This window comes from Nyctibius grandis, chromosome 4 (genome assembly GCF_013368605.1).
Source record: "Nyctibius grandis isolate bNycGra1 chromosome 4, bNycGra1.pri, whole genome shotgun sequence".
Classification (NCBI taxonomy): Eukaryota; Metazoa; Chordata; class Aves; order Nyctibiiformes; family Nyctibiidae; genus Nyctibius; species Nyctibius grandis.
The window spans coordinates 85,891,828-86,036,006 of record NC_090661.1 but is presented as its reverse complement, the minus strand read 5'-3'; the positions used below and the strand labels follow the sequence as shown (position 1 = coordinate 86,036,006).

At 39.3% G+C, this 144,179-nt stretch overlaps 2 protein-coding genes across 11 annotated transcripts; one reads left to right on the top strand and one right to left on the bottom strand.

Moving 5' to 3' along the window:
• Nucleotides 1-28,449: 28,449 nt before the first annotated feature.
• Nucleotides 28,450-70,315, bottom strand: KIF20B (kinesin family member 20B). Its single transcript, XM_068398815.1, has 35 exons — nt 70,234-70,315; nt 69,244-69,313; nt 67,633-67,789; nt 67,011-67,097; nt 66,782-66,898; nt 66,447-66,585; nt 64,021-64,205; nt 61,922-61,970; nt 61,060-61,251; nt 59,473-59,584; nt 58,947-59,018; nt 58,312-58,458; nt 56,319-56,481; nt 55,096-55,356; nt 54,182-54,321; nt 53,450-53,600; nt 52,213-52,480; nt 51,606-51,667; nt 51,291-51,410; nt 49,485-49,650; nt 44,452-45,664; nt 42,983-43,121; nt 41,806-41,928; nt 41,260-41,320; nt 40,503-40,628; nt 40,098-40,234; nt 38,927-39,082; nt 37,710-37,886; nt 36,950-37,108; nt 35,966-36,085; nt 34,188-34,391; nt 31,358-31,435; nt 30,443-30,590; nt 29,842-29,984; nt 28,450-28,527 (listed from the first exon to the last, which is right to left on the bottom strand). Exons 3-35 carry the CDS (start codon nt 67,786-67,788, stop codon nt 28,450-28,452), a joined length of 5,649 nt encoding a protein of 1,882 aa, XP_068254916.1. The 5' UTR covers nt 67,789; nt 69,244-69,313; nt 70,234-70,315.
• Nucleotides 70,316-70,499: 184 nt separating this feature from the next.
• On the top strand, nt 70,500-118,010 carry PANK1 (pantothenate kinase 1). 10 transcript variants are annotated; one of them, XM_068398191.1, is made up of 12 exons: nt 70,500-70,756; nt 75,532-75,709; nt 79,772-79,866; nt 80,126-80,244; nt 82,363-83,518; nt 84,212-84,324; nt 98,716-99,068; nt 108,230-108,483; nt 110,282-110,458; nt 110,856-110,979; nt 115,728-115,853; nt 116,494-118,010. In XM_068398191.1, exons 7-12 carry the CDS (start codon nt 98,733-98,735, stop codon nt 116,551-116,553), a joined length of 1,077 nt encoding a protein of 358 aa, XP_068254292.1. In that variant the 5' UTR covers nt 70,500-70,756; nt 75,532-75,709; nt 79,772-79,866; nt 80,126-80,244; nt 82,363-83,518; nt 84,212-84,324; nt 98,716-98,732; the 3' UTR covers nt 116,554-118,010. The 10 variants fall into 10 exon arrangements, 8 of the variants coding, with proteins under 8 accessions (XP_068254292.1, XP_068254287.1, XP_068254289.1 ...); XM_068398186.1 differs by having other exon boundaries at nt 80,126-81,164; nt 81,901-83,518; XM_068398188.1 differs by having other exon boundaries at nt 80,126-82,095.
• The last annotated feature ends 26,169 nt before the right edge of the window (nt 118,011-144,179 follow it).

Sequence of the window (144,179 nt, the reverse complement as noted above, 5' to 3'; positions counted from 1 at the left end):
AGTATTAGCTATGACATACATGGATACAATATAGGCGATGGGAAGCTCTTTAAACAGTGACAGAGCAGAGCTGAGTGGTTCTAAACAGGCAATTTACTTACAGGATATAATCAAAAGAATCACATAGAAAAATCAGTGCACTTCAATCAGCAATATTCAGGGAATACGATTATAAAAATACACACTATCAGCATTTCAAGCACAAATAACAGCTTCTGCCGAGTGATTTATATATTCATATTATAAAATTTGAGCACATGATTGGTATTAAAAATATATGTACACGCTCTATATTAGCAGGCTGTCCTTCTCTTTGCATTTAAGCAGTTAAAATACTATAAAAGCACAGTAGCACTTATTTACTTTCACCTCAGTGAAACTCTCCCCCAAACGTGTTTCCTTGCTCACTTTCAATGTGAGATTTTTGCTAAGGAGATAAAGTTCAGCTGAAATAGCTCAAGTAAACAAAACCTGAGCAGCAGCATGGGCAGAGCTTTTCCTCCTCATCCTAGACCCAGCAGCCTGTTGCACCTACTCACCCGACTGGAGCACCAAGCCCTTCCTAGGAGCACTGACTTCTCTTGACTCATACTCCTACACAGTCTTCAACAGGCTAATGCACATATGCCATCTTTCGTGATGTGGCAAAGGACCAGGAAATACTTGCAAGACACAAGCAGGAGAAACAAGGTGATCCTCTATGCTCCAGTGACTACGCATTAAGCGTTTTTTCTCATTTGGGAAGTTTCAGACTTGCTCTGTTTCAGGTCTTTGCTGCCTGGCTATTACCAGCCACTCGGCTTTCTTCTAGCTCCCTGTACGTCACACAGCTGATAAACTTCATACATTTTTTTCCAGCTATATTGCAAATGGTGCAAGTGCTTGAGATGAAAAATCAGTGCTCTTGTATAGTACTGATTTGAAGACAGAAAGAGTCAAAGAAGGGGTTACTGATATGGCTCTGAGCAACTTCATCCCCAGAGGAAATGCAATCAATATAATTCCATTTCCTAAACTTAATTAGATCGATTTTGTGTTTAGTAAGAATATTCTTAAAAATAAAGCACCTGTTTAATTCTCTCACTAACAATCCCCAGCAAAACCTATGTATAATAAATGCATACATTAATATGTGATAACCAGAAAGTTAAAACAATGATGTGTCTAATTGTACCTCACTTGAAGACCCCTTTCTTTAGCCTGTCAGTCATATTAGCACTCGTGTCATGCAAAGTTAGATGCATATGCATATGGGCATCCAGGTGAAGAGGAGAGCACATAGTCAGAGAGATCAGGCTAACTTTAATATTAAAAAGAAAAAGATATAAATGCTAATTTTAAGAGTCAATTAGAAGTATAAATAAATATGTAGCAACAGTAAGGTCAAGTATCATTTAGAATCAGAGCTGTGAATACTGCAGTTACCTAGGCAATGCCTGCTTCTTTTTCTATTTAGGTTTTCAACCATGTAAAGTGACAGAAAAAGTAACAGGATTTTCAGAAATTATTCAGGTCTCTTTAATGGAAGCCGTAATACATATATGTGTGTATAAAGTATTGTCTTAAGGGGAAAGTGTCCGATTTTATACACAAAAATGTATATTTAAAACCCACAAAAATATTATTTAATGAATTAAGAATGACAAAATCTTTAAGCATTTCAAGTTAAAGCCTAGGCCAAAAATAGTCACCAAAATTATTTCAATACAGTGAAAAACATTTGAATGATTTATGTCTTGGATAACTAAAGAAAGTTCATGAATGAGTTTTATTTATCTCAGCATTTTAAATTTCCCTGAAAACAAAGAAAACCCAAACCAAGAAATAAGATTACTGCATCATGAAAATCTTTTAAGAGCATCCAAGAGCATGTCAGATTGGCAAGACATATTCAGATTCAAAATCCAATGGGGAAATATTTCAGAGTTAATGGAATGGCCAAATCAACCACCTCTTGTAACTTGTGTAATGGAGTACTGTAGGCAGGGAAGTGATATGACTGACTTTGGTTTCCTTCAGCTGTAAAATTAACTACTGTTAAAATCTTTCAGCTTAAAAAGAAAGTGCTCAAAGGCAAATTTGTATCCAGGAAGACAGATTACTGCATTAACTGAAATTCATTAATTTGCTCTTGCTGCAAAATGAACAGTTATCAGATTGGAGCAAAGAACAAAATGACATTTCTGAGGCATTAATCTTTACAAGATGTTAAATTACTTGTAAAAATCTCAAGAAAAACAAGGGAATTAGACTACCATTTTCTCAGGAAATGAGAGTGAGCTAATTGGATCATGCAACACACTGAGGAAATAATTCTTCAGTAACTTTGGTGAATTAGTCAGTGAGGTTCAGTAAGGACAGCTGTCTTGTCATGGACAAGCAAAAAAACCAAAAATCAGTATTTTTGTCTGTCACCTGTTCATTTTGCCTGTTTCATTTACAACCTGGTCCTGAGCAACCCTTGTGGTCATGAAGAGCATATGAACAGGAGAGTGTGCAGGCTTTTGGACAAGGTAAGAGAAAGGATTTGACTGCATACATTTATAGAAAAATCTCCCTAATTATGTGGAAACTAGAGGCATCTAATTCCATCTGTCATTAAAAATGGATAAAGACTTGGCTCATAGCTATACTGGTGATATCAACCCATTTGGATGATCACTGTACATACCCTAAATCCAGGATAGTAAATTTCATTGGCTGTACTTTTAAACCTTAATTATTCATAACATTCAAATTAGAGACTATTAAGATCTTCACCCAATCCCTTTGAATTGGTTTTATTTTGCCATTATGAAGAGATGATACACCTGTTCTTTTTATCCCTTTGAAAAAATACCTTGCTTGTTGTTACCCAAGTGCAAACTATGGTTTTGAAATCAGCTTGTAATCATTTTCCAGTAGTCCTGCTCCATGGTTTACTGGCTGTTGACCAATGACTTTTCCAGACTTTTTTTTTTTTTTTCTTAAATAGTAAGAGTTTAAGAAGCCTTTCTTCACCAGGTCTGTTCGCTTTCTTGAGAGCTTTCATTAAGCATTTTCCTCTCATAATGGTGTCAACTGTTAAAACACCATTAGCCACAACAGTAAGGGTTCTGTTTAGGGAGAAACTGGTGGCTTTAACATTTACTTTCATAGCGTATCAGAGGGAAAAGGAGACTTGAGGAAGGGTGGAGAGGGAAGGTAGGGAGGAGCAACTCTCCCTAGTTCTATGACCAAAAGCCTATAACGCAAGGAAGCATGAGCCAGGTGGGAAGGGTACCCATCTGCCCTCTTCCTCCTACCCTGCTCTCCAACAGCAGGTGCACTGCAGCAGATGACAAGACAGCAATGTCTAAAGACAGACACTTAGTGCCTTTCCTCATCTTCATTTGCTCAGCTCCATCCTCCAGCCAAAAGCTAAGCCACAGCTGCCTTGAAGAGCTCTGTCAAACCACCAGGCTCCACAGTTACTTCCAAAGAAAACGCAGTGCTTCAACTTGGAAATCTGATAACATTTCAGAGACACAAATTATGCCTATACAGACCAAACATCCAGCTCCTGAATTGCAGCTGCACCTAAAATGCTTTGTGCTTGCATATAAAATTCTCCAGCCCTTGAGAATGAGCAGGCAGCGCTCAGGACCAGCCAGGCATAGCCCAGACAATTATGGTTCCATGTAGCCATTGTATTAGACTGTGTTATTGTCAGAACAACACAGAGGAGCGATGGTGTCAGTCACTTCTGTTAAAGGTGGGAGAGTGAATGAGCAAGGTGGGGTATTGAAGAATCACATAAAAATCACAACATTGTCACAGTTGCATTTCAATGTCATACACAGCAATGATTTACTGGATGTATTTTCTTATAAGTGTGTAAGATCTTCCCTTTTAAAGCACTTTTTTCACTGAAAAGTTTGAATAAACAGCTTTATTAACTAAAAATTAGGGCTACCAAGTGATGTTTAGTACCCTTCCAGGATGCCAAACAGTACTCAAGTAGAAAAATTGCATTTCTCTCTCAACTCCAGTCTCTTTAAGCAATGTCCAAGAGCATTTCTATTGCCCACCTTCCTCTAGCCATGGAAATAAGCCGCTGTACAATAAGCTTCATAGTCATGTTGATTCCCACAATGCCACCAGCTCACTTTACACTACTGGTTCCCAATTACCCTTCATTACATCCGAGCTTCTACTGATCTCCACCTTAACCACTGAAGAGCATCTATGGGAGGCTCACCTTCACATCTCAGCAGTGACGACTTGCAACTGGTGCTTAAGCAAGGCATACTGGGTCTTCTCAGATGCAAAGCACACAAGCACAAAAACATTGAGAACCTGAAGTATGTCATTTTATCCAAGTCTCGCAGCACTGCCATACAACCCTAACCAACCTGGCAGCACAGTTACACACAATGCAAACAGAATTGCCGGCATGCACCACCAGCTTCAGAGGGTGCAGGTAAAGTTGGGCAAATCCCTGTATACTTCAGAATTTTCAGATGTTTGATTCTTGCTGAAACTGATATCATGAATAAGTACAAGCTTTTACCAAACAACCTTTACTACATTTAATGACAGGGTTAGGGCAGATCTACTCAAAGAACAAAGCCTTTTGCACACACACGTAAGATAGAAACAACCTGCATGCAAAAACATCCTTCTGTCAGATCCAGCTCTGTCCCTCCACAGAGAAGCAGGTATTGCAGGAAATCCATGCTACAGCTCTTGGCTGTATTTCTTTCTTTTTGTACCACTTAACATCTCAGGCAGGTTTTGCTTTAACCATCTGCTGAAAGTACCATCCACAGATGTCACAACAGAAACACAGCTAATGAAGTTCAGAGTCTGAATAGAAACACCTAATCCTGTATTGGCAGAGCTCATGCTGACAGAAACCAGACCTACAGAAAGCAATTGTGGCTTATTGAATGTAGCTGACTCACAGGTAGAGCTGTCCTTCCTCCTCACCTGCCCAAAGTTATAATTCCAGCTGTTAGTACTTTTGCAATTAAGTTATGATGACACTTAATGAGACAGGTGGCAAAGGAGTCATACCCTTTGTGCAAACCTCATGTGTTTCTACTAACATCTTGGTATTTCAGGCTGTCACATTTCAAGGAAAATTGTTGTTACCCCCCTCTTGGGCTGCTTGCAGCAAGAGTCAAAAGAATTACAAAATTAAACAGGTTTGACAAAACCTTAACAGAAAATCACACTTAAAGTCACTTCTGGATCCTCCAATTCCCCAAGTAATTTACACTTCATGCAATTGTTTCAAGTACATTTCTCCCAGAGCAAAGCATTCGTTTCAACTGTGTCCCTACATTTTATTGTTTTAAGCCAGTCTTTATACAAGCGAACACATAAAGTAATTTGTCTGCTCAAACTCACCACAGGCATCTTCAGTAAACCTCAAGGTCACCTTTGAGGTAGGCAGGCCCATCACTTGGCCTTTTCTGGTCCACCTGTGTGACATCAGGCCAGCCTACTAGCCTCTACCCTCTCCTTCTGGCTTCTACATTTGTGCCCTTAGGAGCACAGGCACAACAAGCTAAAAAAAAAAAAAAAAAATATTATTTCTTGCCACCTTCACCAGCAGTATTAACGATAAAAGCAAAAATCTGTGCAGCATACCAAAAAAATAATAGGCAGTACACCTACATCAAACTCACCATCACACACACAGAGTGACCTCCCAGCCCTGCACATCGATCTGGTCATGGCTGAGCCTCAGAATTCTACAGCAGAGCATTGCTGTGCTAGAAGACAGCTTTGATCGTTTGTGGTTCAAGATTGAACTTTGAAACCTTTGGTGGTCACTTGAAGCCATAAGGCTTGATTTTTGCCTTTATAGTCAAGACTTAGAGATTTTGAGTAATATAGAATTAATCCTTTAAGTTGCTTACTGTTCTGAATAGTAAACATTGCAAAGGGGACAACTGTACAACTTAATAGTGAACCTGCAAAAACATCACATTTTTCACATTAAAATACAACATGCCTGCATTTTAATTGGAGTGACCACACAATTGGTTTCCACTTACAATTATGTGAGAAAAGCAAAGAAAAGAGTTCTGTTTAATATTTGGTTAAATTCATATCCTCTTATATCTTAATAGTACCATAACATTTACCTACACATTTATTGAAAAATCTGCTTACTGAAATACAGACAAAACGAACATATTGCTCTTGTGAAAGCCCAAAGATTAACACAAACTTAACATAGATCTTAGTCAAGTATCCACTTTCATAGCACTGAACATGCAGCCCAACACACTAGGAAAAGCCCTAAGTCTTTTCACCTGTTGCAGAAATAACTGTTCTTTAAAATCAGTCACTTCAGTTCTTATGTAAGCAAAGCACTCTTTGAAGTGAAATAAAGTTTTACAAAACACAGGCTAGATAAAGATCAGAAAATCTGAACAATCTTTGGTATTTTTATCTCTTTCTTCACCACAGAAGGTAAAGCCTACATCAGAAGTCACTTCAGTAACCTCCCAGACAAAGAGCAGAAACACTTTATAGATGAGGAAAAACATTAACCTTCTTGAAAAGAAGAAGATTTAATAAAAGATGTAAAGGAGAAAATAAGCACCAAACACTTACCTAGCAGAGGACTGAAGCTGCACTGGTTCGTTCAATGCCTTCAGCAGGCAGAGCTCCAAACTTGTGATGTAGAACTTCACCAGCACCTCCTCCTTAAAGTCTTTCTCTTCCACGCTCCATGGCACAGAGCAGACACCACAACATGCTTCCACACCACACATCCCTCCTGTCCAGTCCCAGAAGACCTATCTAGCTACTGACTTCCGCTGTCCTTAATACCTCTCAGATCAGACATCATCACCAGTGCCTGAGCAACTCCTCAGGCATCAAATTACCCCTGCAGAGACACCTGTGAACTCACAACTCTAATGAATTTACCTCAGTAAATAATTCTGCTGAGTTCATGAGTAGCAGTAGAGCCTAGCTCACTCCCTGTGTGCTAGAAGACCCTATGTTTGCCTCCAGAAATTTGTGAGATTTTTTTTTTTTGTCTAGAGAGAAAAAGGGACTTTTTCAAATTTTATATAGTTTTCCACTTTAAAACATGTAAGCAGAAAGACTCCAAAGTCACACCTTAACCTCTAAATAAGCTACACTTCAAGGCAGTTGAGCTGTTTTTGTCAAAGCTAAATCGTTTCGTTCCTGTTTTGAACCAGCGTTTTACCGAACAAATTAAACAAAAAGAATTTTTGAAACAAAAAAAAAGAAAACCTTGAAGTATTTCTTCCCCAAAAGATCAATTGAACAAATCACATCTACCATCAGTTTTCCATCCCCTCAGCTGGTCCCATGTGTGAAGGTTTTGCCAGTTCCACACAGTTCAGAAGGGAAGCCAATGCAGGTCCCAGCACCATACAGCTCACACCACTAGGTTTCATTAAACATTTTGAGAAGATGTTTTCTCTGAAGAGCGAAAAAGCCCATAGGTCTCAGCCTGTAATGCTTACATCCTTATCTCATCCCAGTCTTTTTGGCACACTAGCCAAAGCCACTATGTTTGAATGCAGATTGCAAATGCACAGACTGCATGGCAGAAAAGATGCATTTAGAAGAAAGAAATAAGATTTCTGGGGGAATTCATATCACCTAGTTTCTCTACTTGAACTTTGGCAAAGTTCAGCTTTAGAGCTGAGGCTTGGAATTGTTTATATTAGTAATAACATATTTATTGTTACAGTTAACCCTTAACAATAATAAGTTCTGTGCCACACCTTGCCACTAATGAATTGCCAGAAGCAATGACAAAAGATATGTCAGTTCATGATGTTGATTCAAAACAGTTGTTTTACTGAAAAAGCTAAAAGCAAAACTAAAACTAGAAAATAATTCAATTTATATTACTCTGTGCTTTCCAAGCCATGGGACAGAAGAGGGAGAATCTGTCTTTAGCAGAGATATGGCACTTGCTTCATTTAGTGTTTCAAACATATTTCACATAACACAAACCTCCCTAAAGTACAATTTCCTACTTCTCTGTGAGCAAACAAACAATATTTTTGTAATTCAAACACCTTTAACCAATCACCTATTCTTACTAATCACCAAATCACTGTTTGGTCTTAAAGGTTTCCTAAAGTTACTGGCGTCACTGGCAGAAGTTGGTAAATCCTTTCGTTCTGACATGAGACTTAATAATAATTTTATTTGTGGCTGCTGCTTGTTTGAGATCCTCTAAAGTAATCTGCATATCCCACATCCTTACTCAGTCTATTGATCTGCTATGGAACCTTTTTCCTGATATACTAATTAATTTTCACTTACCAAAACTCATAATCTACCTCACCCTAGAGATGTTCTAAGTAGTTATTTTGAATTGAAGGTTTTTCATTATCAGTTTTCAGCAAGAGACTGATATTTAAAATTTTAAAAATGGCTCATCTGTGTCTAATTGCCATTAAATTACACCTTGTCCACATAAACTCGTCAATGAGAAAGACTGATAGGTCTTTCAGGAAAGCAAGCTCTGAACGTGGCACATCAGCAGCTCTAAGAAGGAAAATCATCTAGCATGATACTAGGGACTTCAGCTGTGGCAAAACCACATTGCACTTTCCTGAATTAAATAATCTTTAAATATTCTCACAAACTTGCTGAAGCATTTAATTCACGATGGCAAGATTGCTATAGATACATATAACAAGATTTTGTAGTTACTTTTCATGTCATTATTTCTAACGCAAGCCATTGTTTGAGCTAACGTATGGTCTAATGTGCTTGAAGTTCATTTACTTCATTAAAAAAAAGCTGTATATATCTTATTACCAATATACTGCTTATTCAAGTATTGTAAACTGCAGTGATAAGTTTCATATGATTTACTGCATGGTGACTTTCATTAGTGTGGATTACCTGTTAAGGAATGAGTCATTCTGCAGTCTTGCCTCTCTGCCCTGTCTGGCATGCCTACTTTCATGACACCTGTGGAGATATAAAAATTTTTACATGTCTGCCTATCTCTTTGTTGTTTTGTTTGTGGGGGGTTTTTTTGTTGTTTTTGTTTTGTGACACAGTGAAGCCCCTGGATACTTTGAAATTGCTGGGATGCCTTTGAGAAACATTACTGAATAGCATCTCTAGCTCTGTTACAGTCCATAAGAGGAAAGCCTCCTTCTCAGGATGTTCTCTAATATAAAGTATGTGGGTGTATTATGAGGTTGTGAAATAGCATAAATGAGGGGCACCTATAAACTCCCTCACTAAGACATTCAGCAAACTAAGTGCTTCTGCCACTTAGGACTGAAATTACACTGTGAGTCCTACAGGCACTTTAACAGAAGACTTTTTCACCTGAGGATGATTTAAGTTTCACGACCAAAGGAAAACTAGTCAGTGCACCAGGATACAGTGGAATTTCTGTGCCTAACACATTGGCACAAAAATCAGAAGTTAACCACCCTGGTCAGTAAGGATTACACAAGCACGGAGAGATGAGGCTGGCTTGTGAGAGGTTAGACTTTAACACAATCAGACACCGAGCGTGGGAACCCAGGGCTGGAGCATGGCTGTAGGAGTGACATCATGCTGCTCTGTAAACAAGCTAGGGTAGCTTCACCTGATATGATCAGGTGCTCTGACATCCATGTTTGAGACACAGTTTGGGACACTTTCTCTCAACTGTAAAGAAAAACTTAGGCTGAGCAGAGACTGAATTCAGATGTCTTCAAAAAGGGCAAGAAGGAGCACCCGGGTAACTATAGACCGGTCAGCCTCACCCTCCATCCCCGGAAGGTAATGGAACCACTTGTCCTTGGTGCTGTCTCTAGGCACATCAAGGATAGGGGGATCATTAGGGGCAGTCAACATGGCTTCACCAAGGGGAAGTCATGCTTAACCAACTTGATAGCCTTTTATGAGGACATAACCCAGTGGATAGATGATGGTAAAGCTGTGGATGTGGTCTATCTCGATTTCAGTAAAGCGTTTGACACGGTCTCCCACAGCATCCTCGCAGCTAAACTGAGGAAGTGTGGTCTGGATGATCGGGTAGTGAGGTGGATTGTGAACTGGCTGAAGGAAAGAAGCCAGAGAGTGGTGGTCAATGGGACAGAGTCCAGTTGGAGGCCTGTGTCTAGCGGAGTCCCTCAAGGGTTGGTACTGGGACCAGTTCTATTCAATATATTCATTAATGACTTGGATGAGGGAATAGAGTGCACTGTCAGCAAGTTCGCTGATGACACCAAACTGGGAGGAGTGGCTGACACACGGGAAGGCTGCGCAGCCATTCAGAGAGACCTGGACAGGCTGGAGAGTTGGGCGGGGAGAAACTTAATGAATAACAAGGGCAGTGTAGAGTCCTGCATCTGGGCAAGAACAACCCCATGTACCAGTACAAGCTGGGGACAGACCTGTTGGAGAGCAGCATAGGGAAAAGGGACCTGGGGGTCCTAGTGGACAGCAGGATGACCATGAGCCAGCAATGTGCCCTTGTGGCCAAGAAGGCCAATGGCATCCTGGGATGTATTAGAAGGGGTGTGGTTAGCAGGTCAAGAGAGGTTCTCCTCCCCATCTACTCTGCCCTGGTGAGGCCGCATCTGGAATATTGTGTCCAGTTCTGGGCCCCTCAGTTCAAGAAGGACAGGGAACTGCTAGAGAGAGTCCAGTGCAGAGCCACAAAGATGATTAAGGGGGTGGAACATCTCCCTTAGGAGGAGAGGCTGAGGGAGCTGGGTCTCTTTAGCTTGGAGGAGACTGAGGGGTGACCTCATTAATGTTTATAAATATGTAAAGGACAAGTGTCATGAGGATGGAGCCAGGCTCTTCTCAGTGACATCCCTTGACAGGACAAGGGGCAATGGGTGCAAGCTGGAACACAGGAGGTTCCACTTAAATATGAGGAAAAACTTCTTTACGGTGAGGGTAACCGAACACTGGAACAGGCTGCCCAGAGAGGTTGTGGAGTCTCCTTCTCTGGAGACATTCAAAACCCACCTGGACGCGTTCCTGTGTGATATGATCTAGGTATTCCTGCTCCGGCAGGGGGATTGGACTAGATGATCTTTCGAGGTCCCTTCCAATCCCTAACATTCTGTGATTCTGTGATTCTGTGTAACTTTTACTCTATTAGGAGAACCTGCCTTGCAATCATGTATCAGATGACATCAGATATAAGGTGCAGACTGCTTCTGTAAATTGATGTGTTTCCCCCATATTTGATAGATTGCAATGTTAATGAGTATAATGCTAATTGGTTTAAGTTACAGATGCTCCCCCAAAAGCGTTGGTAATTCCTCAGTGTTCACGATGGAGCCAGAATGTAACAGCCCTCTGCACCCTCAGCCCCACTCAAGCTTCAGTGGAAGAAGGCACGTCCCCTCCCCACATGGAAAGGTGTAAGAAGCACACAAGACGACAGCCATTTTGGACATTTACTCATTGGCAGGAGTCATTGTACAGACTTTCTGCGCCCTTCAGAGAAAGATACACAGCAACAGGCTAAAATCCTTAAGGGATCAGTGCAGAAAATACAGAACAAAACCAATAGAATATGTCTTCTGCAAATCCAAAAGCACTCAAGGGACTGGTTGAAGAAGAGGCAAGAAAACCATTTTCACACTATGGAGAAAAATCATGCACTATTTGTGCCTTCAAACAGCCATCCTTCTTCATTAAAAGTGTGTCTACACTTCCTTGCATTTTTTTTTGTTATGGATTGTACTTTTCCTGTTTAAATTGCACATGAGGGGAATTTCACCGAATTCTCTAATCTCCTTCTCCACCATCACCGAGACCCTGTCAGAGGTAGAAACAACACTGGCAAGAAAAATACAATTTGCAATGGGGCAGCTTGGAATGAATGAAAGAAGTTTTTTTCCTTTCCCTGCACATGTACATGTATGTGTATCAAGACGTTCAAGACTCCTTCATAATCAGCTTTGGCCAATTGGTAGTACATACATTCCATAGGGCAGTGTCTGTAGTTCTGACATTAAGGCCAGCAGAAGTCTGCATGAGGAATGTCATACCAGCATTCACCTTCTCTCTCCCACAGGGGACTCACTTCTTCTGTGACAGGTTCAAATCTAATTGTTTTCCAGAAAAAAAATCAGTTGTAACTGGAATTGTTGACATAAGGGCAACCCAGTTGCAGGATTCTCAAATTCAATAGTAAACAGTGAAATACCGTAAAATGGAATTCTAGCTGTTACCAAAAAAAAAAAAAAAAAAAGAACATTAAGTTTGGAAAGAATCTATAATTTTCAAACTCTTTAAATAAATTATAACACATAGTTACAGTCTCTGTCTAAACATTTACATCTGGTTTTGAGTTCAGGTTACTTCTTCCTATCCTCTATGACACAGATGAAAATTCTCCTGAAGATCCAATTATACCATATAGTGTAGTAGCTATAATTAAATGAGAGGAAGTTTGATCTGTGCACCATGACACTGGGTTGTTTAAAAGATTTGTGAGTAATTAGCATAACTGAGGACAGCTGTAAAATTATGCTAACAAATCAGACAGAGTAAAGATTTAGCTACTGTAATGGAATTTGGAGTTTAAAAGTCTCTTTCTGCACACATGTTTAGTTTGTTTACCTTTTTTTAATGCTGAAACATCCTGAAAGATAAAAAGGATTTCCATAAAATATGAATTTAAAGAAAATTCCAAGAAATCTTACCCATAAACTGCCTCAGATTAGCTCCTTTTGAGACATCAACATTTTCCAAGAATCCTTTCTTCTACTCAATGGAAATCAGGACACTGAACTCTGTGAAGGAGAAAGTTTAGCTGAGAGTTGGGACTCTCACAGATATTTCAAAGATAGCCTCAAGTATTTTTTCTAGGAGTTTTAATTAACACAGTTAAAATAAATCCAAATACTGTCAAAGATAACAAATAATGCTATACTACATCACACTTTTTATCTATTTTTTGAATAAAAAATAGATTTTTCTCCTATGTTTTTTATAAGTTTTCTAAGAGAAAGATGTTTACCAAAGTGTACACCTCAGCACACATCAGATTGTAAGGGAATTCAAGCCAAAAAAAATGCTTGGTGCATAAATTGTGTGAAGACAGAGATAAAGCAAGCTACAAACTTTACCAGTGCAAGACTTTGCATCATAATTTTATTTGTATATCAGTTTATTTGTATATCAATTTATGCAAGCTTCTAAAAGGAAGCTCAAATGGGCTGAGATGAAGGCAGAGCAGTATGATCTCTTCTGGTGTATTTTTGCTTGCAGAGTAAAGACAAGTGACCAAGGCCCACATTAGGGACAGTTGTTAGATCCATGTGAACCCTTAATTAAACATTGTTCCATAAGCATTCATATATTTGCCTTTTAAGTCCTCAGCTCAAGTAAACAAGCAAACATCAGTATCCGGGTAGAGTGGACAGACCTTGGCTTAACACAATCACATACAATGGCATTTAAGGACTGGTTTTGGCACACTGTAGTTAACATATCAGACAGTCAGTGCAGCTTGAATAATATAGCAGCTAATACAGGCATTTTATTTGTCACACAGGTAATTTGTTCCAATTCAATTTACAACTTAAATCACATTCCAAGCTGGGATAGAATGCTCTAACAAAAAGATATGTACATTACCAACATAGTGACGTCGTCTCCTCTTTCTGCTTTAGTCCTGTCCTGGTTTGGCCTAAACCAGGCCAATTTTCCTTTCAGTGATTTTTACTTTCAGCTAAGTCTCCTCTAAGTAACTGCACTTTCTGAAACTAACTGTATGTTTTGCAGACAGTGTCTGCTTCCAGGACTGATAACTCTCAAAGTTTATAGTTATCACTGAGGCACCGATAGGGATGTTATGCAGAAAGGCTCTTGCTGTACTTAGTCTTAGAGAAACCAAGGTCACTGCTAAATTCCTCACTGCTTACGCGTGAAGAGCCAAAGGGGGGTCGCACCTGGAGGGAGGAGTGGACAGGGCAGGTGACCCAAAATGGACCAACGAAGGTATTCCATCCCATACACGTCATTCTCAGTATAAAGTGGGGGGATCACGAGGTTCTCACTCTCTTTCTGCTATGGCCGGTGTCCAAAGAGGACTCTGTCCATTTTTCTGCTGCCCCCGATCATGATCCGTGCATCCCTGAATCCAGCTCTCGACCGTCACTGGGCCCAGCCTGGGCCTTCCCGGAGCCTGCCCTGCAGTGCCGGGGGTGACCTGGCGGACTTCAGGGGAGCTCGATCTTGGTTTTGTATATATATTTATATATATTTGATTATTATTATTATTATACTCTTTTTCATTATTATAGTTTATTAAAACTGTTTTAACTTTCCAACCCGGAAGTCTCTCTCCCTTTTCCCTTTCCCTTCGGGGGGCGGGGTGAAGGGTTAACAGAGAGCGTCTGCCACAGGTTTAATAGCCGGCCCAGCTTTAAACCGTGACAGTCCTTAGTGTACATATCTTTGAATTGCAGCATTGGAAAGTAAAGCTGTGAGGTATGAAAAAATAATTCCATTATCTAAAATTTTAAAATTGGTACATTCTCATAGCAGTGTTTTCTGCAATTCCAGTTTGTTATCCAAGTATCTGATGTTCTGCAGTGTCTCAGTTCTGAATGTATTTTTGGGGTTTTGGTCATCAGCTGCATCTATCACAAGCTCTTTCAAATCATCCGCAATTAGTCTTACTATGACATGGGCTCATGTTTCAAGTGCCTTCAGTTAATGCAAGAAAAACTGACAGCAACCAAGAAAAAAATATGTCCAGAGAAAGATAAAGTAAAAGGTAGTTTTGAAGTACTCTGCTCACAGTTTTAATTTAATCCACTGTTGTCCATGTGGTAAATTAATTCATTTTCAGTCATTTGAATGTTGACATGAAAAAAAATACTATTTAGTGACTCATTGCGTCTGGAACTCAGTTTTTGATTTAAACAATATGGCTTTGTTAACTAATAGAGTTTACAAAATCTGAAAAATTATATGTTAAAAAGATGTGAGAAGTGTTATTGTGCTTTTTTCCTAGCAATAAGATCTGTCAGTAAAGTTAAAAACAAAACCAAAATTGATATTTTGATTCTCCATGTGGGCTGGAAGAAAGAGAGTGAAAGGAATTAATGTTACATAAAAAGGGAACTGAGAGTCATCAGCCCATTCCAACTGTAGCAAACAGGACCCTCAAGTACAGTTTTACTGTAGAAGATATTTTATTGAACTACGAAACTAAAATACTGATGAAGAGTATAAATCTTTACAAGACAACAGAATGATCCATGGAATAACGCTGCCCCGATTTTGAAAGCTGTGGCACATTAGGGAAAAAAAAGCAAGGGGGCAGAAGAAGGAAGGGTAGAGAAGGAAGATATCTACCAGGACACTTATTTCCTCTCAAGATAGTGTGACTTCAGTACTTTATAGGCATCTTCCCTTCTCTCTGCCTACAAGAGCAGAACAGCTGCAACACTGTGGAGTTCATTAGCCTCTCTGCAATTACAGATGCTAGTCAAAAAACATTAGCCCTGGCTGGGAGCTGTGTTTGGTGAGATGCTGACTCCTTAAGCCACAGGACAGATCTAAAGAGGGGAGGCTCAGTGAATGTAGTTATTCAGACCAGATAAGTACATGGATCTAGGGGCACCGCTGCAGCTCGGAGCAGGCAGTAAGTACCGCTTAGAGGCATAAATTCATCGGTACAGCTATAGCCTAGTTGAACACAGGCTGACGCCTTTGGTGGTCCGAAACCAGTCCTGCAAACTCATGAACCAAATATTCAGCTAGCAAAAATTCAGGTACTGACCATGCTGTAGCTATTTTAGGTTATGTAAGATGAACTTCCATGCCCAGGAAAGAGTATAAGTAAAAAGCTGAGATTCAAGGCTAATTCTGGACATTCTTCCCAATGGCTTAAAAGAGAGATGCCTAAATGCCTTTACCTGGGATTTGCATACACCAAACTATTCTGCTCCAAGTCAGTGTCACCACTGAGTAGCATTCACAGCTTGTAGTGTACTTACTTTAGCAGCTCATAGCATCCCTCTCCCTAAAGCTTTCTCTCTCCCTCTCAGCAAGTGATTTGGATGACTCCTCATCCTTTTTACTACCCTCCTCCCTGCTCCTCTAAGTCCTGGTTTAACAGGACTCATGTTTGATTGACTTCTGCCATGATGCTCTTTTGGCCTCTTCGCCATGGAGAGACAGGTCTATTACTTCCTTTGCCATCTAATTTACAGAGGAAGGCAGAAAAATAGATCAGGCCGTCTTCAGCTTTAGATACTTGGGATAAACTTTCCCACCTTTGAAAGAGAGAGTTCTTTGTCCGTGCCCATAGAGGCACCCTCCCTGCAGTTTTCCAGTGTTAGTGGAAAAAGCTAGCGTGAGAGGGCTGCTATTTAAACTACATTGGGCAGTAAACTCTTAACAACTCAGGAGCATTTACCAGATCATTTATCTGCCCCTGTTGCCAAGGAAACATGCAACGACGCACAACCAGAACTGGTTTCTGTGTCACCTGTCCTAGTTTAACTTGCCATGGACTAATTTTTCAGCAGTCAAACAAGTGGTGTCCCCATGGGAAAAATCTTAACAAGGGAGGAAATATTCCAGTCTCTTCCACTAACAGTTCAGATGAGCTTGGTGATGCTTCTGTTCAAAAACTATGCCAGCCAGCAAAGGTGGATACAGCACAACCCTGGAACCAGCTGTAAATCCAAGACTAGTCCAGATGAGCAATTAGCAGACAGTGTATTCAGCAATGCTGACAGGCAAATCGGTCCACATATGGAAATGGGCTGCTTAGTGCTGTTCCATCAGCATTTTGGAATGTGTCATTTATGAATTTCCCTAAATAATGCCACTACTGCTCATTTCTTTAAAATTTTAATGCAAGAAACAGGACCTTAACTGTCAACACTAAAATAAAGTAACATTCAATAGGAGAAGCTGTCTGAAGATCCAGCTTCTGCTCCCAGTATCAGATTGGCTTCAATCTCCCTTCAAATTCCTGCTGGTAGAAGCACAATTGCTATTACAAACTCAAGATGCACTAACACAGTCAAAACCAGAGCAGTTGCATGCTCCTATCAAGCTATAAAGCAGCACAAGGTATCACCTTATGATTAGATTATGCATCATATCCTTGAATTCTACACAGAAGTTGCTCAGATGGTCTGAATTATGAGGAAGAATGTGTGAGCAAAGCTGCATAAAAACAGTGCACAGCACAACACGTTAAACATCCATAATTCCATTTATTCTCCCTTTCCTAGAGATTAAAAAAATATGTGTAACATCAAGGCTTAAAAGGTACCTGTGAAAATGACATGAGAGGCAAAAGAAAAGTCAGAATAATGAAAGGCAGTGAGACAGAGGTAGATATCAATACTTCTAAAAGGCATTCAAGAGATACATGCAGATATTATTTGATGCAAAATTTAAGCTTTAATATAATATTCTTGGCAAGATTGTCATACTTAATAATTAAAGAGCCCTATTCTTCCCCTAACTTCATCTTGTTTGCTGGAGAGGTTAGGGAGTCCGTAACCACACCAGTTAGTGTTCATCTTGCTTTTTATCTGTAGAGCTTTGACCAATAAACAAAATATTTTCCCTAGCAACTATAGCATCAAAGCAATGCAGAGATGAGAAAGGTCACTTTACACATGTTTTCGAACTTTTTTCCCCTAAAGTAGAAACGAAATAGCAAAATTCTTTGGGAATTAAATATTATAAATATGTTTGAGTCAAGCAGAATATTTCAATTCTGTAAATCACAAATAATAAGAAATTATGGCTTATTCAGTGTGTGTGTGTGTGTGTGTGTATATATATAACCTTGTACTGGGACATAGGTTTCTACCTTCCACCACACTGAAATTTTTAAGTTATTAAGTACTTGGTATTTTAGCAATATCTGTATAATAGAAATTTCTTCTTTCATCAGTTATGTTTATCACATTAACAAACAGGAGTCACTTCTCAAATGAAATTCAACTTCAGGGTTCTTCTTTGAAAAGCTGTCATGAGAGTTGAAGAGACTGACTGTACTTGCTATGTAAATTTTTATTACTCATTTGCATCACTAGAGTCTGACTATATTTATGAAGTTTAATTTACTAGGAAGAGAAAACTGTCTTTGTGTGAGATTGTCCAAGAGATTTCCTGCTGGGAACTCGGTGTTCCAGCTTTGTTTAAGCAGTGTCTGCAGGAGTAAGCACTTCACCAGGACTTTTTTGATAAGCAAGAAGTTTAACAGTCAATACTAGTGATGAGAGGATCTAATAATCTTAACATTATTAATAGATGCGAGAGGAAATTAATGCCATGTATCATTTCGCATATTGATGTCATATGCTTAAAAGAGGACCTAAATTAAGCTCAAAGCATTTTCTCCAGAACTCATTTCAAAATGTTCTAAATCCTTGTTTGAAAAACAAATTTATTATTTGGATAATATGTTTTAGCTGGCTAAACTGCTTGGAGAGACATCCAGAGCATCTTGCACACAGACTTTCCGCAAAGCAATCACTTCCCTAATTTCAGAATTACTCATTGAATCACTGAAAGCAAACAACCAAGACTGTTTCTCAGTGGCTGTGGAGCGCGTACCAGGTGATTTACACTTCATAAGTTAAACAGGTGACTGAAAAGCAGACTCTTTCTCCTGACCTCCCATCATAGTTCAGGAAAGACAGAAACACTTTAATGACAGAGAAGGTGGAATGTGTCTGAGCGAAGCATTTCCTGGGACATTCCTGTTGGTTTTTCCAAAGAGGAATGCATCATATTTAAGTACTCACATGAATCTCACTTTTAATGATATCAAGTCAGGGCTAGTGAGATTCCTCCCTGCCAAAAGAGGAATAAGTGACTTTTTCAAATACCTGTGAGCACAGAGATGTCTCTGTGAAACCACTTTCCTCAGGAATTCAGTCATTGCCTTTACTTCAACATCTGGCTATGCTCAAAGAATAAGATTGCTTCAAAGCCACTTTTCAAAGACTTCCCTATTACAGCAGCAGTGTGCTCCTTCTGTGGGGACTAGAGGAACAGGCTTTTTCATCTTTTCTCCAAATGCCTCTTCCTCATTAACATCTTAAATCGCAAATATAAAGATACAGATAAAACATGTCCAAATTGGCATAGATCATAAAGCCAGAGTTTCTCATGGGAGAAAGGGAGGATGTCAGCCGTGTGCAGCAGCATCTCAGCTGTCACTGAAAACTAGCTGTTGCCACAGATGATCATAAAACTTACTTCCACTAAGGAAACACTTGGATCTGTGATCGTAATATCGATTTCAGAAGAGGAGGTTGTGACTCATGTGTGTGCAGCAAAGTCCAAGATCTTCAAACATCTCTTGCATCAAATCCCAGTTCTACTGAAGTCAGTGACACAGCCTAAATAAATCATCAAAAACATGAAAATTAACATGATGTTAAACGCTGAGGGGCTGGTGTAGCTGGTAGTAAGTGCAGGTAATTTCATTTCACCTTATCACGGGGCTATAGGGAGCTCAGAGACTTTGCAGAAATGACAAGACAGTAAGTTTATCTGTTTCTTAGCCAAGTGCTACGCAGTGCCATGGCCCAGCTTTGGATAACAACACTGTAGCATCCCAGACGGCTGCAGAGAGAGAGAAGTCAGTGCTGCCTAATTGGCAAGGAACGTCTAGTAGTAATAGAGCAGTACTGAAAAGAAGTTGTGTAGTAATAACATCTGTCTTGCCCTCATCACCTCGCAAAGCCTCTGACAACACCGTGTCTTAAAAAATTGTCAATATCTTTGTAAGACGCCCTATTAAGTCAGAGCCGTTAAGTGGCAGATGTTGTCAAACTGATAAAACTGCTCTGTTAAGTGTTTCAATTAGAAAAAAAGTGAAGCAACTTATCAAAGACTAAGTGACATTTCATAAAAGGTCAGTTTTGTAGCAGCAAAGCGCAAGATCAGTATAGTAAATGTGCTGCTGCCTTTTTTTTTTGTACAGTGGAAGCTAACAATTAGGCTGTTCTCATGATAAAATGCTATATTTTTAAGAAAATATTGCTTCTGCGGTGTAATTGCATATTATGAAGTGTTTGGTGTGGATGAAAGTTCTGTCAACATCTCTTGTTCCAAGTTGTTCACTCTCACCCTTAGGATACCTTTACCTCTAATGTCACATAGACAATAACTTGCAGATTTCTGGAATGGAAATACTTCCCTCAAGCAATTTGCAGATTGCAGTTAGAGTCAGCTTCAGTGGCCTGACCAGATCATTTCCAGCTACAGTGTTTCATTTTGCAATCTGGTCCTGAGGCATTCTGCTGTCTACTGGAAGCATTTGCCCAGGTCTCATTAATACTGGAAGGAGATAACAGTTTTTATCTGACTGGATTTCTTTTTTCTAGGTACTTTTGCTTCCCATGTTAATAATATTTTTTCCCCTTTTCAAGGCTATCCTAAAATCCAACCCAAAACAAGTATTATGGGATAGATGCAACAAACACATTTCCCTGTGGAGTAAGACATTACATGCATCCCCTTAGAGCAAGTCAAATAAAACTTTTAAAACTGTTTTCTGCCAAAGTTCATACAGTGTTATCTTGCAACTGTTTGTCATGGTTTAACCCCAGCCAGAAGCCAAGCCCCACACAGCTGCTCACATCTACCCCCAGTGGGATGGGGGAGAAAATCAAAGGGTAAAAGTGAGAAAACTCATTGGTTGAGATAAAGACAGTTTAACCGGTAAAGCAAAAGCCACGTGCACAAGCAAAGCAAAACAAGGAATTCATTCACCGGTTCCCATGGGCAGGTAGGTGTTCAGCCATCCCCAGGACAGCAGGGCTTCATCGTGCGTAATGGTTACTTGGGAAGACAAACGCCATCATCATTCCGCATGTCCCCTCCTTCCTTCTTCTTCCCCCAGCTTTATATCCTGGGAACGATGCCATATGGTGTGGGATATCCCTTTGGTCAGTTGGAGTCAGCTATCCCAGCTGCGTCCCCTCCCAACCTCTTGTGCACCTCCAGCCTGCTTACTGGTGGGGTGGTGTGAGAAGCAGAAAAGGCCTTGACTCTGTGTAAGCGCTGCTCAGTGATAACAAACATCTCTGCATTACCAACACTCTTTTCAGCACAAATCCAAAACACAGCCCCATACTGGCTACTATGAAGAAAATTAACGCTATCATCCCAGTCAAACCCAGCACACTGTTATATGTGAAACAGGTTAAAAATTGGTAAGGACAATGATTTCAAACTTACATATTTCTATAAATTCCTTGTTTAGGTACTTGTATAGGAGCTGCCCGTCTCCCCTGGGTGTCACGAATGTTGCATTCCTCTAGAGATCGATACTAACCTTCACATGCAGATGTGTCTGGCCAACACCAAGCAGTTAAGCTTCCAAAGTTCAAGTTTTTAATGAGGTAATTAAGCACATAATTTCTGTGATTTTTTTCACCAATCATTTTCTCCAGAACACAAACCTGGATATTACAAGTTTACAAGCAAGGAAAAAGCTTATTTGTACAGCAACAAATATTGTGATTGTTTTCTTCAGAAAATAAAAACATATCAGGCTATTGCCAGCTGCTTTTAAGGCAATTCACTGCTGTCAAACACACTCAAATACTCACTCGTCAGCTTCTTTCCATGCTTCTATCCTTTGAGCAGTTGAATCCATAGGAGATTGCATGGGGACATATGGCCAGCCAAGAACATTTCAACTGGCTCATCTGACTACACCCATAGTTTTAAAGGTCACTACGAGGAGGATTAGTGTTTGGAGACTCACACAGAACCTGTGCAATCAGTTTTATTGTTGCTTTGAGGCATTAACACATGTCAGAGCAAAGATACTATGTTTAAGGGTGATTGACCACAGATGACAAGGAAAGAACACCTAAATCTTCCTTGGTTAGTCATGCACACAGAAGCATAGCTAGACAGCTTTCCCTGAACACACGCAGACAGAATTATCCACTTCATATGAGGTCTTCAAAATGATGATGTATACCTGCTCATAAGGTACAATAGTTTAAGGAGATCTAAAACAGTCATGCTGTTTAATATACTGAGGTATTTTACCTACACATGCTGCCTGTCCTTCATCCGCAAGGCTTTTTTTTAGCCAGAATTTTCTGTTCTCTCCAATCTGACATGCAATAGCACTGATGTCTGACATTAGCAATTCATCTGTGATTAAAACAACTCCCTTTTAAAAGCAAAACACACTTCAAAGAGTGGGAAATGAACTGAAAGAGGTACAAGCTCATTTTACCCAAATCTTACAGTTATTTAATGAATTGAAAAAGCTAGTCTTTCAGTTAAACTCCAAAAAACTGTCTTTGTTCCCAGATAAGCGTTTCAGAACTCATCTTTCAACAGCAACCTGAGCACACATGGAGGCTTCAGCGCACAGCAGAAAAGGTCCAATTTGGCATTTTTATATTATAAAATAAGCCAAAGCTTGCTTCAAGATTCCTTATTCTCATAGATCATTCAAAAATAAAACAATGTTATAGCACTTGCACAAAATGCATTCTAAGTCCGTACAGCAGAATCATGTTTTATTTTTAGTGTCAACATCTCTGGAAAAAAAAAAAGTCTGACTTTATCCATCAATTCAAATATCTATAAATATTAAATCCAACAACTGTGGAAACAAATTTTTCCTTAATGAATCTGATCTCATACTTTTTCTTAAGCCTTGGAGGACCTCTAGTTCTACTTAATGAATTAAAAAAATTTAAATGGAAGTATCATTTATCTTCGTTAAAAGAGAAAAGTATGTAAACTCCTCTGAAATGTTAGTGTACAGCAATGGATGAACAGATTACAGTAGACATCAGTGCATATAAACGAATACTTCAGCTCAGAATCCTGACCCTGAGAAACAAAATCCTATATAACAGGGCTATATGCTGATTGCTTGTGTGCATGGGTAGTGTCATTGTAGCAGGGAAAAAAAAAAAAAAAAAAAAGATCTGGAGGACTAGGACTTTGCCAAGAGAATATAGTCCAGCAAGGCCCCGTTCTGAATTTATGAAGCTTGGCTAAATGGCATGAAAAGTGGGTTAGTTTAAAACAGAGACAGACATTTCTGCCCACCCTGCACCTTCCAGCTGAAACTGTGTGGAGGCTCACGATCTCAAGCAGTATCCCATCACAATCTCCTGGGCATTTTGCTGTCGTACACAAGACACTCAATGGGTTTTGTAGAGACCCAAGTAGGCATGTTTTATTAAAGTATTTTTATTTTTCTTCTCTCACAGCACTAATCAAGTTTCAAGAACATTCAAGTACTTGCATTATCTACGGAAAGCTATCCTATAGCTGAAAAGTCACCCCAAAAATATTCTGCTCCCCTTTATCACTTCAACTCCAGAAATACCCTCACTTCATGACCTGTCTGATCAAATGGTGCCACTGTTCCTCCTTGTTTTCTTTCGCCAAAGAGAAAAGCTTGACCTATACGAAGTTGTGTCCTCATATTTGCCTCCCAGAAGCCTTCATTATGTCTAATTGAAGTGCCATGAGGATGGCAAGAGGAAAAAAAAGTGTTCACCTCAAATGAGCTGAATAGTCTTTTCAAGATGAGGCTTAACCATTGGAGAAGTTGGGGCAGCTTGATACAAGTATAGCATAGGCTATTTTCTAAGAATTATCCCTCACAGCATGACATGCTCTAAAGGAACTATTCAAAGACAATGTTGTTGGTGTACAAGGCACCTTGCAGAATTCAGGTGTTGCACTAGAAATAGCACCGTTTCATACTGTGGAAGGGTTTCCTTCCTTGTGTGGGAAAACAAAACACCAAAGAAATGAGGCCAAGTATTAAAAGTCTGTTATTGAAGTTATAAGGATCTAAGCTTATTCTCTTGGGACAAGGAAACCTCATTTTAAGTATCAGAAGTTTTCAATGCATAGAAGAGTGATAATGAACTAGGTTGTCCTATTTCAGACAGTTTAAGAAACCAGATTTACTCAAATTTGGGGGGTGGGTGGGGTGGAAGCAAAACAGTGGTAGTCACTGTTGTTACCCCAGGAGACTTTCCTTTGTGGGATTTGAGTTCTCTCAGGATCTCAGCTCTGCATGACCTAATTTCATATGAAGAAGCTCTTATTCCCCTCTTTAGCCAGTGGTGCACAATGATACATGCATCACACAACATTGTTGGGGTAAAACCTTCCTACATCCAAGGAAGTTCTGAGGAGAACAAAGAAAATTTAAGCATTACCAGATGTCTTCTCCATGTCAAAATATAGACCAAATTTCCATTAAAAGGTGCTTTTCTTAGTCTTTGCTAAGTAAAGAATTGAGCTCTCCTCCATTAATGGACTAAAACAGTTTTCTTTGCTCTGCAAGGTAATTGATGAACCTTACACTAAGATAAGAATAAAATAAAGATGAGACATATTTGTGCTCAGCTTTTAATTAGCTACAGTACTTATCAGGAAGAGTCAGAAGGCAAAAAAATAAAACATGTTTTTGCTTCATTCTCCACCAGAAGAGGTGAAAGGACAACACTGAGCTAACCTCAGCCTTGACCAGGAAAAAAAGTATTTCCCATTACTTCCAAAGAACTGAAAGTGACCATCTTTATATGTGACAGTATCAAAACACATGCTTTCTTGGAATATTCTTTTTCCCCTTCATATCACACCCATGTTCTTCCTGCTTAGGAAATAATTGGTAATCCTAACATAGACAAAGGAGGTACATGAAGTATGACCCATTTTCTAGGCTACCAACATATAAGTTCAAACTCTAAGAGCTGTAGGAAGTACAGAAATCACAATCCCTTGATAAAAGCAAAGGAAGCATGATTTCAGTATGTATTAAAAGTCTGTAATCATGCAGTTCAATAACCAAGCCTACACCTGTGAAGGAAGTTAATTCAGTGCAGTTCTTGCAATTGCAAAGGCTAAAAACTAGAATAACTGAAATATATATGCATAAGAATTTTGGTTATATAGCTACTCTAATGCTCAGATTATATTGAACACACCCATTCAAATGACTTCCAGAAAAAACAAGTTTTCATGTAGCCTCCAGATAGCTCGGCAACACTGCTTAGATTTCAGTACATATAAGAACTTAGAAAAATCGGCAATACAGATAGAACTATGGTAGCATTCCTGAGTGTCATAGTGGCTTGACTAAGCTGATTGATTCTACTTCCTAGGTAGTTGCACAGATAACTAAATTGCAATTTAGCAGAGTAATTGAAATAAACTGTTAAATTTTTTGTCACTTTTTATTTACCCACAGAGTCAGAAAGAAGTGTAAGTTATTTGAAAATATGAAATTTTATATTTGATAGGGAGAACACACACTGTCAATCTGCAATTTCAGAGACGTCAAATGGCTGAAGATATTTCTATTAATTTCCACACATTGAATCAATAAAGACATATGTGCAACAATCAAGTAATTCAGCATCCATCCAATCCTGCATTTACCTTGTGAATGTTTTTCAGTTAAATAAGAGCTATAAAGCCATTTGATGATTTAATAATAAGCAATCAAACTGTCATTCAAGGCAACATGATAGCATATGAATTTCACTGCAGGCAAGTGCAAGCTTATACACAATGCAAGGAACAATCCAGCTAAACAGGCACATGCTGATGGGTTCTAAAATTAACTGAAACTACTCAGAAAAAACAAGTTAAGGGTCAGAAAGAACAGCTGACTAACAACATTGCTAAAAATGGCAAAAAAAAAAACAGAAAAAATGTTAAAAGAAGAAGTATTCCAAGTGCCATCCCATTGTTTAAGACTGTTATATGACTTCACCTTGTACATTTACTGTCTTCAGCTATGAGATTTCTCTAAAAGGAGCAGCTTGCACCTCCATGAGGTAAGAGTCTTCACCACTGTACTCTTCTATAGCCCTGAAAGATATCAGTCCAGATATCTGGACCACAGAAAACAGAAGATCTGGGGAAGGACAAAGCAGCTCAAAGTATAAAATCCTACCTGTGAACAGACATTGACTTTGCATTTATTTTTATTTAGAATTATCTGACCATCACCTGGATTTTACATTTTCCTATTAGAGGGTAAAGAAGGAAGAAAGAAGATGGTAAAGAGAAAGAAAGAAGCATAAGCTAATGAAAAGGAAATCTAAGTTCTCATTCACACAGACATAAGATGAAGACAAAGTTGAAGCAATAGAAGAGTTCAATGATTTGTGAATCAGGCTCACTTTGCCACTTTCAAGTTAGAAAGAACAAACCATCCATCTTTCTTTGTTAAGTCAAGATATGCAAGAGTATAGCGGTACAACTCCATTTTACAGTCAGGAAACTAGAGAAGTAAGATCAGATTCTTATACTATGTTGCAAGTCAGAATCTACAGAACCGAACTATGCATTATCCTTATGAAGAGACATTTCATGCTCAGAAAAATCTACCGGAGAACAGTAGAGAAAAACAGATCTTAGTTTTTTGCCACTAAACTGACTCACAGCATTGTTGTCCACATTTAAGCTACAGTTATCACAAAAATTAAAGGAAAACCACTTCTACTAAAGAAATTACTAATGACCATTCTTACATTAATTTGCATTTTTGAAGGCATCATATTTGTTATTAAAGCTAAACTGCAACAGGCATTTAAAGTTTCAGAGAGCTGAAAAGAAGCCATGGACTCTGCTGCTCAAGGAAGCAAAGACATTTATTATTATTCTACTACCCTATTTAAATGCTACAAGCAGGAGCCGGACTATGCAGTTCAAGATAACATCAACATTCACACGTGAAGCACCCATCACCCATTCTGGCAGGAGCCACAGTGTTCTGGGCTCAAACCATCAACAATCATTCTTTGTTGTCAGTTCTGTGTTCAGAACTGACCTTAAAGCCCACGTTTACTTGTTTCATGCCTCAAAGGGCCCTGTGAACTGGTCATGGTTCCTTTATCTTTAAAGCAAGCAAGAACTATTCTCTGTGCAGTGTTCTTAAGCGAATCCTTTGCTCTTTAAGTAAAGCACAGCTGTTCGAAGGCTGATGGTCTTCCTCAAAAGTCACTATTTTCTTTCAAGAAAAACAATTTTAATCTCATCCTTGTGTCAATGAGTCAATCTGATTTTTTTTCTTCAATCAAACAAAAGACAATACAGAGCAACAGTCCAAGAAAACAAACAAAAAACCCCCACTTATAACTGTTAAATCATGGAATAATTTCTGAAGGACAGTAAGGTTGCAGCTGTACTATCAGAAATGAGTAGCACTTATCTGGCTGTATGAGGAAACTGTCACTGCCTCTTACAGACCTATTGGTTGTTGCTGGTGAACCAGTATGGCTTGGAGACAGGGGAAAAAACAAACAAACAAAAAAATCTCAGACTGGATGCTAACAGAGAGCTTCTGAAAAATTTTTGTGGTCAGGCCAATACCAAAACTCAAAAGGCAATCTTGTAAACAAGATACTCTTCCTATGGTGCTAAACACTATGGATATGCAAAACAGATTGTTAAGGAAGTCTTTAAACAGAAAGATGTGATAGAATCAGAGATTATGGGTGAAACAGACCAAAATGCAATAATAATAATCCAATAGTTCAAGTAAAAAACATGTTTTTGGCACCAACAATGGCTGACACTAATTCAAAAAAAGTAAGAAAGCTGCATGAACGAGAAGTTAGGGCAGATGATCACTTACTGGGATTGTCTTGCTTCATCCATGTCAAGAGCAGGTAATTGTCAGTCATTTCACCTCTTTCTGAAAGATGACCAGTACTGTTCTTCAAACAATGCAAAATCCTATGACATACAGTCACTGCCTGTGACTTAAGTAAATGCTACATTGATGAAACCAAAAGTGTTTTAAATGTTTACTCAGTCACTGTTTATAAGCTGAAGCCTTACTATATAAAAAGTAGCTGTTCTAGTTGAGCAGAACTGGATGGTTAGAACAAAATGTCAAACGTCTATCTGAGAGTGGGTCACTTCTAATAGCAGGTTATAATTATTTATGGATATTATAGTCCCCATAGAAAGAATATTATGCTTATAAATGACTTAATTTAGAAGAGTAAATAGAAGACAGTTAAAACCACACAAGTGATGAAAACAGTCATATTTCCCCACATAATGCCAATTCCTTAATTTTGTCCCATCACAGATTTTTTTTTTAAATCTTTTTAAAGAACTGAAGGATATAGAAGTTTTGATGTGTTTTTCCACTCAAAGTTATGGTAGGTATACTGGCCATCTGAAAAAAGCAACTTAAACCATTCACCACAGTCATGGTTCTTACTGTACAATCGGTAAATTATGAACACTTCCAAAGACATCATTCCTAAAAAAAAAAGACAAACCACATGACACAAGCTGTCTTGAACAGTATTTCAGCTTTAATGGAAGTCAGAACTGAAAATTATCAGAACAATTCTATACATCTATATACAAACTTCAGAGAATGACTAAGTATCTATTACTTCTTATATACAATCAGCTGAAATAATACAATGGAAATACACCCTAACTAGGAAATACAAACATGCTTTTGCAAGGTTATTTAGCTGGTTTTGATCGTAGCCGTCGCTTGATGATTAGATGATCACTTTCCTTCTCTTTTTGTTCTATAAAGAACTGGAAAAAAAAAAAAAAGATATTTCAAGAGGTACTCAGCATTTCTTTGGAGACAAATTACATGCACTTCTCGATCCATGTAACCAACAACATGGTTTTTCCCAGAAGCTATTTTCAGAATGAAATTTGCCTACTCTCTTTTAGTCATAGGTCTCCAGGATAGAGAGACCATTTTAGTGCATCATAATAAACAGCAAATACGGGAATATAAAAAATTCCAGTCTTGCTGAAACAAATACCAAAGTCCAAAGAAAAATGTGATCTGAAAGCAGTTCTCATTTCTAATCTCTAATAGACATTTAGTGAAATAGTGCTCAGAAAACACATTTCTTAAATTCCTTTAGCTTTCACTGATTTTCCTGGGATTCAGTCTTTCACTTTCCCTTTCACTTCCAAGATTCTTAGCTTCTTTTGCTCTGCATTTCTGTCATTTTCTTCATCCTGCTATGGATAGCATTTTGGTTTCTGCTGCATACATTCATACAATTCACACAAAATTCAGTAGGATATCTCAGCACAGGCAAACACTCACCATAGTGAAGGGAAGAAAGGATTGAATGGAATGAGATGTACTTCCAACAAAGCCAGAGTACGCTTAGCACTATAGTTACTGTCAAAATCATGAAGTTGGATTTCAGAAACAATACATCAAGCCCTGGCCTATAAGTCTATAGGCTGGCCTAGACAGGGAAACACAATTAAGCACACCCAGAAGGGCTGTCTAAACTGTGCTTTGGAAAAGCATGGATGTATCCACATCCTAAAGTAACCCAAATACCAGCTGGGCATAAACAGAATCAGAAATTACCCTAGGTGCTCACTTGCCCTACAAATTCAGTTGTACATGCAGACCTTTATCTTTAGCGTTTCAATCATGCTATTCCAAATCTATAGATCCCTTAATGGTCTCTATTTCTGTTCTCCCTTTATGCTACACTTAATTTGTTTTTCCAGTAGGTGGTATTCATTTAAGACTCAATTGCTGTAGTAGAGGGAAAAAGTAATCCTCCACATACCACAGCTAAGATACCTGTGAATCCAAATTTAAAGATATCTCTGTGACTGCTGTATCATCTATACAGTAAGTCAGCAGTCAAACATAGAGAAGATGGTGAGAAAACGTAGAAAATTAAGTAAAGCAGCAGGAAGAAAAGACCAAAAGGAATAGTTAGGTAGAATAAACAAATAATTCAGTACTTTCAAACCTCTTCTGCAATTTGAACAGACCTTTAGGTTTGTTCTGTCCCCCTAATAGTTTATTTTAAGTCAAGATTACAGAAATACATTACAGTGGACAGAACAGTAACCACTTACTGAAGAAGCAGGGACATCTAGAGGGCAAGAAATGTCAGCTGAATACAGCTTTCTCTTAGCTCGTTTTGGCTTGAGCTCATTTGCTTTGACACTTTCTGGTTCTGCAGACTTGGAAGAACTTATTGTTGTAATCATCTTCTTTGCTAGAAGGAAAATTTTATTGTAAATCAATGTCTTACTGGTTTTGTGAGCCTCAAAATTCATGAATAAAGCAAGACTTATTAAAAACAGTTTAAAAATGAAACAGATTAGTCTGAAGTTTTAATATAAAAATTCAGAAGTCTTATTTGACTACCACAGTTTTCTATAGCTGGAAACAGTTTTCTATAGCTTCAGATGCAAAAAGCTTAAAGGACACATTTAAATAGCACATTAAAATCAATTAGGATTCTGATTTCACTGGAAGTTAAACACTTCAGGAGCTGAACAACAAGCTTGACTTCTTTGTGCTGACAGAAGCACAGGGTAGAGTCAATTTTCTCTATATACTCATATAGTTTTATCAAACGACTACTAGATCTATAGAGATGAGTGTATGCATAAAAAACCATTCTACAATGCCCAGAGAACATGGAATGAACCTTATTTATTCCATACAAACCTTTAGAGTGAATAATGGTAGGAGAACTTTGGAAAAAATCTCCAATTTTTTGTAGTGTTCCATCTTTCTTTTTAGCTGACTTTTTACCTGAAGTAGATTCTTGATTTCTTAATGAGTATTCTTTTCTAAATGACTGTGTAGTAGACATCTGTACAGAAATACAAAGATAATTGTTTAAGTTGAAAATTGACTTATCTTCAAGTTTAATTCTATTTTATTTGACTTCAGTGTTGTTTTCAAGCTGACATTTTGAGCTTTGCTACTGACACCTCTATTCATTATACTAACGATACTATCAGAGCAAGCGGTGTAGGCAATCTCATTTTATACTCAGAAGAAAAAGAATTGTCAAAGTTTCACAGAAAATATTTCAGGGCATAAGTAATATAGGAAACAAATAGTTTCTTTCACAAAAAAGTAGATTCAAAGTTGTAGAGTATTTCATTACACAAGCTGTTCTAGTTACAAATAAAACAGGAGGAAAGTGATGGGGAAAATGAATGTACCTTCCACCCTCTGAACCTGCCCAGGTTACTACTAAGGCCTAAAATCATCATCTTATAATTGTCATGCATATAGATGACATGAACCTTAGTTTTACTTCAAAAAGCAAACTGCCTATAACATCACATATACTAATAGTATATTCAAACTAGTCTTCATAACTATTCAATATGCAACATCCTTCCCTTTGAATCCTTGTAAACTGCAGCTAGGACAATTTCTTGACAAATACAGACTTATGCTCTTTGGTTAGCTTATAGAGTTTAGTAGGAAGCAACACAAGTGTTTAAGAAACCTATTCAAGTACATAGGTAAGGGTAAGACACTGCTACATAAGAATGTTTGCTCCCTTCACAAGTCCACCTTTACAGAAGAGGCCAAACTAACTTCAAAAATAGAACAAAACCTAACCATTTTCTTGTCGCTTGTAGAAGGTGAATCAGTAATAGCAGGTCTTGCATTTTTCTTGTTCTCACTTTTCACAAAATCCTAAGGAAATAAATATGACAAATTTTAACTAGGATTCTTCTGGAAAGAATAACAATATTACAGAAGCAGCCAGTGATTAAATACTATGACTAACAGTAGGGGAGCATTGGCTCTACTCTGCCCTGGTGAGGCCGCATCTGGAATATTGTGTCCAGTTCTGGGCCCCTCAGTTCAAGAAGGACAGGGAACTGCTAGAGAGAGTCCAGCGCAGAGCCACAAAGATGATTAAGGGGGTGGAACATCTCCCTTAGGAGGAGAGGCTGAGGGAGCTGGGTCTCTTTAGCTTGGAGAAGAGGAGACTGAGGGGTGACCTCATTAATGTTTATAAATATGTAAAGGGCAAGTGTCATGAGGATGGAGCCAGGCTCTTCTCAGTGACATCCCTTGACAGGACAAGGGGCAATGGGTGCAAGCTGGAACACAGGAGGTTCCACATAAATATATGAGGAAAAACTTCTTTACGGTGAGGGTGACCGAACACTGGAACAGGCTGCCCAGAGAGGTTGTGGAGTCTCCTTCTCTGCAGACATTCAAAACCCGCCTGGACGCATTCCTGTGTGATATGGTCTAGGTAATCCTGCTCCGGCAGGGGGATTGGACTAGATGATCTTTCGAGGTCCCTTCCAATCCCTAACATTCTGTGATTCTGTGGATAGAGGTAACTATTCAAATATGAATTAAACACTAAACAAACTTGTGGAAGGGAACTAGAAATACCTGTAGTCAAACCATTCTGACATTTACTATTTTCTTCTCTCCGTTATTTCCTATACTTTTGGCTTTAAGATATTTGACAAGCAAACACACAAACTGAAGTTAACTCAATAAATCTAAATGTAAATTCAGATTTACAGTGACAACTACAAAAATAGGTTGGTAGCATGGTACCATTGTTAAGCTGTCATTAAAAGACTTCTTGTATCTTGTGAAGTGGGGCCAAGAGATTTCAGATAACTCACAGCCATAACTGATAACAGTGCCAGAAAAGGGAAAGAGGATTTTATTCTTTGTTTAATTAGAAGGGAGTATCTAATTAGAAGGGAGTATCTACAAAAGATTTGGTTTTGCTTTTCTAAAAAAAGATGTTTTTTGTTTTATTTTTTAAAAATTTGAGATGAGCAGTACATGGTTATTTTAGCACCACAGGTTTCTCCTCAGTCCTTAGTTTTAGTGCTGACAACGTGCTTTTCAGTTTTAGGAAATTTAAAAAACAAATTGTGTCTTCAGTAGACTTGTGACAGTTAAAGTTACTGAATCATTTTATAATCTATTTCTGTTTGGCATATGTAACATGAAAATAATATTTAAGAGTAACATTCAGGTGAATAGAACAACTATAAAGATACTTTTTAATTTAGTTCTATGTTATTGAAAAGTTACTTAGCTAAATGTTATCCCATAAGGGTATGAACATGGACTACTAAAATATGAAAGGTTTTAAATGGATTGGTAAGAGAGTCTTCTCTAAAAACATGGATGTTCTTCATCTGTAGATAAGGTTTTGCACTTTTCCAGTGCCTTCAGAACGGTGGTTATTTTTACACCTACTTTTCCAGCAGTCCAAGAGAATACTACTCTTGAAGAAAAATGGTTCAAGACACAAGAAGTTTAAATCAACTCCGGACATTATTCCGGAATGAAGTGTTGAATTACAGATGAGTTAACTTACACAGCTTTTAACAGTTACTTTTGCAATCCAGGTTTATCAAAATGAGTTTATTGAAGTACTGTTGAACACTGATCACTGAAGTGATTATTTCCCTTAACTATTTTACTAATAGACTAAAAAAATATATCACATGGGAATGCTTGAATGAGAAATGCTAGAAAAGCATCAGATATTTCACTCTCCAGCAAGAGCTCACTCACTGAAAAAGATCACTTACCACCTAGCCAAATCATCCACAGGTCACCTCCCTCATACTCACCTGCTAGCTTCAAAAGTCCTTAGAAGTATAGAGATTCATAAGCCCCACAAGTAGGATAAGAAGTATGTAAGTACCACCACTACGCAGTCTTAGGGTTTCATAGCCTTTGTAAGTGTCTTAGAGGTAGCTGCATTGATGCTAATGCTGATAAAAGGCAGAGGAAAGGAACATGCAGTTCAGGTAGAAGCAGTGAAGATTTTTACCATCTTGAACTGCCATGGAGCCTTAGTCTCATGTGTAAACACCGCAGCACAAGGAATTAGAGGCATTAAGGTCTACAGAAAACAGAGAGGTTCACAAGCTGGTACAATTAGTTCTGTATAGTCTCTCTAAGTACAAAAAGATCAAAGAAAACACAGGCTGGAGAAATAAAGTCAAAGGAAGTGGTCTTGAAACTCTGAAATGCGTTGATTAAGCCCAGGGGCTTAATTTGCCATTGCCTATTAGAAAAGATTGTAATTGATACCAATGATTGCCTAAACCAAAAGAAGCAATTCTATGGAACTGGTCTGTAATCCCACAGATCAGAGCTGGAGACAGTAGCAAATGGTACCAGCAGGGAGAGAGAAATGTAAAAGGTAAAGTGCAAACCAGGGACAAGGGGCCAGAGTCTGAATAAATTGAAGTCTATGACCTTATTCAATACACGCCAGAGATACACCACTTGGCAGGGGTGGCGCAGGGAAGAGAGGTTTAAATATATCCTAGATATATCCTTAGGATCTCCATGAGAATCAGAAGATAAAGATAGGATTTTAACAAATAGTCAGAGTAATACATTGAAAAACTGCACAACATATTTTGTTGGTTGGTCTAGGTCATACCTCATCCATCTCTTCACTCTTCCTTTTCTTCCTTGGCTTGAGCATTTTGACTGTAATTGGTAAGGTGCTGCCTTGGTGCTTCACCTCCACCTTATTGGGTTGCAGAGGTGTGAACTGGATTTCCATCTCTGGTTTTGGGAACCGACTAGTTTTTCCATTTTCTGTGGACACTTCAGAAGAGTCAAGGACAATTTCTGAATGGTCCTGCAAGCACACGGAAATTTTAATGTAAAAAAAATTTTAAAATAACTCTGCGTTAAGGAAACTATAATACATATCCCTCCCCAGTGGACTGCAAAGTAAGCATTCCATTTTCCAGCTGTTACCTGTTGGAACACTTACAAATAGAAGTGAAGAAATCTACTTCAACTATAGCAAAGTTTAACTCTTATTTTCTAAAACTTTTTTGAGAAATTTAAAAAAGTTAACATTTCTATCTATGATCAGTTTTCCTTGCTGAACTCAGCCTGATGCTTTGTTTCTAAGTCATTTTCCTCAAGGGCAGAGACAGCTAGTCATGGTGTTTCACAGCCAGCAGTAGTAGAATTGACATTTTCTTCATATTAACTCTGCTGCTCCTTAGGAACTAGGCAGTAATAGGAGCTTTTGAGAGAAAAATATAATCTTTCTCTAGCTTATCTTTAGGGAGCTTTCCCTTCCTCTTCTGCACTAGAGAAGTTAATTGTGTAAGTAACAAGGTCCAACTGGCAATCTACAAGCCAAATTCAACCTGAGAGAGGGTTCTACATCACTATCTGTTCTCTGGAGGAACAGCAGGCATTCAGGCAGCACTATTGCCCACAAGCTGAAGACATTGTCTTGTACCTGCTCACACCCAAACCGCAAGAACTGCACAGTGAGGGTGGGATGGAAAGGTCAGTTTGCACAACTCTTCTTCCCCAGCAGCACTTACCTTCCACCATCCACCCACCCCTGTTTTTCTTAGCAAAACCAGAAAGAAAGTCAGAGTTGTGGTCTCTCTGGTTTCTGCATCTCTGTGGCAGCAGTTCAGCTGCTGGCTAGCATACAAAAATGAGTTCAGTAACTGTTTGAATGAAACATGGAAGATAGGCTGCTGGGGTTGTTGGTGGTGAGAAATGGCAAGTGCCTGCTATGACTGCTGCTAGTAGGGTCCCAAACAGACTAGCTGCTGTTGCTTTCTATGCTGGTTCACCCTGAAGGGTACCTTCCTCCTCACAAAAAGGAAAATTGTCAAAGCTCATGGAAAGCCAAAAGGTAGTCACCTTCTTCAACAGGCTCTGCTGGGATTCTGAGTGGAAATACCAGCACCACTGCATTCCCAAGAATGGAGTTGGATAATAAAAATGTTTTTCTTTATAACTGCTACTTCATGAAAGAGTTAGCAATCAAAAAGTTACATAGGCATGGTTAGTGTCATTAGCTAACAAAGCTACACACAAGAATCCTGCAGTGGAAGAAAGCAAATTCATTTGCCCTGCTACTGCTCATCAATTTAAAAGGGTTTATATATTTTTTTTTTCAGGTGACATCTAATAATCAGCCATTTCATAAACATCAGTGAGAGGTAAGTTTTCAAGAGCACACAGTTGAAGTCAGATATAATTATTCACATGATTATGTTATACAGCTTTTATTTCAACCAAAAGCCACTAAATCAGGTGATCTGATCACCAAGGGATTTGCAGAATAAAACTTTAGAATTGTTCAGGCAACAGGACACATTTTCTTCCCCATTCTGCATTTAGCAAAATCCATACAACTCCATAAAATTTTCAAATTTAAAGTTTTATACCAACCTCACTTAATGAAGAGGCACTGCTAGGACATTGAGATGAATAATTCTCTTTAACTTCATCATATCTTACTGGAATACTTTGTCCAGCTATAGGATTAGTCTTGCTTTGTTTTTCCATGAACTGTAAATATTTAGAATGAGTAAAGACTATGTTAGACTGTAAACCTCAAAATATTTTGAGTTTTCTAAAGTTACAACATAAAAGCTCAAGCATAGACAGCTAATGAACACCTGGGCTGAAAGACAATACAAGTTTAAGGCAGTAACATCTATTCATGATGCTATCTTAAGATGTGCCCTGCTGGGTCTCACCAACAGCCTATCTAGTTAAATATTCTGCCTCCAAGAGTGGCAAAGGGAGATGCTATTTAAGGATAATGTGTGTGATCCTGGCCACCCTGTCATCTGTTTCCTCCATACTCTCCCAGCACTCTCAGTTGTTGCGTTAGAAGCGTCAGAGGGTACACCTCTGCCTAATCCTCAAAGTATCCATTTATTAATACATTTATTAATTTCTACTACAATTTTTTCTAATACCTGCTGACAGCACTTGTTTCCACCACCTCCAGAAGATCACTAGCTGCTTCATATAGGAATATGTTATTTCAACCATTTTAAAATTATCTCCTGTTAGTTTCATCAAGTGCTGCCCAGTTCTTGCAGGATTTTAAGGACAGTTCTGCCTTCTGTTTGCCCACTACAACCATGATTTTGTAAGCCTCAGCCCCACAACCCTCTGGTGGCCTAAACCTCTCCTAATCAGAGTGCCAGCTTCTCAGCCTCTCCTCACAAGGCAGGAGACACATATCACCTTGATCACTGAATGAACAAGAACTCAGAACTGAAGATAAAGTATGAAGAACTATGAAAAGTCACTTCTGGGAGATTCCCAATGTTGCTGAAATACATACTGAGAAAACAACAAAACAAAAGTTATTAACAACATATCATTAGAACATACTTTCTATAAATATAACAAAAATACCTCTTTGTTTACAGACTGTTCTGTTTTGTCTTGTTCTTCTTCAGGTAAAGGTACTTCTGCCAAAGACTGAAGACTTTCATGGTTAATGCATTGTTTCAATTCCTTTATAAAGTCATCTTTCTCAGCCAGCTGTTTTCTTAGTTCTTCTATATCAGTTTCCTTATCCTAATAAACATAGCAAAAATTGCCACAAATTGCAGGATTGGCAAAATAAACAAACACTTACACAAGCATCATTACTTGGTAGCATCAGTTTTACAATTGCAGGCTAAATCAGTCAGCTATCCAACAAAAAAGCCAATAATTTCATGTATGAGTGGCCACTATTTAAAGTGAAGAAAAGTCATATAACAGCATGGGAAGATGTAATGCAAAATTTTTTATTTTACTCTACTTATGTAGAGTTATAAGAAGTTCACCCCCCATTTGTTCATTAAGTCCTTGGTGCTGTGAAAAAGGCAGCAAATGTAATAGTTTTTTTCAGATTTCCAGTCCAACTTTGCAATCAAAGGATCATGTAGACTTGAGTGTTTATTTGAACTACTACATATTTTGAAACTTCAGTCACTGGTACAAATTCAGTTTCAAAAAAACATACATAAAGCTTTTTTAAAAAAAATAGCTGCAAGTGATTTCAATATGACAGTGTTTAAGAACAAAAAATAGAACCAAAGTGCAAAGAGCAAGTATAGTGTTTTGTGGAATTAATGGATAACAACAACAATAAAAGTCACACAGGAACAAGAAAGAGAGAAATGACCTTTCCTGAATCCTTTAGTGCAGCCTGTTTCAGTTCCGCTATTTCTTTATCTTTTTGTATGGCGTTAGAAGCCAAAGTCTTGAGCTGTACTTCCAAAGCTTCTACTAATTTATCTCTTTCTTCACGCCACTTTTGAAGATTACTGTCCTTTTCTACCAGCTGTGCAGCAAGTCTTTCCTAAGTGGGGAAGAAATAGGTTAGACTTGAACACCACTTCTACCCATTATCTGAACTGTTTTGATAGTTTGGTTGTGCATAGTACTATTTTATGGCCTTAGTAAACTTGAGAGCCTGTGTAGATCTTAAAAAGCTCACATAGAACAAGCTCCACTACAAATATGCAAAAGAAAGCCATGCTTCAATTAGAAAATCTGTATCTATATTTATACTCTTTGTGAAGAGAACTTTTAGTAAAAACCACCATTCCTATTTGGTCACTTTGTGATTTTATTACTAACAAGTCTCAAGCAAGTGAAGTCACAGACAAAGCAAAAGTAGTCCCAAACTCCTAACATCCTCCTGTACCAATTGCAGGTCCAGAAAGCCATTGCTAACTACTTCTAGATGCAAATATGGCTTTAGATTGTACAGATTCATATAATAATTGCAGATGCTTAAGAAATTACAACCTTGATGCGGTCCTGTGAACAGGCAAGGTATCCACCTTGTTATTAACTATCAGACACTCTACTTCAAAAGGAATATGGGAGCAAAACCACTAGCATTTTGACCAAGTATTTTTCCTCTATATCTGGAAAGAAGCTTTTTTGGTCAACTGCTGCTTGCTTTTTCTCTTCCTTCCAAAGCCTCATAGGCTTTTTTTTTTTTTTTAAATAGAAATGCCAAGCAACAAAACTTGTTTTTCAAAGTATGTTTTCTTAGCTTCATCAAGCAGCAGCTCATTTAAGTATAGGTTACTTATTGGTGTTTTACACACAAGATGAAGTTTGAAGAATTCATAGTGAGGTGGTGGTAGGATAGAAATGAAGAGACATATTAACTTCCATTACATACTAAGCTTTTCCATTTTGTGACCCTCCTATTCTTCCCTTTTCATATTGAGAGGATCTCATCTAGACATTGCCATGTGATAAAGTGAGGGGACTTTGACAAAGGCCAGCTACCCTCAAGCACCCACACTGTTAACACCTGACATGAGATTTGCTCTGTACTAAAGCCTTACACTAGAAGACTCGCTGAGACCTCCAGTCACTTACAATTTCTGCTTGTTGCTCTACATGACGTTCTCTGTCCTCTGCACATTTTCTCATTTCTCTGTTGCGACAGCTCTCAGCTTCTTTTACTTGACTTACGAGTCCCATTTTTTCCTCCAGCCACTTCTTTCTATCAGTTTGATACTTTGCCTCATTTTCCTATTTTAATGAAACCAGAAATAAAACCATGGGTAGAGATTAAGAAAAAAAAAAAGTAGTCTTAAAATCCTGATTACCATTAAATGGATTAGTTTCAAAAAGATAATAGAAATACTAGCACAGTTTTACTCCAGCATATTCCTAAGGGCAAGTATTACATTCTCATTTGTTCTCTATAGAAAAATTTAACAATTTTCAGCACTTCTTATTCAGACTGGCACATCTTCATGGAACAGAATTTTTTCCCTCTAAAAATGCTCTGGGTAAGTCACAAACACTATAAAGGTTACACCAAAACTAATAGTAAAGAGACACTTAATTTACAAATTCCCAGTCTATTATGCTGTCTTACAGGACACGTTAGAAAACTTGACTTCTACTTCAAGACTGAAAGGCAAAGAGTGCAGTACAATTTGAATGGTACACAGAGATAGTGGGCACTGAAGAACATCACTTCAATCAACAGCAACTTTGCCTCCTTTTCTGTCACAATCAAACCTCTTGTCAGACATTCTCCCACATAAGACAGAAGGCATCTGAAAAGCTGCTTGGAAAAAAAAGTCTACTTTCTAATCCAAAGAGTATTAGAGGTAAATCCTCAGCCTAACAAGAAGGGCTTATAGGTCATACAGCAAGCACAAGATCTTGAAAGAGTTTGATTTTGTTGCCCAAACAACTAACAGGAAAGAGGTTCAGAACAAATACCAGGAGTTGGATTAGTTAAGACAGCTGTAAGAAGAGCTAAGAGCCCAGCTACAGAAGCATCATCCATGGTAGCATAACGTAGGGAAGGGTGCACTCCATTATGGGGCATTAGTGATGCTGTATATCACAAGACACTGCATCCAGACTTTGATGCACTGGTGCACTGTAGCTTTTAGAGGAGGTTTCCTTTATCAGTGTAACAACTTGCCATGTCATGCCCTACCTCTTGAAGGCAGTAACAAAAAATTTAGACTCCTAAATGAAAGTTATGGCTTTAAAACTAAGTATGAATTACATCACCGTATTTTACCTTCAGTTCTTTTTGCAGCTTTATTACTTCCTCATTTTCATTTATGCTTTTCTCTTCTTTTTTGCTGATCTTTTGCTGCCAGTCACTATCTCTCTGGTTATTCAGCTTCCTATATTTCTGCTTCCATGCTTCCAGTTCTAGTCAGTACATAAAATGAGGTTACATAACGTATAGTTTCAAATGCATATTTGACCACATTCACATCCTTCTACTAAAGTTACTTGGATTTATCAGCTATGACCACAAAGGGACAACAGAAGCCTTTAACTGTTAGAAGTTTGTTATGTACTACATAAAATTAACACCCAAACAACCATCAATAAGTAAAACCAGAAATTTAAAGCAGCTATCACAACATATTCAGACCAATTTTGCCTCCCTGCTCCCTTTCCATGGAGAGATTACCCAAAACTAATTTGTTGGTCTCTTCTAATTTGGCTTCAAGCACTTGATCTTGTTCAATCTGAGTCTGTTCTTGTTCTTCTAATGTCATCCGCATATCTTCAATGATTTTTTCCTTTTCACGCAGAACTGAAGATTTGAAAATAAATTTACAGATGAGCTCCTTCCTAGGTCCCACCATTCTCTCCCAAAGAGCCTTCATTACAAGTCCTTACCCCCATTCCCTGAGATGAAAAGCTCTATTAGATATAGGGCATCTCTACTGAACTATCTAAATCCAAAATTTAGTGATTCTCATCAACTTGATTTAGGTGTGCATTTCAGGGTTAACATCAGTCAGACTGCGGCTTGTATTATGTGAGAAATTAAGCATTGTTCAACTGCTAAATGTTTATCAAACCTGCAGAAACTGTTCATGTGTTAGTTCATGTTTCAGTGTTTGATTTTGTTAAAATGGCCAACTAAAATGGCAAGTAAATACCAACATTTAATAAGTTAACACTGATACAGCAAATCTACACTTTCTCTGGGGCTTGTATTTTGTATTCTGAGACTGTCTCTTTGCTTTCAAATATACCTGCTAATAATGATTCAATAAAAATTAGTTCCCGACTTTAAAATATTAATGTCCAGGTTGGGGTTTCTCAGTATTTTAAAATATAAGTATACAAGACTCTCCAAATTCATTAACATGACAACTCATTATGGTGCCATTCCACACCAAAAAAAAAAAAAAGGAAAAATAATGGCTTTTTCTGACCTTTATGTGATTTCTCATACTGCTTGGAGATTTCTTCCAGCTTCTTATTATTCAGCTGTTCCTAAATACCACAGTGAAAGCAAAAATCAAAGAAAATGTGTTGAAAGAAACAAATATACATGCTAGAAATGAATAGCTTTTCATTCTGAGCTTTAATAAGAAATGTATAAAGTATTTAAGACAAACAGTCCAGATTAAATAAGTTTTTAATATAGTGTAAAGGACTATTCAAGCTGATTAAAAAAAAATTTTACAGGAAGACATTGCCACTAACATATCCAAGTGTCACTAAACAGAATCAGGGTATCTGCAGGTATTAAGTATGTATTTACCAGGCAGATTATTCTATTTAAAACAATTTGACAATGTCCTGCAGTGAGAAGTTCTTTACACATCTTTCATTCATCCATTAAAATTAATTTCAGCTGGCTACTCTTATTTTTACCATGATTTCTGTAAGCTCTCTCTTGTTGCTTGGAAAACTTGCCTCATTAATGGATTAGTCTGAAAAACTAAGAGCAAGTAAAATTTTAAAAAATAAAATACCTTTTTAAGTTGCAGGATTGTGCGCTGTTTGATCTCTGATTCTTCACTAAGCTGGTTTTTAATTTTCTGAAGTTCATTAACTTTGTTCCTCAGGGATTTCTCCTCAGATCGCATTGTACACACCTGTAACAACGCACAAAGACAGCAGGCAAAGCTAACATTTAGCTATAAGCCTTTTACAATCTCTGTAAGTTATCTAAATAATCAAATACTTTAATTAGGAGTCAAATTTTTGCAAGCATCTCAGCTAAATCTCAGAGACTGAAAGTGCACTATACTATACATCCTTCATAGGGAAGGATTTTCACCATAGAGTATTACATTTGGTAGGGGGTGGGGGGGGGACAAAATGAAACAAAAAAACAAACCCCACAACAGGAAATAGCCTATCGAGCTACAAATTCAGTTGTCCTTTAAAAAAAGAACCCAACTGTTTTCTGACATGTGATCCCATCCACTCCTTGCTACTTCTCAAACAGAGGATTATACAGTGAAGGCTGAGTAGGAAAAGGTCCTCAAATCCTAGGCTGCTGGGGAAGACATTAATACTTTAAGGTTTAACTTTGAAGCCCCAACTCTTGCAATAGTCTTTTGAATTTTAAGTTCTTGCAATATCCCATGAGGTTTTAAGGAATCCTACTGCTTGATAACTAAATACTAACAATATCAGTAAAAGTTATTCCATTTCTTCTTCTCCCCAGCCTTAAGAAAATATAGCTCATGTTTTAAAATGTCTCTAGAAGCTAATGGTTTCCCGTTCTGATTAATCCAGCTTCTCCTCCCAGAGATCAGCATTTTCTACAAGTCTGAAGCCTGAAGCTTTGAAGTGAGCACAAATAACAACGTAAGGCTACTGTTGTTATAAAGATTATGAAGTCCTTCTCCATAACCAGATTAGCCATAGTTTTCACAAACTTTTCTCAAGGGTATTAATAAAATTTACTTCCCCCCTTCAATATCTGTACTAATCTGTGTTTTCACATCTGGTCTTATCTTTAGCCTACAGCTTCAATGACAATGTAAATTAAGATTCACTGTTACTCTAAACGTATAACTCAAAATAGCCTACACAGCTAGAATAGCTACATTCATAGCCTGAGTTTTGTGAAAACAGGTTTTAATAACAGAAACCCAAGCATAAACCTGCAGAAGAAACATCTGGCCTATGGTTACCAACCTCGTTTTGTACTTGTTGAATTTGTTTCTTGGCATCAGAAAATTTCTCTTTCAAATCTGTATATTCTTCCTCTTTCCTCTGCAAGTCTTTTTTTAAACTCTGTACAAGGGCAGAGGTCTCAGAAAGATCTTTACGTAGTCTTGTGTTAGAAATTAAGAGACAAAAAACAGTGTTACGCATCTCAAAGAAACAGCTTCTACATATTAACTCAGGCTCTTGGACTGCTGTTTTTATTAATGAACAGAATCTCAGATTTATCAAATCAATTACAAGCTTTATAATTTTACTTTTGGATTTCAGCTTCTTATTACATGATCCTGACGTAACTGCTCAGATTCACTTCTGAACTCTGCAATTTTTTTATTTTTTTTTTTTTAAGCACAGTAGAGCAACCATTAATGTCATTAGGTGTCCTTACAAAGTAACAAAATGAACAAGGTTAATATTGAGTAAGTTTAAACTTGGTATCTATATCCCAGACCCTTTAAGTTTAAAAATAAATAAAAATCAAAAGAAAATAGAAAAAAATATCATTGCAACAAGTACTGCTGTTACAAGTGCTACAAAGTAATTAAGAAGTTTGATCGGTTTATTTTTAAATGGTCATATTTATTTTTGAAATAAGTAAGACATCTTGGATTTTTACTTTAAAACTAGTAGAAGGTTTTTTAGATTCTATAACTGACAAAACAAAATAAGGCCCCACGAAAGGAAAACCTTTCAGAGCTTTACAAGCACAAGGTCAGGGATCTTCAGACCTTCATGTTAAATTGTACTTTAGAGTTTATGCAGGTACCCACATATATGGCACTAAAGGAACCCTAGTAAGGAGAAGGGCTACATATCATCTTAAAGCTATTTTTACATGATTGCAATTTCCTTACCATGTAGGAAATATAATCTCTCAGGTACATTTAATCTCTTATTTCTTAAAGATTTAAGAAGTAGAGGGGGCTGGGGGAAATTCTACACTCCTACACCCATTATTCCTTCAGGTTCTTACAGTAGACTCTGTTCACATGGAATAGCTATTACCAAAACCTGTTGTTTACTCCCTAGGCTTTTTTTTTTCTCTTTCTTTTCCTTTTAACCATTCAGTCCTTTCAAAAGAAAACATTGCCTGCTTTTATACAAGTTACAGGATATAACATTAAACTATACATCATTTCCTCCAGAAAGGGTACGCGACATAAAACTATTAGAAATCCCCAAGTAATTCTTTATTTCCTTGCATGCTCCTCTTTCCCCCTACAATAGTTCCACATGATTTAGATCTATATTTTTGAAAGAATACACAAACAGGTGAGCAAAACATAGCCAGCAGAATATGCAAATATAAAATTCAGGTAGTGTATTAAAAGTTCTTAAAAAAGCAGTTTGGTTGAAGTTGATAAACTGATGTACACAGAAGCTAGTTTTAACTCATAGCCCTTTGAGAGTAGACTCAAGTTATCTCATTATTTACTTACAATTCTATAGATCGTATTTGCTCATCTTCATTTTTCTCCTTTTCCTGAAGAGAGTGTTTCATGTTCTCTAAGCTGTTCATCAACTGCACAACTTCCTCCTTCAGATTTGCTTCTTGATCATTTAATTCTTTCAGTTTTTTGTCTGAATTGGCACATTTCTCTTGCAGAGCTACTGTATTATTTTCTAGATTTAAAATAATAACTTCTTTTTCTTTAAGTACTTCTTCTAACTTTGTTATGATGCCATCTTTAGCTCTAAAAGCCTCCAAGAGGCATTCAAGCTCTCTTATTTTTCCCTTGTAGCTAGTCACTTCCTGCTCAAACTGTGCAATTACTCTGTGATCTTCCGCAGCCCGTTTTTCAAAAGCCTGTGTTTTCTTCTGTATTTGCTCTTGTAACTGATTCATAAGATCTTTTTCCTTTACAGACTGACGATCTTGATTTGCTATCTCATTTAATTTTATTTTTAGTTGATTGTTATAGTTCTCGGTGTCATCAAGTCCCTTCTTTAAGTGTTCAACTTGTTGAAGTAGTTCTTGAATCCGCTGGCTTTTTTGTGAAGAAGTCTTAATAATATTTTTGCATTCTTCCCAAATGCTTTCAATACTGCAGTAAAAGGAGCTCTCCCATTTCAGATCTGCTGCAGAAGCAGTTTGGGACTGCATACATACAGGACTCATTTGAGCTCTCTCTGGTTCATATTTTTGAGAGTCTAAGGAATCCTTTAGATTAATTAAATCAATATCCATAGCATAAGGCTCTAAGTGACATTTATACAACTCATCTACTTTGGACTGCATTGTTTTAATTTGTGACACTTGATCAATTATATTTTGTTTGGCACCTTCTACTTCACTATTTAGCTGAATAATCTTTTCTTCTTGTTCCCTATTTATAATTTTCTGTTTGTCCAATTCAGAAACAATCTCCTCATAGTCAGCTTGACACTGCTGAAGTTCTTCACTTAAGCCAGAAGCCCTTTCTTCAGAAGCAGAGAGCTTGAGATGCAAGTTTGTTATCTGCCCACTGAACTCTTCTTTTTTGTTTTTTTCTCTTCTGCATTGTTCTTCAAGTGCAGCTAGCTGACCTTCCAAGTCTTCAGTTCTTTCCTTCAGTGCTAGTATCTCTGCATAGTTCTCAGGAGTATTTGTTTTCACATATTCAGTTATCTTTTGCTCTAGAGAGTCATCTTCCCCACTCTTCTTCATATCTCCTAAAAATATCCAAAACATGCAGCTCAGGTTGATTAAAATCAATAGTACAAGTCACTAGCAATACCAAACAGCAATTACTATATGGAAAATGGTCACCATCTGAAAGCCATACCCTCATATCATATGGCATAAGTCTTGAAGTAGTTAAAGCCCTCTTAACAGTTTAACATGCAATAGCTGCCTCTTATGCTTCTAGACGTAGTTCGCAGCAAGAGGTGTTCAGAAGCCTTAAAGAACACTTTGCCATGGCTCTATTCCAGCCTTCTACTCTGCACCACTAGTAGAAAAATCTAGCTAGTTTTACTAATATGTAGTAACACCTATGAGCTAGATAACATTCACAGTTACATCTAGTTTCCACCTTCACTGGTCCAACAATCCCTTTAATACAGCCAGCAATCACCCATTCTACATTTAGATGAACAACAGTATCCTATACTTTTCTGAGAAGTTTCGTTCATACTCTACCCCCTTACTGTAAAAATGAAGCTAAAAATCCAGCACAAGCTTTTCGCTTAGTATTTGGGACCTTCCTCTCTTCTTTTTTCAATTGGTTTCTAAGCTAGATATAAGGATAATTATTTATGCCACACCTAATATGTTGTATGTAAAGTTCTCCCAGAAAGATGTACAACATTCCATCACAACCCCAAATTTCCATAAATATTTTATTAGCTTAAGACTGGTTTTTCCCTAAGTAATGAGCAATTCTAAGATCACATGCATTTTACCACCTTCAAAATCGACTCCCAACTGTATTTCACACAAGTGTTTTAGAATCCAACTGCGTCCATTTAGTAACACATATGCTATGTTATAGTATTAAAATCAGGCCTGGCTATCTCTAAGGATTAGATTGTCACAACTGTGTACTCCAGGGAGATACTATGGATTCTTGTGAGTACTGCAAGTACAGTGAGGTGGAGTTTGGCAGTCATCTCATTTTGGGAGCATTAAGCACAGAGATACATGTATACCACATGGAAACATCCGCTGAACAGATCCAACAAGTTTTATAGAGACACTAACTTTGAGTTACTTACAAAAAGTCATACTGAAGTATTAGCAATAGTGTTTCCCATCTCAATTCAGGTCTTGGTTTTTGATTATTTTTAGAGTGATTAAATTGTGTCCATAGGACAATTTTTTCTTCCTGCTTTTCTGTACCTTTTCTTTTCTGTTCTAATTATACATATCAAGTGCTCCTGCTAGGTCAGACACAACAGCAGCTTTAGTTTGGCTTCTAAAGCCATGCTTCTAAACCCTACAAGATTAAAAATTTTGAACTGGGAGATGGTTTTCTCTGAAAGCCCAGTTGTATAGTACCAAGAAAACATATCAGACAAAATACTATGTATTCTTCACACTGGACATGAGTTTCACATACTTCACTAAAAGGGAAAGGTGCTGAGGTATCTTAAGACATTTTGTGATCCAAGGTGGCAAGATGAAAAAAGTAGTAGAGCTTAGCCCAACACCTATAGTGAGAAGGGTGTGATCATTCACAAGAGGAATTAGAAGTGATCTAGGTGCTTTGCACTGACAATCACAATCATGCAGCAAAGCAGGATAAGTATTAGTGCAAGAAGATACGTGATAATCAGTCCAGAAGCTTTTTGCGCAGAAAGTGCTAAGAAAGAAAAAGCCCCACCCCAAAACATGGGAGGCAAGTCCTAGAGAAGAGTACAAAAACCTGAACTTCAAGACAAGATAACCTATCTTCTCCCAAAATAAACTTTGGTCACAGGCCATTAGTGTATCTAAATTCTATGAGTAAGCCACCACAGTGTAGCTGTGCTCATTGTTCTATTGCGCCAAGTACGTTTAACGAGAAAGGTTAAATGTAAGTGTATATATATTAATACATTTCATCATTATGGAGCATCTAACAACTCCGTTTTTAAATCAGATGCCTTATATTCTCAACACCCACAAAAGAAACATATTTAACATTACTGAATAGCCTGTTCTTCCCAAAAGAAAAATCTCACTGCTGACATTAATTAGCACTGTTAGTTATCGACTTTAATTTCTTGTTTGAGAAGAGCTATCACGTTTCTATTTTTTGTTTGTTTAAACAAGCTTCAGTCACAAGATTATAGCAAACTGACTACTAATCTGGTATATGAAGGAATCTACATCAGCTTCATTTCCCCCCTTCCTATAACATTTATATAGGTGGCACCACCGAAAATGGTCATGGCTAGGATCCAATATTCATCCCAACCAAAGACAGTAGAGACAAATCAGAGATGCATCTGGTACAGAAACAGGAGCTTCTCTTAAGACAGACTTCAAATGACACTTATTTGAACAAGTTGTACAAACATCACAAATGCCCTACTAGATCACACACCATCAGTTGACCCAGCCTAATATTTTACCTCCTTTTGCTACTATCGGTAGGCCCAGCCACTTCCTACAGACCTTACCTGACAGAGAACAATTAGGAATGTTGGAGGAATACAAGACAATATATGCCTGCTTAACCCTTTCGGTATCTATGTATGAACCTGTTGGCTGTTAGCTTGTCTAACCACTCCTGGAATCCAAGAATTATCTGCCTCTCCCACCTTCTAGGGCAGCAAATATTATAAGTTCACTACCCACTGCATGAAGTGTTTTGTTGCATAATCTTAAGCTGATATTATGCTAGATTGAGTGTTCCCTTGTTCTTTCACTGCAGAATGTAATGAAAGACAGTCTGGCATTCAGCTTATTCACCATCTGTAACCTCAGTTTTCTGTGATCATGTGACTTTGACAAGTCTCCTTTTAATACGTTTTATCCTCTTTATGGAGATAGATATTTTCTGCTTCCTATTTTTAACCTTCTTTCTCTTTTTCTATCCCATCCTCACCCAAACAATGCCTGGAAGATCTTACTTGCACCTATTCTTCAGAAGGAAGGCAAGAAAGTCAGGTACACAAAGGGAAGACCATTTTCCTTTTACATATGCTTTCCATAGTTCTAATGAGAAATTGAAGCCTAGCTGTGTCCTGAAGTCAAGATAGAGGCAGGCAGATCTTACAAATACCATTTTGCACAAGTCACTCCCATATAGCTCAGTCTCACTGATCAATAGACTTTAATAAAGTGGATAGCGTAAGCAGCAGTGTCCTTTTAAGTTTTCACCCTTATCCTTGAAGGCCTTCAACTGCAGTCAGTTTATTCACCTCATTCTAAAAAGACTGCTAAGCTCACAGATAAAAGTAAGGAACGCAAAAAGATTGGAATGGAGCTGCACAAAATGTGTCATCTGTGAACTGAAAATAATTTTACTTCCATTCAAGTGGAAAACTTTTCTCCTTTGCCAACACTGCCACCTTGACCAGAGCTGGTGTGTTCACAGCACGCATACAGAATGAAACATCAAGTTTCACAGCACATACTGTATGACTAAACAATCAGTAAGTGACTGACACTTTTGATGCTTGCTTAGACAATTTTAAAAAACTTGAGCAGGAGATGCTACTTTCCCAGAAGTCCAGCAACATCAAGTTTAGTACAAAAACAACTATTAAGAAATTGCTTAAGAACTACAGCTGAGTCTGCAAGTACATTAAAGATGAGAAAAAGCAGCAGAAAGGAAAGAGTCTAAAAACTAACTTTTATTTTAAGCATTTAGGAGTGAACAGTATAGGACCTTCTGAAAAACAGATGATATTTACATAACAGTTACTTCTATTTACAGTTTTAACATAGCAGATTTTCTCCTCATAACATAACGTTTACGCTTCACAACTTTTCGCTTCTGTTCTGGAATAGTAATCAAGTTTTTTTGGAAGACCCCCTGTTGAGTGATGGTAGAAATTGTACCTTTCTTTGTAGGCGGCTCTTCTTCCACAGTAGGCCTATTTTCAATGCAACGTTTTCTTCCCACTTCCAATACAGTTTCCTCACAATCCTTGAATTGGCTGCTTTCAATCACTTGGTCAGATTGCTTTCCTGCCAATTTTCTTTTAATGGTAGTTACAGTGCTGTCCTGTATTAAAATAAGATCAATTACTTTGAAGTTTTACAAAGTGAGCACTTAAAAGGCTTAATAGTCTTTTACACACAAATAGTTTTACAAAGCTATCTGGGTAACATGTATAGGGGTTGTCATAGGAACAAGTCAGTTACAGATCAGTTACTTAAACCAGAAGCAGGTACACCTTCATATACTAATAAGCACAATGCTTTGCACTGTACAGAAAGCAGAGCAAGATACTAGGAAACCACAAAATGCAAGACTTTCATATAAGAGGAGTTTGTTTTACCACCTGAAAACAATTTCCAGTGTCAAGAGTTGATGAAATTCCTGATTTGTTCAAAGGGCAAGTGGTCAGGTCTACAAGTTCATCATTTTCTTGTCATAGTTGGTAGAGTTGGGAGTTTTAATAGCCTTCAGCAAAGCCACAGATCATTTTTATCATGACAGGTCTGATTCAATTTGAAAGCCTAGTCAGTTCTATCACACATACGGTAGGCTATATATTTGACTAAGAATAAAGTTGCTTTACTTGCAAGATGACACAAGTGGCAAGCCATGCTGGTTGCCAAGGACCAATTACTCATTTTAGGTACTTCATTAAAAAAAAAATCTATAGAACAGACTTGAGGTTTGTGGTCATGTTTTAAGTTTCATGCCACGCAGTCTCATAGAAAGACTAGACAGAGTTGGAGCCTTGCTCTTGGAAGGAGTATTAATATCAAGCAGTCATCATAACTCTTACCACTCTCGAAGCATTCATACTATTGAAAAGCTAAGTTGCTGTGGGGCAGAGAGGGGCAATAGAAGATTAAGTATGGTCAAAGCCTTAAGTTTACAGTGGAAGAGAGAAATGGATCAGAGTGCTGACTAAGTTCCACTTAAAGTGTTCTCAGAACTATTTCAGGTTACTAGACATCAGGCTCAAAAAAACACCTAACTGCATGTTTTGATTTTTTTAACCTGTGTACATTTAACCGAGCTAGTGTTTTGGCATTCAGCAGCTAGCAGTAGACTAGCCAGTTGCAAGTTTTATCAAATCACATCAAAAGCAGATACCCTGGCCATCCACTCTTAGTTCAAACTCTGTTCTATATATTAATATTATTGGTCTTGCTTTGAAAGCGGGTGTGCATGATGGTGGTGGGTGGAACACACTGATTTTTGTCACCAATTTACACAATCACCATCCTTCTCACATTATTAACTTCTAACTTCAATTAAATTTGACCTTTTGCTGCAGCAAAACCTCCTTTCCTTCCTCTTCCATTCAGGCAAAAATAAAGAGACAGTGATATAATCCCTCTGTTCCCACTGCTTAAGTCCTCCCAGTTTGAGTTTTTTTTGGGGGAACTGTTTTTTTTTGTTTGTGTGGGTTTGTTTTTTTTTTTTCCCTTTTTTTTTTCTTCTTTCTTTAGACTGGCTCTTCAGAATCTCATCTACTGTCCTCCAACTGCTTCTGAAAGTCTCATTTTTCACACACCCCCGCACATGTTTTGTGGTAACTTTCAATGCCAACTCACCTGCTACCATTTCAAGCAAGTAGCAATTACTTACAGAAAATTTCAAATTTTCCAAAATAGTTAAGTTCATTATAAACATAGATTTAGATTTTTTTTTGTATAAAGAAAATTGAGATGTCTAAGACTTACATAGTCTTTTACGGTTTCTTCTAAATGGGATATCAAATCTTGTAGTCTCATAATAACATCATCTTTTTGCTCCACAATGTCCATTAGTTCTTGAATCCTTTTATTCTGTGTATTCATTTTCTTGGAAAAGAAAGAATAGTAGTTCAGTCAGTGTTAAATTGTTGAACTATACCATGCATTTAGAAACAAGATCAGTTAAGCTAAGCTTGATACAAAAATAAAAAAGCTAGAAACACACTATAATAGCATTTTAAGCTACTGGAATTTTGTATTAAAGCAAATAATTTTGCACAAATTGTTCCTTGAGAAAGTTACCTCAGTTGCTTCTTTAAGCTGCTCAGCAGACTCATCTAATTTGATCATCTGCATTTCAAAGTCTGTAACAGGAAAAGAAGCTTGCATCAAATAAGCAGCTATTACATAGTTCACTCAGTAATCCATTTTTCCAGATCTTTTGGTACCTCAGTAGCTTTTGGGCAGATTTTTTTGGGGCTTTCTCATTAGTAACATTGGGCCTTGAAACCCATGTAAAATATAGATCACGTCAAGAGACTTCTGCTGAAATCTTAGTATGAGGTATTGCTACTTTTGCTTCTGTGAACGTTCCACAGGATTCCTGAAAACACTGCATCAGCAAAATGTAAAGTGTGGGGATTACAATATAACCATGAAATTAAAACTCAATAACATTGACATTTTACCCCACAATTGAGAAGCCTGCAACTGACAGTTTTAAGTGTTGTCTTAAAAATGAAATAACCAAGGCCTGTGGAACTGTTCAACTTGAACATACACAAACCAATTGGTTACCACCTCTATACATATGATTTGGTGCCAAAATCCTGCTCAACTGGATTATTATTTCTATTTTACAGTAGTCAGTCATTTTTTTCCTGCCTTGCACATCACACACTCAGCTTACCTTTGGTTTTCTGTGTCAGCTCTTCTTCAGTTTTGGTTAGTTCTCTGGTTTTCTTTATCAGCTCTTCTTTGGTCCTAGTTAGTTCAGTGGTAATTTTTCCCAGCTGTTGTTCAAGCCAACCTATAGCTTCCTGTGGGTCCTCTAGGGACAAAATGTATCTGTGTGCTTCTTCTGCCTGCTTTTTGATATCAATGACATCATTCTGCAGAGAATCAACAATGCCCACAAGATCAAAGTAGGTGCCTGGCCCTATACTACATTCTTCATCCTGAAAGATAATTTATATCATTTAGAAATGGCAAATAATTACACAATAGCCATTATTTCTACATAAAATCTGGAAGACCATTGTGAATTCAAACATATATGTACAGTTAATTCTGGCTTCAAAGCCGTCTTGTGGGTTCATATGCAATTTGATTGCCAATTTCTGTCTACCTTCACATGCAAGTCTCCATTATCAAGTAATAGTTACTTTATTTTTATAGCATTTAATGACCCACCATCACATTCCATTTTATGTCACCACAAAAGCATCCCCCCCAAATTTAATATAAAAGCTAGTATTTTTTTTTAAGCAATGAGAACATTGAATGAACACACAAGTGAACTTATTTAGAAGGAATACATCTGAAATTTTCATATATCAGTAAAAGTTTGTGAGGTGAAATAAGTGTGTGGTAGCTTACAAAATTAAGTTGTACTCAACACGCTAACTTCGTATCTTTCATCTTTGTTTTTTAAAAACAAAGGGTTCCAAACTCACAAAAGCTGACCTCAAGTTAAAAGTCTAGTTATGGATTAATTGTATATACAATTCTCATTGCTTCAGTTGCAGCTACAACAGCCTTAAGAGGGAAGAAGTCTCTAGGACCACTCCAGTACAGTCCATACATGAGGCCTAAGAAGTCAGCTTCAAATACTTTAAATAGGCACTTAATGTCATGCATTTTATACCATACTTGCAGGTTTTCCCCCAATTTCTTTGTATACAATAATTTTCACTTTGTGTTGCAGCAATGCAGAAAACCCCAAGGATTCCCAAATGCATACCCAAGGCTCAGCAACTACCCCTATTAAATGTGATAAATATATCTTGCTGAGGATACAGTTACACAGCATGCAATTTCTTGAAACCATCCTTCTAATCCCTGAGACATACCATCACCGTAACAGGTACTCAGCAAAAGGAATGTTAGGGGCAGGGGTCAGGGGGGAGGAGGGGTGATAAAAATACCAGAGGTCCAGCTTGTTCACTGCAAGGCTGATCCTTTAATTTATTTTCTTCATCTGCATTTTTAGTATAACCATTTACAAGTTCCTTGAAGATTTCCAGGCGTCTTTCAGAATTTTCTTCAAGCCGTTCTCGTTCATAAGAAAGGCACTCTCTATAGGAGGAAAAATAAGTCAGCTAAAAGCTAGCCAGTATGAGCTGCTAAGAAGTTATTAGTACAGCTGCCTATAAACAAAAAGATTTTTTTTCTTTATTTTAACAAAATAGAACAATACACAAAACAGTGTTGCATCACCAAAACAGAAGTATATTTCCCCCACACATACCACTGAAGAAGGAGACAAATATATACACAGATTATGGATAACACTTAACTACAAGCATTTTTTCTAAGCTTCTTGAGCCAGAATACCCGTTAGTATCACTAAGACTGCGGTAACCAAAGAATTTGCAAGTGTCACTCTTTGTATAAACATCCTATCAACAAAGCTCTTCTCTTAGGCAGAGCTCTACAGATTCCACCCACCCCCCCAAAAAAAAAAAAAAAAATCAAAGCCTTTCCTACACAGTATTTTTCATGAACTCATAGTCCAAACAAACTGATATATTAACAGAAGCAGTAAGTCTAGCATAAGAGTGTCATCTCCTATGGCCAATAGACAGATTTAAGAAATAAGTGAATTTACTTTCTTTTTTTTTAACCAGTAACTTTGAAAGCACTTGAAGCTAACTTACTTGAAATCTGTTTCCCGCTCAGCAAAATATTGGGTAAATTCTTGTGTCACTTCTTCACGAATTTTTAGTTCCAGCATTAACTTATTCTTCTTTTCAGTAATAAGTTTGTTCTTCAACTCTTCTATGAGACTCAGCAGTCCCTAGAATTACCATTAGTATTAAGTTTTTCATAAAGAAACAGTTTCCCAGAAATGAGATTTTTCCCATTCCTCAAACACTACAACAACACTTTACTCTTCCAGTTGGCAAAAGCTCTTCCAGTTCTTTTATTAGCTTATTCATAAACAGGAGGATTCATGAGTAGATTAAAATACCTGTTTGGTACTAGCACACCAATTTATAAGTTTGTACAGAGTAGGCATTTGCAAAGAACATTAAGTTTATTACAAGAGTTCTTGAAGATGTATTAAAAAACAGGCTTAACCTCCACAGGATTTGGCTCTTGTTTTCCAGATGCTCATTTTTGGGGCAATATTAATGAAATCTCCACAAAACAGTCTCTAGTCCTCTGTTCCCTCCTCCTTGTCTTCCCTAGAACTGACTAAAATTGCTGTTCCTTAAAGAACAGTTTTCAGAGTTTTCTTGTGCATAGAATACAAAGGAACAGACTTCTGTATTGCTAAAAACCAGGTAATACTTGCTGTGCATTGACCATAGGTTACCAAAACGAGAGAAAGGCAGATCTGCAATTCTTTCTGCTCAGTCTGTATTTAGACACATTTCATAGAGCTTTCCCACAATAGGCACTAAGTCATGAGTAATCCCACTTTCAGTTCTTAACACTGAATTTAGGCAGCATAAGGGTAATCAGAAAAAAAAAAAAAAATAGGTGAGAGATGGGGGAAACCAGGAGAAAAATACCTTACTTCAAGACTCCATGCTACACTAATTCTTAAAGTAGCTCTGGCACATACCATATACTCTTCTTCTCCAATAAGAACTTTATTTTCTTTGTGTTTGTGGACTGCTGCTTCTCTTGACATATTATGCTGTTCCTCCATCTTTTCATCATCATCTTCAATCACATCTTCTAAGCTCCTGTCCCATAGGATAGTAGGTCTTTTCCTTGGGACTGGCATTGGCATTTTAGTGCCACTGAGTAGTGATGATTCTCTTGCTGATTTCTGGCCAAATGACTGATCTTGGGGAAGAACAGACGTGTCCATAACTAAAACCTACACAGAAAATAAAGGACAAAGTAATCAGTATTTTTTAAACCTCTACTGGCACTTCCAAGAGATACCTGTTGCCCTTTCCTACAAGTCTCCTGAGCATAATACTCCCCCAGCCTATCCTCTGTTCAAAGTCACTACTTAGACCAGTTTCTAGCTAGAGTACAAAGGAGTCTATAGTCAAACCCTTCTTTTGATCCCAGGAACACCAAATTTCACTAGCTGGACAGCCTGCAAGAGGGTTGCCACCTCATGCACCCACAGATTTCTGTATTTCATATATTTTGAGTTTCTAGTTGCATTACACAAATGTCACCTGACAAATTTTATTTCTTGAAAAGCTGTATCACCCTTATAGTTTGCTCCTTCTAGTTTTGTACATAATCTGCTTAGATGAGTCCACATTCCAAAGGCCTGGATCTATTGTTCTTTGAACATATCTAACTGTCAACAGATGTTCTCCATGCCTTCCATTAAGGCTGCAGCACTGATCCCCAACACTTTCATCTTCCAACTTTGCCAGGGTTATATCACTGCACTTACCCCTACTCATTCTGCTTAACCTCCACCTTCCCACTGAAGCCTCTATGGACATAAACACCGCCTTTCAAACTCTCCTTTGGTGCTCAACATATTTTATCAATACTTCAGGTGAGCAGTACTCCAAATTAAAATAGCAGTAGCATATGAGGCAGCTAGAATTGCTCCTGGGTGAGAGCATGAGTATAGAATAAAAGTTTACCTAGATCTCAGATCACACTCCAAAGAAACAAAAACTTCCCAACAAAGGCTTTTAAAAAGATTTACAAGGAAATAAAGCCTGCCTAGGAGTAATTAGAAAATATGATTGTAACACGAGACAGAAGAATCCAGTAACTAAATTCATATTCTTAAATATGAGAGAACCCATTATTTAAATGCAAATTGTGAGTACTGATCAACAAGATAAACTACAACACACTTACTTTTTGCGCAATGGCCGAGAACTTCAGCACATTGAGTGTTTCATCATATGCTGAAGCACATTGGCTTATGTTTACTATCATGTATACCTTCCCCTTTCCACTGAAGAATCCTTGAAGGAAATGAGTTAACTTACTTTCCCGAAAAGGTATGTGCTGCTGCAACCTTTAAAGACAAAGGAATAGATGACCAGAAGTTTAATAATTTCCAATTAGTGTAAGAGTTATCCAGCCTGAAGACTTAAATATTTATAAAATCAGTATTCCTTAAATCAATTAAAATTGATTTGGCCCAGATACATCTGTTTGAAGAGATTGTGTGGCTGTTGTGACTGCCATTATAGCCATTATCTCATATAGGCTATAGAAATACAATCAATGGGAGCACTTAAACCAAAAGCATGTTCAACATTCAGCCTAGGGTAGGTCAGATAGCCTCATGCTACACCAGACTATACCCCATCTCTCTCTTCTCCTTCCCACATTCATGAAAAGGACATCTCTAGTTCTAGGCATGCAGTATCCAACATAATCAGAGTATCTCTCATTCAGTATCCTGCCTCTGAGAATGAACGATAGCAAGTGCCTAGGCAAGAAAATGAGTATACACCAAACATATGGAGGTGCTTTTCAGAATTTTTTTCTCTAATCCCCCAGCAGTTTGGCATTTCCTAAATCAGGAGTTGTACTCTTGAATTTAACAGCTGGTGATGTAGTTTTTGATGCTTCTAGGAAATTTTATGAGCATTCCTAAAACATGACTAAACACACACTTGCCACTGAATAGGTTGCCTGCATTTTGGACACGACAGCTTTCAGTTATATGAATAGCTACAGAAGTCAGCAAGATAGTGACACTCCTGCCAGAATACATATACAGCTCATAAGTAGCTTTGCTGCAGGACTGATAAACAAGAATCATTTTAAGAAAGTTACTGCTTCCCATTCAACTGGCAAGGGGCATCTATTAACACTTTAAGAGATCACGTTTCAGACCATTTCTTCTATATTGTTAAAATTCTAAGCTATTAGTATCAAAAAAAAAAGACATTCTGAATAAAACAGCAGCCCTCTAAGCAGCTGCTAGTTTTAATGCATCCTTCCTATCTGGAAAGGACAGAAAGATAAGTCAGACCATAAATTCACAAAACATAGGATTAATCAGGAACACACGCTAGCAAAGCTTTTTCATCTTAGGGTGTGATAGACTTTGTATAAGCTATCAAGAACAGTGTTATGGGGTAAGTGAATTTGGCAAAGTGCATCCAAACAATCAGCAGACTGAGAGTTCATTTAACTTCTGGGGCAGAAGTAGATCTTCAAATGAGAACCTATAGAGAAAGCAGTTCCTGGACAGTTACCTCCAGCTGTGACTATACATTGGCCTGGTTTTTAGACAGCTAACTTTTTGTATTATTTTACTCTTATTTAGACCCTCAAGCGAGGGCACAAATAGTGGGAAGGTTTTCTTTTGTCTGCATAAGGTTAGCTAGATCAGGAGAAGAATATTAAAGTTATGTCAAGATTTAGAAAAAAACAGACAAATTTTGTCAAAGATTGCATAGTTATGATAGCACAGCAATATCCTACTGATGAAAAATGTTACACTACAAGTACATAGAAAATGGAGTTAGTTCACAAAGGAGTAATAAAAGGCTGAAAATTTGACTCTTACTGTGACACTAGTGAAAAGGGGTTTTAAACTTATTCCAAAGTTTTTTTGATAAGCCAAGCTCACAAGAAGAGTTAAATTGCTAAAATCTATGAGAGTATGTTTAAAGGATGCTAGAATGAACAATTTAATTAAACAGCAAAACAAGGCAAGTTTAAAGATGAATTCGGTAGATCAAGACTTCACAGTATAGACTTTGCAAGTCTATACATCTTTTCTACCAAAACCTTAGTGTTAGCATTGTATATTTTAAACAATAGCTTTTGAACATTGTAGGCAATATCTAAGAACCACAAAGAGTTTGCAATTTGTAAAAGGACTTACTTTGACTGTTGACAGTTCTTGAGTGCGTTAATACACTTGCCTAGAATCAGGAGAGAGGTGTTTATATTTCCACTCTCTTTCAATCTATCACCTTCATTGCGGGTCTTGGTATATCTTTCTGAACCAGCAAGATCACACATTGACAACCTGAAAGCAAATAAGGAAAATTAACTTTACTTACCTCGGAACACACAAAATTTATTCACTTTTAAAAACAATCACTTTTCTTAAAGGAAGAATGTCTTAATCTTCATCTGGATGAACCCTTCCATCCCTTTCAATGCTACTTACCCAATCAAATTTCACACTACTTCCTGCCAAACCCTTTCCCAACATGCTTCCTATTTTTCTCCCCCATCCTCTTCCTTCTGAGGTCTTACATGAGTTCAGGAGTATAGCAGTCTAGCAGAACCTCATGCTGAACAGAGGGGACAAGATATAGAACAGCATTGCAACCTGATGGCTTGAGGTAGAGGGCCAAATACTGTATGAGTGTAGGAAGTGGGGAAACCACCATACATGCATGAGGCTCTACCAGGGAGCACTGGGTGTATGATGCAGTACCCATACACCAATATGGAAGATAATTGACAACTTCATCACAAAAGAAGAGGGGGACTCTGCTCTGAACTTACTCATTGACTCGGGTCACTTGTGGTGCTCCTGAATCTTCGATTTTTAGTATCTTAACTGTGAATATGCTGTGACTAAAAGGAGAAGTTTAAGTCAGCAGAAAAGTGATAAAATAGACCAATACCTTCAAAATACTTTTAGTCTCCACATCTGTTCAAAACATTATTGAATCTGTCAACATATTTAAGTATATACTCGATCAGATACAAACTTTTAAAGAGATATTTGTATAGCACTTACTTTGCTTTTTCCTCAGACATTTAGATAGAATAAAGCTAAGTGCTTTTGCTTGAAGGAGAGTATTTGATAAAATGTTGTTAGCTTTTGTACATGTTCATCTTACTGAAGGACTGAATCCTTCTGGCTTAAAGCATTGGGTCACATACTGCTAAAGGATGCCAAAACTGAAACCTAGATATCTAGACCTTGTTAAGCGTCTTCCCCTCCTAAAAGCCACTAGCAGTATTTTAGTTTCTCCTTCCTCCCACACACCATCATATGTCCAATGTTATTCAAAATGTTTCTCACCTTCTGCTGGAGCAAGTATTTAATTTCGTGCTTGCAATACTCTGTTGTTTCAACCCCAGTTTTAGAAGTCTAAAAGCTTCTTTAGAATCAGAAATCTGAACCCACTGCAGATCTTTAGGAACAACAAACATGATAATCTTGTAAATATCATTATCAAAAAACAAAGAAGGGATTAGGGGATAATGTATGCATAGCAAGAATAATACATTTTCTTGAGACATACAAATATTTTACTAAGCCTGCTTCAGACAGAAATTATACGATGACAAATAAGATCAAGATTCCTCCTTCCATGGAAAAGGATGGACAAGTATATCACATCATTTCATCCTATTAGCACACTAAAATATGTTCCATCCAAATTAAGTGAGCAACCTTAGCCTGAGCACTGAAAAGCCAAAAGGTAGGATTTAATATGAGTATAAAAGCCCTATGCTCATATTCATCACAGCAGAATTCTACCTGGACATCGTCTCTGTTTTAGCCTACAACTTTGTGTGTGTGTGGGGGGGGGGGGGGGGGGGGCGGGGCACGTGGAAAAGTCATCTAGATATCTTTCAGGGCCATCAACTTAACTTAACTGAAAAAGATCAGTGAATAATTTTGCCTGTATGTCATCTTGATGTGTGCTAGAGTAAATACCTACAACCCTCCTAATAGAACTTATAATATGAACATTATGGCCTCTGTTAAACTAGAGGTCACCAAAATTGGTCACACCTGGTATTTTTGGTAGTACAAGGAAAACAAGAAAATAATTAACTAGTTTTCCTCAATAACATCAGGAACAGCCTTACACTTCCAAGCTTTATAAAAAGATTATGCTGAAGCATAGCTCTAAGCAGACTATTTCCTACTTCACACATTTTCTAGTCTTTGAAGAAATGAAGGAGTTTGGACAATAGAACTATTCAGCTTTTTGAATCTATAGTTTGGCATAGAAAAGAGAAAAGCAGCAGGCCAAACACCTATAAAAGCACCTTTAATCTAGAATTGGCATCTTGATTGTCCAAAGAACCTGTAACAAATCAAACAGGTTTCAAACTCTATTTTTCCCATGGCCAGAAACAAACACTGAACTGCTATTTTAAGTTCTATTAACTCCCCACACTCCCCAACTCAAACCAAATTACATTACAGGTTTGATTAAAATAGAGGACTGTAAAGTGTCATTTGTAGTGAGACTGAACTTTCTCACATATTCTTTGAAGTCTGTTTCTCTACAGAGAATACAAAAAAACTCCACATTGAGCCAATTATAACTATAGTTAAGGACTTTTGGAGTTTTTTTTATTTAAAAAATGGAAGTAAACCAAACCACTAACAAATTTGTCAGTTGTTTTTAATATTTCTCCCATTTCAAAGAAATATCAAGGCAGTGGAGTGCATGCACGCTTTTATTCTTGACTGTAAGTCTTAAAGAGAAAATGCTATTAAAGATACTTCTATGTATGTAGATTGTTGCCTTTCATACTCAAGGCAGACATTTCTAGTGCCACAGTGAATGCAGTTAGGAGTTCTCTAATCCAGAAAGAAGACTGACTCTTCAAATTACACATTTAGCAATTTGTAATATATTCTAATCACCTTTTACATAAGAACATCCCTTGATGTCTTGAGCAAGGCGTAGTGTTTTTCTTTTCTTGTCATTTGATATAGGAATCAGTAGATCATAAAAACATTCATTGTAAATCTCAAAAAATGAAACCCAAACAGAAAACTTGATGTAATTTTCCACAGTTGTGCTACTCTGTCCATCTTTTAGGAGTTCTTCCAAACCTGCCAAGTACAAAATACTACAAGTCAATATAGGCCTAGTAAAGTGAATTTTGTTTAAAAAATTAATAAGTGAAAACTGATATTACAACAGCCTTCTAAAAAACATTTATCCCAGACAAAAATCCATTGAAATGTTCCCTCTCAAGTTCTTAAGTATCTGGAAGTCACATGCTTACTCTACATGTTTGCAAGAGACACATACTCTACCACTTCCTTTTCCACTTGCAAATTCTATCAAACACATAGAGCTTGGTTAGAATTATTCAGGTCTCTTCAATATCTTTAGAAGATAGAATAAAACTGCCAAGTATACTTCATTCTAACTTTTTAAAGCAACCTAGTACTTAGGTAGTTTTTAAATGCTAAAATTAGGTTTATCTAATTACATACAGGTACTCTAAAAGCCTGTCAGGATACCACTAGGGCCCATAGCATAAGTAGTACTACTTTTCCTTGCTATAGTTTCATCTCATTTGATGCCTGTTCAGATATCCTTCTAACCATTTTATCCTCATGTTTTCTGCCCAGATAACTTCCTCACTCTCCAATTCACAGGCATATAAAAATGCCAAATAGTCATTTTATTATTAACATAGGGCAGAAATCAGTTATTGACCTTAAGAAAGCTTCTTTGCTAGCTTTAATTGCATTTCTTTAATATAAAACATACCCATATAATCAACTGGTTCTTTGCTGTTAGTGCTATTTTGATGGTCTACCTACAAAAGAGAACAGAGATTTTAAAATATATTGTTGACAGTACACCACCAGTTACTTTTGTATAACAGCTCTATTGTATTCCTATCTAGTAGGACAATGTAGTTGCAATAAGCTAATACAAAGATCCTGGCTACACATCATGCCTAGCTCAATGCACCTGTACACTTGTATTGAAAGGGTTGCTCTTACCTTAATACTCATTCCTGACACTTCCCTTACATCAGGCTCTATCACTGTATATAGCCTTTCAGCTTGCTGAACCATAAGAAAACTAGTCACAGAAAAATAGAGAGGTGGGAGCCCACACAGAAACAGGGTGATTTAACAGGATGATTTGAAGAACTCTGGTTGCAGTTTACACATTACTCTTAATCTGGTGAATCTAGAGAGTCCTGAAATTTTTTATTATTGGTATTTTGCTAATTCAGGATCCCGTATCTTACAGCTTACTAGGTCAGCCCTCAGAAATAGAGGTAAACGTAGAACACTCATTCACTTAAGAAATTGAGTAACCTATTGCTTCATGACACAGGCTGTAGAAACCTTCACAGTTGAAATAAAGTCTGAGTTTTAGAAAGAGAAGGAAAATTTTCTTCTCCTGAGCTCTTTAAAAAAAAAGGTTAAAAAAATCCCTACAGCTAGAGCTTATAAGGTTCACATACACACACACACACACACACACTCCGTTTCCAGCCTTAGTTTTGTTTGGTTGGTATTTTTAGGCATAGAACTGCAAAGAAGTGCAACTCATCTACCAAAACCAGTATGCTTAAGAGAAGAAACATGGATTCAAAAAATAGGTGTGGTTTGGGTTGTGTTTTTTTTTTTTTAATGTTTTGTCAAAAGTATATTTCATATAAAGCTGGGATTCCATAAAGTGATTCTTGAAATAGTTAAATATTCAGGTAATCAAAACTTTTAGGTTTAACTTTTACATATAAAAAACACCCACCTAAACCTGTCTCTGTTGAAGTAGACGCAAACTTTGCCATCAAATTTATAAGTTGAAGTATTGTTCTTACAACCATAGTTTTAGAAACTAGAGGGGATATATGTGAATATTCAAACACACATACATGACAGGTTTTTCTGAAGCCCTTAAAGACTGCTAGAACTAGATTTAACATATGCCTGTGCTTTTGAAGTGAAGACTTGAAGAATTTTGCTGCCACCTGCCTTCCACACTGGAGATGTCTAGTTAACTAACTCCTGGATAAAAATCAAGGTAAGATCTATTCCATCCCACAATGGCCAGAACATCCCATTATAACCTAGCATTCCACAAGGAGATGCTTAATTCTTTTCATTAAAAAAAGCACAATAATCCCTTTCTAGTTCCAATCCCTAGCATATACTCAGTTTTTCTGTACTATTCCATCTATTTATTTCAGAATTAAGAATACCAAGAAAAAGGTACACTTATAGAAAATACAAATCCCCTAACTGTAACTGGACTAAACAGCTTTAGAATTCCAGGCAACTCATAAAACTGAAGTTTATTTCTGGACTGCTCAACAGTGATCTGTTTAAGAATAAAATCCAACAGAAACCCATTTTAATTCAAATCTTTAGAAGTCCACTGGCTTTATAGCTCTTCTGTTTCAAAAAAATTTTTGCTTCCTTTGAGGATATTTGCCGAATTGGAAGAGGGAAACATCCTCAAAAATCATTAATTTCTTTCAAGTATCCTGGAAGTCAGTAAATTGTTTAAAGGAGCAGACCTACTAGCATCCCCACAGATGAAGAGACTATTTGTATTCAGTCCTTATTAAGCACCAGTAACCCCAGAGGATAAATTATCAGGTGCCCAACCTATAGAAAAAAAAGCTTAGAGTTTACATCCTATCAAATGTTCAGCCACAAGACAGAAATCCACAGGAGAACAGGGTTCGTCAGCTCTACTGCTCATCCAAATAGTTGGTTGACAGCAAATAAGACACAGCCATGCTTTAATACAGATAGCTCAATACCACCCTATTCATTTTTCAATACGAAGAGACTATCTAAAGATGTGTGCATTCATTGGTACAGAAAGAAGTGCTCCTCTACCTCTTTTGTTAGGCGGAGTATTGAATTTTTAATAGCAGTTTCTTCTCTCACTTGGTCTTTAGTCAGCTTTATATAATCTCTACACCGATGGGGTTTGATATCCATTGCCGTGTACAGCTTTCTTTGAATACTTTTAAACAACATATCCATAGTTCTTGGCAGAATACCAAGGTCATCATCTGTCCCTGTAAGCAACATAGAAAAGAAAGATCCTAATCATTACTGTGAACAAGGTATATAGATAAATGAAGACAGAAAGATAAGCAATTCTAATCTCAAGGCATACATGAGGAATTTGGAGGCCACTTACAGCATGAAGCAGGTTTTTGTTTTGTATTCTCAAGGTAACAGAAATGTCATTAAAGTGTTTTGAAAGGTATGTGGCTTTCAGCAACAGCTCATGCTCTACCCCTTAGACAGTAAGGGGTATAACATAAAACAAAAACTGGTGGGGTATTCTGCATAAGCTTAGCCTTAAGGAAAAAAAACAAACATAACACAACCAACATTGAGATTTGCAGTTTTTCAATCACATTTCATAGGCTGCCTTCACACTCTCTCAAGGAAGTAACCTTGAGATACAACTGATGACTGATCTCTCAGCTGAAGTCCTGTACTAATTCCACAGACCCTATGAAAAAAAAGTTTTAGAAGCCTTGTGAAGACTCATTCCTTTCCCTGTCCCAGACCCTTTTCTCAGAGCATACTATTTTTGCACTTGAAAGGCAAAAAGGAGTCAAATAAATGCCTTGGTGCACGCTTAATCTTTCTAAATCCAGACGCAGGTTTGAAAAGGGTTCACTTAACTTTGATTTCTAAACCAGAGGGAAGGGAAGGGAGAGGAGAGTGGAAGAGAAACTACTGTCCTGTCTCAGACTCGGACAGCATCATCTTCCAGCCTGTGATAATTTCTCCTACTCCTGAGACAGATGGGCTTTTATCAGTTACAGCACTAGCTGTGTTGTCTAAGTCAGAACATATGTAAAATCTGGTTGGCGCTCAAACACCAAGCTAGTAACCAAATAACATATTAAATTAAAGTAATGTTGCATTACATTTGTTTCTCCTCATCTCTCTTCTCTAAACCTTTTTTGTTTATTGTAGTGTCACTTTTAATTCAACTTAACATGAACAAAGTAAGTCACTGGCAAACATTGAACATCCCTAAAAAACTGCTTCAGCCTTCAATTAAGTCCTTTGCCATTGACTGAATACAGGCTCCCAAGTAATGCCAAAGTGGAAGGGCTATGTTGACAATACTGGGAATAACAGAAGAGGAAATCATTGCACCCAGCAGGCAATATTCTGCCCTGCCAATTCTTATCACAAGTTGACAGTTTAGTCCTAAAATTATAATACCATGAAAAAGCCTCTAGAGTCTGAAAATATGTGAATCAAAAAATTCTTGGAAAACCATACCACACAATATACCCCAAACTAGGCAAGCATGAGGAACTGTAGACGTTAGGAATTTTGTTTTTTGTTATTTACCTATTATTTATTAGGACAGGAAAGAGCATCCCATTATTGCCCCAGGTTAATGATAACTGAAAGTACTGGCAGTAGTCTTCAGTTATAACCCACCTAACAGAAGATCACTTAGAAGACAATGTCACGTCAATAAAAAATCAGTTTCAAATGGCTCAAAATTCATTGTCCTACTTCTGTGTATAAAATAAATAGTATAGGATCTAGAACTGCCATTTCATTATAGGAGAAATTGTTTCCATGTGAATCAAATTGCCTCATTTGTTAAACTGCTTTAAAAAAAAAATAATTAAAGAATGACCTCTTCTGACCAGAAAGGACAATGAGCTTTGACAGTACAGAAATAGTGCATCAGGAGACAAGGTCTCCTAGGATATTATTGATAAGCTCAGAAATTTGAGACAAGACAGAAATACTTGGAAGTAATCAAACATGTTTCAAAATGTTTATTCTCTGCCTATAATAATTGAAACAGACTCAAATACTATTTCTTATTTGAAGACGGTGCATATAAGATGCATACAACCTTTACACCAGACTAGCATTTTGTTATTTTTTTATTATTATAGAGTGACTTACACACTTGTTATATCCTGATATATAGAAGATTTATTTTCCTAACTCCCCCTCCTCCCTAACATTCTAGGTACTTTGAGGGGGGAAAAAAAAAAGCCACATACACCTAGTTGAAATTATTACAGCCTTACAAAGCAATATTACTATAGGATTATGTAAACTCTAGCAGTAACTCTGTCTGTTATCAGTTTAGTGGTATTTGTTATGGAAGGAGACTTTCAAAGGCTATCTATTAACATTCAAGAGAAGCCAATGTATAGGACCTACAGTTTAAATAAAGGAAAGAGTTATATTTCTGCTAGAAGTAATCCTCACTTTAAAAAAAGGAAGTTCATTTGAGGAGAACACATTTCTACTCATACCTTGGAATGTGTAGGTTTTCCCAGCATTTGTAACGCCATACGTAAAAACAAGACGATTATATCCATCCAAGAAATCTTGCACTGGTTGCTTCATGGTACCTTCAAAGAATTCTTCTTGAGTTGTTTCAGGTCCAAATACCTAAGCATTACCAAGAAACATCTTTATTTTGTTTAAGCAATCATTAGAGACTTTTAAAGAATCTTTTAAATTCTATATGTTTATAATCTTAAAGACTATTGACAGTTAAAAAAACTAGTTTGCTTGCTATTAAATAATGTAAGTTAAACAATTTTTTCAGGAATAAATTAAAAACTTTTAAAGACAATTAATTTACTCGAGAAAAAGTGAACTTCTGTATCATCTGTCCAGCAGTTTTTTCACTTAGTTGACTCAAAGAGTTTTTGGGGTGCTTCAATATGATGCTTGTTGAGTCTTCAAGTGAAATGCAGTCCTATTAAAAGGAAGCACAAGCAATTCAGGAATGAAGAGAGTATAAAGAGCTCAGCTTACAGGAAGAAATCCTCATACATTTAAAGTATTTTTAAACTAAATAAATGTCACACCTGCAATTCATTTTCTCTTTCCAGCGTCGTAAATGGCCTAATACGCAGGCAGACTTGTATGTGTCCCTTAGACTCCAAACTGCTCGTCTTAAATTAAAAAAAACAAAACAAAACAAAAATAATAAGGAAGTTAGAAATTTGACCAGATTCTTTGTTTGATAGCTAGCATGTTAAGGCAGCTTTATTTTTCATCAGGCTATTTTGAACAGATGTATTTGATGACATTGGAAGCATAAGTAATTCACTACATCAGTTTTTACAAGTGCTTAGGCCCCTGCAGAAGTTCACTGGGATAACTTAAGAGTTAATAATCTTCCAGCACACATATATATACACACACTACATTCAGTCCAACTAGAGATCAAGAATGAAACCCAGAAAAACATTCTATGATTAAGCTGCTCTGAACTGGCAATTAGCCTCATTCACAGAAGACTGATGTACCCAATAAGGTATCAGTGCAGTGCCACACAACTTAGTCTAATCTTACATATCTCCTTCAAATTAAAAACACACTGAAGATGCTCTTCATCTTCTCTACAAAATTGCGATTATTCTTATTGATGAAAGGACTAAGCTTATTAAAAAAATACAAACAATGCAAACATTAAAGCTTTCTTACCTGGCTTGTGTCCGAGCTTGAAGAAAGCAAAGAAAATTCATCAGAGAGATCAGCTTTAATATCTTCCACATTTACTAGTCCTGTTCTTGGAGGTGGCTGAATACTAATAATATAGGATGGTCTGAAAGATTCCTCATCATCCGAAGTTGGTTCCATCCTGCAAGAAAAAATAAAACTATTTTTTTGCTTTCTGATCACAAAATGTAGAGCTTCTGAAGTCCCTTAGAAGACAAGTCGATTTGAGACTGATAGCTGCAATTACTTTAAGGAGAAAGCTTTCTTCATGCTCTTTATAATTTACATAGCAAGTTTCTGATAGCTGGTCAGAGGGTCTGCAGAGGGGTTCACATCATGATGAAACTAGAACAGCCATTCTTCTTTCAATGAAAAGCAACTGTTTGCCAAGGAAAAGCCTTACATATATACCACAACCTTGCTAAAAACCATGTCTGATGAGGAAGATATAATTTTTTAAAAAACAGTCATATTGTTTCACATCTCCATCATCCCGTTAGCGTCCATTTAGAATAAAAGCTCATTGCAAGAGTAACCCAAACTTCACGGTTATCTCTGCAGGACCTGATAAATAGTTGGTATTAGAAGGCTAACATAATGTAGCTTAAGACAAGACAGAGTTCAAAAACATTCTAAGACTAATAGATAGTTTTAGCTATTAAGGGGACAATACAAAATCATAAGACCTCATGCCAGAGTACAAGTTAAAGTATTGCTTTTTAGTTATTTTTTTCAGTCATTTTACAGATCAGTAATTCATTTATTAATCCATAATGTAATGATTTTTTTACATCTCAGAATCTTGGCAGTGAAAATTTGCTATAGAAAATAAAAGTAAATTGATTCAGGGTTGATAGTAGACAGGTAAGTTTCAAAATAACCCTTAAAAAGTGCATTTTATTTAAAAATATTAGTATATTTTGCCTGCACTTTACTCTCCTATTGCTTTGTCCTGTGATTTTACAGATGTGACTTGACAGCTTTTGTTACAGATTAAGTTTAAAATAACTTATTGGGCAATTACTCACAGACTATGGCAGCAAGTGGTCTAGCAATCAGACGCCTACCACATGGTCTCTCATACAGTTTTGAAGCATTGGACACACCGATTCAACGGTCTTCTAAGAGTACATTTCTGTGTCTATGATACAGCAATGCATATACATCGTCTCTCTTAATACTAACGGAAAACACGCAGTGTTCATTAAAACACTGGACAGACCAGGGCTGGTTCAAAGCCCCTTTGCTCAAGAGGAGTGTTGCCTATTAAGCAGTCATAACGTTTTTGTTCCCCTCTGCATAAAACCTGGAACATGTCTGCACTTCAGCGTCAAAACACTTAACAGCTCAGCCTTCCTATCTAGCCTGTAAAAGGCAGATACAGAACTTCATAAAGCTAGACAAATGTCACCAAGCTGCAAATGAGGTAAAGCTATACACGAACTAATCAGCAACGTTTACTTTGTTTCTTCTAATCTATAGTGTTTGTTTTTGTCAGGCAACTATATGAAAACAAGGAAAAACTTCATCCTAAATATTATCAAAGCTTGAACAAACATTGGCCTGTGAATAACCTACTACTGGAAAGAAACATACCTGTGCTGTCACGATCCAGAAGTCTTATTCACCAGCTACCCAAAGTCACACTGCAAAACTCTTATCAGGCCTTGACAGGAAACATATTTGTTAGAAAACTGACATTTTAGTTGCTTTACATAAAATCTTATTTTAAAGTGTGATTTTTCAAGATTATGCTCTCATTCTGTGCCTTTTTACATAAGAGGCAAAAGAGAAACATTAACTTATGTATGCAAAGCTGGAACGGGAAGTGTTCATATGAGCCCAGCACTCAAGCAGTAAGGTTCAACCACTGACAGCATGCAAAAGCCAAGATGCAGACTGTCCATCTGGTTCCACATAGTGTCATACAGCACTGTAATTACCTTAGCTATTCTAGTGTGAACATGTATATTGCTTGGCTGTAGCCACTAAAAGGTACTTGTGTACTGGGGTATGTTATTGTAACTCTGCTTATTTTGACGATAGAGTTTAGAGCTGCAGATGCCCTATGAGAAAGGGACACAGAGTGGCACAGAAAAGCGTGGTCACAGTACACACACAGCCTGTACCACTGTCAGGCAGCATAAGGGTAGAAAAGGCTCCAAACCACACAATAAGCCTGGCATCTTATATAAAACATAAAGCATCAGCCCTCACACTTAAAAAAATGTAAAAGGAAAATTTTCCCTCTGCGAATATCCATCTTTCACTTCAAGGCTTTGTACTATTTCCCCGTTCTTATGGGACGCTGCCGCGTGGCTGTGTCAGCATCACGGCCCCTGGGCCGGGCGTTACCCGCGACTTGCACGTCCCACAGCAGGACCGAAAAGTTTTCACACACCCCTATCACCGTAACGCCAGTAACCACAGCCGCAGCAGGGAGAAGCGAGGGGAAGAGGCCTCAGCACCGCCCGCCGCGAAGGCCGCCCCCACTACTTCCCAGCCCCGCGACCCTCAGGCCGCAGTCACCGCCTCGTCCTCTCCTCCCGCGAAAGCCCAGAAGCCCTCCAAGCCGCACAGATTTACCTGACAGCCTACGCCGCGCTAGGCGGGTACAGCCGCCGATCCCGGGCGGGTGAGGGCAGCCCCACACTGCACTGCGCTCACCTCTCCGATAACCGCTGCCGCTAGCATGGCCCAACCGGCACGGCCGCGGCTGCTTTTCAAATCCGACCAATGGCCGTGCGCGGCGCCGCGCAGCCTTCTGGGAGGGCGGACGTTGCTGCGGCGAAAGGCTCGACGGGAAGTGTAGTCTTTGGGGGGGCGGCGGTAGCGGGGCGGGGCCGGCCTGGCCTGCGGCAACGGGGGAGGTTTCCTCTCAGGCGGCGGCGGGTGGGCTTTGCTATGGGGGTGGGCTAAGGCGGGGGTGTTTACTGAGACTTCTGTATCGCACGCACCCAGAGCCGTTAGGGCCTGCTCCCTCAGCGGCAGCAGGACCTCGACTGCCACGGGAAGGCGCCCTGGCCTGGCCGGGCCTGCCCTCACCTGCCCGCCTCGCCGTCTGCAGTGCCCGGGCTTTGCCTCCCTCAGGTCTGCCAGAAGGATATATGTAAGTTCAAGCTTGTCGATGCTCCGGGTGATTACAATGATGCTATTTCCACTGGCGTTTTGCAGGCTGAGAGGCAAGCTGAGGCGTTGCAGGCTGTATATAAACAGGATAATCACTGCAGGTAGTGAAAGGGAAGAAGCCAGTTGACCTGCTCAAGCTGCCGATGCCCTGTATCAGAGTAGGGATCAGCAAAATTGCGAAACTCCGGTTTTAAGGTCAGGCTGTGCTTCTTCCTCACCCTGGGTTACAATACTGACAGAGTGACAGCTGTGGAAAACACTTAGTAAGGTATCTTTGTTTAAAACCTTCCCCAGGTGGAAATTACTGTTTGGTACCAGGTTTGCATGATAGGGATTTAATTCTTAAACAGCAATGAGAGTTGGCTTTATTTTCAAAACAGTGTTGTAACACCAAACAGATCATCCTTTTCTAGAATGTCAGGGTGTAGAAATGTACAGGGTTTTGTAACAAAAATCACCATAAGTTTCTCTTTAGACTCTGACAGGAATTCTTTGAACTTTAATAAGGAATGTCTGCCTGTTTTAAATTTAAATAAAAGGAAAAGTAACTTGAAGGTAGTCAGTAACTACCAAAACCAGGCATTTGCCTTTCAATTGAAGAAAATAATGCCAGCTAGCACAAGCAATTCTGTAAAAGAATAATTCTACACAGATCCTGTATCAGCTGCTTTGATGAGGTTGTCTTTAAGATAAAATCCCATCTTTCTTTAAACAGAGGTTATGTCATATCAGTAAAAAATGTGTACTTGATTTCAGTTTGGATGCAGGCCATGTTCCAAGAGTTGATCTGTTTTAACAGCAGAAAATTATGCAACTTTGAAATTGTTTGCCAAACAAAACTGAGAAGCTCTTGTAGACATTCTTTAAGACTTAGGCTGACTTTTGAAAAAGTATCTTAGTTTCTATCCTGAACAGAACAGTGAATTCGAACTACTGAACTAACCTAATGCCAAACCACCTTTTTCATACCAGGAGGGGACTGAGAATGGCTCCCAAAGTAAGGAAAAAATTAGTTCCTGGGGGCAAAACTGAAAGTTGTTCTCTTCCACTTGTTGGAAAGGAAAACTGAAGATCTTCTCAGACTATTTTGCAAGGTATTCCTAAAAAGGTTGGGGGCTATTTCCTGCAGAAAATTGTTCTTGCTAAGTTGGGGCATAACAAAGTTCCTGATACAAGCAGTGTTTTGGTTTTGTTTAAATATCAGATTTCTGAAACTGTTTTTATAATGCTGCACATGCTGCATAATTTAAACTAGTATCTCAAAGGACTACTGTCAACATACCAAAAGAGCAAACTAAACCACAGTCTAAGATGTGCTCCTAGCCTCACACAAACCATGATAAAGAAAACATTAGATCAGCATAACCAGCCCAGCCTGTTTTGGAGTGGGAGATTATGAAACTCCATCTATGTAAATAACCTTTATGGCTTTCCACCAGTATATTCTCCTTAAAGTGGTTTGTGCAAGGACAGCCAGTTGCAACAAAAATATCTGCTGCCAAAACTGTTAACTCATTCGCCACTGAAATTTGATTATCTTTTGATTCAAATTCTCACTAACTTGTGGAGCAAGGTTGCCACTCCTTAAGGGGAAAAGATTTTTTTATAAATGACTTGTTAGAACTCTCACCATTACCCTTAGAAACTTATGCTCCTTGTATTTGGGACAGGATTCAAAAGTTGTGGATAGTCTACTCATCTGAGTGATGAGATGATGCCCTATGAGACAGCATATCTCAGCTAGCTTTTACATTGCTGTCAAAAGTAATTAGAGACACAGCCAACTCTGCTGGGACTTGGCCCAGCATCCTTCAGCACATCTGAGCAGCAGCCAAATCAGGACTGGCTTCAGCTTCTTTTTACTCAACTCACCTTCCCCAGGGAATTAACAAAGTACTTCATTTTCCCCTAAGCCCTTCTAGTTCTGCTGTGCTTCCCCATGCCCTGACAGCGCTGCCTTCCCGTCCTGGTTAGAGGCAAAGTCCTTCTTCTGCAGGGTTCATTTGGAGCCGACTGGCAAGGAATCTCCCATTCCTTGTCACAGAGGTGTCTTAGAAGAAAATGGTGCCTTGTGCTATCTTCTTGGTAGTCTGCCACGTCAGCCCCTTTTCACCCCTATCGTTCAGGGCAGTGCTTGTAATTTATCTTGTTATTTGCACGGTGCTGTGGATGCATTTCACAATTCCTTTAATTTGAACCTATATAGTGGTACCCTCACTGTCCCCCTCCCATCCGTTGCCTTTAGGTGACATTATTTCTAATGCATATACAGCTGATTTTATGAACTCACGACTTTGCAGGCTGCTCATTTGCTTATTTTTCTTTAGTAATATAGGTATGTTTTCCTTTATCCTTTTTTTTTTAAGCAATGACTTACTTCTTCAGTCTCACATTTCTCAGTTCGTTCAATATAATTTTTCTATGGCAGACTTTTGATTCTTTAACCTACTTGCTTATTTCTCGCTCATCCCTCCTAAAACACCTCCTTTTGGTTTTCTGTAAAAGTTGGTGTCGTGTTATCTGAAACAGCAAGACTAGCTTTAGGGTCACAAACTTAGGAGAAAAATGGCTTGGGTTTGTCAGTCTAATTTTTGTGCTTTAGCATGCATACATTCAAGCTTTCCCTTGAAACGAGCAGCACAGAGGCAGTTACCTGAAAGCAAACAAGTGTTCACGTTGCCATCCTGCATAAGCTGGCTAGCACAGCGCTTTCTTCCTCCAAACAGACATAACCATACGTCATATTAAGGATAGGAGACAAAGTGACGTGGCCCAGAGCGTGAGGTTCGCAGTAATGTCCAGAGTTAGCACCTCGGCCCTGCCGCAAATGCCATCCCGGCCCCGCTTACCCCACAGCGCTGGCAGAAGCCATCTCGTTAGGGAGCAAGACCACAGCCCGCCTTGTGCTGCCCCATTCCCACCAGGCTCTCCGGCCAACACCCAGTGGAAGGTGCCTGGCCCAGCCCGGGGACTGCCAGGGGGAGCCAGTGTGGCCACAGGCACTCCCAGGCTTGGAAGGCTTCACCCTGGGGGCTGGTGATGGCATCAGGGCTCAGAAGATCACAGTGAGGGTCATCTGGCTGGGGTGTTGAGGCCCTTTCCCTGGGCAGAAAAGGGCTTTCTGCCAGCCTGCGGCCTGCAAATGCTGCAGCTCTTTTGTGGCTAATTTGGTTAACTGAGTAATTGCAGGATTTTGGGCGGGGTGGAAGGAAACCATCACTGGAAGGAGCTTGCAGATGGTTGTGAGGCTGTTCCCTTGAGGTGCTCTGGGAGCATAAAATACAGTCTGGAAGATGAATCATAGACCCACCAGCACATGCCGGTGTGAGATGGCCACCCAGGAGCCCGGGGAGGAAGGAAGGGATTGCTGATGGGCCGCTGGATTTAAGCCATAGTGCTTGGTGCTGGACTTGGCCTTGATGCTTGGCCTTTGGCCATTTCCCAGGGCCAGGGCTGGCTGCTCCAGCAAGTAAGGTGTTGGGGTTGCCTGTGCTCTGTGGTCATGATTGTTTAAAAAGTCATTCACTGAGGACAGAAGCAACAGGGAGCTCACAGCTGGAGACAGGGTTGTGTTAAGAACGCTTATTTAGGTACTGCTGTGTGTGTGCGCGCTTCTCATAGATGCAGTGAGGCCACCTGGTCCCATGCCAGTTTTTTGTGTAATGAGAATGTGCTACGTGTGCTCAGCATATTGTTTTTAAATCTTAATAGCTTCATTTGAAAATCTGTGCATGGCAAACATATTATTACTCCTTGAGCAGGAGCTGTATTGTCTTACATAGAAGATTTGAAATATATTTACTGAGATGTATTTTGTTCGGTTTGCATAACTGAAGACTTACTCTTTGGAAAGAGCGTAACTGAGACAAAAAAGCTATCACTGTTTCTTCCTGCTTCTCCCCCAACCCTCAGGTTATTCCTTCTGTCCCTCTTTGAATTACAACATAATTCTCTGATGAGCTAAAGAGATCATTTCAGCTGTTACCAACCTTTTAATCTTGTAATTAAACCAAGAAGTTTCAAAATTGATTATTCTCTGTAATATGATAACATAAATAATCACCACTTTGAAGGTCAGAACTAGCATTTTGAAATCAGAACCTTCTACCTCTCATCAACAGGCTTAAACACAAAGACATAATTGTGTGTCTTGGATCATTATGCTTACCAAGTGTATGAGTGTTCTTATGTTCTCAGGTTATTTTCATTTGAACAGCACTTTAATAAGCATGTGTAACATGCCTATAGTGCCTCATAGTGATAGTGTTCTATACTGGCTCTAGCGACTAAAGCAAGTGAATGGCGTGGATATTCTGAGGAATTAGTAATGCACTTAATTTTTTTCAGTATTAGTGTGCTGTATGTTTTCTCCACCCACCCATATTTAAATCTTTTGTTATTATGAACAGGAAGTTTTTCAAGGCAGGATCATTAGGGCCTTCCATTAGGGCAGTTGTATTCATGTTTTCCTAATATAGTGGAATTCTTAACCTCACAGGGGCGTTTTAACATCATCACAGCATAAATGACGATAAAATGTGTCTATTAAATGTTTCTGTGATATACCCTACCCATCTGAACTGCTAGTTTGGAGTAAAATTTAATAGGCTGTCAAGATGAATAATAATTGAGAAATATTTTGTCTATGTGTGTATATATGTATTTATATATGTTTTACTACCAAAGGAAACTGAAGCTTTACAAACTGGAGTGCAAAAAAAAAAATTACTTTTTTTTTCCTTCTGCCTTTTCTAGGGTCTTTCTGTAGCTCTGGCAGCAGGTGCTATAAGACCGCTAGTGATGGCTAAGTGTTTTGCTGCTTTATTGCTGAAAGGGGCTGAACCATTCAGACATGAGTCGGCTGATTAGGCCAAACAACACAATAACATATTAGTCAATGTAACAGCAAAAGTGGCCTCCGTTGGAGAAAATGGTAAGAACTGTTTCCGCATTGTGACACAAGTATTTGTCCTATAGGTATATTAGCTGTTTTGTCTGACTGATTCATAGTCATGTAGTGAATAGTGCAGTTAGTTATCAGATGTTTAAGGTACGTGTTGTGAACAGTAAAACTACTGTTTAAAAAATATACAGTCAAAGGTTTTTTTGTGCAAACATATTTATACGAGAAAAGATGTCTACTCTTAAATTGTGTGCCATCTTACTGTTTTTAAGAACAAGTCTGCATAGATGGCTTTTCCGTAGAACTGGTTGCTAAATACAGTTTCTGGGGCATTTGTGATGTGCCCCAGAAAATTAACTCTATCGCAGCCACACGCAGTAGGCTGTCTCACTTTGGGTTGTGATCATGCTGAATCACGAAAACCAGACATTTTTGAGCTACTGGTAATTGTGTAATCGCAAACCTTGACAGGGAATCCACAAGCACGAAGACTGATGGTTGGTATTGATTAAGGGTGTAATATTCTTCCGTCCTAGTCAACGTTACACTGATGTCTCAGGACATACTGTTAGAAATGGCTCTACAGCAGGAATAATAAATTGGATCCTGTACTTAGAGAAATCAATATGAGTTTTGCCACTGTTTTCACATAGCCAGGGTCTTACATCTTAGTTTTCCTATGGATTTCAAGTCTTTATATCCTTTGGACATAAAAATGGATTAGTGTTGTTGATACAGAAGGACAGATACAGTCCAGTAACACTGGAAATGTTACTACCTCAGAAAATGTTTGTTATACGTACTGCTTATATTTCCTGAAGGGTATTTGAACTGTGTATCCAAATTTTGTTTGGTTCCTTGAAATGCACCCCCTCTCTTTTTTTTTTTTTTTTTTTTTTGATTTCTAAACCTATGCCTAAGTTCTGCAAATATGTGCATAACATCTTTTTAGCTCCAAGTCTGGGACTAGGCCTGTTGCCACTTTTTACCATACATGATGTTAATTATTTTCTTCGCACACAGTGTGTTAGCTTGTAACCTCCAGGTTAAGGGCTGGGGATTAATTCCAAATCTTATTAGTAAAACTTTATTTCTCTCCATGTGTTGGTGATTGTTTTTCAATAATCCACAGAGCTGTATAAATACCAACATGGGTAACCGTAATTTAAAGGTAAAATCTCAGGATTGACTTTCCTAAAATGAAACATATGTTTGAGTTTTATTGCAGTTGAGGTTTCAGAAGTTTTATTTTTGTTCCAGACTGCTTGTGAAAATTCTTCATGGTGTAAGAAATTCAAGTTTTAATCCTTGGGATTACTTCTTTGAGAATATTATTTCTTCTTTTGTAGTATTATGTAAAATATAGGCTGTAAATTGCTGTCTAATGGTCCCAGAGTCCTCAGAATAGCCCCAGAAAATTTTACCAAAGACATTCGTTACATTCTCAACTGTTGTTCTCTCATCTTACTAGAAACTTAACAAGATAAATAAATTGGCACATGAAGTCAATATATATCTAGAGTAATGCAATTTTGAAATAGGGAAACTGGCCAAGATATATTTAGATATATATCAGATAGATAGCTGATAGCTGAAGAAACGGGAAGATTTCCACTAAAGGGGTGTGTGTGTACATATATATATATATATAAAGTTCTGTGTAGAAGCCATAAGACTGGACACTTCTGTGTCTCAAAAAAACAAGGTGCCTCAAAAAGATCTTGTTCAAGAGCAAGAAGCTTACTGGTCATGTAACATGGGCTAAATCCAAGGATCAGATTATGTTACAGTGTAGCCATTACAGTATTTCAGTGTAGTATTACTCATCTTTCTGGCTCAGAGATGCAAGACAGAGCTTCTTTTATTCTTGGCAAGTGTCAACTCTGTCTCGACCTCAGAAACTAGTGCTGTTCTCTGACACTATGTACCATTCCTTGGAATGTCATCATGGATGGTCGGGTGTTGGTCTCTTCTCCCAAGTAACAAGCGATAGGACAAGAGGAAATGGCCTCAAGTTGTGCCAGAGGAGGTTTAGATGGGATGTTAGGAAAAGTTTCTTCACCAAAAGGGTTGTCAAGCATTGGATCAGTCTGCCCAGGGAAGTGGTGGAGTCACCATCCCTAGAGGTATTTAAAAGACATAGATGTGGTGCTTAGGGACATGGTTTAGTGGTGGACTTGGCAGTGCTAGCTTAACAGTTGGACTTGATGGTTGTAAAGGTCTTTTCCAACCAAAATGATTCTATAGCTTTGGGCACACAGGGCTTCTCCTTGAACTCACGTGAAGATGCAGCTGGAGTGGGATAGTCACACCACTGACCTTCAGATGTTTTAACTTGGGTTTCCTGTAGAGCCAGTGAAGAGAAATGCTCAGAATAGTTTCAGGCCTGAGTTAAATGCTTGTTCTGGAAGTGCAGTTATGGTATAGCTAAGCAATATAACCATAACCTGAATAGCCCTCTGGAGGAACCTTGCTTTCTTCACTAGCCTCTTAGTAGATATTAATTTTGATATGTAAACTATTGGGTGACACAGTTATCCTACAGCATGATAAAAGGGCAAGGAATGAACATTTAGAAAACAAATTTCTTAACCAGTGACTTACCTTTAAAGAACTTGAAAGTAATGGCTCTTTGACAGTAGTGCATGGCCCAGGGCATTTCCTGTTTTGGTCTGAGCTTGCCTGTTGTTTTTTTTTTAAAGCATTTCAGGCTGGACATTGCCCATCCTGTAGGAAGAAAACAAGGTAGGGAGCTTAATACATGCTAGACAACTGCCCTGCATAGAATGAAGTCATACTCTTGACAAGAAGGGCCTGTATTTATGCCATTCAATCAGACTGCACTGCTCTTTGCAGTCCTTGAAGAGAAAGAGTCTTCTTCCCTGAAAGTGGACCAGCAGATGAAAGATGATGAAGACTCACAAAGTCTCAGTTGCTTCTCAAGGAGTAGATTATTGAGCAGCTTATTTTTTAAACACATTCTTAAACCATTATTTTCAGCCAAATCAGCAAGTAGATCTACATGGCCAAATAGGTGCTGGGACAGCAGAAAAGCAGGTAGAAATGCTCGTGGGACAAAAGGGCAGGGCTGCTTCGCTTCTGTTAGGCAGTCTTAGATTGGCTAAATTGCTTGTGAAGTTGCATCTTTGGCAGTTCTTCAGCAAGGAGTAAAATATGCTGATGGCTGGCTGGATTGCAGCCTTTGGGCATATCCAGACTTGCAGAGTTAGAGTATTTCCAAATGTAGTTCAATATATAGTTCTCAATTTGATGCTGCCCTGCCTGATGTTGTCACAACATGCTGCAGCCAAGGATAAGCAGAGTTTTTAAAGAGGCCAGGCTTCCTTACTGAAAGTTTTCTTACAGCTGAAATCTGAAGAAACTGAAAGGTTTCCACTGAAATGATATTACCAAGCACTGGCTGATCTGACCCTCTGTAGTCAGAATAAACCCTATTTTGTAAAAACTGAGATGTAAACAGCAAAAATCCATTGTTAGTAATTCAGTTTTGTGTATCTGAATTTCCCTTTGCTGTTTCAACAGATTATAGGATCTGAATGCAGTTCCAGTCAGGTGCTTTTGTATAGTGCTGCCAAGTACTCTCATGCTACCACGCTTCATCATATATGTGGGTGCACTGAGGAACACACACACATTTATAAAGCACCATAAGATCTTTCTGGGTGAATGGCATAATAAAATGAAGATAATTATTCCAACAATTAATCCAAATATTCTATATAAAGCAGATTTTGGCATTGTGAAAGGAACCAGAACATGCAACAATTTTGGAGTAAGGGAGGAATCTTTTTATTTTAAGGATAATATCAGTATAAAGTTAGAAATTACTCATGCTCTAACTAATTTCTAACTGAGTGACTCATGCTCTCAGCAGATTAATTATCCAAGACAAGTGACTCAGAAATAGATGCTATAGTTTTATTATTGTTTTAATCAGATGGCTACTGCTGTTACAAATAAACATGAGGTTCAGGTATAACAAATGTAGCTATACCCTGCAAATTATGCCACAGTGCTGCTGGAGGTTGTGTTACACATGCCAAAGTTTTTTATCTGATGTTTTGTTTTCAGTTTTAGGTGGATGATGTAGCTAGCTATGGGTATCTAAAGCAGCCGTGGCCACCAAGAATATCAGCAGTGAATTTGGGCAAGGAGAATCTAATGTGGTATGTATTTGTTTCCATCCAGGAACTGTGACTTATTAAAGCCTCGTCATAGGAACATTCCTATGAATAAACTTTTAACTTCAGAATTCTTAATACATTGTTTGATGAATATTATTGAGAACATTGATATGGGGATGATGGGAAGATCCATGCCATCTTTGCCTGGGATGGATATAATACCATATTGTTGGCTGTAACCCTCTCTTCCTGTTCTGTTTCTTTTTCTCTCCCTGCCCTCCCCTCTCCTCCTTGGCTGCAGTTTGTAAGGAGGTATCACAATGCAGGTCTGATCTGATGAAACCACAACTAATGCCGATGCCTGCCTATGATGGGAAGAGAACACAGTCCACAAACTTGGGATTGCTGGCCTCTTATTAGGCAAGTCTGTTGCTCATCTTCCCCTTGCCCCCCAGGTTCCCTTTGTTCTTGTCCTTCCTCTATCATTAACTCATATCGAAGAAGTTCAGTGTCACTGGTTGCTGGGAACCCAATTTCATTTGGCTATACATGCAGTCTTCCCTGAAGAAGTCAGATGTTACCTCCATGTTGTACATTCATCATACAATGAAAATATGGAACACAAATTTATTGTAATAGTTCTGAATTATTTTCAGCTTAATTAATGAAGAGGAAAGTTTGGCACATTTTAGTGAGATGTTCATGTTTCTCAGCTATGATTCTTAAACTGGGACTTTAAGTTTCTAATGACATCAGAAATTATTCATGATCATTGCAGATACCTGTACATCCTTATTCTTAAAAAGCAGGCCATTTGCTAGTATAGCTGAAATTATTCCTGTACTGAGACAGGAGAATGTTTTAAGAAAACTGCATTGAATAGTAGTTTTATTTTGTTCAGTTGTAAATTTAGTAGACAACAGAACGAATAACTATTGACGTAGAGAATAACACAAATTATGTCAAACAAGGATTTCAAACAGCGTCTTTTGAGGTCAGTAACCTGTGTGCCTAGAACTTTGATCACAGAGGTAACGGCCAAATGACATAACTTACATGGACGTACATGCAGTGATAGATAGGTAGCTTTTCACTGAATTTTACAAGCAGAACAGCAAAATGTCAGTGAAGTGCAAATGTATGTTTCCAGTAGGCTCAAGGAGCTTCAACAAAGGAAGCTAATATTGATGAGTTAATTTGCTGAAACTGCAAGTAAGGGGTTTTGGTTTTTTGTTTTTTAAACCAAAATGGATCCTGTTTTCAATAAGCAGCGTAAAGGCGGAGTCTTTCCAGGGCCCTGCCATATGAAGTGGAAGACAGCATGTTCTGTCTGATGAAATGTAAGTTTGGCTGCTAATCAGCCAGTCCAAAGCAGTGCTAGATTAATAGCCAATTTTGCTGAAAATACAACTTCTGGGGAACTGAAGAAGTTTCTTGAATCTATGACTGGCTGAGAAAAATGGGAATTCCTTTTAAGAAAATTAAGATGTTCTGATGTTTTTCAAACAGAAGTCTTTCAGATTTCCATTTCAGCACTGACCCTGCCTAGGCAAATGAGTTAAAAATCTGCAAATGACTCCGGAATACTGCAATGAAATTTTCCAGCTGGGGGGCATGGTTATTTTAATTTCCATTTTGGGTCAAACTGATCCAAATACGGGTTTTGGTTTGGAAGTGAGACCTGTCTGCAGGTCCTTTCTTAGCTCTCTCACTTTTTGTTTTAGCATTGTTACTTTTGTTTCTTTAAATGGGAAGTGAGAAGAGCAGTTTTTCACAGTTTGTGAAGTGTCTGAAGATCTGTGGGTACAGAGCACTACATAAGTGCAAAGTATTTAAATTAAGAACTATGTAATGTCTTTGTTTTTCTTTATGCCTGTCTGTGCTGTGACTGAAATCGATCTGCTTATAATCAAATTTAAAATTGGTTGGTGAACAGGGGTGGAAAATTGGGGTTGGTTTTTTTATTTTAACCACTGACTTTCTAGTTCTCTGAAACTAGAGTTCTGCCTGATTTCCCTCTGCAGGAGGGACCTCTCTTTTTTTTTTTTTTTTTTTAAATATATTTTCATTGATTAGGTAGTCTTTGCTAATCCTGTGAAAACAGTCATGATTTCTCAATCCAGTGCTGTTTGCATTTGCCTCAAAACCTGAGACTGAGACTGTGGACTAGTTTGGAAGAAGGAAAATAAAAGCTCTGTGTCCTTTCTACCCTCTGATGGACACTGTTCCCTCCTGGGTTAGAGGAGTAAGCCAGTTTTGTCTGCATTAGAGGTATGTGTGTCTAGCTAGAATAGAGGCATGTATGTTTCTTAGACCCTTTCAGGTTAATCATTGATTCAAAGAACTTGTTTTGATGACCCAGGTGGTCTCTTTGAGTCTTAAATTCCCATTAGACCAAGTGTGTGTTTGTATTAGTTATGTTTTGTTACAAGAAAACAAATATTTTGGTGGCACTAAGATACCTGCAGTGAAATGCAAGTTGCCTTCTGTGCAGGAGAGACCCTGGAAGTTACTTTCTATTGTGTTTTTTTTTCACAGTGTGTCTAATGAGAAGACAGAAGTCTGTGATTATAGTTGTGTTTTTCTTTTTTTTGTGTGTACATAGTTTGTATTGGCCTTGTGAAAACCTGAAAGCTCTAAATTGGCCTCTTAAACAAAATGAAATGCTTTGCACAGAACAGACTATTCACTGTAATATTTACTCTGAAAGGTCAGCAGTCCCAGAAATATCAGAGGATGTAACTATGGCAAACCAACCCAATGTTAGCATAATGTTTGGTTGTTTCCCTTCTTTGTTACTAGGTAGTTGGAGCCTTTAGGAACAAATTTGTCATTTATAGCACAGCCCTTTCCTACACAAGACTCTCATTCTTTGCAAAAATGGCTAAAAAAGATATTTAAAAAAAGACTGGCATTTGAGTTTTATTGTCTGTGGTTTCATCTTAATCTCACAAGGACATATTAAATGTTTTCTCGGCATCAAAAACCTAAACAAATCTTTGGTTTATGAAGAAAAAGCAAAGTCATATTGTTCAAGTACTAAAGTTTTAACTCCAGATTAGTTGTGGTGTTTGGACTTAACCCTGTGCTTAAATGCTCATTCAGACATACACTTCCCTGCTACTGAAGGTAGTTGAGGAGAAATACCAAAGGTGTGGTGTGTTTCTGTTTTACACTGATTCCCATCTGTGGACTAGTTTGGAAGAAAGAAAATAAAAGCTCTGTGTCCTTTCTACCCTCTGATGGACACTGTGTGTTCCCTCCTGGGTTAGAGGAGTAAGCCAGTTTTGTCTGCATTGGAGGTATGTGTGTCTAGCTAGAATAGTTCAGAGAGATGCCTTTTTTTCCTCTTCCACATACAGGCAAAGAAAGTCTGGTTCCCTGTTGTTACCTGATTCGTAATCATTAATATCCATGGGAATTTCATGTCAGCATTTAAGCTCTGGGAATACAGACCAATGCAAGTGAAAAAAACCTCTGTGCAGCTGCATATTGATAGGAGAACCAGTTTCTCATCCTCTTCAGATGTGGCAGTGTTCAATGAGGAAAAGAGCCTTTTGTAGTTGTCAGCCGTTCTGTTGTTTTTCAAAGTGCTTGTTTTGAAACTGTCACTTCCCTCCTGATGGCATTATGAAGGACCATATGAAAATGCTGAGTTGAAAAGAAAGTGAAGACATTCAGCCAAGCAAAACCAGTATGTATACATACATGATGGTAATTGTCTATGGGGGAGCAGTCAGGAGCAAAGGCCATTGTTTTGTCTACCCAAATGCTCTGCCAGTTGTTACAATAATTTTTTTATGATGATGAACAGTATTTCTCAATCAGTGGGTTGTGAACTTGCGTATTTTCCAGTTACATTTTGTATATTTAAGTTTGATAGTTAAAGATAAGCAGCAGTACACTGAGCCAAATACTTCGGTATGAGATAGAGTGGATGGGGGCAAAGGAGAGTGTATTTGAAATGAGATTTTTAGCTTTTTTACATACCTAATAGTTTGAATGCATTACCTGGCTGTTCGTTTTTTACAAAGTCTCTGCAGAATAGAAACTACGGCATGAAGAAAAGATGATTCACATCCAACACCTACTTCACCTTCAGTGGCTTGTACTCCTAAGCAATAATCAAGGACTAGATTTTAAATGTTTACTGATTTGGGGAGTTTTATTTTAAATGTCTGAACTAAGGCACTGAAGGTTTTTGTTTCCTATAAAAGAAGGGCACCAACAGCTCTGCCAGGGATCAGTTAAAGTTGTGGCGAGTAAATGCACTTTCAAATTAAGTTGTATTGTCTAGTTGGACACAGAGAAACAGATGTATTGGCAGGGAAGCCTTTAGAAGGAAAAGGTTCTCACTGTTTTGTGATTGCTGCATGCTTTTTTTCAGTTGGGATGAAAGATGACAACCACAATCTCTAACTTCATCTCAGAACTGCCAGAGGATAACTGTAGAAACCACTTGGGCCACTGCAAAGTCTGGCCACAGGGATGGGCAGGCTGGTAAGACCATACTACACCTATGTACTCTCCTGACTGTTATTCCCTAGTTTTGGCTGTTGTTGTTAGATATGTAAGTCATGTTCTAGTCCAGACAACTTTTTCCAGGTAGCATTCATACTGCCTTGCCTGGACACTCAGCTTGGGGCTTGGGCCAGGAGATCTATCTATGCCCTGTTTGTCATCAATGAAGTGAAAGAACATTCCTCCTGAGGGCTGTTCAGACTGCCAAAGCTAAGTTCCTGCTTAGACAAGAGTCCCTTTCTCCATCTTTCTCTCCCTTGATGAAGGTGAAGGGTAGATGAGCTTCAGCTCTGTGCAGGGGAACAGGGGTTTTCTTCATTAAATCAACAGGCTTTGTTTAAGTGCCAGAGAAGGTGTAATTGAAAGGAGCCTGTACCAGGAGGTGGGTGGGGAGGGAAGGAACTGATGGTCTCAATATAATCTTTCTTGGCCTCAATCTGGCAAAGATTTAGGCATATGACTAAATTTATGCCCTTCACTTCCTCTGTCATCTGCCATCAGTTTCCCCTCTCAGATATATTAGTGTTTGGGGAAAGCAGAATTCTCGTGCTAGCTAGCTGTTGTCATAGTAAGGCTTAGCTTTCCTGTGATCACACTGATAATACTAGAGCCCTTTGGGTCCCTTTTTAAATACTCTGTCATTGCATTTTCCAGATAAGAATTCTACACAGTTTTAGAGCTGTTTTGTCCCATTTGATTTGCACATCTATCATTTGTCATTATATAGTTATGTTTGACTGTTAGTCTTCTAACCCTGCAATTTAAAGTAAGGGAAAAAGAGCATTAAAATATATTTTAAACGTGTCTACTGAAGGTCCTGCATACGCCAAAGAAGTATGGGATTTTTTTCCCAGTTCTGAAGATAAATTAGGAGGAAATACTGGACTCCTAGACTTGGCACTTTCCTTTTGATATGTGTGATATGTGAATATACCTAAAGCAAATCAACAACATCTGATTTTTTGCAACGAATGTTCTTAATATTTTTATGTTAATTTATTAAGCTGTACTGTATTTGCTTTATTTTCAAAGGGATAAAATTGAATAAGAACTAGTATGACTTTCCTGTAACATAGAAACAGGATAAACATAGAAGTAACCTGAATGGAAATAAAAACAGGAATGGCAGGGTGCCAGCAACCCCTTGAACAGAAATCTGCAGGCAGCTATGCCAGAAGTCTGTTTCATTACACTCTTTGCACTGTATAATACAGTTTGTGTAATTTGAGAAGATGTGTGCATGCTCCTCATTACCACTTCTCTCCAAAATATGACCAAAGCTCTGTAGGTGGCTGGCTTTGCATTAGAATAACACTGCTGGTGCTCTGTAAGATTTTTTTTTTTTTGGTTCTTGGGTAATGGGTTTACATGTGGATGGCACCTGCTTGATGCTTATTTTAGCTTAATCTCAGACCAGGGATATGGGAGCCCCACAGAATAAGGGAGGAGGAGCTAATCCGCATAGGTACCTAAAAATTTCAGGCGAGGTTGCCTGATGATAACATATCTGAAAGGGTGGGGATTCTGGGTTTTGGTTTTGGTTTTTTTTTTTCATTCCATTGGCTTTGAAACTGTAAGGGCTGGAGCACAGCACTTTTGATCCTGTGGCAGAGTATCTGAGCCACAAAGTAGCTGACTCATAGAATTAGAGAATTGAAGCCTGGCTCTCTGTATTTATAAACAAATAAATGGAGGTGATAGAAAGCTGGGTGTCTGAAGTGCAGGCCGGTATGGAATAATCCACGAAGTGTTTGCCGTGCAAATGTGTAATATGCAGTGAGTCAGTATAGCAGACTTGTTCACTGTTCTGAGTCCATTTGTGTCCTGGATTCTTCCGCATGCTATGTGTTTGTAGTCCTTTTCCCACCAGATTGCTGGTTTACAGTGAAATATATAGGAAAATATTTAAAAATAAACCAGTAGTTTCTACCTACTCCAGTTCAGAAAGACAGAAATACTGAGTAAAGGTTAATATTGAAAGAACTGGAAGTATCCTCGATTTTGTTTGTCAATATTGCACTTCTATGTTGATTGTTGTCTTGCAAGTTAGACTGAAAACTGAAGTGGCTCACAGGGTTTGTTTAGAAAGTTAGGATAAAAAGAAGGGGAAAAATTTACTTGGGTTGCACCAAGGCGTTAGAAATTGAACCTGTAACACATGCCATGACTTCATTGATGGATGTTGTACATTCCACCGAGTTCTTGATTTGCATCAACTTAAATATATATATAGAATATACAGAAATTAATATAAAGAGATGTAGAGTAGGCAGTAACATACTGAATGTGTATATGTGGTATGAAGGCAAGAGTGTAGTACCTCTTAAAAACAATACCTGCTTTCAGCCAGTTGTGCTGTGATGCGTTGTCTCATAAATAGTATGGATAAAAAAAACAGCAGACAGCAGGTCTTGAGCCAACTGCTCAACTCTGAGTGTAGCAGGACAGTTTATTTCTACTTTTTGTCCTGTTTTGAGGAGGTGACATTATCACTTCTGTCATATTTCTTCTGGATTGTGTTTTCTAAGACCTTCCAGATTTTTAAATACTAAGTATAATGTGAGACCTTCATGTCACCAATTTGGCCCCTGTGCAGAGTGTTAGAAGAGCACAGGCTGTCTGCATCACTACAACAGGCAATGAGTTGATGAAATGTGGTGGTATGGTTCTACCTGTGGCTCACAGCTGATGCAGAATAGGATGAACAGTTCATCTGCTCCCAGTTTCAACTTTATTAATGCAAAAGGCTCAGGTCTTTTTCCCCTGAATGCCAAATGGATTGCATGGTAGTTTGCCTGTGCCCAAAATAAGCAATGCTGTATGCACCCGAGGACACGAGATTCCTTCATATTAAACCCTTACAGGTGATAACATAATACATTAAATATACTCTAATTTTATTCCCTTTGTCTCAGTTTACATTGCAGAAGAGCTAAAGAATTCTGAAATCAAAACTGACGAGGGTACGAAAAACCTTTCTAAAAACTCATTCCAAAATTAAACAAGTGTAAACAAAAATAATATGAAAAAGGGAAACTTGCACACTTAGAAGTGAATCTGCCCTGGTACATAAAACTTGTTAATAGATTTGGACAACCTTTAACATTTCTCCATTTTTATATTTTCTCCAGCATTATTTGAGGTGACCTTTGTTGTTGTTATATGCCATTGGTCTATACTGCCCCTGAACTTGTCAGTGATTTGGATCATATCCTAACAGTATTTTCCCAACCTACTTCTATTCAGCACAATCTAGTCCCCTTCTATTCCTGAGCATAATTGTGCAATATTTACAGCAAAATATTAGGGAAATAAAAAAGAAAATAAAAGATTGGAAGGAACCTCAGAAAGGTGTCTAGGCTATGCCTTCTCCTTGCTCTAAGTCAGGATCAGCTCTACCTAGATTGTTCCTCATAGATATTTAACTTTTCCTAAAATCTTGCAGCAACGAACAGTTGAATCTTCCGATGCAGTCCCATAGTTGTGTAACTTCATTCTAGGAAATGTCTGCCTCAAGTCTAAAGTGAATTTCCCTTACTGCAGTTATTGCTTATGAATTCTTTCTTGTTTCTCGGCAACTGTGATGTATTTCCTTTGCTGTTACCTGTTCCAGAATTGAATATACCTTCAAATCTTTCATTTCCTAGACTAAAACTTGATGTTTTCATTTAATCCTTTATTAGTTATTCCAGAAGTTCAGTGCCTAAAATTGGTTACAGTACTTGAAACAGGTACTGTATTCCATTGCAGAGTCAGATGGACTGCTATCCTACCACAAGGAAATGTGAGCGTGCAATTAAAGGTGGTTTTGCTTTTGTTGGAGTAAGGTAAAAAGCTGACACCCTTCGGCTGCGATTATGGTAGCTGCCCATGTGTCTGCTCCCAGTTACGCTGCAATGGCAGAGAAAAACAAGATTGCAGGAATGGTCCCCTGTTCTGGTTGGTTGTACGTGCAGTCATTTTCTGTGTCAGGGATGGAAAAGGGGACAACCATTGCCAACTGGGGACAGTAGCAGCAAGGATTCCTCAGGCCCTGAGAGGTCTGAATTAACAAGGAAAGTTCAAGAAGTGTAACCACCCAGCTGCCTGGAACTGCCAACAAGTGGTATGAGGGTCCCTGCCAGTCCAGGCAGCAGCCTCTGGTTTTTAGGTTAAATGTAATTCAGTAAGTTAGGGAGTTCTCAAAGAATTTCCCAGTTTTGGAAGCACTACAGCTCCTTCTAGCAGTAAATGTATATAGGCTGCTTGCCTTCCTGCCCCCTTCAGGGCAGTTGCTTTTGGGCTGGCAATTACAGCAGCTGCTTATGCATTAGGATGAGGAAAATTTGGCGTGTGTTAATCATCTTCAGAACACTGGTTACTGGTTTTTAGGAAGAAAATTTTACTTGTTCTTTGTTCTCAGATACTCTTTCTTCATTTCCCCAACTTCATGTGCATGTGTTTTCTGTGGCTTGCTCCCAGTTACCTAAACAATGTTCTGGTCCCAGCCAAGGTGTGGAGAGAATGCCATGTTACCTCTCATGAAGCAATTTCTTAATACAATATCCCTTTCTGGAGGCAGTTGGAGTAACTCTTCATTCTTTGTAGGTGTTTCACAGTGGAGGGCCTGTGTCCTGTACTAATTTTAGGTATTAAGGAGGAGTCATGATGTGACCTGCTTTTACTTCAAGGACAATCATCCATGTAGTGACTGGCAGTTTGTATAAAGAAATGACCTTCATGTGCAGAGTGAAACTCAGTGTTTCAAGTATACAGGACATTGCAGCACAGTTCACCCAGTTTTTATTTTATGTCCACTTGATATTTAATATGTTTCATTCAGAAAATGTGTTTTCACACTTGGATGTCTCCGTGGTCAGAGGGTAAATCACAGTCCCAAGATTATTAGTGCTGCGCAGGGAAAGCCAGATACTAAAAAAGCATGAGGTCAAACACATTCAAGGTCACACCAGTCCCTCTAAGCTGTTGAGGAAACACGTGACAACACAGACAAAAACTTGAACGTTGATGGTGATACACAAATAACGTTATGTGAGGTACAGGGCACACCTGGGATCACGCACACACAGGCCTCCAAGACATCGATACCCGAGTCACACGAGTGTGCCTGTGGATACCCTGAAGGGAAAATGACACCGCAGGCGTGCCCGGTGTGCGCCAGCCAGCAGGGTCACGGGAGCAAAGTCACACTGAAACGGCACCGGGTGCCTGCTTCCAGTGTGACCGCGCATCGTTCGAGGGGGGGCGACGGGGAGGGGGCCCGCCCCAGGATCCCCGTTCCGGCGCGCTCCCGGGGCTGCCCGCGGAGCCCCGCAGGTGCCGGGCGCGGCGCCCGGGAACGCGCACGTTCGCCGGGGGCGGGGGTCGCCGCGTCCCCGGCGGAGGGCGGTGGCCGCCCTTCTGCAGCGCGCTGCGGCCAGGACGCCTGCGCCGTGCGCCGCCGCCGCCGGCGTGGGGGCGGGCGCCGCATCCCCAGTGCACGGAGCTGCGGGCACGGGCGCCGGCATGAGCGGAGGCTCCGCCGCGCCCAGCCGGAGCTGAGCTGAGAGACAAAGGGGAGAGTCTGCCGCCATGGGGGAGCAGCTCCACGCCCAGCCCGCCGCCCCGGCGGGGCCGCCACCGGCCGCCGCCTCCTGCTCGCTGCTCGGCGGGCTGCTGCAGAACGGCTTCCACCCCGCGAGCCAGCCGCTGAGCAACGGCGGCTGCGGGGAGGCGCCGCACCCGCTGCTGCTCCGCCCGGAGCTGCCGCCGCTCAGCCACGGCTCCCCGGCCAAGAAATGCAGGCTGCGCCGGAGGATGGACTCGGGCCGGCGGCACAGGCCACGTAAGTGACGAGCGCGGCGGGCGCAGCGCGGCGGCACTGCGGGGCGGCGCTGGCTCGGCGGCCCGGCCCCCGCCGTGCGGCGCTGCCGCAGCCCGGCCCGGCGGGCCTCGCCATCGGCCCGGTGTCAGGCGGCCGCGGGTCCTGCGCCGCCTTCCCTGCAGAGCGCCGCCCGGCCGGGGCTGGCGGCCGCCCGGCTCCCGCGCCGCGGGCGTTCCTCCGGTGGGCCGGGCAGGCGGAGCGAGGGCCCCCGCTGCCGGCCAATGCGGCGGCGGCGCCCGGGCACGGCCCCGCTGCCGCGTGGGCCGGGCCCGCCCTGCGCCAATGGGGCGGCGGCGGGCGGGGAGCGGCGGCCCGACACAAACGCGGGCGGGCGGCGGGCGCCAGCTTTGCGCCGCGCAGTGCTCCGCGTCGGGCGGCGGCCAGGGTCCCGCCGGCCTCCGCCGCTTCCCAGACGCGCCCATGAAGCTCATAGAGCCCAAGCAGCGCTGTAAGTAGTGCCCGGCCGGGGGTGGACCTGGGTGCTCTTGTGATTGGGAATGCTTTGCGGTCTCAGTACGTGCTACTTCCCCAGTGTTAGAATTAAGAAAAAAAGTAGTCCTGGGAGCTGAGTGCAAATTATTCTGACTGGAGAGGGGAAAAAAAAAAAAGTATCTTGCAAACACGATGAATTTGTAATGTGCTTCCTATGAGCATTGCCTGTGGCTTTTGGTTAGTTGGTTTGGGAGGTGTTAGGGAGCTAGCTGTCTACTTCATGTTTTGTTTTAAGGCTGTGAGTCTCAGACATTCATATTTGTAATGTATTTAATTGTATAAGGTTTGTTGATTAATGGTATGTCTTACTTGATTATAGCTAACTTCTTATACGAGGTATGGAGCTATTGAGTAATTCCATGGTAAACTCTACAAGTAAAACAATCCAATGTAAAAAGTACTCTTTTTCTTTGCACTCTCACTTCACTAGCCCTTCACAGAAAGCCAGTAAATGTTTGCTGCTTTGTTAAAAGTTTGGCATGTTCCGAAAGGGATAGTCAGGATCACAGCTATCCACTGACAAAACTTAAAGATGTTTCTACTCAGTAGGAAGTAGTGTGCATTCAGCTACTCTGGATTTTTTTTTTCTTTCTTTTGAAATGAATACTTAAACTTTTCTGTATAAACAGAACAAAATAGTCAGAAGGAACCTCAGAGCTGCAGCTTTCACAGGGCTACTTATTAGCTGGTGCCTTCTCCCACTGTTTGAATGCTTTTGCTTTGCTACACATACCACTTTCCCTTAGAATGTTCTCTGTATTGATTAATCATGTAGTGCTTACTGTACCTGTTGATAGTTAATTTGGTCTTCTACCAAATTTAACATATTGGTGACTAAATCATTCTCTGTCACAGGCTGGTTTTGTGGTCTTTGTCCAGCTTCATGTTTTCATTCAGGAGCAAAAACTGGCAGAACTTGGACTAACTTACATTTGGATTTGGTGTAACTAAGAAGAGTCAGCACTTGCATATCAACCTTCATAATATTAAAAACTATTTTGAAGCAAAGAATAAGGTGTTTAGGGATTCGTGTCTCTTGAATAAGAAAGAATGGGGAATTTGGAATTTCTCTTCCACCTTGAGGGGGAAAAAGAGCCCATCAAAGTAAAGAGCATAGGTGACTGGCTATATTGCCTGAGCTGTGTGACAACCAAGTCTTCGGTTGTGGGATTTTAATGAGATGAGGCTTTAATGAAAACAGCAGGTGAGGGAAGTGCTTTGTAGAACTATTTTGTGGGCAATTTCTTTGCTGAATGAAAGACACGAATTCTTGCTGATCTTTACACTTTTTGATTTATATGGTTAATTTTCTACAAAAATGAATTTGCAATTTAGTATTAGTCTTGCAGGAAAATATGATAGCACATTGTCACCAGCTTTAAAAAATTCATTAAATTATACTCAAATTCTCCTGATGATGAATGGCTTTCCAGTGTGTCCATCTCTAGTGAATACTACACAGTCCTGTTTTACTGTTTTTTGTATTTAATCCTGGCCTTTGCAGATGTTTGTTCTGTGCTTAAGGACACATTGCAAAATGAAGGGCAGTTGCCACACGGCATGTAAGACTTCGCTATTGATTGTGGGGTTTGCTTTGCATGGTGGAAAAGATAATGAGATAATGGACATTTCCCAATACTTCAACAAATGAAACTTATTCTTCTGTGGCACTTACTCCTTTAAATCCTTATAAATTATATGTTTTCTTGATTGTTTTTGCTTTCTGCCAAGGTGAAGTAAACTTCTATATGCCCAAGTCTTTTTCCCCTCTGAGAAGGGAAGATTCCCTGTGAAATCAGTGTGCTTTGCTGATCAGCCTCTGGTGAGGGAGGATCTGGGGACTAACTTATCTTCCTCTTGACTCACCTTCTGCTGCTTCTTGTCTTTGTTTTTTCCTTAGTTGGACTAGATGAGTTGTCAGGGATGTTAGGCTTATGTCAGTTTTCTGGTTCAAGTCCTTAGTGCAGACCCTTTGTGAGACTAGGGTTTACATTACCTTTCTATATCACAGCATAAAGAATACGGATAAGTATCTGTTATGATGCCTTGCACTGTGAAGCGCTCCAGAAGAGAATAAAATACTGCAATGGTGTGATTCTGCAAATTTCAGAAGCCTGCTAAAGTGTTACATTGTTCAGTTTAAATGCGATCTTTGAACAGAAGAAAGAAAAAGAGCAGTTAAGTGCTTTCACTGATCCCTGTGAAACAGCATTGTAGCCAAGTAAGGACAAAGATTTCAGCATGGCAGTTAACTAGACTGGTGCTTCACAGCATTATCCAACATCAAACACAGGGAAGAAGCCATCTGGACATCTTAATTTTATTGCTTTTCTTAAGATAAAGCTTTGGGGTCTCTGTTCAAATTAGTGCCTTGCATCTCACTCCAAGTCAGCTGGTAATTGTTAGAGATCAAAGAATGTGTATTTTGAGGCATCATGACCATCTAACCATGGCAGTTATAATGCATATTAGTTGTAATTTCTAAACACTCTTGAGTTGTAGCTTCACAGTAAAGAATGTTTTTGGCCAGTGTTTAGGTTGTTACACCTGTGATGTTTGGCTGCAGCCTGATTATGTAGTACCACTTAAAGCCAGGTGGAAACTGTGGAAAAACTAGGCTCTTTCACCTGTGGTGATGTTAAATATGGAATGCCATGATTACGTAGTATATTTTGGTGAAGAATACAGTAGTGAAAATGGTTTTGGTCTTGCTGTTGTTTGACACAGTGAATAAATACAACATTATTGGTTACTGAAATTTTGTCCAATCCCACAATCTTTTAATCTTAATAATTGATTCAGGTGACATGCTGCTTAAAGTTAGTCTCCAGTTGATTTTGATGTAGGTGGAAGTAAGGGTTGCCTCAGGAATAGGACTGGTCATAACAAACTGAACTAGCTGGTGTGTTGTGGTCCAGCATCCTGTGAGTTAAAATGGCCTATCAGCCTTACCAACAAGATAACACATTGCCAACAGGAATGGGAAACTTACGCAAATCACGTCCATCAGGCTGGGTGCTGTCAAATCCAAGAATGAGGTTCTTGATAACTAATCATTGCTTCTTGCAGCTTTCAAAGTTTGGCTTTTATTTGTTAGGGTTTTTTAATGATTCTATACAGGATAGGTAATGACCTAGTCTCCTAGTGCTATCTTGAGAAATCCGTTTGTGGTAATATGACACGTGTGAATGGTCACAACTGTTGAACAAACAGCCCTGTGCTTTTGGGTTTGAAGTTTTTGGTTTGGGCTGTGTGTGTTTTGTTGGGTTTTTTTTCTTCATTTTCTGGTGAGGCAGTAGACATTCAAGGAGCCCTTGGTGCTGAAAATGAACTGGAAGGGTTCGCCTGATGTATACGCATGATTTATTTAGCTCTAGCTTTGTAAGGTTTGAAGAAACTTCCATTACTAAGCAGATGTAATTAACTTGTTAAGATAAATATTCTATTTCTGTTCAAAGGAAAACATGTACTTCCATTTTGCAGCATGTTTGGATTGCTAAAAATAACTGTGTGAAATAGGAAGAAGTAATTGAAAAATATATGTAAGCTATTATCAGCTTCTTTTGAATAGAAAAGTGGCTTTCAGAAGCTATGAGAATACTACCCCATCTTATGTGTGACTCTTGATTCCTCCCCTGTTCTTATTTTGGCTCTCTCTCTCCCCTCTTCCAGTCCCAATTAAAACAGGAAGTTCTTAGATCATTAAAACATCAAGCAATGCAAATCAAATGCAAATGAAAAATGTAAATGAAGTAATAGAATTTCATCATATATGTATCCAGGAAGAAAAGCAGCTGAACCTGAGATATTTCATCTGAGATATTTATGACTAAGCTATCAGAGTATTGATACCACTATTCAAATTATTGATAAAAAAATTGAGATACTGTACCTATGTTCAAGGAAATACAGGTCTTTTAAGAGAGATGTATGAGCTGAAACAGTTTTGGCAAAAGAAGAAACATCTGCAAATTGTTCGTGGATAAATCTACGGTCCAGGTAAAGAGAAGAAAGTTATAACCAGCAGGATTCAGGCACAATCTCTTTGTAAGAGTTGAGGAGTAAAAAGATTCAGCTAACCTTATGGGGTGGTTGTTTAAACATATGAAAAGGATTACCTGTGGTTATCCTCTTTGATGGAGGGAAATGTTACTTAGTGACCTAGGAGTTCCCCTTCATTCTTGCTTCCCCTGATCTTGTCTGTGTTGTGACTTCATATTTACCCGCCACACCCCCCCTTATGTTGTATGTTAAGCATAGGATTTTTAAAAATCAAGTGTGTTCTATTCTGAATGTAATAAGCCTTACAGGAATAGCCTTATCGGTTCATACTCTTCAAAGTTTGTGCAGAAACTAGGTAAAAAGTATCATGGAATTTCTTGTGAGTGAACCTTTCCCCCAGATAGCACAGCTGCTGGTGTGCATCAGATTACCTAATTATGCAATGCTGTAGATACCTTCTGTTTGCATTGTCACATGCTTCTGCAGCTAAATTTTGGAGTAATGGAGATTTTTATCTCAAGATAACAAACCAGTAAGTAGTTGGTGCAGTTTAACATAAAGAGAATTAATTTTCTTAAGAAGATAAGCGGAGTCTTTTGATTTATGCCAGGCTTTTAAGAATGCGTGATTCATCTTGACGCTTTCTGTATCAGTTCTGTGGGTCCTAGAACTAGATTTTGTAGTGTTGTTATTTTTTATAACTTACTGCAGTGTAGCAGTACAGTAGAACACTTTTATTTTCTCCACAATAATAGATTGCATTGATCCAATAAGTATGTTGCATATTGACTTTGCTGAGGAGAAATCAGCTCATAGCAGTCTTATTGGATGATTTTAGTTAAGTGCATTTTTTACTGTGAAAGCATTTCTGCAACATATCCAGTGTCTTCATTTTTCCTAGTAAATCATACAGTTTTGAATAACTGTGATCAGCCTGAGATGTGGATGTGACAGATTTCACTTTCTTCTCCTTGCTTTCCTGGCTTTTAATAACTCAATAAACTGGACATTTACTCAGATTATCAGTGAAATGCTGGACTTCCACTTTAAAACAAACAAACAAAACCCCAAACAACCCAAACCAAAAAATTCCCCATGATTTCCCCCCACCATTTTCCCCTCAGGTCTGTGGAGACTGTGTATACACAAATACCTTTCTTTCTTCATATCCCCTCGTTGTAGCAATGAGGGCCCTAATAATTTTGGTGGCCTCTGAATGGTCTTACTCCCTATATTCAGGGGGGCAGCAAAACCCGGGAGCACCTTGCAGTCTTTGTGCATGCTCCCATTAGCACCGCATTCAGTGGTGTCAGGGAAGTTGAAGTGTGTCAGTACCAGTTAAGGTGGGTTGTCTAAAGATATTGAAAAGAGCTGATGGTGCTTCAGTGGCGCATTTTGTTTTGGAACATATTGATGGTAACAAAAGATATAATGAATCAATTTTTAAAATAATCACTGGAGTACAGAAGTGTTTGTACTGTCACTCCAGTTGTATGGAAGTTATATGAATTTCAGTGGGACTTGTCAGGAACTTTGAGGCTTGGTTTATGTCTTAATTGGTCAACCAGTCAAAATAGTTGTCATCTTTATTGCAAGTGATTCCAGCAGATAGCTGGTGTTAGCAGCTGTGAAGAAAACTAAGCTGGTGTTCTGCATAACTGAAATATCAGTTGTTGTGGACTGATCTTGTGCTCTTTATTTGTGCTGAAGAGAACTGCTGCTGTTCTTGGAGCAAAGTTGTTTTCTTTTTGCAGCTCTCCATTTGGCTCACAACAAAATGAAAGGAGCTTAGATTCACAGACAGAATAAACTAAAAAAAAAAAAAACAAAACCAGTCTCTTGGCATTTCTGCTTGCTTTTGAAATGTGAGCATTATGTGTACCTATCCTAAGAATTATGCAGACTTGAAATAACTTCATAGTTGTTTTCTACAGAACTTATTCTTTGTTAATGATTTAGTTATGGCTCCTCAAAGTATTAAAACTAAATGTCTTGGCAGTCATTTATGAATAACTCTCAGCTGTTAGTACTTAACGCTTTTATTGCTGCACTTGTGTTTGATAGGAGGATGGAATGCTGCTTCTCTATCTTAAAGATTAAATCTACACTACAGCTTTAAAGCAACTATTGGTGCAGGTAGATTGTAGCAGATTTTATACCTTTAATGTAGAATACTGGAAGTTGGCTTACTCTTAGCTACAGGTTGGTTCTGTATGGCACAGTCCAACCATGCTGTTTTTAAGATCAAACTTCCTGCTTGCATAGTTAAGATACATCCAAGGAGGTGGCTTACTGTTCCAGTGAGGCAGGTAATTAAAGCTCTCAGTAGCTCAAATAAAGATTTGTGTAAACCGCTAATGGGATTGGCATCCTGAGCTCCACTGCAATTGTAGTATTGTACAGTGTGGACCAGACCACTTTTGCTTAAATATTTACCTTGTACTTCCAAAAGTGTTGGAGATACACGCTAGTGTATGGTAACATATTTTTGCTCTTTAAAATAAACCCTCTTTTAAAAACACTTGTTTCAAATTCTTCCCATTTTAGGAAGCTTTCATGCCTCTGCATAGGATGTATCATCCCAAACTTCAGTTAGGCTTCCTTTCAGTGTCTGTGTCTTGCAGCTCGTAGGGCATGAAGAAAGAAATTAGACTTTGCAACAGATAACAGTAGGTGCTTTTAGAAAAACTAAACTGTAAGCAAGTTGCTTCATGGGAGTTTACGCATTATGCCTTCCTTGTCCTTAGGGAAAGGGGGGAGAAACTGCTGATTCCATTATTTGGCATACAGCAGTGGAGCAAAATAACCATTTTAAACATCTGACATTTAATGATTGGGTGGGAGGGGTGTATTAATTCAAAAGTCTAAATTTCACAGTTGTTATTCAGCCAGACAAGAATGATGCTGAGACCCGTGTGGTAAGAAGTAAAAGACTCTAAGCTCCTTTCAGCCTGAAGATGAGTAACTTAATACTGAGCTGTGATCACCTGAGGAAGAATAGTGTGGTTGGTACCTCCTATGCTTATTAAAATCTTTGCCACAAGTTGTTTACATTTAGGTTCACTGGCAGAAATATCAGTAATGCATATGGTGTCCATGGTTTGGGGTTTGTATCAACACTAAGTTGGGATGGCCTAGTTAGTAGAATCACATTTCTAGCAAGTTTGCCTGATTCTCCGTAAAAGCTGAGAAGTGACTGTGTGACTACTGTTTTAAAAATGGGTCTTAGATGTTAGCTACATACACAGTACTTTTACTTTGTGGCAAATATATATATGCTGAGAAGCAAATAGTGGCATTTCTTGTATAGTTATATGATAGGCTATCACATATACCAGCAAAGGGAGTTATGCTCAAATAAAAGGACTGTCAGTAGTAAATATTGAACTTAAACAAGCTCATTCTCTTTCTGCTAATATATGCAGGTGGTGTAGTTCCAACAGAGCTGCTGGTTCTGATGGGTTGAAGTCTGGAGGCTCCCACCATAATGGGAGAGTTATGTATTCCTGTTCCTCAGACAGAGCCTTGCGACTGGAAATTCTGACTGGTCTTGGAAAGGCAATTGTAGATTTTGTGCAGTGGGAATGTAACTTGAGAAATCTTGTTCTCCTGTTTGGTTGTTTCTTCCTCTTCCCGTCCTTAGTCTACTTTAAGAATTGGTGCTGGGAGTCAGACTGGTTGAAATGCAGTAAATGTTCTCTGTCAAGAGGTGCTGACTGAAGAGTAAAATGTTCTCCTGGGAAAAAATATTTTCATTTTATTAAAACATGCTGCTCCAGAGAAGGGTATTTTAAGATTATTCTTTTTTCTTAACTGAGCCTTTTATGAAGTCTTAACCTAGATGTGTTTAATACATGTGTATTGGACACGTAAGTGACCACCAGCTTTCAGGAGCAGATGCTGCTACTGTGACTGCACTGAATTGTTGTTCAGCAAATGTTTTAAGTGATATGACTAACCTGTATATTTATAGTGACTTTCTCTTTCTTCTTCCCCAACCCCCTTGTCCTTAGCGTTTCCATGGTTTGGAATGGATATTGGTGGAACGTTGGTTAAACTGGTCTACTTTGAGCCTAAGGACATTACTGCAGAAGAGGAGCAGGAGGAGGTGGAAAACCTGAAAAGCATTAGGAAATACTTGACCTCCAATACAGCCTATGGTAAAACTGGCATTCGCGATGTCCACCTTGAACTGAAAAATTTGAGTATATGTGGACGCAAAGGAAACCTGCACTTCATACGCTTTCCCAGCTGTGCCATGCACAGGTTCATACAGATGGGCAGTGAAAAGAACTTCTCCAGTTTGCACACTACGCTCTGTGCCACGGGAGGTGGAGCTTACAAGTTTGAGGAGGACTTCAGAACGGTACGTGAACAGTTCAGTGGGAAGTACTTTGGGAAAACAACTTGGGAGTCTTTCTATTAAAACTTGCAGAGAAAATAACATTTTTATGTCTGTCCTAACTGATTAAGACTAACAGAATCAATTCACATTTGTTAATTGGTGGAATTGCTGAGAACATGGAGGGGACAGGGGACGGTATTCTACTTGCAGGGTGTTCTACTGAAGTATTACTGTGCAGGATGTCTTCAGTAAATAGTTTTTTTAGAGTACAGCTGTGATGATCAGATGCCTCATAATCAGCTGAGGGTGTGTTATGACAACCTAGAAGCCTGAGAGTAGGTACTCATCTTGCAAAATGGATGTCTATCAGAAAACCAGAAATTAAACCATACAGGCTGGAGATTAGATTCAAGTTCCCTCCCCCTTTTATTAGTCTTCAAGCGGACTTAAGTCAAGGATCTGGAAGACCAAGCGTGGAGCAGGAGGAGAAACAGTGTATGGAAGCATGCCAATAGCAGCTAGCTTTTGATTTCAGTTCTGGGAGTATGTCATGTGAATAAGGTGGCTAGGTCTCAGATCCCCTAGAATTTGAAAATAACCTCTGCAGGGAGATCCAGAAGCTGAAGTAAATCTGAAGTATTGGGATGCTGCTCTTTGTATAAGCTTCAGCAATGGTCCTAGCTCCCGAATGAGCGCACTGGAGTGCACTGCAAAAATAGTGGCAACAGAGGCATAAAGAGACATTGTAATAACTGCATGAGAGAGAAATAGTCATCTGGGAGGCAGTTGCCTGTTGTGTATGTGTCCCCACTGGGGCATATCTCCATTTATTTTCTGTAAAAGAATGACTAGTCTGCCTGTACCAGAGCAGTCCCACTAAGATTAATGTGAATGATTTACTTAGCAGACAGATCTGACACTTCTGTCCCTAGCTTTTGACCTGATCTTGAGGGTGAGGGATGGCTGCTGAGTATGACAGGTTACATCAGTTTCTTTTCTGTCTCTGCTTCATCCTGATTTACCAACTGCTGTTGACTGCAGTCCTTGGCTTTGTGTGCTTCATTTTTAACTCCAGGCATCCGTTCCTGTAGTACAAGAGGTTTTTTCTTTGTCAATAACTCCTCACCTACTAGACAACCAAGATCCTAAGGGGGAAAGAGAATGCTGTAAGAGATCAGCATGGATTCCAGGTGTTACACTGTTGTGTGATCATTTCAGTAAATATAGGACATGGAAGCAGCTACTCTAATGAAGGACTATCAAGTTTCTGAATTGCTGTAGTAGTCCACTACTAGTGCCAGACTTCTTGTCGTTTAGGCTGATTGCAAGTCCCTTATGTGTTAGGGCCTACTGATGATTGAGTCCTCAGAAGTTTTAGTTTGTAAGGTTGTTGGCACCACAGTAGGAGGTAAGCTCTAGTGCTAGTCAATGTGGCTTCAGTTCAGGTTTTCGAATGTCTTTCCACGTGTCCAGGGGATGATTCAGGTCACGTTCTCTAGTGACAATGAGAGGTCACTTTGAGACTTTCTGAAGAGGCAGACCATCCCTTTTGGAATGGTCAGTCCTCCCAAATTCATCTCTCCTGCATCGTGTAACAACAGCTAGAGTTGCTTACTTAATAAGAAAGTTCCTGTCCCTCACTTCTACAGCTGTAGAATTGAACTGGAAGTTATCTAGTGGCTATCACAGCTAGGCATTTCTCTCCATAGCTTTGGCTTTATCTGGTGTAAGCTTTCTGTCCATAGCTTTTGGAACACAGGAGGCTCCACATAAATATGAGGAAAAACGTCTTTACGGTGAGGGTAACCGAACACTGGAACAGGCTGCCCAGAGAGGTTGTGGAGTCTCCTTCTCTGGAGACATTCAAAACCCGCCTGGACGCGTTCCTGTGTGATATGATCTAGGTAATCCTGCTCCGTCAGGGGGATTGGACTAGATGATCTTTGGAGCTCCCTTCCAATCCCTAACATTCTGTGATTCTGTGTAAATATGCAATTTACAGTGAAGTACCAGTCTCTTTCATCTCAGTTACAATATAGTCGATGTAGCACTGGAAGCCATAGTTGAAGTTGGGGCTGTTTTCCTAGCTATTGTACAAAAATAAGAGGTCACATAGCAAATCACTGGTGCACTTTGGCATGAAATCCCACATCTCTGCAGTGTTAGTTAACATTCTGTGTGCTGCAACGCTTGTAAGTAGTTTAAGAAAAACACTATAAAGGCTGGCTGGGGTGTTTTGTAGCACAGAGCAATCAGTGAAGTGCACTCACACCTAAGTGGGTGCTTTGGACACCTCTTCATACAGCTATCCAGTTCCACACCTTCTTTTATAGCAAGTATTTCTTGGCTTTAACTGTAATATCTGTAGAGTATTACAGAAGCAAAATACTATCCATTACATGAAGGTTTGCTTGCTTAATCTCTCTTGAAGGTCTGAGTGTCCTGGGTACTGGCACTTGAATTGTCACACTTCATTAGCCATTGTAACAGCAGTTGGCTGTCTCAGTGTGTTCTCCTGACTGTAAATTGACATTGGACAACAGCTTCAGGATTGCGCTCTCAAAGCATTGAAATGTCTGTTTCAAATATTTGATCACTCTAATGCACCTGTAGATGTAAAGAACACGTGCCAAGTCTAAAATCCTGCTGTTACAGGATTCAGTATTGTATAATGCCTTATTTGGAGGAGGCTTTAAATGTTCCTGTTTCTTGTTACTTAGACGCAATGTGGAAAAACTAAAGTATGTTTGTGAATGTTGTTAATTTCATCAAAAAATCTGGCTAAATGCGAGGAAATTCATGAAACTGATATAGATAACATGCTTTTGTTCTGGCCCTTTATTTCCCTATGTACATGCTTTTAAGTTTTGTCTTTCATGGTATTTCTAAATGGTTATAGTACTTTCAGGATTGCACGGATTTAGGACAAAACATCCAACATATTGCAAAACAGCATTCAAATCCCAAAGAAGGAATCCTTCTAAGGTTACAGCAGCTTTTTCTCCTTAAAATACACAAGCAAACACCCTGTTTCTTGCCTATTCAGTGTCTAATTTTAAATCCCTAAATGAGTTAAATAGGTTTGATTTAGACATCTCCGTTGCCTTTCTGTATTAAAAAATAAAATTAGGGGGCATCTTCTGTTTACCTTAAGCCTGTCTTCTGTGCCATAGAAAGGCAATTAAATCTACAAAGCTAGCTAGGTTTAGCTATCTGACTCTGTCTCGTGATCCGGGGTGGTGGATGGGAAGAGACCTAGAGAAGTCTCCATGGACTGCTTAGTGACTGCGGCGTTAACGACCAGTAGCTGGCAAATCATTTGATTCATTCTTGAGATCTGAATACTTCCCCTAGAAGTAGGAAGACTTACTTTACTCATTAAACTAGACCACAGAAATAATTTGAGCAACCATGTGGTTATACTTAATGTTCACTGAAGAGCATCAGTAATTCACTAAAAGGACTGTTTCCAGCTTAGGGTGTTTTTTCTTGGTTTTGTTTTTTTTTTGTTCTTTTTTTTCCCCCATTCTAAATGACTGGTCTTTATGGCTGGCTCACTTTATTTTCAGGTAACGGTGGTGTTAAGGCATGAATGAATCTGTTGCCTAATTCTGATAATCATTGTGTATTCTGTAAATGCTCGAGTAACATCACTTCTGTAAAAGTAAGGAGTACATAGACTTATTTGCTTGTCTACCTGTAATATAAATCTCTGTAGTCTGTGACTCTTCCATGATAGCACACACACATTGCTTGCGCAAAGTTTGCTGTTAGTGTAATGAGGAATAAATTCTTAGGCTGTCACTCAGTTTTGTAAAGTAACTCAATGTGAAGGATACCTGGGGGATGAGGGAAGAAAGGACTATTCAGACTTTTGTCTAAGACCTGCTCAACTGCAAAATTCCTGTCAATTGCAGTGGCTCAAAGGTGGGATTTTTGTTTTCCTTTCCTGAACAGATACCTACAGAACTGACTTGTCTTGATAGAAATTTTACTGCTGGATTCAGTGGAAGCAGGGCCTGGGACAAAACCCAATTACTTAATAAAGAACATTTGGGGCAGGGGAGGAAGGAAATCTGTTACCAGCACAAACTTAAACTTAGGCCTTGACCTTCCCCATAAACTGTAAGAAAAATGCTTTAAGAGTGAGTTTGGCTGTTGGAGAGCGATTTCCTTGTGCCAGTTGATAGCTGATTGTAAGGCTTGACGTTGTGGTATGAAGCAAATGCCTGTGGATGATTTGTAGACTGTGTTTATCTTAAAACAAACTCACTGTCCTGTATTGGAGGATGAGTAAGCTGTGTAACTCTAGGTTAACGTAAAACACACAAATCTTGTTGCACTTTGCTTGAGGAGGCTGGACACTGCTACTCAGGCCATAGGTACTGGTCTGTAGTGTGTAGACTGGGCTGGAGTTGAAAGTGGCACCCAGAGAACGGGTGAAGTGACTGTGATACCTTCTGTTACCACCACTGCAAGAAGCTAGGAAACTCTTCAGAGGGAATGGGGAGAAGCAATGTGCATCCCTTCCCTGTCAAGAGAGGGAAGAGATCCTTAGGGCTAGCTGGGCCAGAGGGCAGATCCTCTGCAGAGGATCCCAGACTAGTGGGTTTTTTTGCCCAAAGCTGGTGCAGAGGCTGTCTTCTCTTCTGCCTCAGTGAATGTTGGGCTTAGCCTATATTTGCATTAGACTTTGTCATGTTTGAATGTGAGTGGGTATTTCCCAGCCTTAGGGTGTGGAATGAGCTGGGGAGAGTACATCATCTGAGCTCAAAAAGAAGCAGGGTTGGGGGTTGAGGCGAAGACAATCAAAATATAAAGGGAGCAGAGTACGTCTTTATGAAGAGGTAATGGAGGGAGATGGAAGGAAAAGCTAGGCCCTGTGCTATTGTAAGAAATAAAACCTGGAGCAATGCCCAGAAGGTATATAAAAGCCAGAGTGGTATAATAAATGAGGCTGTTTTAATTAATAATTAAAAACTTGCAAGATGTTACGTTCCTAACAGTTTTGTAAAGAAAAAATTTCATATTTCTGATTGTAAGTCCAAGAGACACGGATGAACTTGTAACTGTGTGTAGGTTTGGACATTTCTGCGCTTGCCAGAACTCTGTAACAGTGAAAATTAAAACTGGGTGAAATTTTTCATGAGCTGGAGCTTCATTGAAAAGATGTCTGCACACCAATGTTAATCCATTAGGCTTCAACCCCGCTGCATATGTCATGGTTGCCCTCAGCTCACTTCTAGAGGACTGGGCTGTTTCATGTTTTCATTGCTGAGGTGGAAATATTTCTTACCCGTAAAGAAATAACCGTGACCCAAGTCTTTGACTTCTGTGCTTCCATACTTCAAAGGAGCAGCAAGTTGGTACCACATTTTTTTCCTTTTATGCTGTCTGGTACTTGAACACGGCTAAAAATTGTTTGACATTATGCATGTTATTTGGTAAAAAACAAAACAAAACAAAAACCCCAACCCCCCCAAAAAAACAACCTAAACTTGAACAGACCGTACCATTTTCCATCACTTCTTGCAAGTGTACAACAAGAGGTGGGCTTTCACTCTCCTTAGAATAGCATCTGTACCCAGTAACAACAGACCTTTTGTGTATCCTTGAAATCAGCTTGGTTTCATGAGTTTGTTGCTAAGGTGTGAAATATCATGGGGAAGTGTTCACTTTTTCCTTGCTGTGTTGCACCCGCTTGTAAACATGGTTAAAGTCCTGAGTCCCTCCTTTTGATGCTCCTGAAGAGTTCCTTGAAGATCAAAGTGTTTTGTTCCTTCCCCTGGTATTTAAAAAACAGTCTAAAATAAAGAGGAATTTCTACAGTCTGGCTATAAGGCAGAAAAATTGTTCTTTGAAAAAATGTACATATGGTTTCCCTGTAACCATCATAAATTTTCCCTTCAGGGTCCTGTATGCTACTTTTGTTCTGCAGTTCTTCCTCTCATAGCACAACTTTCTGACATAAAACTTCTTTAGAGAGGCACTGTGCTGAATATAGTTACAGGAGTGCAGAGCAGGATAAGTTGACCATTACACTGTCTGCCCTCACATTAGGGATTGTAAAGGGCTGGAAAATATCTGCAAATGCATTTTGTAAAAAGTTGGAAAAACATCCAAATAAAATGTGCTTCTACACATAGCTCCTGTTTTCGCCTTACATTTTTGCACGTGAACTTTGGTTCCTGTAAGGAGAAGTGGTTCGAACAGCTGAAAGATGAGGCCAAGTAGAGTGTGGTAGGTCAGGTGATGGCACCAGAAAAAGACGTGTGACTACTCATGCATTAATTACAGTGCTTACAGGCACATCTATGTTGTGATGCAGTTTTGCTGCTTTGAGTCATTGTGAGCAAAGAAACAGAGAAAAGGCAGTTCTATACGCAGGGAAAGGGACTGGGAACTGTGACCCTGGCACTATCACGGCTTCTTGTACAAGACTGGATTACTACATTTCTTGCAGCTGTGCCCTAATTTGTGTTTAGAAACACGAACAGTGGTGGCTCGCTGGGCTGTTGGGAGCCTCAGAGGTCTGGTGGCTGCAGAGCTTGCGGTTCTCTGAATGAAGGCAGATCAACGTGGAATACTGATGCCAGTCTTGCTCCTTCCATAAATGAAAACCAGACTGCTGCAACAATGCAGGAAGATAGTTTTTCAGTCTGCTATGAATATTGTGCATGAAAGAAAGCAGTAATAGGGCTTTTCTGCTTACAGTATATCAGCTGTTAAATATAGCACAGAGCTATAAAAAGCAGAGCAAATTCTAGTATGTCTTTTATACATGGAGGGCTGGACCTAATAAAAATTCTATGCTTAGTGCTTGAAAAAGAACCTTTGATTAGTTTCTTTTGTTCCATCCTTACAAAATTGGTGGGCTGACTGGAGAGTTTGTAGAAACAAGGATTTTGTTTGTGTTTTTGCACTGATGCCAGAAGTGTTTTACTCTTAGATTTGTATTGCTTGCATGTGTCTTGCAAGATCTTTCACTGATGCTTGCCTATTTATAGAAGTGTAACATGGATGAGACAAAGGCAGCTTGTGGCTGGGTATTTGGCTTATGGGAGAACAGAGGTTTTGAGAGTAGGGGCCATAAATCTGCTAATGACTTGTCTTTGTATAGCAGGCATCTGGTTCATAGCATGTTTATTTGTGCATGCTGCGTTTGTTAGGTGGTGTTTGGCCATGCTGCATCTAGCTTATACAGTAAGATGAGGAAATTGAGACTGTACAGGACATAACCTAGAGAAAGATCATGGTTAATATAGAATCCTTCCTTATTTTGACTAGCTATGTGCAATGTTAGTTGGCTTTTAACAAAATAAATCCTCTAATGAGTGATGACTTAGTGGGCTCCATACAGTGTCCATTGTGAGAAAGTGGGCATGAAGCATTTATTATGTTAATGCCTTGTATTGTATATCTCTTGATTGGAGCTTTTCCTCTCAGTCTAACAGCAAGAAATTGCTGAAATCCAAGATATTTGCAAAGTAGCCTAAAGATTTTTGTAATGTTTCTTTAAAAACCTTTTCTCCTGATTTGTGTTTATTCTTCTATTTGCTGGCTAAGTGCTTCAAGTCTTCTATGCTGCATTTCTGTGATTGTAATTTGTGTAGCCATGTGGTAACCAAGAAAAAAATATGAAAGGATTGCCAAAGTTACAGGAGGAAATACTGAAACAAGAAGAAATTATCTCCACCTGTCTCTTATCCTATGAATAACTAGAGCTATATTGAGCTCTTTGAGACTGCTGGTTTGTGTTGTTTTTGTCTTTTCTGTGGTTCAAGGATTTGAGGACTAGCAAGTGTAACAAAAGGGCAGACACAAACAGTAGAATGACTTTCAGTTAAGGCAAGTTACAGCTACGTACAAGTAGAGGAAAAACTTAAGGGGAGAGATTTAAATAGCTCAAAAGAATGTAACCTATTGGCCATGCCTGTTCCACAGAAATATCTTTCCTCTTTATAGTGACTTAATATAGCTTCCAAAACTAAAAATAAGAGGTAGTTAGCCTCGTAAATCTTCTCCATTAGCTGTTATAAAAACATCCTGCAATGCACAAATGTTTGAGAACCAGCTCTGTGCAGTATAACTCCCTTTTGTTCCTAATACCCTGTTGCTTTTTCTGCTAGAAAGTGGAATTAGGTAAGACCTACTCTGCAGGTGTGAGGATACAAATGACCTCAGGGTTTGGATGGGCAACTATACTATTTTTTTCCCCCTCTCTTCCCCCTAATACAAGCCTAAGCTCAATGTCCTCTGGAAAGGAGACTTTCTACAGAATGTCACTGTATCCTATTTTGAGAAAGCGATGTGATTTCTAATTCTAGTAAACAGAATGCTATGGCAAGTAGACATGTCTGTTTAAGTACTGTCATGGGTGACCTGTGAGATCTCAGAGGGAGTATCCTTTTTAAGCTCTTATAACTTTTTTTCTGCTTTCGGTTAGTTACATTTTTATGAACATTTTGCTGGTGGCATGGGCCTGACAATATTTTAGTTTGGATTTTTTTATATTGTTTTTCACCAAACATTGGGAATATCCTATTTTTCATGAGGCATTTTAAAGTGCTTATTGTAATTTAAAGAAAGCTCTCTCAGCTGGCAACATATATTAAAAAATGCAAATCTTTTAGGCATAATTCACTGCATATTTAATGCGTATTAATATAAGCATGTGCACTTTGTAGGGCTTTAACTATCTTGTTTTTTAACTGAAGTTTCTTGATCTTAACACATCTGTTGAAAATTTTATTAAAATGGGAAATGTAGTTGGATGATGAGTTAAAGCACTTTGCATCCTGAGGAATGCTGCTGTGCAGACAGGTCAGATACTGTCCAAAAGCTGCAGAATGCAGCTCCACTTGGGATGACATGTATTGCTTCAGAATACTGAGGCGGGGGAAATGTTTCCTGCTTGCAGAGCAGGGAATATCTCAAAGGCAAAGGAACTAAACGACACTATCGCACAGCACATCATTGTTTTGGGAGGTACCCATTGTCAGGCAGGTAGCAAATTCTTTTTATTTCAGATTTCGTGCTTAGACAGATCTTTGTACTGTTAAAATAGCATAATGTGTTACTATTAAAGTGATCAAAGTGCTTCAGTGGAGCCTTTTGTGCTTCTTAGTGTTGTATTACACTAGGAAATGTTTGTTTATTAATTTCTTCTTGTTCTTTTCCAGATTGCTGATCTACAACTCCATAAACTGGATGAATTGGACTGTTTGATCCAGGGCCTCCTTTATGTTGATTCTGTTGGTTTCAATGGCCAACCAGAGTGCTATTATTTTGAAAATCCTACAGATCCTGAACAGTGCCAGAAAAAGCCTTACTGCCTTGATAATCCATATCCTATGCTGCTGGTTAACATAGGCTCAGGGGTCAGCATCCTAGCTGTCTATTCTAAGGACAACTATAAGAGAGTCACAGGATCCAGGTAAATTTAATTCTATGTTCTTTTAATTATATTTTCTTTTCTACTTAATAATTGAACAGATAGAACCAGACAGTGCGACTAGTAGGGGCAGCCCCAAATTGTGCTTGTCTTCCCATTTTTTTTAAAGGCCCACCAACAGGAAGGCTGGAAATATCCTAGGATTCCTTCGGAGAGGGGGTCTACGTCAGGGGAATCGTTGATCCATTCAACTTTAGAGCTGCCTTAGTCTCTTCTTGGTGTTCTTACCTGCTTCATATCTCTTGCTGTGAATTACCAAAATAAAGCTGTCCCAGTAAATGAATCTTCTCTCACCTGCTTTGATCCCCCAGAACAGCCAGAGCAGTGAAATAAAAATGTTTGGGCTAAACAAAAACCTCTTGCTTAGTAGTTAGGATGCATCCAGGATATAGGAAAACTTTGCAGAATTACCTGCTACTACTGGATTTTGGCAGAGGAATCTCACGAAATCTCTTGTTTCTTTACTGATTGCACTAGTCTTTGGACCATACTGGTAAATTAAGGAATGCCAGCTTGTAAAGACTAGAATCTGATTGTCTGTACTTTGTCCTCAGTGTGATTTCAGCCTGGGTCAGCCAGTCTGAAATGGTTTGTAGGGTACGGATGAGTTGAAATGGTCTCTGGCCTATGTTCAGTAAGAGATTTAGATGTGACTGCTCTTTTGAGGAATTCAGGAGTTCAGTAGTGTGGATGCAGGTTTTCTTGCAATTCTGGTTGTTTTTCAAACATAGCCCTTTTGATACCTGTAGATGTACTTCTGATCCTTTCCACTGTGAAAGGAAAAACATGACTGCAGTTGGTTGCTGACTTGTTATAGATGATGAAATCAATACTGCCTGGTGAATGGTCTGCAGAGCTTCCTACTGTTCAGATACTGAATATATTACACTGCTACTAGATGTGTTCTGAAAAGCTTGCCTAATAATCCAAGAGCACTGACTAAATGGTGTTCCTGTCTGACCTCCTGTGCTTTTTGGTGAAGTGAAAGCGTGGTGTCTCACTGATCCTCTTGTTTACAGTGGCTCCAGTTGGTGTGACTGCAATCAGTGCAAATAAGCTAACTTTCTCAAGGGTTAAGAAAGAATGAGGAAGGATGTAGAGGTTAGTAAGTAGAAGTTCATGTCTGTTAAGACCGAAGAGTCCAAAGTAGAATTTTAATGAAATGAGTTAGCAACCTGTTATGCACAGTCAAATACTCCCTGCTAAATTTATGTAGTCAGTAAATATTGTATTTGAGCCCATGCAAGATCTTAAAGTGACTGCTCCTTGCTCAGAGTTCTTTGGAGGGCTGAGACATTCAGGGCTGATGCTAGCCTTGCTTTGAACAGGAATTATCCAGACTGCTTCCTGACACTGGCTAGAGGGACAAGATGTCTTGGCTGCCTGCCCCTGCATAGATATTTAGCTTTGATTCTGTCATTACTGTCTTACGTGCTCTGCTGGCTAATTATTCTTGCACAAAGAAAACTTTGCTAGAGTGCTACAAATAGCAAACTGACATCTGTGGTTTTGGATTGGACCTTATTCTAAGCTGACCCTTTATTTAGCATCATTTCTCCAATTTAAGCATTAAGGACTTGAAGAGTAGTTCCGTTAAAACCATGCTGGATGATATTGTGTTAAACAGAAACTCAACTTAGGGTGTCTGTCTTCACTTCTTTGAGGGAGCAGTTGCAAGATACAGTTGGTAGCTATGTAGGCCATGTTGCAAACGGGAGTCTGAAGAACTGTGGTAAAAGCTGGTTCAAGCTGCTGGTCTGAAGGAACTGTGCTTTTCCAGTCTGGGAGGAGGAACGTTCCTGGGCCTGTGCTGTCTGCTGACTGGCTGTGAGACGTTTGAAGAAGCACTAGAAATGGCTGCGAAAGGAGACAGCACCAATGTGGATAAGCTGGTGAAAGATATCTATGGAGGAGACTATGAGCGGTTTGGCCTTCAAGGGTCTGCTGTAGCCTCAAGGTATGTGTTAATCGAGCTGTTTCAGGGTCTTCCTTAGGAAACTTACTGTGCATGCTGAACTGAATGCATAATCACTGGACTATGTTCATGTGGAAATGTCACTCAATGTATCGTGTGGTTTGTCCTTTGATCTCTCACCTGCTTCTTGCTCTTTTTTTTTTTTTTAAACAGGTGTAAGCAATGCTTGAAGTAGTTTGCTTCCATTTAAATTACAGTTATTTTAGAAGTATCTTTGCTCATTGTTCTGCCTTTCCAATGAGATCCCTTTTCACATTTCAAATCTGTCTCAAGTCGATGGATATCAAATCCAAGCACAGCTTATTAAATGATAAAATTTCTATCGGCTTTTAGCACACCTAAATAACTCATATTAAAAGCAATAATCTTCCTCCCACAGCTTTGGTCATATGATGAGTAAAGAAAAGAGAGATTCCATCAGTAAAGAGGACTTGGCCAGAGCTACTTTGGTCACCATCACCAACAACATAGGTTCTATTGCTCGCATGTGTGCATTGAATGAGGTAAGATAGCATATTTACTACGAGCATATTTACTACTACCTTTAGAAACAACATGGTGAGATTATCAGAATACAAAAATGCAAATTGCTGGTATAGTGAATGTGTAACTGGCCTTGGTAAATATGCATCTATTTAATGTGATGTCCTAACTCTTGTGATTTGTGTTATATGTATGCTTTGATGCAAAGTGTAAGGTACTTTGAGCTTCAAAGGTAGGGGAGACAGGAGAAAAGTTGACTGTAAAGATCTCCTTGAACCATTGATGCCTAGAGCTGTTCGGTTGCTCTCAAGCTGTAATACATAGATATTAATGCCTTTGTAACCCAAATTAATACTGTCAATTACCGTGTAGCTATTAACAGATCTTACTATACTGTGACAGATTTTTTTTTTTTAATAGTATTTTGCTTGGCTTGTTTCCATAGCATGGTGGATTTCAATTGTGTATTGTGTTAAATGTTTTGATAGGTTTAAGATCCGTTGGGTCAGAGAGAGAAAAATATTAGTTCATTATCCTGTCTCAAACTCCTAGCAGATGCTTGTTGTTACATTATTTTCTTTAGGCATGATAACTATGGATGGATTGTTCGGTTCATACACCTTTCCAGCTTCCAACAGTTTTTAAAAAAAAAAACCCCACAAACCAAAAACACCAACAAAAAAAAACCCAAAACAGAACAAACCCAAAAAAACCCCAAGCAATAAACCAAACATTTAGGCACTTGTTTTGAGCTGCGAATTGCATCCTTTACTATTATTACTAATCTCTTTTATCTGCTTTCAATGAATTTGTCTAATTTTTTTTAATACATAGATGTTTTTAGCTCTAAAGCATTTTGTGGTTAGAAGAAAGTAGTGCTTTTTTATTTTTTTTAATCAACAACACACCCACGCAGCCCAAAAAAACCCCAACAAAACAAAACCAAGAAACTCAGCAAATTGCCATCTGATTACTTTATTGGGTCCTAGCTAGCTTTTTGCTTTATGAGAAATAGCAAATCATTCATCACTAGTGCTTTTGGTGGGTTTTGTTGTTTTTTTAATAAACCTTTACCACATCTCCCTCTTCATCTTTCCAAGATACAAAGTCCTAATACTTAGTCTCCTCTCGTATGGAAGACACTCTGTGTCTCTTTTCCACTGCTTCATTTTGTCTTTTTAATCTTTTTATGGTTCTAATTTTGAGATCGAATGATCAGATCTTCATGCAGTATTCAGAGTGTGGTTGCACAATGAATTTATGTGATGGCATATTGATAAATTTCGTGTTCTGAGTTCCTTTACTAACAGTTCTTAATATTTTATTTTTGTGAGTATGGAGCTCATGTTTTTAAGAAACCATCCACAGTCCCTCCATAGTCTTTCTTGAGTGGTAGGGGCTAATTTGGAGCCTATCATTGTGTCTGAATACTAAAGTCTATCTTGTCCCCCTGCCATTTGTGCTATTTCACTTTTTAAACTCAAACTTCATCTGCCGTTTATTCCTCAGTCACTGGGTGTAAGTCTCTTCAGCATTGCTATGCTGTTCGGTTTTTATTCTAACTCCCCTGAATAACTTTGTATGCCAGTAAATGTTATGTTTCTTGCTGATATCCCTCTCTAGAGCACTTCTAAAGTATGTTGAACAATGCAAGTCTTAGTGTATGCTCCTATCAAATGCCACTGATAACCTACCTTCGTCGTGAAAAGTGGCTACAGACATAGTTTTTTTGGCACCTTGACTCTTCCAGTCAGGATGATTCTCTCTGTGTTCTCTTTGCTTTCAGCTTCTTTACAGTGTTGCCTTGTGGCATGGAGTTCAAGCAGCATTGTACAGGGCTATCAAAGCATGGAGAGTTGCAACAGGGAACCATGTGTGATGCATTCAGAGGAGGAGATAGGCTACTAATGCTTCTGAGTCGTTGTGAAAAACTTTGTAACATCTTTGTTTTGTGGGCAGGCTTACTTAAAAACTGGATATGATCTATAGAATTTTGTGGAGGAATGTGGATTGATGTGTAAAGTATTCTTCATTTCACAGACAATGTCAAAGTAGAATTTCTCCAACACTTGAACCAAATGATTTTGTAGCTTTAGAGAATGAAAACTTCATTTAGTAGCTTTACGTACTACTAAAAAAAATTCAAACATGATCTGTCATTTCAAGTAAGCTAATCTCCAGATAGCATTACTCCTTTTCCCCTGAGAGCAAGCTATCATTTTGCTAAATATTCTAGACACCTAAATTGCCTTTGGGAGATACGGCTCTGACTCTCACTAAGCTTAATGAATGAAATGCCCAAATAAGAGCTTAAAAAATAGTTGAATATGATACATTCTTTTATAGAGTTTGTGTGTATTACATTAGGGTTATGGTGAAGCTCACTTTTAGGTTTTTTGACAAAATCAATTTATGCCCTGAAGCATGAGTTTTGATAAGTTAAGGGGTTTTTTTTCACCAATGGTTGCAGCTTTAATATTGTGTTGAAAATGACTTGCATATGTCCAGGAAAAAATGAGGCTGGGGAATATTCTGTCTGCAGAACTTCAAAGCAAAGTTTGCTTGCACAAAGTTGGCAGTGGGGTAGAAAAATTCCATAGTCTGGAACCATTTGGCTACACATCATTTGAAACAGTCTGTCCTAGGCACAGCAGAACTGCATAAAGGAAACCAGTCTCCTGGGTTTATACTTTTCAGGCTAACAGAGCATGTAAGTCGCATCTGAAAGAGGATTCTTGCAAAAATGTGTGCAGGTTTTTTATTGCAACTTTGATATAGATTCCCATATTTAATTATATTGGCATATATGTGTACATACTATATTGAAGCTATAGTAAAGCTTTCTACTAAAGGGTAGTTGAACAATTTAGCAAGACCCCACAGAGTGAAAGAGTGCGTGTCTTTTCCAGGATGTTATAATTTGGTTAGCTTAAGTTAGCTTTTCATCACCATCCCTACATCAGTTTAAGACTTCTGTCTTTCAGCTTTGAATATATAAGCAGTGAACAATTTAAAACTAAATTTGCAAGACTCCCTTAAGAGATAAAAGTAGCATTTCTTCGTTTTCTAACTCCTGGAAAATGCTAAAGCTGTTTTTAGTTCAGTTAAAAAATCTAGGAAACTTCTTTAAGTTTTCATCTTGTCAAGCCGAGGAATGTTGGAAAATAAAATCGATATGAAATTTGCATGTTGATATGCACTCTGCTCTTCTAGTATATATGGCTAGTATTTTTAGAATTAAAATTTTCAGCAGTTTTTATACTCGATGTTAGGTACTGCTTTCTTGAATTTCTGGTAACAGTAGCTTCATGTGTATATTCAGCAAAAAAAAAATAATGAAAATGAAATTCAGTTTGATGGTATTGCATTACAGGAAATTAATTAGTTGTGTGTTTGTCTCCTCTTTGTCAGAAATTACTTCAGAGACAAAACTGCATTGTCAGAGTATACAAAGTGCTTTTGGCCATGTTTAGTAGCAGCCTTTTGAAATTTGAGAAGTTCTTGTTTTCAGCCATGTAAGTTCCTAGGAACGAGTATGAATGCATGCTGATGTGACTGCAGAGTCTAAGGGGGATAGATGACTATAAACCTGAATTATTTAAATGAAGTTTGTGTTGATGTGTTTGGTTTGAGGACAGTCAGACATGTAACTCAGTCATTGGAGACTGGATAAATGACACTCTCCAGTACTCATTATTCAGGTGAGGATGTTCTCTGTGATATGTTACATGCACAGTACTGGACACAACAAAACTGCGGTCTGTAGCAAAGTAATTGCTGCAGATCCAAGTGTTGGGCTTTATAGAGCTGTATGAATGTAGAGAGGTAACACTTGGTAATTCTAGCCTCTGTGCAGATTTTTGCTGGTAATTTTCAGCAGAGGACTCTTCAGATCCATTTCTAGGGCTCCTTCAAGACTTGTCTAAAAGCTTATGTTTCCAGGATTTGGCCTCCTACTGAATCTTCTAGACCAATTCTAGCGTATGGTGAACATCATATGGTACACCAATTCAAAATGCAAGTGCATTTGTGTAAGTAACAGGTGAAACTGGGCTTGGTAAGATAGTTATGGGCATTGTTTAAGCACCAGAACTGACGTGCATACAAGTAAGGATAGCGTGTGGCTTTCTCACTGACAGCATAGTGCTGATTGTTCAAAAATCTTAAGCTTCTGTATGAAAACTGAGTCCAAGTGAACTTTGAAACAAAGGAATGCAATACGTCAGGTATCATGTTGGCCACATTTTACTTGCTTTTTGAAAATGGAACCACAGTCCAGATGATAGATAATGAAAGATGCTTCTCCCCATCTCTACTGTAATCCTTCTCAGATACCCTTCAGAGGTTTTCCATCTGGATTTAATAATCATGGTGATCTCTGGAAAGTTGCTTCATTTAGCAAGCAGGAGAAAAGATGTCTTCAGTGCAGCCACGTCATATACAATTAAAAAACAAACAAAACCAACAAAACACTTACAATCCTGTTCATGCTGGGAAGGTCCTGGGCTTTTAAGCAAATAATCATCATCTGTGATACCAGCCTCTCACTTTCTTTGCAATAAAACTTGTTCTTTTTTTTTTTTTTCCTTGCAACATCTCTACTTAGCATTCAGTAACTGCAATTATTTTTTTGCCTTTTCACTCTGGAGAATTTAAATGTAACCCAAAATTCCCATTTAACTTTATAGTAGAAGCAGAAGTACATGTTGAATAAGGCAAATAATGTAGCTGAATATAATTTTTGTTGGTCTGCTTTTCAATTTTACAGAACATCGACAAGGTGGTATTTGTTGGCAACTTTCTCAGAATTAATATGATTTCTATGAAGGTGCTAGCATATGCTATGGATTATTGGTCCAAGGGACAGCTGAAAGCTCTGTTTTTGGAACATGAGGTAAGGAAGTACATGTTGAACTTTTATTTGTAAGTAGAAGAATCTTGTGGTTCTTGACTCGGTGAAGTTAAAAGGGAGAATTTCAATGCCATTGCTTTGAAGTACACGCACAAACTAAGTTCTGCATAAGTACAACTTAATTACAACTTCATTTGAAAATACCCGTTGTTAACTCCCTGCTTGATCACTAATCTTGTGGTATTTGTTGCTAAACATTGCACATTTCTTTATTTTTGCTTTCTGACCCTAGTACCAACCACATTCATTTGTGTGGTTTGGTATATAAACCTCAATTTGAATTAATTTTTGTAAGCATAATTTTGAGGTGAATGTCAGATGGTGTGTTTGTAATGGAAACTGCCCTGCCTCAGTACAACATCATTACAGTTCTGTAAGTTCTTCTTTTTTGACAATTTTGGAGAACTGTGTAAGATTTCTCCTGGTATAAGGCCCTTTCTTGGACCTAAACAAGATCATATTAAATTATAACACAGATACAGCAAATACTTGGCACAGCAGGGCTGATCTTATTAAGAAAGGTCTTTTAATTGTCTTAACAGAACTGAAGTCTTTACATGCTCATGCTTATGTCTTATTTTGGAATTTGATTGGTTTTGTTTTGCTTTTGCCTTGTTTAAAGGGTTATTTTGGAGCTGTTGGGGCTCTTCTAGAATTGCTTAAAATGACAGATGATCAGTGATGAAGCTGCCTGAAGAGATTCCTACTGCAGATGCTGCTGGTTAAGAGTGAAAGCCACTACAAGGATGGAAATGAAGCCATTGTGGTAGTTCTACCTGCTGGATTTGTAAATAACTTAAAATCCTTTTACCTGATCTTTAACTTCTGGGTTTTGAGCTTATACTTCAGAATTCATACTGGGAATAAAGAGATTTTCTTTTTTTCTGTACACTGTATTTTTTAGGGGAAAAATGTGCAAAGTGTCCAAACATACAGATTTTATGGATTTATTTTAAAAAGTGGATACTGTTTAATGTAGGACGTGTGATATGAGGCATCTGCTTTTCTTCTGGGGTTTACTGATTAGTGTGGTAATTTTAACTTCATTTAGTAATCACTCTAGGAGATTTTTTTATCTTATTTTCATGACGTTTCATGATTTGTTCTTGGTTTCAAATGAAACTACAAAGCTGATGCATTTTACTGTGAAAACTAGTCATTGATTTTTTTGTCTTTCCTCTCCTCATTAGATGAGACACTTTTTTATTTAACATACCCCCATTTCCCCCAAAAAAATAAATTTACAAGCTTTCTGTGACTACATGGGTTTCTTGGCAAGACTGCGACAAAACTTGGTGGGGACAGGGGTTTAAGACTGCAATTTTTCAGTAGTCATCAGTTGCAACAGGAACAGACTGCTAACTGGTTTTGCAGGACTAATTCTCCTCTACATCAAAAATTTTAAACAAGATGTGAACTAAAATTTTAATTATTGGGTTGACACTAAAATCCTGTTTCTGTTGAAACTCTCTGATCTATATGAAGAGTTCTGTAGTACAGATGTTATTTATATGGTACATACTTGACATTAGATGACAAAGGGAGGAGATTGTTTTCATTTATTTGAAGACTTTTCTGTAGTCTGCAGTTTTTAACTTGATCTTAATTGAAAACAGTTGATAACTGCATTATTCAAAGCCCAGTTTCTAAAATTAGGAAAATACTGACTAATGTATTTTCTAGTTTTAAGCTATGTTAGCATTCCCTCCAGGACGCTAAGATTTGAGTGTTTATTCCAATACAGTATTTTCTACCTTTTTTTCATTTGTGGACCTCTCTGATTTTTTTTTTTCCCAGTTGAATTGAGACGCCCTTTGAAATCTACGTACTTAGGTTGCTGTGTAGCATGTATGAACTGCTTTTCTACGACACCATGAGGGCTCACAAATCAGAGGCTGAAAACCAGTCCATAAATTACTTTGTCTTGCAAAACTGTATGTGATGTCACATAATGTAAAGGGCTCATCAGAGGGACAGTATAAAATTCAGATACGTGTATCATCCAATATATTTTTGGAAGGGGGTTTATTTCACTTTTTTAATAGTCATTAATTTCTGTATCTTCCAAATGTTGAAATAAATTAACTGAAGTGTTAACTTGTCTGATGGAAATAAAGACCACTGCTGTTTTGACAGTTTTTTAATGTATCTGTGGAATTAATTTCTTGAAATCAATGATGTGAAATACATAGTGCTGTTTTGTGACACATATGAATAGTTCTTTCCATTATAATTCTTTGGTTCTTGACATTTCTTTACGCTTTGTTACATTGTTTTGGTCTTTGAAGCTTTCTGCCTGCTTGAAGTTGACTTTTTCATAGACTGTGAACTACAACATGAGACAATTAGCATGTTGTAGTTTATATTTCATGTAATATTGAGCTTGAGATACCTGGGTATAGTTCTGCTCAGTGCCTCTAATTTTTCATTAACAAAATGAAACTTTCATTAAGCTTATCTGATAATTTTTGATTGTAACTAAGGATTGGTTTGTATGTTGAGTTTTTTCCAGGAAGACTTCAGAATGTGAAGAGGCACCTGCACTTCTCATGATAAACAGTAGAGGGAAGCACAACATCGGCAGTGGAAATACCCTTTGCCGAAGTAGTGGAGCTTGGGGCAATTTGTGGGGTTTGTTTGTTTCAGAGAAAGATTCCATCTTTTTCTCCCTGGTCAGTTTTTGAAGGGAATTTGATATGGGAATACCTATCACTTAGGTGTTCTTGCATTCTTAGCATTTATAGTTATGTGAAGGAAAAATATAATGTTAAGTAAACAAATATGAAATAGCACTTCTTTTAAGATTAAAACCCTCTAGTCCTCAAAAAAAAAAAAAAACAAACAAACAAAAAACAACAAACAAACATAAAAAAATATGAAACCCTACCAAGTCGTTCAGGAAAACATATATGGACTACGCAAGATGCACAAATTGAGGCTGTGTGGTTGAAGAAGGAAAGCACAATTCTGGGAGCCCTAACGTTAGCTGTAAGATTCCAGGGACTGTCAGGTAAGTTGATCACAGCAGTTCTAAGAGAAACACAAAATAAAATTTTAACTTCAAGATGCTGTTTTGAAATGTAAAAGGCTTAATAGGTAAGTTGCTGTAGCTAAAAGACTAGAAAAAAAAGACTCTGAAGTGTTTACTACACAAATGAGTACATTTGGTTGGGAAAAATATTAGCAAACTAGATTAATAGAATGGAGGGTTATGAGAAGTCACTAAGTAGGAGAAATTGGAGGAGCCTGGTGTAAGAGGAAAACGACGTTGTAAGTTAAATTCTTCCTTTCCTGAGGGAGATAAGCCTACTGCAAAAGTATTTCTTTACTTTGAAATCTACCATTGACTTTTTTTTTTCCTCCTTCCTCACCAGCACCATTGTATGAATCTGCTAGTACTGTAATTTGCTTCTTTACCTTTAGGCTTTGCCTGCCTTGGCTAATCCCAATTTTTTGTTTTCCTCCCATTTACCTCCTCTATAATTAAGGTAATGGATGAACGACAGTGTGATTGATTTCAGCACTGTTCCAATGTTTTTTGCCATAGGGGAGCTCTTTGGGGCTGTTCTAAGGGCATCACTGTTGTCTTGAATTTTTCTGATTATGTTTTGTATCCTGTTGCTGTCTACAGTCATCTAATGGGAGGGTTCTTTGCCCTGCTTCATCATCCAGAGATATCTAAAGAGTCTGAAAACAGTCTCACTTGACTACATAGATGAACCTCTACTATAACTGATACAAACTGGAGATTTGAGCAAGCAAAGCTCTGTTGCACCGCTATTGAAGGGGTTGTATTGAGAACCTAGAAATAGAGAAGACGTGCATGGGGGCAGTACAAGAATCTGACTTCTAGGACAAGTGGGGTGTTTGTGGTGCATTCCAAACTCAGCAAAGCTGTCCTGGTGTTTCACTGTTATCAGTGCTTATGTTCCCGTTAGACTGTCACAAGATACTTGCAAGTGATTTTTGGCAGGACACAGCAGAATTTGAGAGATGGGAACACCATATGGGGTTGAACTGGTGACAAAATAAACATACATGATTGTTTCCAGTTGGATGAGTTCTTCTACTGGGATCTGGTTTTAAAGTACAAGGTGTCTCTGAATTTGGGATTAAATGAAATACAGGCTATGAAAAAAGACCATGGTCTGTTTTGTGTCTTGCTACCTCTCAGTACCTGGGAGGTAGAGGACATCTGATCTCTGGGATGTCCTGAAAAACAAATACTTGTTTAAACTTAAAAGCTGTATTGAGTTTCTGATTCTTTTAAGTATTACTGGTGCTGATTGGAACTTAACTACTTGCATTATTATTTGTGTGTTTGGAGAAAAAGAGATGGAGGGGCTGTGCAATAAGAGTCTGTTCTTCAAACCTCCCCCTACCACCTCCCCCCAAAAAATCCCAACAAAAAAAGAAGCAAAATAAAAATGTGGTTCTAATTGCAACAGTTTAGGAGAACATGTCAGCTGCCTTGGGAACTGGGATTCACCTCAAGCAAGAGGAGGTACTGGCACTTGGAGAGACGGAAGAGAAATGAGTAAGAAAAGCTGAGGCTCACAAGAGGGGAAGCCACCGAGCCTGGGAAAGGGACATGGCAGCATCATTAGGGGTTTCTGGGGGTGACACAAACAAGGTGGGAAGGGCACTTGTTAGTGCAGCCAGCGAGAGAAGGGTGGCAGAGGTGGGGAGGTCAGGTTGTTTGACAGAACAGCAGGCACCATGTCCTAATTTTGAGGTGAAGGAAGGGTGCGGGTGGGTGGTTGGGAGCTAAAGCAGTTAATGGTTACTACTTGGGTTGAGCAGCACTGTGTAAAGTACCCAGGGACCTGTGCTGAAGCATTAGGTCTCTAGATGCAGATGTGCTCTCTAGTGCAGGCGATAGCCTGGTCTCAAACATTGCTTGTCTCGGTATGTGAGACACACAGTAGGGGATGTCCTCGCCTCCGAATTATTTTTTTAATCAAAACCAGTTCTATGGTATTGGCAGAAATGCAGCACTCTTCTGCTGGCCTTCAGCAGTTTGCTCTGCTGTGCGCAGCTGTGCAGAGCAGCTGGTTGCAGCGAGGGGTCAGCAGCCTCCCACAGCTTCCCCTGAGGTAAACGCCAAGCTGTTACAGATGGCGGAGGCCCCACAGTGGAGTGTTTTGGTCCTCCGTGTTTTATTTCTAAACACTGTAGGTGCAACTACGAAGCACCAAGTTAAAGGTATGATTTAAGGCAATGACGGAGGGCAAACACCCTGAAATGGCATCATGTCGTACTTAAAACAGCAATGTGTCACTCCCTGTTCTTAAGTGGTTTTGCTTATTTTGTTGTGATAGTCAAGGCACTTCCAGCTTCAGAAGTCTTTCCAGGTTGACAACTTCACTGTTTTCCAGCTTCTTGGATGGATGATCCATCCGTCTCTCTGCAAACTTAAAAGTTTGAGCAAATCTGAACATTGTGTCTAGTACAAAGGAGAAGTTACCCTTTAACAAATGCTATGATGTACCAAAGCAGCCTTGGCAATGTGTGTACAGAGCTGCGTTTACCCTTTTTACTGAGATCTCCTACCAGGGACATAATTCCAATATGTTAGAAGTATTTTTTTTTCCCAAGTGGCATACTGTTTTGATTTAAATTCTTTTGTGAGAGGAACCCTGATGATATGGGCTGATCAAAATGTTCTTTCCTACAAGCTTTTATAACAGTTGTATAAGCTGGGAGATTGCAATCGAAGTATTCTTGTGTAAATCAGTAAATCATTACCAACTGGTAGATGTAACACTGTGTTGAGATAGTATTTTTATCTACGGTACTGAACCTGCCCCCTCAGTCCTCCCACTGGCATTACCCCATTGATGTCCCGATTGTCAGCATACCCTTAGCCCAGCGTGCAGCTGAGGCAGCACAGTAAATGTTGTCTGTGGGCATCTGGTTTGTGAAATGCGGGAGTACAATGTGGGCAAGGCAACTGAAGCTATGAGAAGTTTCTCTTCTGAGAAGGTTGCATAGGCTTCACCTGTAGATTGAAATAAATAATTACTGGAATTGATTTGAACAGTGCGAACGTTCTCTTGTACTTGAAAATTATTTTTACTCTTTTTATATTTTTAAAAATGAACTGTAAAGTAATGCATATTCATTCAAAAATACTAAAGGAACAAATGAATTTTCCATTTCCAAAGCTGACTGGCTAAATGAATCACAAAATGCTGAATGTACTTAAAAGAAATTTGAGTTCCTTTTAGCAGAATTGTTTTGTTTTTTGAGCAACCTCACCCCTAGTGTTATTTGAATAAGTAAACAAATACGTGCTGTTCCTATGTCCTAAGCATGGAGCATGCTGTTACCCAGCTAGCATTCAGCATATTGCGCTTGGCTACAAAAGGCTGTGCACAAAAAAAAATCCAGAAATATTTACAAGATAAGCCAACAACACTCCCAAATTTCCCAGTGTTTTAGTCGTTTCTTTTTTTAGCTTAGAAAGTAAGTTATCTCTTCTCTTTAAATACAGGAGATTTGAAGTCTTCTCTGCAGCAGATTTGCCTGTGCAGTGTGGCAGCTCCCTGTGCATCACTGGTTTGCTGCCTCTTTGAAGGGGGAAGAGCGGTGCAAGGAAAACTAAAGCTGCTTTCTGATGATGGCTGCAGACTGACCCATAACCCATCTCACACTATAGCTGTTCTTTTACAGGTAGGACAGAAAATATTCAGGAACTGAACTTTCATAAGAGTCTTCTTTTCCCTCCACCGCTTGCTCTCACCACATGGGAAATTGCATCCAAAAAAAATAAGCAGAAGAAAAGAAGCACCAACCCCTGAAAATGAATTCACCTTTTATTCATGGGAAGAATCATCAAGGTCAGCTTAGCTTTTGTCAGAAAGACTTCTTTTTTTCAATTTCTGATATTTTTCCTCCACTATTAGGAGCTTGATTTTTAACCTGCCGTACAACTTATCTCTCTGTTCTGGCTCTCTTACCTAAAAGGGTTATAAAATCTTCTTTGTCAGGTTTCCATGAACATCTGCTTCACAACATTATGGGAATTTGTTTTAAGTTTCATTTTATACACATTACTATGAAGTTCTTGGATACCAACCCTGGAATTACAAGTGCCTTTATCAGTATAGGAGCAAAAGGGCTGTTACTAACACTACTCTGTGAAGTCCACTGACTACTGGTATGAAGACATTATAGAAGTCTGTCTTTCCTATATATGGAGATCGTTAGGCTTGGCAATTGAAATCTCTTTATTCACAAGAGTAAGAGAAGAACTGGCTTTTCCTTTTCTAACCTATTTGCCTTGCAGACCTGTTGGAGGAAAGAATATCATTCAGAGTCAGTTCCCTTTCAGTCCCTGACCTTTCTACCTACCCTGCTGTGGTAGGAAGGTAATGGTACATGACTGGCAATCCACTGATGGGAACTTCTGGCCACAAAATAAAAAAGGATGAATACACAAACATCAAAGAACTGATTTTAAAAACAAACAAGTAAAATAGCTTAATTAGTAAAATAATACTCAGGCTTGAGTCAGAAATCTATCAATGAAGAAACCAGCTTCTGTCACCAGTCATAAGATTAGCAGCATTAGTCTTACAGCAATTAAATGGTAGATAATACAATTCCACATCTCTTTACAGTTCCAAATTTCATGTCTCCATCAGGTACGATTAGGCTCTAAGCCTGTATGCAGACATGTATTCATCACCCAAGAGCAGTAAAGGATGCCTCTACCCAGGTGTCCCTGAAAGCACACTTGTGCGCTTGCACGTTCAAAGGGTTGCAGTCCTGTGGCCAAGTCCCCAGGCCTCGTACAGCACGTGGGCGTTTTTGCGGCAGGAAAACCTGGCGAGAAGATGGGTTGGTTTCTGCTGACCTGCTAGCCTTTGAAAGGATGATGCCTCAAACCTTCTCCTACCGAATGGTACCAGCGGCACAAAGAAGGGTCACGCACTGATGGTGGTTCTCCCACCAGACAGCCTGGCCAGCCCGATTTAGCCCCTGCCCCTCCCGGGGCTGGTGCTGTACCCGTGCGGTGAGCAGAGCCGTGAGCCAGCCTGCACCCGTGCCCCTCTGCCCACCTCTGGGCGCCCGCAGCTCCCTGGGGAAGCCTGTCTCACAAATGTACTTCTCATTTCAAGGGCCTGCTGGATTTCCATACTAAAAGTACCTCACTGAGAACCCATGAGGCACCTTGCTCAGCCACTGCTCCGTGGCCAGAGGGAACTGAACTGTCTCAGTATCAGGATGGCAGCAGTGTGCCCAGCTTTGCAGCCACGAGGCCGGTACCGAAATGCAAGGCTGCGGAGAGTCAACGTCGTGATATTTGCCAAAATATCTTGGTACACAGAGCAGATAGCTTCTGGTGTACTTTTAGCTGGCTCTGGTTTAGGTCTCTGTCCACACGTGCTTAACTCAGAGAGAAAAAAGCAAACAAATGGGGAGGGCGTAAAAACCACCTTGCACATGCACAGAGTAAAAGAAAAAAAAAATCTGCTGTAAGGTTGTGTGTTGCATAAGTGTCCCTGGAACTAATCTGGTACATCTCCAAATAAAACAGAAATCTTTGATGCTCGTAACTGTCTCTCTGGGTGGAATGACAATAGTTTCCGTGTTAACTCTGTAAATGTTTGCTGTAGATATTATCAGTGGGCATATTTTATTCAAAGGAGTATATTAAAGTTTAAAGCAAAGAAGCTCTTCCCTCAGCCTGTGAACACAACAAATACAACAATTAGGTAGTAAAAACTTAATTGAAAGTAATCCTAGCTGTTAAACTGTGCATTTTACAGGTGAGCTGGAGGGAAAAATTGTCCGGAGGCACGGCATACCCTGGAATGGGCGAGGAGCTGTCCCTGAAGGCCCCAGCAGTCAGCGAGTGCCAGCCGGAGCTTTGTCTGAGGTACAGCCAATTCTTGCCAAGTGACCGGTTTTCTGTGTTGTAAAGATGTGGAGAATCGGTGGTGGCTCGCCATATTCTTTTATGTGGTATCATGTGCTGGTTTGGGGAACAGGATAAAGACGACCTGCACTGCCTTCAGGCTTTGAACCTCAGTTCAGCCTTCTTTAGCTTGTGCTTTTCCCCAAGAGCTGGTACAGGCGAGGGTGTGGATGATGAGAAGGACAAGCTGCTAACATCAGCTCTACAGCGGAGCACAGCAAGCCATACTTGTCATCCAGCAGGGAGAACAACAACATAATGCCATGAAAAGCTGTAGAACCATGGCAATGGTTAGCTCTCCTCAGACTAGAGCAACATTACAGGCCATATTTGGTGTCGGATTCCTGTATGGATTGAAATAGCCCGAGCCTCTGGTCCACAGTCAAGTGGATATGGAAGACACACTGGAATGGCTGTGCAAAGGCTCACTTCCAAGTACAACTAATTCAAATTTATTATTCCCATGCTGTGAAAAATTTCAACATGCGTTTAATTTTTTCTTCCGATGTGAAAATAAATTTAGGCATTTTGAAATTTCCTTTTTTCCACCAAAAAAAGCCTGCTAGCAGGAAGTGTAGCAAGATGCCAAAAGAAAGGCATTTGACGGATAAGATTTTTTTTAAAGCTCCTGCCTTTGTACAGCCAGAAGTTAGTTAGAACCATGTTTCCATAGGACACTTGTTTTGATGAGTCTGTGTTTTCAATTGAAATTGTTGCACTGGAAAATTCTGGCTAGCTGGAGTGTTGATCTTTGTAAAATACGTGCATCAAAATATGTCCAAAAAGCTTACTGCATGTGCTTGGACCAAGGATTGCAATGACAGACCCGAAGGAATACCCCAGATAAACAGCAGCAAGGCAAGAGGTTTGAAATGTGGAAGCTTGTAATCACTAGAAGGAATGAATCATCCTCTTGTTCAACTAATATTAAGTATTGATCTGCAATGATCTCAGGCTGCAATTCTCAAGTAAGGATGTAAAGTCATAGAATCGTTTTTGTTGGAAAGGACCTTTAAGATCATAGAGTCCAACCATTAACCTAGCGCTACCAAGTCCACCACTAAACCATATCCCTAAGCACCACATCTACATGTCTTAAATTTCTGCCAAAATTTCCAAAGATTCTGGATGATGATACTCTCATTTAGGCAAAATATATTGCAAGACATACCTGCAGTTCTGAATGTCATTAGAAACAAGGCTGTTGGTCTGAGGCTGTATGATGGTCTTGAGTTCCAGGAACTGCTAATGTCCATCTAAAAAGTGAAGAGGCCATAGAATAATGATTATACACCCTCTTTTTTTCTAACCCACATTCCATATATAACTTGCACAGCCACGTATTTTGAGGAATTCATCAGTCTTTTGATCTTCTGCTGAAGCCCTGTGTATTGGTTAGGAACAGAGCTTGTCTTCGCCTTCAGAAAGGAGCCTCGGCTCACAAGTGGTGAGTGAGTACGTCACCTTCTCGCCTTGGAGTCAGCAAGATTTGGACTGTAGCTGCAGAGGGGAAACTGAGGGAACCATAGGGACTAAAATTTGTCCAGCCTGTGATGCCTCTGGCTTAATTTCCAGAGATGTTGGGGAAGCTGTGTCCCCTTGGCTGTAGGATGCCAAATGGTTGTAGATCCAAATATTATTGACCAGATCCGAAAATGTTACTCTCAGCATGCTGTTACGGTATATCGCTGTACTGTTGGCTGGCTGTATCAGGGAGGTGGAAGAAGAGGACAGAGGAAGGAGGGTTTTTAGTTTACCACAGATAATTGTATATAAAGATTCAATTAAAGAACATACATGCATAGGAAGGCCATTCATCAACTGTACCATGGCACCTAACCATCCCCCAAACTGTAAAAGCATTTATCTTACCCATTAAATTCCATAGTGTTATAGTTTGTGATTATTTTTGTGGTTTGGAAAGTGTAAAAGAGTGTAAATGTGTTATTCCTGTTTACATAGGGACTGAACTAAAACAACCTCCTTCCCGGATGTTTTGTCTTTGACTGGTCAGGCACTCCAAGTGAGGGGATGTACTCCCTTGATATCGTGATAACAGCAGTTCTGAAGGAGCAACATGCATAGTCCTGCAGCCCTGGAGGGATTAAGGTCATTACAGGTGAGTTATACTGTGTGGCTTGTCGAACTGCTACATGGAGCAGTGCAATGGATCATTTATCCCCTGTCAGCAGCTGAAACTTGCATGAGAAAAATCTGCTCTAGCAGTGACAAGAGGAAGCCTGTCATGAATGTATAAAACGTGAATGTAACCTAAAACCTTGTATTTCAATTACTGTTAGAGTGTTGCTCTGAAGAGTCAAATGAAGTCATGCATATTGTTTTGGTGATCTAGTCTGCGATACTTCAGTGCTGAAAATGAATTTATATAAAATACAAATAGCACAAAAGTGTGTTTTGGAGTTGTTATAGTGTCAATGGCCAGGTCAGCAGAGTATGAGCAGTGTTACTGCCTCTCTGTGTACTTCTGGTATGTACAATACACAATGTGGTTCTGTGGTGCTCTGACCATCCCCTTTCCACACCACAAAGAAAGCATTACCTGTTGTTGACCCAGATGTCAAAACGTCAGCAGCCGACATAGATAACCACTGTCATTCCTATCGCTGATGGGGAGTTGTCATAGAGACGCTGCCAACCAGACTTGCAGAGGAAGTTTGCTGCGATGCTGAGATCCCCCGTCTCTTGAACGTAGCTCAATGCACAGGCCATCTTGTTCAGACCTGTCTATGATCTTGCAGTGTTACATAGTACAAATAAAGCCTCTTGCAATTACATTAGCAGTGTATTTGGCGAGGAAAATCTTACAGCGTGAAGCACAGTTAAACTCAGGTAAGGTTAAAAATCTTTCCAAAATATTACAAAACTGTAAAAAAGAGGAAAAAACAAACTCCCCAAGAAAGTATGAGCTGCACTTTTTTTCTTGTTTAAGAACTGGTTTTGGTTACGCACACAGTTGGTGGGGAAAACCTAGCCCCTTTTCTTTATAGCTGCTGTGAGCTACCATGCCCCAGGAAGGGGAGTACTTGTGCTAGGGAAGATGTGCGTAGGTGGTGTGGGCTGCCCAGCATGCAGCTTCACCCCACAGTGTGCAGAAGGAGGGGTAAGCACTTGTAGACCAATCTCTCCTAGCTGCCTCATGCTACTGTCCTGTACGGAGTAGCTCTGTCACCTGGAAAGGGGAGGTCTTTTCCAATTAATAATCCACCCAAAGCCACCAATGCTTGCCCAAATCATGTGTACTTCCTTACGTCGAAGGATTTTGAGCTTACCCTGGAAGAGCAGTGTAGCAAATACCTTCCTGCCACCCTCTCCTCTGGGTTCTGCTTGTGCCCTCCTGGGAGCTTTGTACTTTCTCTTTATAGCAGCGCTGAAAGGAAGCAAGGTCCTGGGTGAAAGACAGGAACCAGGCAGCCCTTGTCTGGCGACAGTGTTTGGGAAGGGTAAGAGAAGGTCCCATTTTATCTTTGTTCTCATGGAAAGTGTCACAGGATGTTTAATGTCCCTTCTGAGCAAAGACCTGCTGTTTTCCAGATCTTGTCTGAAAACCCATGCAGTATTCAGCAGGCCACTTAGTTTATCTTCCTTGGATAAACAAAAGGCTGCTGGAATTTGAAACTTGTTCCAAGAGTCTAGGGTCCAAAACCTGCTGAAATCTGTGTGAGTCCTTCCCCTGGTCTGTGGATTTGAATTGAGTTTGAAAATTTAAAGACTAGCAAGCAATGGCAGTACGGCTCCTAATGGTGTGTAGGGCATGTGGGCTGGTGTGTGTGACAGAGGGCCGTCCATATGCACGAGTTCTGATGTTATTTCCACTCTTTAGTGTTGCCTGACCTTGGAGCAGTTTAAAAATACCATCTGAAATGCCTGAGAGCACTGATCCAGAAATTCCAGTACAGGCTTTGCCTTGATGGGGGGGAAAAAAACCCCTCTTAATGCGATGGAAGTACCCGTGACACCGTTGAGATGCCCTTTTCATGTCGGTGAAGGCACCACGCAAGGAGGGATTCCTGGTCCCTCTGACGACAACTTGACGGAGCCGGAGCCACGGTAAGGGGAAGTGCCCCGAGGAGCCCACCGGGTCCCGCTGCAGGGCAGCGCCGGGGAAGCGGCGGGACAAGGGAACCGGCCTCCCTCTTGCAGCCGGCGGCTTTGTGCTTGCCAGCCGTCGAGGTGGGCGACCGAGGCGGCGGGGACGCTCCTGCGGGCTCTTGAGCTCCTCAGGGAGCGGGGGTGAAGCCGCGGTGCTTCCCTGCCCGCGTGTGCAGGGGAACCCGCGGTGCGCAGCCCTGCCCGCCGTGGGAAGCCCGACCCCGGGCCCGCGGGAGCCACCGCCCCCGCGGGGGCAGCGCGCACCGGCGGGCCCCGCTCCGCCCTGCCGCGCTCCTCCCGCCGCCGCGGGGGCTCCGGGCGGGGCGGAGGCTGCGGCCGGCAGGTAGGGGCTGCGCGGGGGGCGGTGGAGCTCGGCCCGAGAGCTGCGGGCGGGGAGGGAGGGGGCCAGCCCGCGGGGGGTGCGCTGGGGTTGGGGTGGGGGGGCTCCGCGCCGCGGGAGCGGTGTGGACATCGCGGGGGAAGGCGAAGGCAGGCGCGGAGGGGGCGCGGGGCGGGGCGGGCGGCGCGGTGCTCTGCGGCGGGTGCGGGGCTTCAGCTGGGTCGCTTTCGTGCTCTGCCTACATCATGGAGCCTAGAACTGCAGAAACGTTAAAAAAAATCAAGAAAAATAAATGTGAACCCCACCGTTAGATTAAGAAACTGTATGTATTTGCACACGCATATATAAGCTGTTGGTTAAATAAAATGCTAGTCAGTTAAGGAATAAACAGCGTTTCAAGTTCCTAGGTGGTATGAGAAAAACTTAATTCTCTGTTTTTCCGTTGCATAAGCAGAAAAAGTGTACCTGTTCAGAGATGGCAGAGAGGGGCTTCGCTGCGAGTGCCGCGTCCGTGTGTGCATGGACCCCCCGGCTGCTCCCCAGGCTCTCTTACACGGGCTGCGACCGTGCGTGTGGAAGTGACTCCCAAAAGAGCTTTGAGAACTGAGGGCAGACTGCTCAGTGACCGGCTGCAAGAGCTGGTCTGTGGTCTTCCACAGAAACAGTTAGCTGTGACAGTGGCTAATCGCAGCAATCTCTGTCCTGAATGGCCTCCATACTTCTTCTGGGATATTAACATAATTCATTTCCAGGAGAATACTTAGTCCCTTGCAGGACTTAACCAGGTGTGCAATAGTATACTTAGGGCAGGTGGTATTGTAAGCATGTGTCTTACAGGAAATTTTGTGTTCACAGGCAGGCTGACTAACTTCAGGAAACTGTTCAATGAAAAAAAAAAAAGCCAAAAGATACAATGAGTATTGTCCTTATTTTGAACCTTCTGATAATTTGCCACTCATTTATTGAAGTGTTCTGTTTAATATCTCTAGGGGTAAGTTGTTAATTAGGTATTTGGGATGAATTTAGGTTTGCATTATAGCCTTTTGACTGAATTGATTTCATTAAGTTAACAAGCTGGTTGGGGTAGCTGAGGCTGTCTGTTGTTTTAAGTCCGCTCCTGCGGTGGTAATGAGGAAACATTTCCGTTAGCGCTGGGAAATTCGAGGATAACACGAAACTCAATGAAGTGAAACAGGATTGCATTTTGCTCAGAGTGATTCTATTATGCCTCAGTTAGGGCTGTATTAGCACTCGCCTCAAATCACTACCTGTTACTGTCTTTTCATGTGAATTTTTTTAGCTATATATTGCTCATTATTTTATGTGCTTTTTGTTTTTTTTCACTTGCATTATGTTTAATTTTTACTTTTCCACCTTTTGCAACAGTGTAACAGAAGCTGTATTTTAATGGAAGGTTTCTCAGGGCTGCCCTTAGGGGTTTCTGTGTTAATGCCTTTAAAATACAATCATTAACTTTTGCTTTAAACTCAAGTTGGAAAGTGACGATGAAAGACAATATAGCACAGTGTGTAGTTTTATTTTACAAAGCTTTATCAGAATTGATTTACCTGATATGTAAAGGGAGGAAACTTCAGAAATCTTTTTCCCCCAGCTTGCATATTCACTTCAGCTACAAGCTGTATTTTGTTTACCTAACGAGTGGTTTGCTACAGTGGATCTCCTGACTGGCTGCATTTGCTGGGTTGGTTCTTGCCTGCGACTGCAAGGAAGGGGACGAGGAGACCCCCAGGGATCCTTTCCTGATCCCTATTCCCAGGCCAAGATGCTATGGACTGAGCACAGGGGGGGAAGATTTTTCAGATGTTTTGATGCAAGCACAATTGCTTCCTCGGGGAGAAATTTGGCATGTGTTTCTTTAGAGAACCGTGCTTGCGTAAGCAGCCCCCTGCCACCCTCTGAGCTGTACTAGTACAACCGTTTGTGGGGCTGGTGGTGAACTGCATAGGGGAACTGCCACGGGTTCAAAAGCGTCTTTTCTTCTTTGTTTATTGATTACTTTTAACTCTGATCTGTCTGTCTGTGTGGCTGGTGTGTCAGGGCTGAGAAGGTGGCCTGGAAGGAGGGAATGTGTGGCAGGGAGCAGGAGGTAAGGGCTGTTTCTGCTGGCATTGCTGCTGCTGAAAGAATTGCTTATCAAATTGTGGTCAGTAGTATATGATGTGGTTATGGCAGTTGCTTGGAAAATATAGCTGAATGCAGTTGTGTGCACATGCAGTTAGCTGTATACACAAGGAACTGATTCTGTATTTCTGTTGTAACTCTGAGTTATCACCTAATGATTTTATTTTTTTGATATATAGCTACGTGTTTGCATAAATTCAGGACACATTTCCTATACTATTCTTTCGTGCAGTATGAGGGTTTCAAAAGACTATTTTTCTGGAAAATAGACCTAGGCATCTTAAGGGCATGAGTTTTATTAATCAGATTATATTCAGCTGGATAGATGGATGCCTAAAATTCTAAAAGGGAACATTAAACCACCCCTAGTAGGGTGCCTTTAATCCTAGAGAGCATAATTGTCATCTGCATGCAATTTACTCTCTTTTACATGTACAAGTAATGTTAAATATACTTTTGAATGTAGTGTAGACCTGCTGTTAAATTCTGAATGGCAGAAGTGATTAGGCACATAGCACTGCTTTAGTTGGTATGGAGAGACTGAAAAGTCAGTGGAGCATAAGCTTTCTATAATCTGCTATAATTTATTTCAGTCTGGAGATCATTGATGCATTCGTGCACTGTTTTAGGACTTGTTCTCATTCTTACTTTAGATACTTTGTTTTTCTGTTATGATCCTATTGTAGCTAGTAAGAAAACACTTTCAGCACGTCAACTTCTGTGTAGTATGTGCGCATTTAGAAAATGATGGTTCACTTTCTTGCTTACAGAACCTGAAGGAGTAATTACTTGCTATTACACCTTTATTCATCAGAGAAAAAACACAGGTGTTTTTTTTCTTCTAACCTGAAAAAAGAAATTATTAGAGTTAAGAAAAATGTTACCTTTACTATTTGTCCTATGGTGGGTCACTGCAATTGCAGTCTGGATTATCTTCTTAGAGTCTCACATAGATTTAAAAAAGCAGATTTAAAAAAAAAAAATCTTCATTATATCCATTCTTTCTCAGAGGAAAGGGGTTTCTTGCTAGCAGCCTTATGAGAGCCAAATACATCTTTCATATGCTATATTGTTGCCTGTATTAATTGACATATATTGATGTGTCTGTGAGCAGTAAAACTGCAAGCTACAGCTTGCCTGCAGGTGGTGGGCTCCCAGCCTGTGGTATGGAGAAATTTGGAAAGGTGCAATCCTTTAAAACCAAAATTGAAGACATCCGGGCTAATAACTCAATTTTTCTTTACTGGAAATGAAGGTGTTTCTGTTTGGCTTATTGAACTGCAAGGGAGTTTTGTTTTCTTCTGTGGAAGCTGTCTGTACTTGCTATGATGTGGTAAGTGGAAGAGCTGTTGCCCATAGGACTATATACCAATTCAGCTGCTCTGGATGGAGACTGTCTTTTTCTGGATTGTCTCCTTATCTTTCAGGCTTGCAGGATGCTGGGTATAACTACATGCAGAGCAAGCTATGATCTTCTGAGTACAAGACCTTTGGAGTTAAGGTCCTTCATCTTTTTGCTTTTGGAAGAAGCATTCTGGTTTTGGTACTGGAGGGGACGGTGGTGCTGCATGCCCAGCTGCTCAGATATTACCTGTCTGGTACCATCATAGACACCCTGGTAGTACAGATCAGGATCCCGCAGAATGCAGGTGTAGGCAGGAGGCACATACAGTGTCTTTCCTTTCACTGTAAAGGCAAAATCCATCACTTTTGTCTCTGCAGCATTTTAAGTTATGCAGGCCCCTGAAGCAACAGATCATTGCTTTGGCAGCAAGATAACTTATTCAGTGGTAAGGTTAGCCAGCAATTTGTGGCAGACTTCTTCCCCAGAGCCTGCGGCAGCTGGGAATTGTGGAACTGGCTTGAGGGAATGAGACAATATACTTTATTAGTGAGCTGGGATGAGCTTAGTCTTCATTAGTAAAACTCTATCAGTTACTTTGCATACAATGCAAAAGCCATTGAATAGTTGTTTCTCGGCAGCAGTTTGGTGTTGGAGAATTGTGGGTTATCCACAAAGCAGGATATTCTTGCTGCTTTTTCTTGGGACTTAAAACAAATGAAGCAGCACTTTTTGTCGTTGTTTGTTTTCTGTGTCATATTTATTAGTTTCTGCATGTTTAATTTGATGGGATAATGAAGTGAGAAGGCAGTAAGTGAAGTGGTCTTTAGCGTTTGCTTTTAGATAATGTTACCTGTTTTCACTGAAGGATTGTTGGTATCTTTTTTAATTTTTTCTTTCTTTTCCTTTTCTGGTGTTTTATAGTAAGATGATTTTCTCAGCTTTGGTGTGAATGCTGTTTTGGAGTGTTATGTAAATAATGGAGAAGAATGAAGCAACTGTCTTTTTTGTGTGTTGTATGTCTGGTCTATGTTGTGGATGTACCTCCACACTTGTATGCACCAGGAAACAGGTTTGCAAGGTAATACAAAGTGTAAGTTGGTTAATGCTATTTAAGTGAATAGAGATAAAATTAATGTGAAAGCAATACATCTGAGATAAACTGGGCTCCTTTGACTATTAAACATTGTTTTCTTTAACTGTTCTCATTGTCACAAGAATCTATTCAGTTTCTGGGGAATATTGTCCTTGAATGCTTTTTGAATGGTAAGTACATTAGCTGCTGCCAGAGTATCATCATAACAGTGTCCAGAAATAATGGTAATGTGCAGCCCTAGGCCATATGTGGATATTTAGTTGTAATGTACATTACTGTCCTTTTAACCCACTGGTAGGTTATTTATGGAGAAGTAATTTGTCACCCTTTTCTTTCCAACTCTCCAAGCTTTTTGTGCGATCTGGGAGGGACTGAGAATTATAAATTTTCCTTCTGCTAAATGAGAGCTGGCCTGTGCTTGTCAAGAGAAATGTCTCTTCTGGTCTTGACACTTGGTGATGCCATCAAACTGATATCCACAGCTTGCCAGGAGACGTGACCAAACTTCTGGGATTCCTCAGCTGTATCAGTTTGCCAGTGTCCTTGCCTACACACACCATTTATACTCCATTTCTTCTGGGGTAACAGTGTACCTAATGTTTGAAAGCTTCTCTTGAATTAATTTTAAGCATTAGGTAAGAGTGCAGATGAAAATATGGTAAAAGACATTTCAGTTCTTGATTGCAAGGTTGGAAGCAAAGTTCCAGATAGGAGACAAATAGAAGAAGAAAACATTGTCTTCAGATATTTAAAAAATGAAATGTGTTTCCCAGCCATTGCAGAAGATCCTAGAGACAGGTTTTGAGTACAAAAACTGAGAAGATGTTTTAGCTAACAACCACCAAACTCCTGCATCCCCTTTTCTGAATAAGACCTGAAAGTAGTTTTGAAGTCGAATTTAACTCCTCATCCTCGGTAGGACAGTGCTGACCTCTTTCTCTCCCTTTGTTCAAGATGGAAACAGTCTCCTGTCTTTCACTTTTTTTTTTTTTTTTTTAAATTCAAAGCTTCCTTCCTTCCTTCCTGCAGTTTCTGGATTTCTCCCAATGTGGATGTGATGACTCACATTTCCCAGATGTGAAATGCAAATGGGGGAAGTGGGATCTTTCCCCGGCCTCTCTAGGGGTTTCTGAGAGTCTATGGTGCTGTTGCGTTTCTTAATTAATGAGTCCCTCCCGATTCAAATGGTTTTCCTGCTGGCCACAGTGGTTTGGGGGCTGTTACAGTACTTAATAAGTCATGTCTTAGAGTGTTCATTGTACATGCATCTTAAACTTTGTTGGCTTTGAGAGCGTCTTGAAGACCACACAAAACTTCTTAATTTAGTCCATTGACATAAGCAAATACCTCCTCCTCCTGTCCATTTTAGGGCTTATCTCGTCAAGTTGTTGTGTTTGACAATATCAAGTTCCCTTGACAGAGGAGTGGAGCTTGTTTAGGCAACCTGCTGGCTGGCGAACAGTTGAGAAGCTGGTAGTACAGGGCTGTGCGCTGCTTATCTGTGGTCACTGTCCCAGCTCCTCTCTGCTCTGTCTTCATTTGCTGATACTGCGATGGACTATGTGATCCCCCATGAAATCATATGAATTACTCGTATGCATTCCCCGAGGAACCAGGGTATTTGGATTGGTAATTTCTTGGCTTTGTGTTTGTTCCTCTCCTTTGGAGGCACATGTAATCAGCCCTTCAAACTCATCACCTTTATTTCCTCATAAAAATCACTAAAAGAACTGGGAAAGGAAAAGCTGAAATAAGAAGAGTCAAAACCAAAATGGTTCCAGTTTCAAGGCATGTGCCAGCTTCACCTTTCTGTCACTGAAGTGCTGCATCCAGTCTCTCAGCTATTGAAACTTCCTCAGCCAGGGGCATCACACTCAGCCTTGCTGATACAGGCATGGCTCAACGTCAATGTTCAATAAATATCTGTAGTTGGTTTGAAAATGCGTTGCAGCACTGAAATTGGTGGGAGTGTAGGGGCTGCCTTTTCATCATATGGGCTAACTTTTGAGTTTGTAACCCAATGTTTTGAGTTAGTGCTCAAGGAATCGCTTTGATGCCCATGCAGCGCTACAGGCTGGGGGAAGAGTGGTTAGAAAGCGGCCCAGCGGAAAGAGACCTGGGGGTGCTGATCGACAGCCGGCTAAACGTGAGCCAGCAGTGTGCCCAGGTGGCCAAGAAGGCCAATGGCATCCTGGTCTCTATTAAGAATAGTGTAGCCAGCCGGTCTAGGGAAGTGATCGTCCCTCTGTACTCGGCACTGGTGAGGCCGCACCTTGAATACTGTGTCCAGTTCTGGGCCTCACACTTCAAGAAAGATGTTGAGGTGTTGGAGCGAGTCCAGAGGAGGGTGACCAAGCTGGTGAAGGGTCTGGAGGGTCTGACCTACGAGGAACATCTGAGGGAGCTGGGGTTGTTTAGCCTGGAGAAGAGGAGGCTCAGAGGTGACCTTATTGCAGTCTACAGCTACCTGAAGGGAGGTTGTAGTGAAGTGGGAGTCGGCCTCTTCTCCCGGGCGACTAGCAATAGGACAAGAGGACACAGCCTCAAGCTTCGCCAGGGGAGGTTCAGGTTGGACATTAGGAAGAATTTCTTCTCAGAAAGGGTTATTAGACATTGGAATGGGCTGCCCAGGGAGGTGGTGGAGTCACCATCTCTGGATGTGTTTAAGAAAAGACTGGACCTGGCACTTAGTGCCATGGTCTAGTTGCCAGGGTGGTGTCAGGGCAATGGTTGGACTCGATGATCCCAGAGGTCTCTTCCAACCTGGTTGATTCTGTGATTCTGTGTGATGTGATATTTCCATTTGAACGTTCTGATGTTTTTACACTTCTCATTAAAAGCAGCTTTTCATTTTTTAGAGAAAGAAACTATTTCTGGTAGTTCACATTCTTTTTTAAGCATTGCAGCCTTCCAGATGACATCTCGTCAGTTTGGATAACAAACCACTGCCCATCTCTTCTCACCATGGTCATGTCCTGCGCTGCAACATGTTCCTGGAGAGTTCTCTCTCTATTGACTGTTTCAGTTGGCAACCCTGCTTTCATGCAAATGTCCCCTTAAATTACACTTTCTTCCATAAAAGCTTGAAAGTCACACTATCTGACCTGCTTAATCTAACCAACCAGCACTACCTGTTGTGGATAAAGGCAACAGCCATTTAAGAAGCTTCTTCATAAAGTCCCATCTGCCTGTTGACTCCCTTTTTATCTCTTTGCTAAACTTCTGTAATAGTGTTTCTTTATTTCATTAGTGCGAATAGTTCTTGCGGCAGCTATAGCATGATACCAGCACTAGTAAGAAAAAGTGCTTTTTTTTGAAGGGACTGAAAAAAGTCCACCTGTGGGCAGAGAAAACATTGAAATGGAAATCAGCTGAGCAAGAAGAGCCAGCTGAGAGGAGCAGCAGCACTTCCCCTCTTGAAGGGACTGAGTTAATACAAAGACCAGGTCATTTCTCCACTTGAGCGATATTAGTGCTGTGCTCCCAGTAACATCTGAGGCTTTTTGTATAAAAGCTGTTTTCATTATTAAGTATAGAATTGATATCTTCTGTTTCCTCATCTGAAACGGTTCAGACTATTTCTCTATGAATCTGTTATTTTGTATATAAAAGTGGCCCAAATATTTAATTTGGGAAATGCAGCTGCCATAAAATACAACTTGATGACAGAAGAGAAACTGGCATTGGATGAAGAATGTACTGAATGCAGCATCAGAGCTGATCACAAAGGACCCTCAAACTCTCTGCAAAAATACGCCATTTGTGTAATTATGTATTGAAGGACCTGGCTTCCACCCTAAATATGTGAAAATCTCAGCAGTCAGACCAGGATGTAATTGGAAAACAATTAAATTGGTCAAATTTAATTTTAATTTTTGCAAATCGACATGTGGCTGCAATGCAAATTGGCAGGGAAAAAAAGCTTTGTAGCAGAGACACCCCTGTGCATTCCAGCCAGAGCTGGCTTCCTGTAGAAGCAAACACTGTTATTTCTATACCTTGTTCTCTAGCTCAGTGATGCACAGCACAGATCCCAGGCTTTGAGCAGTTACCGTTTTGGTTTGTATAGGGATCCAGATGCAGAGCATATAGAGCAGTAGAGCAAGGCAGCGAAAGAGATCGGGAAATTTAGGATGAGCTGTGACTCATCCCCTGCCTGATCCACCATCCTCTGCTCTTCATAAAGCCAGTGTTTCATCTCTTTCTCATTTGTGGTCAGATTTTGTTCTATCAGTGTCCATTTGATTTAGCCTGATGGAGTAGCAAGTTGGAAAGAATAAATAGAATTATCCCACACAGCTACTTTATTCTTAATGAAGTGAATGGAGTGGAGTGTAATCTCTGGGGAGTTGCAACCCACATGACCTAATTCTGCCTTTTGCTTGTGGTGCACGCTACATAGAAACAGCCCACACATGACTGATGATAAAATGACACTTGTCAGAGTGGCCAAGTTCTGCTTGTTTGCCAGAAAGAATGGGATAACAAAATACTTCAAATAAGAGCTCTGGCATGGGCATCTCTGGCATATCGGCAGAGGTATTTTGCGGAAGGCTCCTTTAGTAGGCAACTTTACTCTTTTACTTTTATCCAGCGAGAAAGTAAATCTTGGGAGACAGTTGTGAAAACCTGGTACACAAAGCTACTCCTTGGATAAACTCCTTGAAAATTGAAAAAGTTAGTTTTATTGCCTCTAGAGAATGATGTTGTCAATGTATCAATGCCTCCTGACAGGGAAGGACTATGCAGTTGTCTCTGAAGCACTAAATAAAAACTGAGTGGGGGAAAAAATGGAAAAAACCCAGAGGATGTGAAGGTGGTGACAGGCAGGATAATGTGTGAAACAATTGGAGTGTGTTTTAGGGTGGCTATGAAGGAGGAAAATGAAAAGCTGGCACTTGAGGACTGATTAAAAGTTGTTTGGGATTTTTTTTCTCTTCAGGTGAATTTGGAAGTTTGTAGTAATTTAAAATTTATTGAATGCAGCCTGCCTTAATGTGAAATGCGTGCTCAAGAAGAAAGATGATCTAATGATGCAGGATTTGGAGCATGCAACAAAGCTTTGTTCAGGTAGGTTCACAGGCAGACACTGCTAGCAACATCTTTCAGGTGTTTTTCAGGCTGCCTACACAGGTGTTACTTAAGTGGGAATGGAAATCTAGCTCAGTAAGAGATCTCCCAGCTGAGAAACAGGTATTAATTTAATTTGACACTAATTTTTGTTTATCAGTTTTAACATGAGATCAAGATTATCCTTTTGTTATGGTGTTGATGAGCTTATGGGTGAACCAACAGTTCACTGTAACAACTGTTCTTTGGGATACTCCAGGCTACTCTTTCAGGTAATTCAGAAGGTGCAATTTAAATAATGCTAGCATAATAGTTATAGTTTATCCCTTAGATGGGGTGAATTTCCATTGTAAATAGAAGATGTTCTTGAAAAGAATCACGAGGGCCTGTTCTCTTTCATGGAAAAAACATAATTTCACCTAGAGAAGATTTTAAGGAATGTCATCCTCTGTATATCAAGATATAAAGATTGGGTTTAGACATAATTTTTGTTGTCTGATCATTCTTGGGTTATTTTTGCTTCTTTTGTCATCCATGTAATAAGCTGCTTAAAGTGAAACTGATCCCACTAAAAGGATTATTGATAATGGAATCTAGTGAAGGGACAATTACAAGGTTGGCTGGAATAACAGGATAAGAGGTAACTGTTGAGTGCTCCTTTTAAATCTCTTGTTTTTTGGTTCCCAAGTTGACATGTGGAGAGATTTTGACCAAACAATACTCATATGACTGTCCAATCTGAACAGCTAGCAAATGCATTTCTTCACGATGGCTCCTTGACCAGTAATGTCAATAAGGAAGCTGAGACAGAGGATCCAGGGCTACTTTTTTTTTAAACTTTCTCATAACTCCTATGGGAGCATGGTGCCAGGTTCAAAGCCTGTACTTATTTCTACAATCTTTTCCTGAATTTCTCAGCCAGGTGTTTGTTTTTATAAACTTTCTAATGCAGTGGTTCAGGATGCTGTGATAAGTGGCCTGTAGTTGGTCTGTAGGATCACATGAAGCAGCAGAGCCTGCGTAATGTGCTTCTGAAATATTTCCATTTGAGAGTTTGCTGATGGGAGTGTTTGGGTGTTTTATGGGAGATTTGGCAGACTGGGCTGGTTTTGTGGTTGTAAATGCTCTGCTGCTCTCAGCTGCTGTAATTAGGACTGGGTTTAATAGGAAGAAGAGATGGAGCATTTTTATGAATTCTTTTATGACCAGTTCCTAGATAAATTTCTAGTTTGTTTTTTTTTTTTTTTTGTAGATAGCATCAGTCTCTTTCTTTTTTCCCTTTTCAAGTCCTTTAAAATTTCACTTTTTATGGACTCTCTTATCATTGCTGTCTAACATTTTACAAGATGACTCCCTAACGTCTTGTCTTGCTGCTCCATATGGGCTCTTTTCCTCTTCCTTTTGTAGCTCTCTGCCTTTTCAGAGTAGCTGTTGAAGAGAAAAGATGAACATGATACAATCTGGGCAAAGTGGTTTCCTGTTTTCCTACATACTGTCTCATTACTCCTAACGTAACTCAAACTTCTCTTCTGTAAAATTTCTGCCCTCCCTGCTTACAAGTTTGTTTTCCTGGCAGAGGCACCCTTGGGTCCTTTGCTGAAGAGTCCTTGGTCTCTTGCTTTTTATGAGTTAAGCTAATCCCATGCTTCTTGTGGTCAGCTATTTTTTCAAGCATTCTCTCCAATTACATGTCCATTCCTTACATGTGAACATAGGCATGTTTGAACACTTACTGTAATAGTCTGTTCGCTGAGAGTTCTGTCTATGGAGCCAAGAGGATACGAGCTGAGGAGCTATATGGGAACACCAGAGAAAATGAAAATGGAAATTAACTTTTAAAGAATTAACATAGCCAGAAATCTGGAGAAGGAAGGTAAAACATACTCAATAGGACAAGCAGATTTTTTTCATGTTTCACTTACCAAACCAAAAACATTCTCTATGGAGAGAAATGTTCTTTAATATAAAATTGAGAAACTCTATTTCTGGGCTGCAATACTAATTAGCAGAAGTACACCCTTAAGTAGCATGGAAAGTTCCTGCTGATCGTTCCTGAAAATGATGTAATCAAGCAGCTGCACCAGCAATCCCTCAGCAGAGGGAACCTGAGACACTTTTCTTGAAGCTTTAAAGATTCCCTAAAAGCTAAAATAAGATATTAAGCAAGGATCTAGTTGAAATACGGATGTCTTGGTGAGGCTGAATGGAAGGCTGAGCATGAAGAACGTGCTGATCTGCCCAAGACCTGTCGGTTGTTTGTTAACTTTCAGTGTGTGATTTCACTAAGACAAACTGTTACTTGTGAGTAGATGCATGTTTTCACGATGTGCATGCTGTCAAATATGTTCTTCCTGGTTAGAGATTTTTTTTTATGGCATGCTAAGAGTTTTTCCTCTTGACCTCCATCTGTTTCCTTGTCTTTCACTTTAGTATTTGATGTTTCCTTCCCAGCTTAGCAGCTTCCCTGTTGTTATTCTCTGAAGTTTGTGTGCAGTGACACACATACAAGCCTTCTTGTACAGAGATGTGTTCATAGGTATGTACCTATGGCTATATTATTTATATATAATATGTATTATCTATGTATAAATATATATTGTATTATGCTTTCTTTTTTTTTAATAGCATAAGTATCATCTGTGCAATGACTTCTCAGAAATACCTAACCCTGTAAAGCCACATTCATCAGTAGTTGCCATTGGAAGTCTGTTTTGGGAAACAGCAGATGTCCTGTTTTTTGTCTTAAACTGTTGTCTTTCCAGTATTTAGAGATTTTTCTTCTGTTCTTGCTTGGGGATTATATTAATGCACCATTGTATATACAATAATTATATATTATCATTATTAAAGGAAAAATTAAGAGTGGCTTTGAAATTATAGTAATGTTATCTTAATTTTACAGAGTTCAAGGTTTCAGCTGAAAAGCTCACAAGAAAAATAATGGTTGCAGTGACAGTTGCTATCATATGGTGCATATTGTCAACTAGAAGAGCACGTATGGCATTAAGTATCCTAATAGCTTTGTTTCAGAACATAGGCTTGTGTGAACGAAAGGAAATAACCTGACTTGCCTTTTCATGCCTGATTAGTTTTTGCAAACTAATCTTGCATATTGAAGGAGAAGATGATGAATTGACCCTAACAGCAGCCCTAGAACATCAGATAAATAGAGGCAATCTTCTGGATAGCTTGTTCTGTAGGTACAGAGTTTGTTTTCTGAAATAGTCACCTCCTTTCCCTTTAGAAAACGCTTGTGAAAGAGTCACATCTTGAAAGTTAACAGTGAAAAGTATTTTTCTGTGTGAATTGTTAAAAACCCGACAATGCTACTCAGGCTCTGAACCCTATAAGAACAGAGGAAAAATAAGCCTTTGTTTAAGTGCAGTTCCTCATTTTACTAAAACCCAGCCAGGAACCTCAAGGACGTTACAAACCAAATTAGTTTTGCATAACTTGAATAAGGCTGCTCCATAAATGAGCATCACTGAGATTCCTAGGTGAGGGCATATCATTTTCCCATGGTCCTGCCTCCTGCTTTTTCGGCTTCCCCTCTGCTGAGGAGTGTCTGAGTGCTGGGTGGCAGCTCTCCCAGGACACTGTAGAACGGTTGCCAGCGCTTCCCCAGGCTGTGACCCCCCAGCAGGGATGTATGCTGGAACCAGCGTCCATTTGCATTGATTTCTTATCAGAGACGAGACATAAAAGCTGGCAGCAACCACAGCTTTTGGGTGGCCTTTGACACTTCCAGGTGTGTGCAGCAAGACATGTTTCCATAGTCTTCAGCCCCTCGGTTTTACCCAGGCACAGCTATGCTGTTGGTGCCTGAGCATTCCTGGGGTGCCTGATAACATCCTAATTTTTTCTGGAGGGATCAGAAGAGCATTTGCTTGGTATTTCCTTTGCCAGGTCATCTCCACCTAACCTAAGAGAGGTTGATTTTGGATCCTTATCACCGAAGTAGAATCTGGGGTGCTGCAGAATCTGTAAAAGAAGGGGAGAGTAGTGATTTCCACAGACTGACTGTGTAATGGTCTAAGAAAAAATGCCCTATTTCCACATGTTCTGTGGCAGCTTTGCAGAGGTATTCTTTCTCAGGGCAAGATTTTCCTGAAGATGGAAAAATTAATATACCAGATATAGGAAAAGTGTCAGCTGAAGACCACTTTGAATAAAAACTTTTTCAGCATTTCCAAACAATTATGGTCATATGTTAACATTTCTTTAAGGATATAATGGGATATTAATAAGTGCTTGATGATTCAGAAAATGATTGGACTATCACATACTTAAGTTCAACTGCAAACGAGATTTGCTTGACAAAATGTTTAGTCATCATTAGTGATATGTCACAAATCTCAAAAGTAACAGATAAATGCAATGTAATTATAAATCAATGAACATATGTAGCTCTGTAAACAAACAAACAAAAACTTCAACAACTGTTGCCTACCCACCATGTGTTTAAAATAACTATTAGAAATAAATATTAGAAATATAGGAAAATCTAGACATACTTAAAAATTTAGAGATGCTAGAAAAACAATAAGCATCAGACAATTCTGGCATTATCTTATGCTCTCAAAATAAACCAATATGACATCAGCAACCCCTCAACACCAAAAACTCCAAAACATTGTCTTAGAAGTCTTGTTGTACAATTGCAATTGTTGGACAGCAGAGACCGATCGTTTCCTCCCCAAAAGGTTTCCTGATATTTTTTGTAACATTTTTTTGCTGTTCTCACTTACTCACAGGAAAGGAAAGAAAGATGTTAAAATGGAGACAGTGATGGTACCATATCCCTGCCCCAGCAGGGATATGGCTGTTTGCTATCAGTTAGTCAATTAGTAGCATTCTCCTTTCTGGGAGAAAATACGTGTTTGAAGGAAGATGCGTGACCATAACCTTGCTAAGGGTGTGTGTACTGATGGGCTCAGCTTGGATTTCAGTAACAGCCGTGTACTCAAGGAATATACTTGAGCCCTCTGTTATTTTCATCACAGTGTAAAGTAAAATGGTGAGCACTGTGCTTGCTAGTTTAAAAACCATTCAGAATATTGATCAAAAATGCACATTTCCAGGTGGAGTTAAGTAGGCTAAAGTCAAGCTTTCTGTGCAAAGGCATCTTCCTACAAAAATACTACATTTGTATATTTTTTACCCTCTGTATTTATCCTGCATTATTTAAGGACTAACCTAGCCAGAAACTATGTTAAAGGGTCGAAAGGTTTCCATCATAATTTGCTTAACCTTTTGCTGTAGACCCCTTCTGTCAGCATGTT

Excerpts from the sequence above, each read along its gene's own strand:
- PANK1 (XM_068398183.1), top strand. The coding sequence starts at position 89,917 with ATGGGGGAGCAGCTCCACGCCCAGCCCGCCGCCCCGGCGGGGCCGCCA. Across the intron at positions 99,069-108,229 it reads TTGAGGAGGACTTCAGAACG|ATTGCTGATCTACAACTCCA; the intron begins GTACGTGAACAG and ends GTTCTTTTCCAG. Across the intron at positions 115,854-116,493 it reads CTCTGTTTTTGGAACATGAG|GGTTATTTTGGAGCTGTTGG; the intron begins GTAAGGAAGTAC and ends CCTTGTTTAAAG.
- KIF20B (XM_068398815.1), bottom strand. The coding sequence starts at position 67,788 with ATGGAACCAACTTCGGATGATGAGGAATCTTTCAGACCATCCTATATT. Across the intron at positions 51,668-52,212 it reads GCTGACACAGAAAACCAAAG|ACTTTGAAATGCAGATGATC; the intron begins GTAAGCTGAGTG and ends TTCCTGTTACAG. Across the intron at positions 37,109-37,709 it reads CACTAAAGGATTCAGGAAAG|GAAACTGATATAGAAGAACT; the intron begins GTCATTTCTCTC and ends TATTAGGATAAG.